The sequence below is a fragment of the Gobius niger genome, assembly GCF_951799975.1.
Source record: "Gobius niger genome assembly, chromosome: 4".
NCBI classification, from domain to species: Eukaryota; Metazoa; Chordata; class Actinopteri; order Gobiiformes; family Gobiidae; genus Gobius; species Gobius niger.
This window is the reverse complement of record NC_136855.1, coordinates 3236659-3371338: the sequence shown is the minus strand read 5'-3', so window position 1 is coordinate 3371338 and position 134680 is coordinate 3236659. Positions and strand designations below refer to the sequence as shown.

Sequence of the window (134680 nt, the reverse complement as noted above, 5' to 3'; positions counted from 1 at the left end):
TCTCTTTCTCTCCCCTCTCTCTCTTCTCGTCCTCTCTTTGTACTCCCCTCTCTTTCTCTCCCCCTCTCCATCCTCCCTCTCTCTCTCATCATCTCTCTCCCCCCTCTCTTTCTCTCCCCTCTCCCTCTCTCTGTCTCCCCTCATTCTCTCCCTTCCACTCTCTCTCTCTCTCTCCTCTCTCTGTCACCTCCCTCTCTCCTCTCCCCTCTCTCTCTCCTCTCTCTGTCACCTCCCTCTCTCCTCTCCCCCTCTCTCTCCTCTCTCTGTCACCTCCCTCTCTCCTCTCCCCTCTCTCCTCTCCCCCCTCTCCCCTCTCTCTCAGACCTGGAGGACATGTCCGAGAGGCCGTGCTGCGCTGATGTGAAGCCCAGGTCGGGCGCTCGTAGCTGGAGCGCCGACAGCCTGTGGCCCCGGAGGAGACGCAGAGGCAGGAAACAACAGTCTCCCGCAGGGGCGCTCCGCCGGGCCCCAGCCACAGGAGCAGGTACCACACATGCCAGAGCTCTGTGTCTTTTGCTGAGTTTTGCATTTCATAATAATAAAGTGTCCTTTCCTATAATAAGTCTCTGAAACCTGCGTGGAACTTCCCTGGTTAAGTAAAGCCTGCAGTTCCAGATCAAACTGGCAGAGGGTGATTTTTGGGGCAGAGTGTTCCAGAGAGGCCCCGGTTTTTAGTCTCGTCTTCGGCGCCATGAGCTGGAGCTGACCCTCAGACTTAAGATGGTGGTATTTAGTTCAAAACCAACATATTATTTATTATATTTTACCCACACTGTCACCCTACAGGAGCCCAAAGTCCGGGACATCATGTCCTCCACATTGATCCGAAAATCTCCCAGAAGCCCCCAATAATAATCATTTACTCTACTCAAAGGAACCTGTGATTATTTTACATGAAAAACAACATCTACAATGAATGCACAGTAGCTGATTTGAAGTTGTACATTTTAGGAAATAAAATCTGTGTTTTTCAATGTACTAGTTTTGTAGACAATCTTTGAGGGCCCCCTTGCATTGCCTCTTAACCCACTTTAAGAACCACTGCCCTACAGGAAGTTAGCATCATGTTTCAATGCTACAGTCGGCTGTTTTCACTGGCAGGTCCGACCCAGCCCAGTGCCAGGTCTGCCCTTTGGGCGAGCGTCTCCACTGCTCGGGTCAGAGCCAATCCGGTCTGACCAGGCCTACGGGACCGACCTCGGGCCGTGGCCAAAACGCTGAGTTGCTACTAACGTGATGTGAACAGACGCTGGCCTTAGCACAAGTTTCGTGTTAGCATAACATTAGCTTGTAGCTTAGCTTGATAGCTCATCTTTAGCTACTTAGTATTTGCCTCGACCCTCTGAATTTCTAAGCCCTCATTTTTTGTCCATATTGTTCTCATCGTGGCTCCTTCAGTAATGTGTATTCCAGCGAGCGCCCGCTCACAACCACTGCGGTCCTTTATTCACCTTATTCCGGAAGTTCCCGTGGGCGCCATGATCTGTGCCCGCCTCTTTTCTCCTATCAGTTAACATGGGACTGGAGAAGTCCACATAAAACCAGTTAATACACGAAAACAAAGCCGTTTTTTCGGCCGCGCAGAGAAACGTGCAGAGTTGACTTGTTGGTGCAAATGAACATTGGACATTTTACACAAATCAATCGACTAAACATCAGATTTGAGCGGAGAATATTTTCCCTCTTTCTCCGTTTAAATGAACGGCTTCGCGCTCGACTGGAAGTGTCTGTACAACGGAAGTGCCGAGACAAAACAAAAGTGGCAAAAGTGGGCGGGATAAGGTGAATAAAGTGAAAACCCTCACATGAACTGGGTAGAGTAGATACGTGAGAATCCTGAGTACTTTGACCGAGCCGAGAGGAACTGAGGCACGGTTCGGGAATCAAACCCGTGACCGTCTGTCTGTGGAGCTAACCAGTCTGCCTCTGTCTCCTCAGAGCCACTTCCTGTCCAGGCAGGAAGTGCAGCAGCGGCAGTGGTGCGGACCTGGAGGAGGCTGACCCAGGGGCGGAGCTGAGCGTGAGCCGCCGCAGCCTGAGGCAGAAGGTCCAGGACGCGGTGGGGCTGTGTCTGAGGGCCCCCAGAGTCCGGGCCCCGGGCTCTAAACGTAGGGTCCACTCTGAACTACGCGACGGGCCACTGAAGTCTGAGCGGAACCACTGGGACCTGGACCAGAACCTGAACCAGGTCCAGGACAAGACCCACCTCAGCCACATGGACCAGATCAACGGTGAGTCCATGAGTCCACGGTGAGAGCTTTAAGGCAACAGCGCTCTCCAGCAACATCTTATTTTAACCTTCGGCTTGTGGGATTGTTCTTCTTCTCGTTGTTTGAGCTGATAAGGATCATCCCAAGGTTCTTCTGCTAAAGGAGGTGTTAAAGGAAGCATACAGCTCCTTTAACTCCCTCTGACTGCGCTGACACATATACATGATCCTTGTCATGGCTGATGATGATGATGACGAAAGTCTGGGTCAACGATAAGGAGAAGGAGCTTCCTCAGTTTATTGACACTGTTTCGAGGCAGCTCTGGAGACTCTGCATTAGACAGTCCTTAAGACTTCAAACCATGAGACTGAAGTGTTTGCTCATAGTTACAGTGAACAGATACAGTATCTAATGTAAGGTCCTGTGTGTCCCAGTTCCTCTGAGTCATGGTGGGCCATGACAGATGTGAACAGGCCTGTGGTGGATCTAGTTTTACTTTGGAGAAAATGCTTCCTTGCTTGTGAATTAAAATGCTGTTTAAGAAATGAACCTCCGGTGCTTCTACTCTGACATGGACCTGTTCACATCAGTCCGGCTGAACCATGACTCAGAGGGGGACGAGGTGACCAAATGGCAACCAGCCCAATGTGGGACAAGAGTTTTTAAAGAGGGGGTATTGTGCTTTTTTCAATCACATAGCACTGTTGTGTTCGTGCTTGTAAGGATGGAGGAGGCTTGCAGTTGCACAAGATGAGCATTTATTGTACAGCCGTACGCAGTCAGTGTCAACATTAAACTGGCGTTCTCACTCTACTGAGGGCATTATATTGAACAGTGCTACATTTAACAACAGCGACGCCTGGTGGTAAACACTGATCATAACAAGCACCAGTCTATATCACACTACAATGATGACCAAACCTTCTGTTGGTCTGTAAATGCAGGAAATTAGAATAACTGCCTTGTATAAAATGGCTCTCTCAAAATGGCTGTAGCGAATGTCTTGAAATAGGCCTCTGTCTCTTTAAGAACCTCTGACCCTTTCAGACACGCCCCCTCCACACGCTGTCTGTAGCATCATCACAACACTCGCTTGTTTTCTCCACTCAGATTGAAACTACGATCGATTTTCGGTGCATTTTCATTTTTATTGTTGGAAAGGAGCTACGCACTTTGTGAACAATGGCCACACAGGATATGATATGATCCAGCGTCTGACCCGGAAAGTAGTGATGGGATTTATTGAAAGGAGCCGTTCACTTTAAAGAGCCGTTCAAATGACTGGCTCTTTTGAACGATTAGGCTTTTTTCCCTTTTTTTTTAAGAAAGTAAATCCCTCCGAAATTGACTTTATTTGAACGAAAATGTCACTATTTCACATAATGTAACATCGATATTTCCCTCTATGGAGAAGATTGTTATCACAAAAAACAATCTATATGTTATACGTGAATGTACCAAGGCAACACTTCAGGCATGTTTTTAATGAGGGAATGACATAATAACATGATGTAAAGCTTGAAAACATTTCGCATAATACCCCCCCTTTAAGAGGGACAAAGCCAGACAATGAGAGATATTTATTAGAGACAAAAAATAACACTCAAATGGTTGCCTGTTTTAATGGAATAGGCTATTTAAATACTATATTAGAATGAATTTATATTGAAGCTATATTTCTGTAACAGATAATTAAACTGTTTAGACCTGTCTCTGCAGCAGCTCCTGTAACTGCAGTGACAGAGCAAACCAATGAGCTCTAAACTGTTCTACTGACCTACATCATTGATCAATAATCAATCAAACGATTATATTTGTAAAACACCGAGGAAGTTGTATGTCATACGTGTTCCAGTCCTCATGGGCGTCTGCAGTCTGCACCGTGTCCTGTTCCCTGACCCGAACCCAAAACTGTGAAGATAATTCTAATCCTTCATTGGATGATTCCAAATTTGCATCTCTCGTCCCCCAGGAAACAGCTCCCTCACCTGGACCGACCCGTGCAGCCTCGACCCAGCCCTCAGCGAACACCCCTCCTCGGGCTCGGACCCCCTGGACTCGGCTGGCATCCCGGTCCTGGTGCCGGACCTGCTGCAGATCTCCAACAGTCCGTGTTACTGGGGCGTCCTGGACCGCTTCGAGGCGGAGGCTCTGCTGGACGGAGCGCCCGAGGGAACCTTCCTCCTGAGGGACTCCGCCCACAGCCAGGTGCTCTTCTCCGTCAGCTTCAGGAGGTACTCCCCCAAACACCTGCAGATATTTGCTCATCTCCAAAAACTGAACACTAAGAGAGAGTTCCATCCAAAGACGAAAGCTTGACTGGCCTGCTCTGTGCTCCAGACGCCTCGCTCAGCCCTGGTTCTGTCTGCTGTAGGTACTCGCGCTCGCTGCACGCCCGGATCGAGCAGTCGGGCCACGTGTTCAGCTTCGATGGGGGCGACCCGGGGATGTACCGCGACCCCAGTGTGGGCGGGCTCCTGAGGCACTACAGCGACCCTCATACCTGCCTGTTCTTCGAGCCGCTGCTGGCCCATCCCCTGCCCCGGACCTTCCCCTTCAGCTTGCAGCACCTCGCCAGGTACTACTAATATTACTACTACTACTACTACTACCACTACCACTACCACTATTACTATCACTACTGCTGATACTACAAAGAAGACTACATTCTTAATCAATTGCAGCGATTGAAAGGTGGTGAACAAAGAGGAGGTTGACAGAGGAATAGGGTAGTCAGATTTTCCACATTCAAACTGACATCTGGTCACCCTATACGTTTATTAAATAGTGACATCACAGCTCTACTTCCGGGTTTGCATAGACCGGGAGATGTGCGAGAAACTATTAAAAAAAACTCTTCAACACCATAAACAATATTTGTGAAACTCCACAGAGAGTTACTGAACATACTTATTTATCAGGCCCATGAGCCAAAAATGCTGAACCTACTGCTATAAAAGTAATATTTACCAAAATCAGTACATCCGGGTTTAGCGCAGATAAATGCTAACGTCTGAGTTGGCACAGCAGCTCAGTTAAACCCGGAAATAGCGACTTTAATAAATAATACTTTTTTAGCAGTAGGTACAGCATTTTTGGCTAATGAGTCTGATAAAAAAGTTGGTTCAAAGAAAAAAAAAAAAAAAAAGTTTTTCAATGAAACTCATGGATGGTTTTGTGTCTCAGGGCTCTATGAATCACTGACATTAATCTCAGACGCCTGTGATGATTAGTTTTCAGGTGAAGCCCAGTTAAGGGAAAAACTACTGAGAAAGGACGTTCCACATTATAATAATAACAATATTAATAATAATAATAATAATACATTTTTTTTGTATAGCGCTTTTCAAGACACTCAAAGACGCTTGAGTGTTATTATGCAGATCACCATTTTCAAGCAATATGGTAAAGAAAAAGGATCTCTCTGCTGATGAAAAGCGTGAAATAGTTGAATGCCTTGGTCTAGGTATGAAAACCTTCAATATTTCATGAAAGATGAAGCGTAATCATCATACAGATAAGAGATTCGTGGATTATTCAGAGCACACACGTGTTTGTGCAGATGAGGACGGTTTCTGCCAGACAAATACATCAGATGAATAGAACAGCTGCTACAAAGCGGCAGACAGGTATTTGAAGCTGCTGGTGCCTCTGGAGTCTCCCGAACATCAAGGTGTAGGACCCTCCAGAGGCTGCAGTTGTGCATAAACCTTCTATCCAGCCTCCCCTAAACTGTTTATTGAAGCTGAAGCAGAAACGGCTGCAGTGGCTCAGAAATACATGAAGACTCATTTTCAAACAGTCCTGTTCACTGATGAGGCCGTGTAACCCTGGATGGTCAGATGGATGGAGTAGTGGATGGTTGGTGAATGGCCACCATGTCCCATACAAGGCTATGATGTGAGTAAGGAGTGGGCGGAGTCATGTTTTGGGTCAGAATCATGGTGAGAGAGCTGGTCGGCCCCTTTAGGCCCTTTTAGGATCCCTGAAGGTGTGAAAATGACCTCTGACACTGGCGGCTATGGGCATAAAAGGAGCGAAACTCATGATGTGGACCCCCTCCTCCCCTGACCTCAACCCTATTGAGAACCTTTGGAGTTTCAATCAAATAAGGGTCCTATGTTAACATGTAACTTGACCTGATGTTTTTGATTGATATAGCTTTTGATTTCAGTAAACATGACCTCCTAATGCTGCAAAAAAAGCAAAGACTCATCTATTTAAACAGGCTTGCCAGAGCCAATAGAGATTTTTTAATCGTTTGTATTTTGTTGTTGTCCACTGTAAAGCACTTTGTGACCTCTGTCTGTGAAAAGCGCTATACAAATACAGTTTTAAGCACGCTGCATGTTTAGTATAGGAGCCTCTGAGCTGATGAAGAGAGGGGCGGATCGTTGATAGAGAGGGATGTTTTGATGAGGGAAAACACAAGACCGATACTGACTTTGGTATTGATACTATCGATGCGTGGATCGATCTGTTCAGCCCTAGTTTCCTGCTGTTGCACGATCGAGGCAAATGATGAAGGTAAAGCCATAAATAACACGTGTGTAATATGTCCTTACCACTGCAGGTGTGTGATCTGCAGCTGTACGACCTTCACTGGGCTCCAGACTCTGCCGCTGCCTCCACACCTCAAAGACTACCTCACCCACTACCACCTGAAGACCTGAACGGATCCACCAGGGGGCGCTGCACCACAGACTGGGCACACTCTAAAAAGTTGTACCTCAGGATCCAGCGCAGACTTCCATAAAATGACTGAACCATGCGGTGAATAACACAAATAAAAAGGAGAGGTGCCGTTCAAGTCCGGGAAACTTCTCAGAGTGCGTTAGCCTGCTCAATGTATTTTTTCCTGTAGCCGAGTTAGCATATAGCCTCAAGCTCGCAACTTATGAACAATCCAGATGTTTTCAGCTGTTTTCTCCCATCGAGCTGCACTAAAGAATCTTTGTAAAATGATATTAAAACCACATTTAGTCGAATTTGAGTTGTGCGCTCCACAAGCAGGTGACATGATGGTTCTGTTTGGATAAATACAAGGGACAACTGGGGCTCGTTGTCACTAAGTTATGTTTATCTCAGGAAAATAACGAGAAGAGTTTCAATGTACTTTACAAATGGAAGAGGAACACTTTGCAGTTTGTTTGGGAAACTCACATCCACCGTTTTAGGTTTCAAACACCGACATGGAGTTTGGGACAACCTGCCCTGAGTGTGGGGTACGTCGTCACACTGAACTTTTACAGTAGTTTGACCAAATAAATGAGTCCATAAATGTGTGGCAGGAATACAGTCTGCTTCAGTAGTGACAACAGTTCATTACCGCCGCACTGTTGTGAAAGGGAACTCTCTGTGTGAGCCTTATTGATGTGAAGCTTTCAAGTGAAGTTTTATTTTACCAGTGAGATAACGACAGGACAGTGAAGGGACTCATGCATGTAAACACGCCACGTCTGATACCCACCGTCCTCCAGTCACACTCACAAACGTGTTTTTAGTTTCAGGGAAGACCAGGGCAGCCAGGGGAACCTACTGAGACACGAGGAGAACATGCAGACGCCACACAGAAGGAAGGGCCTCACAGACAGGTCACAAAGCGCTTTACAGTTTCATACATTTCATATGTAGAGATGCATTGTCACCACTCCGCCCCATTCCTGGTAATGGCCCCGCCTTTTTGTGAAGATAAGACGTGCCTTACTCCTCCTGCAGAGCACGCTCCTTAAACTGTTTCATTTTACAGAACAAAACCAGCGTGGTTAAAAATATGACTGTCAGAGTTGGCACGTGGGTCACAGCAATCATGAGAAACATATATCTCTGCAGAGCCAGGCTGTAAAGCTGTTGGGAGGTGTAAAGTCTAGAAATATATATATTGTGGAGTCACCCCTGGCCACCAGGAGGCGGTATTGCAGCAATGTGAGCTCCCCGCCATGAGGACCAAAGAGAAGCACTTTCCTCGCCCAATGGACAATTTATATTCACAGCGGCCATAAGACGCACATCTGCACACATCTGCGACAACGGACCCTCTGACCACCACTGTTCACTCACTCAGACGTCATTCAGAAAGGTCCGGCCCGGAGGTAGACCCTGAGACCGGCGCCATAGACCAGACCTAACCCCTGGGGCAGTCCTCTGGGCCCTGGCTAAAGCTACAATCAACTCATTCATGGAAACCACTGAGATGAGGATCTCAGGCCCGTTCAGTGTTGGCTCTAACTCACCGTGACACCAACACTACAGCACAGTCCGAGTCCTCCAATGTACTCACGCTCCAGTATAAACGTGTTAGATCAGATACTTCATGCATTATATGTACAATCATTTCATAAACGTGAGTAAATGTTATATACACAAATGTAGATTCCTCAATGTAATGCCTTAAAACTGTGGGGGAGAATGATCTGGGTATGAACTAATCATTATATATATTTATTTTCTTTTTGTGCTGCTTGGACTTCCCCATTATTCACAGTCATTTGTTTTACCGTTTCCTTTTTTTTTTGCAAGTAAAATACATAACAACCCTTTACACAACCATTTCAATGATGACAACGTGCCCGCTCTCACCTGCTTTCACTTTTAAAAACCAACGAGTAAAGAATACAGCTTTAGCAGGATTCAAGCCTACATCTGAAATGTCACAGAAATATTTACTGCAGACACAATATTAAAGATATATGGAAAACTAAGTTCTTTTTTCTTGCCCTACAGAGACCTCTGCTGGAGGCGGATGGTATTACAAGTTACGAGCACTCAGGGGTTAAAGTGGTCGGGAACGGGCCAACTCAATATGGGGGCCAAAATCTAACCTGCGCCTCATTTTCCATAAAAAACAGGCTATATTTTTTCAGCATTATCCACGCCACATTCCCGTCGCTCCGCGGCGAGTTCGCGCCACATTGCGTCGCAGTGCCTGCAGTGCCTGCAGTGCCTGCAGTGCCTGCAGTGCCTGCAGTGCCTGCAGTGCCTGCAGTGCCTGCAGTGCCTGCAGTGCCTGCAGTGCCTGCAGTGCCTGCAGTGCCTGCAGTGCCTGCAGTGCCTGCGGCTCCGGTACCATCATCTCCGAGCGCGGGCTCAAATGAAAACATGGCTCTGTAAAACGGTAAAGTGAGAAAACAGGAGCCTCATCGTTGGACGGACTGACAGATTTATCAAACCGAAGCACAAGAACAGTGTGCATCGTGTTTTTGCTGGGATTATCCCGAGCAGAAGCAGGACTCACTCTTCGCGGTCCGCGGCAGATGCAGTGTGTGTTCCTGCCTTCACCGGTGCAAAGGGCTGGACCAGCTACTCTAAGGTAAGGGAACACCAGTTCAGTTGTGGATGTTTGTAAAGCGGACGATGAAGCTGATGGTGCGTGAGTTTTGGAAAATTGTACTGCACCTGCAGCGCTCGTGTTCAACGCGCTAAACCTCGCTCTCCGGGCTCTAACTTAGCCAAATAACATCTGAATCATGAATCTGACAGGTGCATTTTTGCTTTGTTTCTGCTCTGACTCCACTCAGTACGTCTTTGTGGGAAATGAACAAGCGCAGAGATGCTCTTTGTGAAGTGAAAGAGGCTGAAGCTGAATATGTGGATGAGCGTCATCTCCAAGGGAGCCCTTCTTTCACTCAGTTTTTTTATGAAGCGCGGGGTCTGGACAGAACAGTGGCTCAGGTGTTTGGTCAGCCCTTATTTATTATGTCCATGGTCAGCCCTCTGTCCACTCAGCTGAGCGGAGCAGTGGCGGAGCAGGAGTTAGTCATGTTGCAGACGTGGTCTTGGTTCAGTTGGTCCTCACATGTAGCTCTCTCATTAGGCCTTAGGTCTGGTTTAGGTGTGATTTAGTCCTGCCGGCTTAATCCTGGATTAGTTCTGAGTTGTCCTACTTTATTATTAGGCTCTTTATCATTCTGTATTAATCTATTGCTGTGGGGTTTTTTTTGGTCTTTTTATTCTCCAAAGCCTTAAAATGCTGGAATAATCTAACTTTTCTGTTTAGATCCAATTCTATTCTATTTGAGCAGTGATGATAATTACATTTTTATCCATGTATCACAAAAATATGAATATCTTTGGTAGTGGGAGGCTCACCCCTGACCGGCCCAGTGGCCAATGACAAACCACAAACCTCCCCCAGTGGAAAAACGTAAATCAAGAGCCCTGCCGTAGGCACCACTGACTGTGAAAGAGGATTTTCTCAAATAAACAACATAATGTGACCGGGTCACTGTGGGTAAAGGTATGGGGCAGTCGTTTGTCCAACTGGGGTGCTGCAGTGAACGCACCATCCAAGGTGCGTGTTTACTTCCGCTTGCCCTGATTAGTAATGCATTAAAGCTGTGGACGCCGTGCAGCATTCAGTCTCGGGGCCGTGGGTTCGAGAGGCGCATGTAAGTAGCTCGCTTTTGGTGCGTTTTAGGCCTATTAATGCACATCAATACTGTCGCTAACACAATGTACTTCTGGCCCGGGTGTTTTAGGAGGTTACGGGTACTGGCCTCTCCTGTAAAGGCGCCAGAAGCCCCGGTTTGGCCATAGTCTGGTGTGTGCAAGGTAAATGCGGTTCAGATTTGTTTGTTTGTTTTTTGTTTCCTAACGCACAGTGGAACTAACATGCATATGGTTGCTTCAACAGTTGGCCTCTGTTGCTCAATTTATGCTCTCAAGTTTATGCTCTCAATTGGTGCTCTCCAGTTTTTTTGTAGAGTACGTGAAGTTTGTCAGTTACTGGGTGGGTTACTGACGGGTCGCCGAAACAAAGTTGCCTTAGAGATTAACCATAGCCCTGCCCCTTAACATAGCAATGCACTTTTCCACGTAAACATTAGCACTTAGAAACCAAGCACTTTAGGCTGTGAATGTGGATTTAGTTTATCATTTGTGTTGCTTTGACTTTGGTTTGGGTTTAGTTGCATTTTTGTTTATTATTCTATTATTTATGTTAAACTTGTCCATGTTTACTTTCTTGAGTGTGGGTGCTTGAAAATACCTTTTAAAGAAATAACCTATTTTTAATAATTGTAAAATAAAGAAGAAGAAGAAGAAAATAAAGAGATATAAATGTTGTACTACTTCTGACTTTGCTCATTTTTGTGCCAGACCTACCTGCCTATTTTCATAGGGAAACCCTCTGCTAACTTAACATACAAGCATAGTGCAGACCAGGGGGCTCGTTGCCCCGCCCTTGTCAGGGGCAACGAGGGGGTTTAGGGGCCTTCTCAGTGGCGGCCCCTAAACTTTGGAACAGCCTTCCTCTACATGTGCGCTCGGCTCAGTCTGTAGAGGAGTTTAAAACTAAATTAAAAACTCATCTTTTTGCTTTGGCCTTCGGTTCCATGTAGACCAGATACAGTTTGTGCCTTTATATATTACCTGTGTTTAACTTTTATTGTGTTTATTGTACATATTGTTACTGTTCTTGTACAGCACTTTGGTCGACAATGGTTGTTTTTAAATGTGCTTTATAAATAAAATTGACATTGACATTGACATTGTCCACAGCACGTTAGAGAGGTTACAATAATAACAGGCCAATATTGTTAATCAGTAATGTTTCAGCACTCATGTTCATTTCTTTGGTTGTGCCTCCTTTGAATAAGTGGATCCTGACAAATATGTTAAGAAATGGGTTCTTAATAAATGCTGTTGTCAAAGCCAGCTTTTTCCATCTGTGCTTTTTGACCAAGGTGAAGCCCTTTCTCAAGACCTTGAGAAGGCGACTCATCAGTTCTCGGTTGGACTATTGCAACGCGCTCTACTCTGGCCTAATACAGTCGTCACTTCACCGGTTACAGTTAGTGCAGAATGCAGCAGCCCGTCTTCTCACCGTTTCATCCAGACACAGCCACATCACTCCCGTCCTCTCCTCCCTGTACTGGCTCCCGGTCCGTTGCCGCACTTATTTATTTCTAGTTTGTAATGATTTTTGTATGTGTGTTTTTGAGTTGTATTATCTTTCTGTGAAGCACTTTGGTCTTCCCTGTGTTGTTGTAAGGTGCTATATAAATAAACTTTGATTGATTGAATTTTAATCTACCTTTTATTGTAGAGGTTGATGCCAGCCATGAAGGGCTTGAAGGGGTTCTCTCGCAGGACCAAGAGGGTAGAGTTAGGCCCTTTGCCTATGCAAGCCGTAGCTTGCATCCAGCAGGGAAGAACTTCTGCTTTATGAAGTTGGAGTTCCTGGCCATGAAGTGGGCCATGTTGGAGAAATTCTGTACCTGTTTGGCAACAAATGTGTGGTGTGGACTGACCCCCTTAGCCATCTCGGTTCAGCCAAGTTTGGGGCTACAGAGCAGCACTGGGTTGCTGAGCTTGCGGTTTTTCACAATGTAGTGAAGTACTGTCCTGGCCGTAACAAACAGAAGGCAGATGCCCTCTCGAGACAACCTATTGCAGCAGGCTGATCCAGTGATAGCATTCGTTTTACCCAACATAGAGCAACAAAAAATGCCAGGCAGAATGGAAATTCAAGCACATGGTCCAGCAGTTCAGGATTTGCTCCGCCAGCGGGGCCGTTTACAGGTGAAGGATGGCCTGTTGTGCCGAGCCAATCAGAGACGAACAGGTGCTACAGCTGGTCCTGCCGGAGAGCCTTCAGGAGGAGGTGTTCCAGCAATAGCACACTCACCATGGACATCAAGGGACTGAGCGTACTACCGAGCTAATTCGAGAGCATTGTTATTGACTGGTACCAACAATGTGAACGATGCTGTCTGCGGAACGCACTCTGCCAGGTACGTGCCCCTATGGCCAGCCATCTCCTAGTCTCAAAACCTTGTGAAATCCTGGCCATTGATTTTTCCTTCTTGGAGCCCACCAGTGATGGTAGGGACCAAGTACTTGTTATGACTTATGACTGTTCTCAAAGTTCACCCAGGTTGTCCCCACTTGGTATCAACGGGCTTCTACGGTGGTAGGCGTCTTGATCAAGGAGTGGTTCTACAAGTATGGGGTCCCTGCTAGGCTACACTCCGACCAAGGCCGTAGTTTTGAGAACATCCTTATATACTAGCTGTGACCAATATGGCATTAAAAAGTCCAGAAACACACCCAACCACCCACAAGGTAACAGTCAATGCGAGTGTTTTAGCCGGACTCTCAATACGAGCGATCGCTGTTATTGTTTACTTCCGCAATTTTGGCCGGATGTTTTGGTGAATGGTCGGCAACAGCTGATGCAGACAGGCCTCTAACTCGGTTTTATAAAATGATAGATCTGTTACAGCGCAAGAGAAGCAATGCCCTGTTTATGGACATTGTTTTTGCTGATTGTAGGATTTTAATAAAATGTTTATCAAATATGAAAATGTAAAATGCCTACCACGGCCAACGGATGTGACGACATCGCGATCGCTCGTATGATGATACGCATCACCATGCACATGTGCCTGGGAGAGGAGGATTCAGAATTAAAATACTATCACCATGTACATTTTATTGACCTGGCCCCACTGAACATGTGACTGAGGTAGAATATTCACAATTAAACCACCATGTACAGGTGGAATATATCTAAACTCAACCATAACCAGTGTGGTGCTCACAATGTCGTAAGTACAAGAACGAGCCACGCACGCCACACACGCCTATTTCTGAGGGCACATTACCCAGGCCCTGTTTTATTTGTCTAACCATGTGAATGGTTTGAAATGATACTTCTCTCATCCTTGATACAAGTGCAAGATAGTTTGTGTGTGTGTGTGACGGAACATGGTGAGTACTGTCCCCCACTCATTGTGCCCCCACTAGGTGCATCTGCGGTTGGCCAGTCCTGGGCATTTTGTGCTAATTAACAAATTAGTCGTGTGTTTCTAGCCATCTTTTCAAAACTTTAGCTTTGTCTAAACAAAGAATGAATTATCAATTATACAAATAATTGATAAATCTACTGTGTCTCTTTTTGACCATCTACTGCATCCTTCGTACCTGTGTTTATTGTCAATCCTTACCTTTTGGTTACAAGTGCAACATGCTTTCCATTATTGGAGTGAGAAAGAACCTACTCCAGACAATGTTTGACAATCCTTTACCATATTGCAGTGACTTCAATTAACCAGCAGGTGGAGCCACTTACTGTTTATACAGCGCCATTCTATTTTTATTTCTAGAGTTCACAGGTCATCAGAAAATCCCACAAGAGTCAGACCTGCATTAAATGAAAGCTTGAGCCCTTGGCTTGAAGCAGACCTTGCTTCCTTTTTTCTGTCATATTGTATAAATAGTTATTAACATTAATATAAACAAAGGCCCTCATATATCAAACTTGCAGACGTGTCAGAGCGTATGTGAGTTTATTTATCAATCAGAGCGCTGAAATCCAACTCCAAGTCAGGAGGTGGTGTACACGACCAATTTTAACTAAACAGAAAACAACTCTGGAAAATCTGTGCACGGTATTGATAAATGAGGGCCACTGTGCCCCTTGTGCAGGGCATGGGGTTGGTTGTCACTGTTGAAATTTTGATTTGCCCATTGTCTTTATTTTTCTTTAAGCTAATCATTGTCTGTGTTCTTTAGTTTCATAGTGTGTTTATTAAAATGAAGATTGTGTCTGTTGTACCTGGAGGAATATTAGACACAAAAGAAACAATTTCCCACCATAACCCCGCGAGACAGTCAACCCTGAGTGTCCACAATGTGACCTTTAACCCCGTGTGACTAATCGCTCCAGCCTCCCCTCCTCTTGTTGCTCGGAGGATCCGCCTGGAGAAGAGGAGGCAGAGGAGCGTGTGGTGGTTGTGTCGCAGCTTCCTGACATTTTGACGGTGAAATTGTGCGTAAAATGTGGCGCTTTTTGAAGATTGTTTCCGCAACATGAATCCTAAAGGACACGGAAATGTCAGCCAGCTGCAAGGGACAGATAAGGACACCAGGGGGCGCTCTTCTTAATCACTTCACTTTGAAATTGAGATCAGTTTTTGGATTTGATCCGGGGCGGACTGGCCATATGTCCATTCTGGAAGAGCACAGAAGGGCCACTGGCTCTAGGGCCACCAGTCCCGCCTTAACCGAGCTTTACCCAAATCTAAAAGCTAAAAAGAAAAGCATCAAAATAGCGAGAAATAGAGGATGAAAACAAAACAAACATGTGCTGGAAAAGCAACAAAAAAGTGACAAAAAATGTGAAGGCAACAAAAACATGAGAAAAACACAACAAAAAATGATAGAAAAAATAATGAACAAAAATATGACAAAAATGACGTGACAAAAAGTTTCCATCACTTTTGTAGGTCTTAGCTTTCAAATGAGGCACTACATTGTTGCTCTCCAGTCGAGAAGCTTTTAGATTTGGGTAAAGTATAAAAGTATGAAAAAAATATGAATCTAAAAGCAATTCCGTGGAGTATGGTGTACCACAAGGTTCAATTTTGGGACCATTATTATTTATTATTTATATTAATGATTTTGCTTCTGTTTCTACGACCACCTTTCCAGTTCTTTTTGCTGATGATACCAATCAAAAAAATGTTAATAAAAAGCCGAACTGGGGAAAATGCACTCGTTAATCTTAAGGCGGGTGGTAATTTGGGTCAGGCTGGTCAGAGTCCAGGGCTGTTTTTCAGTCCCAGTCCGCTCCTGGATTTGATGTAATAGGTTGATGTTATGATTGAAAGGGAGGGGGGTGGAACAATTTTGGAAAGCTTAGTTCAAATGTTTTCCCTGATCGTCATGAAGTGATTGGATTTAAAAACCTGACTCATTGAGAACGCCTTCTTTCAGACTTAATGTGCTGAGAGAAGACGATGGACTTGAGTTTCATGTAGATAGATCCAGCCGTTGGAGATAGTCCTGATCAAAAGTTTAAGACCATTTGAAAAATTCACAGTTTGCATGGTTGAATCTTAAAGTCGCAAGAAATGGGAGACATTTTTTTGTAAAGCTTTTATTGAAAGTGGTTGAGTAGCTTTTATTGGAAATAAACTCTCTCACTCCCTTGTTACACATGAAAGTTCTACTTGGAATCTTGTTAAAGAGGGGGTATTATGCTTTTTTTCAATCACATAGCACCAGTCTATATCACACTACAATGATGACCAAACCTTCTGTTGGTCTGTAAATGCAGTAAATTAGAATAACTGCCTTGTATAAAATGGCTCTCTCAAAATGGCTGTAGTGAATGTCTTGAAATAGGCCTCTGTCTCTTTAAGAACCTCTGACCCTTTCCGACACGCCCCCTCCACATGCTGTCTGTGGCATCAGTGGGGAGGGGGTTCTGCTGAGGAGCAGTGGTTGGTTACTCGGCTGGTGACGAAAGCTCGGAGGCGTCTCCAGGAGGTGGGGGCGTTCCTAGGAGGACTCAGGCAAACCTATCCCTAAAATGGCCGCCTTCAGAGTTGTTACAGATTACTCAAAGATACGTGAATGTGCCAAGGCAACACTTCAGGCACGTTTTTAATGAGGGAATGACATAATAACATGATGGAAAGCTTGAAAAAGTCCATTTTGCATAATACCCCCCTTTAAGATCCAACCATGTAAAACTTGAAGTTTCCACTTTTAAACTGGTGTTTAACTTTTGACCAGGACTGTACAACCAAAAACCAAGCCAACATGTTGACCATAAGTACCACAATAGGATTCGACTCCGACTCAGGCACGGGCAAACTAAGGCCTGGGGACTGAAGTCAAAGCTCGATATGCGTTATCCAAGAGGGAAAGACAATGTTTAACAATTAACTGCTGCCATTTTGTGGTTTTAATACGTTTAGGCAATTAGTCTATTGGAGAATAGTTTTAAACAATCAAATTTGCAAATTGTCTGGCCCTCGGGGAAAGCTGAAATACAAGGACATATCGTCACGCGAGTCAGGCTCGTTCAAAGACAACCACTGAAGCAGAAACTTTCAGAAGGTTCTAGTTTTACCAAGAGTTTAAAAACAATGTAGATTAAAGATTTAAAAATACACTTCATGAGTAAAAACACCACACTTCATATGAGTAAAAAGAAGGCCACAATGACACGTGCACAAACACAGCCTTCATGTGCACGTTATAAAACAAATACTAAAATACTGTTACAGGCACACGTACAGTCGAATACACACCTGCCCCTCCCACCACAGGGAGAGAACCAGTTAAACAAACTCCGACTGGACTGTGGACTCAAACACTGCTCTGGACCTCTGCCGGTCCAGGGCCGGTCCAGGGCCGGTCCAGCCTCTCCACAAGCCCCTTCTCAGACGTGTTTGCGAGCTGCCAAGAGTCGCCCCAGAGTATATATTAAAAAAAAAGTTACATTAAAATTAGTGAAATGGCGCCATCTTCTGAGACAAATGTTCATCTGTGATCAGAGTGACTGCTGGAGGCTGGACCGGCTCAGGTTTAAAAACTTTAGTATCAGTACGACTGGACTGAGGTGTTAACGGCTGACACGAGCAGGCTCCACTGGGACCAACACATTTACTCAGTTACATTTATACGAGACCAAAGTCCACACTCCGACAGGCTGAGGCAGGTCCGGGGGGGGAGGGGGGCCGGTCAGGGTCTAGGTCCGGATCAGGGTGAGGAACTCGTCTCTGGTTTTTGGATCTTCTCTGAAGACTCCAAGCATCGTACTGGTCACAGTCTTCGAATTCATCTTCTGCACGCCGCGCATCACCATACACATGTGCCTGGGAGAGGAAGACTCTGTATTAAAATACTATCACCATACACATGTGCCTGGGAGAGGAAGACTCTGTATTAAAATACTATCACCATACACATGTGCCTGGGAGAGGAAGACTCTGTATTAAAATACTATCACCATACACATGTGCCTGGGAGAGGAAGACTCTGTATTAAAATACCATCACCATACACATGTGCTTGGGAGAGGAAGACTCTGTATTAAAATACTATCACCATGAACATGTGCCTGGGAGAGGAAGACTGTATTAAAATACTATCACCATGCACATGTGCCTGGGAGAGGAAGACTCTGTATTAAAATACTATCACCATACACATGTGCCTGGGAGAAGAAGACTCTGTATTAAAGTACTATCACCATACACATGTGCCTGGGAGAGGAAGACTCTGTATTAAAATACTATCACCATACACATGTGTCTGGGAGAGGAAGACTCTGTATTAAAATACTATCACCATACACATGTGTCTGGGAGAGGAAGACTCTGTATTAAAATACCATCACCATACACATGTGTCTGGGAGAGGAAGACTCTGTATTAAAATACTATCACCATGCACATGTGCCTGGGAGAGGAAGACTCTGGATTAAAATACTATCACCATCCACATGTGTCTGGGAGAGGAAGACTCTGTATTAAAATACTATCACCATACACATGTGCCTGGGAGAAGAAGACTCTGGATTAAAATACCATCACCATACACATGTGCCTGGGAGAGGAAGACTCTGGATTAAAATACTATCACCATACACATGTGCCTGGGAGAAGAAGACTCTGTATTAAAGTACTATCACCATACACATGTGTCTGGGAGAGGAAGACTCTGGATTAAAATACTATCACCATACACATGTGCCTGGGAGAGGAAGACTCTGAATTAAAATACTATCACCATACACATGTGCCTGGGAGAGGAAGACTCTGGATTAAAATACTATCACCATACACATGTGCCTGGGAGAGGAAGACTCTGTATTAAAATACTATCACCATGCACATGTGCCTGGGAGAGGAAGACTCTGTATTAAAGTACTATCACCATACACATGTGCCTGGGAGAGGAAGACTCTGTATTAAAGTACTATCACCATGCACATGTGCCTGGGAGAGGAAGACTCTGTATTAAAGTACTATCACCATGCACATGTGCCTGGGAGAGGAAGACTCTGTATTAAAATACTATCACCATACACATGTGCCTGGGAGAGGAAGACTCTGTATTAAAGTACTATCACCATGCACATGTGCCTGGGAGAGGAAGACTCTGTATTAAAATACCATCACAATGCATTTTATTGACCTTTATTTAACCAGGATCAAGACTTTTTCAGGAGAGTCGTGGCCCCACTGAACATGTGACTGAGGGAGAATATTCAGAATTAAACCATGCACAGGTGGAATCTATGTAAAGTCAACCATAACCAGTGTGGTGCTGCGAGCGTTTTTTCAGCCCAGACGTTTGATCATTTAGTCTCGGTCGACCGATGTGGGTTTTTCTTAGGCTGATGCCGATATACACGGCCAATATTTTTTTTCCAAATGTCTCCTGTTAATGAAGCTTCTAAACTGTAAAATGTGTCAAGCAGGGGGCGCTTCAGTCAGTGTGTACATGCTGTCGCCAGTCAACCTTAAGTAGGGATCTCATTTGAAAGACAAAATTCAGCAAATTCCAAGACTGAGGAACTCTGAGATGGCGACTCAGATTCTGTTTAATGGATTAAGTGACCGATTTTCAGCTCCTGAGGCCAAGGAAGTTGAGCAGACTCCATCAATATCTGCTTTTATCGGCCAATAACTGACATTGTTAAATACAAATATCGCCAGCTGATGTTGACCATTGACTCGTGGAGCAGTTGCATAATCAGGGCCGGATGCTCCACAGGAGTATTTTTAAATGATTTTAGATTAAATTATGATTCTTAAAAGTTGACAGTGTTGGTTCTTCTGGATCTGAGCGCTGCCTTTGATACAGTCGACCACACTATTCTTTTAACTCGTTTAAAACACATCGGCCTCTCTGGTGCTGCACACAAATGGTTTACTTCCTACCTCACAGACAGGACGTTCATTGCAAGTGTGGATACTTGCTCCTGTAAGGTCCATAAAATCACATGTGGTGTGCCCCAGGGTTCGATTTTAGGCCCAGTGCTTTTTAATCTGTGTATGTTCCCTCTTGGTGATGTCATCAGGAGGATTTAGTTTAGCTTTTAACTGACATCAGTTTACTTGTTCATTCAGTTGTTTTTATTATTATTTATGTTTATAGTTTTAGTTTTATATATATATAAAACTAAATAAAAACTAGTATAATAAGATAATTATTTTTTATAATTTATATATATATATATGTTTTTATTATTCTAATGTTGTTATTTGCATATTGCAGTTTTGCATTTTTAGAATGTCCAGTGTTTCCTCTGAGGGGGTCCTCTGCCCCGGGAGCCGTGGTCGGCTGTGGCTGTGTGGGCACTGTCCTCTGGGTGCCCGGATGGAGGTGTGGTGTTTCTGCTGCACCTCCGCTGGGTGTCCGGTGGTGGTGCCCTGTGGCTGTGGCTCCCGGTGCAGACGGCTCCTCTGATGGCATTTCCTCATACAGACTTACGTGGCCTCAACGACGACGCCAACGCCCGACGGCTTCAGCGCCTCAGTGATGGCCAACGCGATCTGCTTGGTCAGACGCTCCTGGACTGAACACATACACAGGGTTAACCACTCTGCCACAGCAAGAGGAGAAGATAACGACTCTGCTGGTGTAATACCTTGTAGGCGTCGGCTGTAGATCTCCACAATCCTGAAAAGGAAATAAAAACATGTGACTGACCCGTTTCTTGAAGTTAATCTTGTATTAAGTGTCAGAGGATCACAACAGGATAAGGAGCTTACAGGAGCTCCAAACCCGGACCAGTCTTACCTGGCCAGTTTGCTGAGGCCCAGGACCCGCTTGTTGGGCAGGTATCCGATGTGGACCTGCAGATGGAGAGGAGACCGTTTCGTTAAGTGCACAAGCAGAAAGAAAGCAGAATTTAAAACCGAGTGTGGGACAATATTCTGAAGACGTCATCAGCCAGAGTCTTTTATGATCTGTCGAAGTATTAAACGAGAAACAAAGGTGGCGCAAAAGTGCCCAGTGGCTTTTCTATGGTTCAGAGACATGGACTGTGTCTTGTTTTAAAACAGTAAATCAAAACTTGACAAGGATCTACATTGCTTTATCAAATCAGAATTTGGCAGAACGTCTACCCCTGACCCTCTTCCACTAAGTAGTAGACCAAGTGACTCCAACCACAAGTCACAAAACTCCAGGAAGACTCGATTTCAAAGTTAATTCAGATGATTGTTGCCTTTTGGCCTGATGCTGCGTCCACACCAGACGCGTTTTGGGCGTCAAAAACGCGCCTAAAGCCTGTAGTTGGACGCTTGTGCTACTAAAGTCAGACGCTTGTCACAAATGTCACCGAGCGTCAGACGCTCTGGCCGTGCGTCAGCTCAGAGTCTGTTTGTAGCCATCTTGGAAGTAGCTCCTGCTACAGCACTTTGTTGATTAAAAGTCTGCAACAGGGCTGGACTGGCCATCGGGAGATTCGGGAGTTTTCCCAGTGGTCCGATGTACTTTTGGCCGGTTGGGCCAGGCAGATCAAGATAAGGCCCGTAATACCTTTCACCGGCCCACAATTAGTGAGAAAAGCCATTAGAATCTCTATCATTACATAGATGCAATTACACAACTCTTCTAATAGAGGGATGTGATGCCTTTTATACCCTGCTGGTGGCGCTTTCTTGAGTTGTGGTTCACAGATAATCTCGCATAATGAGCAATGGGCCTCTGGGACATAACACTCATGCCCCTCACATTGCGAATACAAGAAGAAATAGTTTATTGTAACACCCTCCAGGACCCACGGAACCTTAGACCTCTATTTTTTATCCATCCATCCATCCATCCATCCATCCATCCATCCATCCATCCCCCAGACTTCCCGATCCACACACACCTCCTCCAGCTGTTCTGGGGGGACCCCGAGGCGACACCAGGCCAGACATAGAGACATAGTCCCTCCAGCGTGCCCAAGGCCTTCCCCGAGGCCCGAGAAGTGCATGCTCGTCGTCAGTGCAGTTTGGAAATCTTCTAGTTTCCATTGAAAGGATTTACAATGTTTGTCCTTTTTGGGACTTCTATTCTCACTCCACACCTCTCTAACTCCGTGGTGAGTTTTACCACTTCATCTTCATCTACAGTGGGATCATTTGGTTGGTTTTGAGAAATTTATTTGTGTTGCAGTCGCGAGTGGAACTTCATTAACGGAACGCACATTTTAAGATTGTTATTTTACGCTTACGCTTTTAAGATTAAAGTGTTGAGTGCTTGAGGTGTTAGCTTGAATTCGGCAGAAACAACATGCAGCTATTGTCCTCGATTCGTAGCTTAAACTGTTTTAGTTCAAGCCAAGGGCTTATTGTTTTGCTCATCACCATCGCATTGAATATGACCGTTTTCTTTAGAGGGCCGGTCTTGACCCAAAAGTCCCGGGACGATTTTTTCTGCCAGTCCAGCCCTGGTCTGCAATAAACCACAAATGCGAGAAGGCCGGCTCAGTGTGTGATCGTCATAAAGCTGCTCTATGTCGTTACGGCTTCATTGACGTTAATGGCATAATGCTTGTTTTCACCGGAGCTCAATGCGAGCTAGCTGAGCTAGCAAGCTATGGTTTTCTCCCGGAAGCGGATTGTAGATGATGTGAGTAACAAACTACAACATCAGCCCAGCCCAGTGTGTGATCATTGTTCTTTATTGACTTTATTTGTGCATATTTCTTGTTTTCACGTGAGGACCGGAGGTTTAGCTTAGCATTAGCTTTCTCCAGTGGTAATGCTACAAAAGGCATCCTCGAGGCCCAAACACATTCCCAGCGCAGATTCAGCCACTGAAATAAGTTTTCTTGTCGGCGCTTATAATCCTGGTGTTTAGATAAAGAAACACTGATGTGTCTTTGTAAAAGTCCCAGAGCTGCTGTAGCTCCGGTTCACAATGAAGCTAAACCTCCGTGACTTGTGACTTGTTGACTTCTGTGGGCCGGTATAAGATCTGCCCGCTGGCTCAGCTACAACGTACGTCACCGTGGGAGAAAAGCTCCTGATTGGTCGACGCTCGCGACTTTCTCCAAAAAGTTCAACATTTCCCAACTCAAAAGCTCACCAAGCGCGAAAAGCTTCAAAACGCGCCGCACAGGAGGCGGCGCGTTTTGAATACATGGAGGACGCACCCCCCCCGAGGTGCGTCCTCCATGTATTTACAATGTACACCTGACGCTTTGGAGGCGCCGGCCGCGTCTGGTGTGGACGCAGCATGAGAGGGGTGCTATCCATCACTTAGCCACTCAAGCTAAAGGTTAGCACTAATGTTAGCCACTGTCCTACAGGTTACATTTATGTGCTTTATTCATCAACATGCAACAGTATTCAGAGTGGACATTCGGACACAGCCTAGGCTTGCGTTACTCAAACGGAAACAGTGCTGAAGGCACTTACTCGTCCGTAAAAGGGCACCAGGTGGTGTTCACACATGGAGAACATGTCGATGTCTTTGACGATCACCATCTCATCATGATCCTCGTCGAAGATGGCGTCGTTCATCACATCTGCACAGAGTACACACAGTAAGGTCAAGGTGAGTGCGGGGCGACCTGTAGGAGCAGTGGGCAGCCAATGTAGGCCGACACCCAGGGACCCATCTCCAGATGTGGAGCCGGGCTAATAGGATGACACACCTGGCCAGAGGTTTAACCTATTGTACATTAGTGCTAGGGTTTACTGGGAGCCGTTCAAAAAAATCTTTAAACACAATGAATATGCCAGCCAAATACCCAAGACTCGATTGATAAACGTTAAACTGAAGTCACAATGGGACGGATGATCAAATGCATTCAGCGTTGACTTGAGCAGAAAGCTTTCACTTGTGTGGCCTGCTCCATTGTTGGGCTGATTCTTGTGTTTGTTCTGGGGAGTTCGGGGTAAAATTGATTGAACCAGATCTTTTTTCCCCTCAACCGAGCTCAGGTTTGAATCGTTGGAGAGCTGTTCTATCACATCACCATTGATGTGTTCGGTGGTAGGACCGCGAGAGCTTTATGTGCCAGGGCAGACTGACCCAGAGACTGCAGAGGTCGCCTTCAATTTGTCGTCTTGAGAAAATAGACTTTAAGACTCTCAGGTGAGGAGCCTCAGGGCAGTGTTCGCTCAAAATATGGTGTCATAATTTCAGCCCAATATTATTCCTGCCTAGAATTTGACAAAAAAAAAAAGAGCCTAACTGCCACAGGAACATTTTGTCGATGTAGGACTAAAATGACACGATTATACCAATTAGAAATGCAAAGTTTAGATGCAGTCGAGTATTAAAGATTTAATAAAGACTAAATTAGTCATGGGCTTAAGACCATTTAAAGAGGGGGTATTATGCTTTTTTCAGTCACATAGCACCAGTCTATATCACACTACAATGATGACGCAACCTTCTGTTGGTCTGTAAATGCAGTAAATTAAAATAACTGCCTTGTAGAAAATTGCTCTCTCAAAATGGCTGTAGTGAATGTCTTGAAATAGGCCTCTGTCTCTTTAAGAACCTCTGACCCTTTCAGACACGCCCCGTCCACACGCTGTCTGTGGCATCATCACAACACTCCGCTCGTTTTCTCCACAGTATTGAAACTACTATCGATTTTCGGTGCATTTTAATTTTTACTGTTGGAAAGGAGTTACACTTTATCAATTTGTGAACAATGGCCACACAGGATATGATTTGATCCAGCGTCTGACCCGGAAAGTGATTTTGGAGATGAACTTCCACACCTCACGCGAAGGAGCTTTTGCCTGAAAAATAACTGCTGTTTGGAGGCTTTTCTACTGCCATGATTGCCATACGGACATTATCTGTGCAGGTGGACAATGGTTATTCGAGGTTACCCCGTTAGCTTGTTATACTACAGCTCATTGTTGATGAAAAGTCTGCATTGAACCACAAATGAGTAAAGCCAGGCTCATTGCAGGCTCATTGTGTGATCATGTAAAGGCTGCTTGAAGTACAGTGCCTCTCGAAAGTATTCATACACCTTGGACTTTTGCACATTTTGTCATGTTTACAACCCTAAACATAAAGATTTTAGGTGCTCTGAGAGGGTGCAGACGTGTCTCTGCTTGCCTCTTTATTCGCTTTTTTAATCTTTTTTTTTTTTGGCACATGTCACACAGATATGATTTTATTTTCTTCTAAGTGAGCCAAGACTTTTTAAATATTTTTTTTAAAATCATTTTATGCCTTTTTTTTACAACTCATCTGGACCAGCGACGACAGTCTTATCAACATGGCTGAGGGAGTAACGCAAACATGTTCTTGTGAAAGCTGTCGGATTTATCAACAAGAAATTATTTTACTGCGGGACAAAATTTTCGCCTTTGAGATGGATAAAGGACTTAATAACACACTCCCTGTGGAACACGGTAAGAAGACTGGAAAAACTGATACTTGCAACCTAAAGCTAGACGATACCGTAACGTTCCCAAAACTTGGTGCCAGGCCAAAGCAAAGACAACATACTAGCAAAAATGAACCTGGAATAAAGTTAACAAACAGATTCTCACCTCTCTCAAAAGATGAGTGTAACAAACAGAGAAAATCAGAGAGAAATAGAGGACATGAAGTCAAAACAAAGAAAAGTGTGGCAAGTGTCAAGGCCAGAGATATCCTGGTGCTCGGAGACGGAGCCATATCTAATACAGTGCTTCTCAAAAGTATTCATACACCTTGGACTTTTGCACATTTTGTCATGTTTACAACCCTAAACATAAAGATTTTATTTTGATTTTTTTACTGAACGTTCACACACAAGTAACAGACAACTGTGAAGTGAAAGCAAAATGATACATGATTCCGTTATTTTTCAAAAAATAGAAAATGCTGTATGAATACTTATGCACGCCCTACTTTTCACTTTTCTGAGTGCATTAAATCACCTTTATAACATTCCTAATGACTCCAGAATGTTCACTCCTTGGCCTAACCATTAAATAGAGGCCACCTGTGTGTAATCTACTCTCAGTATAATTACAGCTGTTCTTTTAGGCCCTCAGAGCTGTGATCGGAGTGTATCGGTCACTAAACAACATCATGAAGGCCAAGGAGCACCAGAGAGGTCAGGGATAAAGCTGTGGAGAAGTTTAAAGCAGCGTTAAGTTATACAAAGATTTCCCAAGATTTAAACATCTCCCGGAGCAACTGTTCAATCCATCATTCAGAAATGGAAAGAGTATAGCACCACTGAGAACACGGTCGTTCACCTAAACTAACAGACCAAACAAAGACAGCACTGGTCAGAAAGGCAACCAAGTGCCCCAGGATAACTCTGGAGGAACTGTGAAGTCCTGCCGCTGAGCTGGGGGAATCTGGACATGGGACAACTATAAGTCGTATCTACACTAATCTGGCCTTCATGGACGAGTGGAAGAAGAAAGCCATTATTGAAAGGAGGCCATAAGAAATCCCGTTTGAAGTTTGCTAGAAGTCATATGGAGGACACAGCTCCATGTGGAAGAAGGAGCTTTGGTCAGATGAGACAAAAATTGAACTTTTTGGCCCAAATGCAAAACGTTATGTATGGAGCAAACCTGACACTACTCATCGTCCTGAGTGCACCATCCCCAGTGTCAAATATACAGGGGGGCATCATGCTGTGGGGCTGCTTTTCCTCAGCGGGGACTGGGGAGATTGTAAGAATAGTTGTGAAGATGGATGGAGCCAAATACAGGGACATTTTGGAGGAAAACCTGCTGGAGTCACAAGAGAACTGAGATTCACCTTCAGCAGGACAATGACCCTAAACACAAAGCTAAATCTTCAATGGAATGGTTCAATAAAAACATATTAATGTGTTAGAATGGCCCAGTCAAAGTCCTGACCTAAATCCTATTGAAAATCTGTGGAATAATGTGAAAACTGCTCACAAACGCTCTCCTTCTAATGTGACAGAGCTTGAGTTGTTTTGTAAAGAGGAATGGGCTAAAATGTCAGTCTCTACATGTGCAAATCTTGTAGAGTCAAACCCCAAAAGACTTGCTGCTGTTATTGCAGCCATCATCAAGGCCCAAAGACATTCCCAAATAAATGAAAATAAGTGTTCTTGTCACCGGTTTTAATCCTGGGTGTTTCGGTAACAGAAACACTGATGTGTGTCTTTGTAAAAGTCTGCTGTAGCCCCGGTTCACAACACATGAAGCTAATCCTCCATGATGACTCTGTTTACATCTTAGGGCTGGACACTGCGGGGAGGGGGTTCTGCTGAGGGGCAGTGGTTGGTTACTCGGCTGGTGATGAAAGCTCGGGGGCGTCTCCAGGAGGTGGGGGCGTTCCTAGGAGGACTCAGGCAAACCTATCCCTAAAATGGCCGCCATCAGAGTTTTTACAGATTACTCAAAAATACGTGAATGTGCCAAGGCAACACTTCAGCCATGTTTTTTAATGAGGGAATGACATAATAACATGATGTAAAGCTTGAAAAAGTCGATTTTGCATAATACCCCCCTTTAAGTCAAGATGCTGATTAGATCAGTTTAGTCAAGTTAAAAAAGGCACGACTGACAGCCAAATCAGAAACAAATGTAAAGCAAACAGCATGAGCTCATAAAGGCGCTCAGCAGAGCCCCGAGCGTCTGCCGCTCTGATAAAGACAGGAAATTAAGCCGATTCAACCTGATAAAGCAAACGCAATAAACACTCTCCGAACCAATATCCTGCTGCGTCGATGCCCTCCCGTCCTCCTGCACCTTTACAGCGATTTTTTTATTACAAAAAGAAATGGCACTTAGTGTGAGAAACTCAATTTCAATATTAGCGCGTTCATTATTCTTACAGTAAAATGGAGTACGAGTCCATTCTAGCTTTACTTTGAAAACAGAATAATCTGAAGTACTACACACACATACCACTATGTAGTATGTGTGTGTCCAAGCTCCCACAACGCTAGTGTTTTAACTAATATTACGGCTACATAATCAGATTTTAACCTGGGTCATATTTCACAAACCAACAGCACCAGACATCACATTCTCTCCAGTTTGCTTTACCCAGATTGTTAACATTTCAAATGCAAAATGAAGTCACGGTTCTGACTGATCTCACTCTGACGTGCACACCCCTCCCTCGTGCGCGCCAACAGCCTGGACTGAGGGAGGAAACTGATCGGCCAATCGTGAGCTGGGAAGCAGAGGCCAATCAGAGCGCAGCTCCACAGACATGTGTTTTCACTTCGGTCAGTGGAGATCGAACCAGCAACCTCTGCCTCACTGCCCTCTGCAAACACCCCTGTCAGAGCGAGACCGTCACAAGAGGAAAACAACATTTAGGAGCTGAGGAAAATCAGGAACATCCACACATGTGGAAAGACAAAACGTTTTGTACTAAAATCCAGGTTTATGAAGCATAAACGAGAGATTGGTTGCTCAAAAAATACCTAGTTTTACAATAATTAAATCTATGAAAAAAAAAAAGTTCAATGTGCGATACATGAAGCATCACAGCACAATTATGGAAACTTCAAGTCGACCTCATGTTTTACTGCGGTTAAACGGGTCCAGATGTGCCCACCCTCGTCACGACTCAGCATGACTCGGCAAAAACACGTGAAGCATGTGGAGCCGTCGCTTCGCTGCTACTTTACTCTGGTAAAACACAGATACTACTGTCCAAAGATGACTCCAATAAGAGTACAAAGTAGCTCAGTCAGATTACTGTGGTGAAAGTACTGAAGTATTTGCTGTAGAACAGTCTAACCAGGACTTCCTTTTAGTCCAAAAACTAAACTGCACATTTCACTAAAGTATTTCCTAAAATGTGAAGCGCAGATGCTTCTCCTCAAAGGTTTGTTTCTTCAAGTGCAAAAACTGCAGCCATTAGAGTCATCCTTAGCTTTCAATACTTTAAAGAAATCTGGAAAACATGGCCAAAAGTATTGCGAGTGTTCATCGAAAGGGTCAAAAACAAACTGACTTGAGCCTTTATAGAAATGGAGTAAAAGCAGGAAGTAAACTGTTAAATGTTTGTGACTGAACCGGTTCAGTCGAGATCCGAGACTTTGACTCAAACTGGATTTACAGGATTGACTGAAGTGTTTGCAATAAAAAAATAAAAAAACACTTCCCTGAAGGGCTAGAAACAAAACAGCCTCATCCACCTCACTCTGCATCTCCAGGACCAGGCCTGGGCTGTGCACAGATCTGTACTGCAGTATCAACATTTACTCCCATCCATTTGAAAAGAAACACTTTCTGCTCTCAAGCCCTGTAGAAAAGAGCGTTATTAGGCTTTTAACATGAGCCACTCTACGAACAGCAGATGGCGCTGTGCAGGTTAACAGGGACAAACCTCAGCCGGTTTCAGAATAATACTAATATCAATTTCAATATTATAATAAAATTTCAATTAATTAAATAATTATATGTAAATTAAAGTGAATAATTAAAATTTAATAACATTTCAATTAAATAATAAAAAATTAAGTTACATAAAATTTTAAATCAATTAAATTAAAAAACAATAAATAAATAAAAATAAAGTCCCATTTGAGCAGTAGCCTCCCCGAGTGCCCGCTCTTACGCCTGATCTCCTCCTGGTAGCCCTTGGTGAAGAACTGCATGGCCGTGGCGGCTCTCAGGGGGGTCTTGAGCAGCCCCTGGCGGCCTGGGTTCTCTCCCAGGCCGCGGAGGATGGTGGTGTAGGCCTCCATGATGGAGGGCAGGTTCTGGACGTTGTCCTCCAGGCTGCGGGTACGCCCCTCCCGCCAGGCCTCCACCGCGGCCCCAGCCTCAGGGCGTGTCGGAGCGGGCGGGCCCCCGTTCACTGCCCCGCCCTTGTCCGGGGACCCCTCTGCCACCTGCTGCTGCTGCTGCTCCTCCTGGATCTGCTGCACATGCTCCATCTTCAGTCAGCCGGAAGGAACCGCCTCCAAAAGTAGAAAGAACACTCAAGTGACTAAAATAAATCTACGGCATCTTTACAGCTGAAAAACTCACAAAATAAGGTAAAAAAGGCAAATAATTTGGTCTTGGATTAAAGATTCTTAACCCCACCTGAACCGGAGTGTTCTCACCCTTCACAAGTATCAACAAGAGCCACCAACAGTTTCTGCAGGTCTTAGCTTTTAAAGGTCCTATATCATGCTATTTTAGCCATCCCAAAGTTAAGTATAGGCATGTATATGATATATTGTACCCACTATGGAGCACTCATTTTTGTGATAAATATAAGTGTTTTCTGGAGGTATTTTTCAAACCCGGAAGACAAAACGCTTCGATTCAGTTAACTCCGCCCCCTCTCTCCGCACATACTTTACCGTAATATAAATAAACAGCAATAAGTGAAATTGCTTCACGATGCAGTTATACAGAGTTGACATCTGCAACACAGCTTCATAAATGGCTAACACACATGCTAATATGCTAACACACAAGCTAACCCGCGTTTGGACTGACTCACCCTCTGGTCCATCGCTGTTTACATTATGGGACTCGCGTTGGTTATAAAAGTTAATCCACTTTGATTCTGGCGAAGGTTCACCAAACATCCATCAGAGACAGTCACAGAAAAACAATATTTTGGTGATAGTCGCTGAATCCCGGAGAAAAAAAACAGCTGAGTGGCCTCTTCCTGAAAAAGGTTGAATAAACTCCTCGTCCTCGTAGCCAAACGCGCTTCTTTTTCTCCGTGACATGATCGTTAGTTAAGAATAAAGAACAGGTGTGTCCAGTTATAACGAGCTCCATCTTCACAGCTGCAGCGCAAACATGACGTCTGTTCAGACGCTCAGGGGATGTGTTTGTTTTGGCCACAGCTGACCTGGAAGCACCTCGGGCACATCCTTTCTTTTTTTTTAATTCTTTTTTTTCTTTTTTTTTTCTCTTTGTTTCTCTCTTATGACAGAAATAATGAAAACGCTGTTTTACAAATTAAAATCAGGCCGCAAGCATAGAATTAAGACATTACATTACAGACGTCGAGCACTTCCGTTCCGCTGCTACGACACAACTGAACACTCAGTCGTTCACCAGGAGAGGGCGGAGCCTCAGAGAGCAGGATTCAGGAGGATTACTGAGAGCTGCGTGAATGAAGCCACAAACCACTCTGGGGGTGTTTTTGATAAGGAAATAGCATAAGAACATGGCTAAAAGCTCCAAAAAGTCGATTTTGCATGATATAGGACCTTTAAATTAGGTATTACACTGGCCAGGCGCTACATCCCAGAAGCGTTTAGATTTGGGTAAAGCCGAACTGACGGGAGTTTTTCCACAAGTAGCCAATTAAGCTGCCCTTTTCAGCCAATGCAGAAGAAAACAAGACACATAAACGAAATGAAGCCCAGATTACCCAAATGGACTTTGTAACACTTACTGATTAGTTCAAAATAAAAATTTATATTAATGAGACCAAACACGTTGACCCTAACAGCGCCACCTGCTGATTAAGTGACAGCTTCGGACAAAAAGCGAACTCACCTCTCGTCTCCAGTAAATCAGCAGCCGTGTTCTTGGACTAAACGCGCACACAGGAGCAGGTCAGCGTCGCGTTGTCGAGTAGAGGCGCACGGATATTTCCTCTTCTCCGGTTCTTTACGTTTCCCTCCGCCGCTCCTCCTGCTCCTCGCGCTCGCTCTCGGCCGCGGTGTGAAGACAGAAACTGGATTCGCGGGTATTTTGTAATAAAGGCGCAGCTGGTTTCTCCTCTTAATCAGCGGCGTCGGTAAAGCTCCCCCGTGTCGCGGGGTCTTCCAGCTGTCCTGTCGCCTGACCGGAGCAGATATTGTGACCGTGTTTCCGGGTGCTGCCTCGCGGGAGTTTCCGTCCCTTGCCCGCAGGTGTGTGTGTGTGGTTTCCCCTCGGAGTGTCGGGCTGAAGCGGGCTGAAGCGGGCTGAAGCGGGCTGCGCTCGTGTCTTCGTGCTCAGGGCTCCGCGGAGAGTGTCATCTGTTGCTCTTCTCGCAGCCTCAGCATCCTCCGGCTTTATAGCAGCGGATTACCCGGGCGAGCGCTCCCATTGGGCGAGAGCGGCGAAGGGGGCGGGGCCGCGGAAAACATGAATGAAATGAGTGGAGATTCATGACACGGACGGCCATGGGGCAAAACGTGAAGGAAACACAGAAAGTGTTACATTTACTCAAGTAGGCTACATGTAGGCTACTTAAGTAACTTTTGAAGTAACTGTACTTTTTTCCCCCTTGTCCCTATGAATACATCTTCAGTGCAAATAAGGTTGAAATGAAGCTATTTGACGAAATATTAGGGTCATTACCTTTTACGTCTACTTGAGTGAATTATTTTAAAGCCACACCGTGTAGGATTTTACCCATGTTCATTCTGGAAGAGCACAGAAGGGCCGGTCAGGGCTTTACCTAAATCTAAAAGCTTAAAAGAAAAGCATTAAAATAGATGAAAACGGAACAAAAATGTGGCGGAAAAGTAACAAAAAAACGTGACAAAAAGCAACGATAAAAAGCTATGAAAAAACCAACAAAAAATCCACAAAGACACAACAAAAATGTGACGACAAAGCAACCAAAAAAAAACACAAAAAGTGAAAAAAAAACAAAGCAGCGAAAAAAAGCAATGAAAAATCAATAAAAACATGACAAAAAAGAGACGAAAACACAGCAAAGCAATGAAGAAAAGCAATGAAAAACCAACAAAACAGCCATAATAACAAAACAAAAACACAAGAGAGTGACGAATACACAACAAATACACACAAAAAAACACAAAAAGTCACGAAAAATGTCACGAAAACACGCAAAAAAGCTATGAAAAAGCATAAAAAAACATGACAAAAACATGACAAAAATGTAACAAAAATGTGACAAAAATGCAGCAACGCTGTAACAGCATTTTCTGAGTTGAGCTTGAAGGAGAAGAAGAAGAAGAAGAAGAAGAAGAAGAAGAAGAAGAAGAAGAAGAAGAAGAAGAAGAAGAAGAAGAAGAAGAAGAAGAAGAAGAAGAAGAAGAAGAAGAAGAAGAAGAAGAAGAAGAAGAAGAAGAAGAAGGATGTTCTTCCTGTGGCAGCTGAGGAAACTTAAAGGAACAGTTCACCGTTTCTCCAGACTGAGATATGTTCTTACCTGAGCTTAGACGAGTTGATGTGTACCTGTCTGGTCTTTGTGTCCGTGGAAGAGCGTGGTCGCTTCCAACTTCACCCCCATTTGGAGCTATAGGAATACATTGGGAGAGGCCGAATGCTAACAACGTCTTTGTTCTTTTTGCGTGATTGAGCGCACGCACAAAGACCAGACAGGTACACATCAACTCGTCTAAGCTCAGGTAAGAACATGTCTCAGTGTGGAAGAATGGTGGCCTGTTCCTTTAAGCTGCCGACCAAGATGCTGGTGCAGTTCTACACAGCCATCATCGAGTCCATCCTCTCCTCCTCCATCACCGTGTGGTCCATCCTCTCCTCCTCCATCACTGTGTGGTCCATCCTCTCCTCCTCCATCACCGTGTGGTCCATCCTCACCTCTATCACCGTGTGGTCCATCCTCTCCTCCTCCATCACAGTGTGGTCCATCCTCACCTCCTCCATCACCGTGTGGTCCATCCTCTCCTCCTCCATCACCGTGTGGTCCATCCTCTCCTCCTCCATCACAGTGTGGTCCATCCTCTCCTCCTCCATCACCGTGTGGTCCATCCTCTCCTCCTCCATCACTGTGTGGTCCATCCTCTCCTCCTCCATCACTGTGTGGTCCATCCTCTCCTCCTCCATCACCGTGTGGTCCATCCTCACCTCCTCCATCACCGTGTGGTCCATCCTCTCCTCCTCCATCACTGTGTGGTCCATCCTCTCCTCCTCCATCATCGTGTGGTCCATCCTCTCCTCCTCCTCCATCACCGTGTGGTCCATCCTCTCTCTCCATCACAGTGTGGTCCATCCTCACCTCCTCCATCACCGTGTGGTCCATCCTCTCTCTCCATCACAGTGTGGTCCATCCTCACCTCCTCCATCACTGTGTGGTCCATCCTCTCCTCCTCCATCACCGTGTGGTCCATCCTCTCCTCCTCCTCCATCACCGTGTGGTCATTTCCACTGCTCTATGTCACTATGTGGTCTGTCCACCCTCAGATCTGCTGCTGTCGCTAATGCACCTGCACATCTGTGAACACACTCACGCTGTTGTGTTAAACTGTTGTCGTCTTTACCATGTTTGTTTATTTGTTTGTTTGTTTGTTTACTTTATTGTCCCCGTAGGGAAATGTGTCTCTGCATTTAACCCAACCCTTCCCTTCTCTTCCACAGCCCAGGACACATTCCTCTCCTGCAGTTTCATATTGTGTAATAATGAGTAATCCTCCATTTTGGAATGTCTCATCAAGGAGTGTTTCAGCGAGAGCCAAAAGGATTAAGACATGACACACATACTAGAGATACTACAGGCCAGATACCACTCCAATAAAAGTACAAGCTGCTCAATCAAATCATTACTAAACTCAAAGTGCTGAATGATTTCAGTATTCAAAGTCATTGTCAGGGGGATTCCGTGCGTCAGCCATAATAAACATTGTAAAGGAAAGAGCTTGGTCTGTTTTTATGGAGAATCATCATTAAAAAATACTATAGTTGAGAAAATATTTATTGAACACTTTAAAACAGTCAAATTTGAACATCACATGATCAAACTCAATAGGCTTGGTTAAAGGGGCGGGGTCAGTTGAAGGCGAAGGCAGACAGTTTGGCGGCGGCGGTCTTGGGCTTCTTGGCGCTGGTCTCCTCAGGGGTCTCCTCTCTCCTTCCCTCGTCTCCTCCCTCCTCCTCAGGACGCTTCCTCTTCTTGGCGTCGTCGCAGCTCGGACCTTTGGCTCGCTCCGTCCACGACTGCAACACACGCAAGTATTTAACATAGCATTGATTTACTGGATATTAATAATAATAATAATACAAAGAGTAAAGCATTAAACTCCCAGATATTAAGAGTATACGCAAATGGGAGATAAATTAGGCCCAAATGTAAGCTCCAGTCAAGAAGCTTTGATTTGGGTAAAGCCGAACTGTAGAAAATGTGCTCGGTTAAGGCGGGGGTTAGGAGGTTAATGTCTTGAATGTGGTCGTTCATTAACCCCTTAACTCCCACCTGAACCGAGCACATTTTCTACAGTTTGGCTTTACCCCAATCCAAAAGCTTCTGGAAAAAAAGCTGTGAAAATAGCAACAAAACTGAGACGAAAACAATGATGGAAATGTGACAAAAAAGCGAGAAAACATTGATGGAAAAAGTGGCAAAAATGTCACAAAAATTTGACAAAAAAATGACAAAAATGTGATAAAAATGTAATAAAAATTTGACCAAAAAAAATGACAAAAATTTGACCAAAAAAAGACAAAAATGTGACGAAAAAATGACAAAAAATTGATAAAAAATGACAAAAAGATGACAAAAATTTGATAAAAATTTGACCAAAAAAAATGTCAGAAATTTGACAAAATGTGATGAAAAAATGACATAAATTTGATAAAAAATGACAAAGAAATGAAAAAAAGTTATAAAAATGTGACGAAAGAATAACAAAAAATTTACAAAAAAATGTCAAAAATGTGACAAAAATGTAAAAAAAAATGACAAAAATGTGACAAAAAAATGACAAAAAAGTTACAAAAAATTGTTGAATACCCAACAAAAAAAATGATGGAAAAAAAAATCTGATGACGTGAGGAAAAAGATCCTCTCGGTTCAGGCGGGAGTTAAGAGGTTAATATGCATGTCGTCATAAAAAGAATCAATTACTAACCTGATATATATCAAAATCTCTATATACACACATATACATGCTCATGTACAGCCACATAATGAGCACTTTATTTTTTAAAATCTGTGCTTTGAACACTGAGAAAATGGAGTAAATATCACCGTGTGGTTTCAGTATCTCAAAAACAAAAACAAGCTAAAAAGGATCAGGAAAAGTGACCAGTCGAGAACAGAAATCCCTGGACAGCAGAAATGTGTGGATACAGTGGGTGACCTGGAGCACCCCGTGTTTGACGAGTTTATCTGATGCCCTCCCAGCGCCGCTACACAGTCCCTACACAGTGCCTACAAAGTGCCTACACAGTGCCTACACAGTCCCTACACAGTGCCTACACAGTCCCTACACAGTGCCTACACAGTCCCTACACAGTGCCTACACAGTGCCTACACAGTCCCTACACAGTGCCTACACAGTCCCTACACAGTGCCTACACAGTCCCTACAAAGTGCCTACACAGTGCCTACAAAGTGCCTACACAGTGCCTACACAGTCCCTACACAGTCCCTACACAGTGCCTACACAGTCCCTACACAGTGCCTACACAGTCCCTACACAGTGCCTACACAGTCCCTACACAGTGCCTACACAGTCCCTACAAAGTGCCTACACAGTGCCTACAAAGTGCCTACACAGTGCCTACACAGTCCCTACACAGTCCCTACACAGTGCCTACACAGTCCCTACACAGTGCCTACACAGTGCCTACACAGTCCCTACACAGTCCCTACACAGTGCCTACACAGTCCCTACACAGTGCCTACACAGTGCCTACACAGTCCCTACACAGTGCCTACACAGTCCCTACACAGTGCCTACACAGTGCCTACAAAGTGCCTACACAGTGCCTACAAAGTGCCCACACAGTGCCTACACAGTGCCTACAAAGTGCCTACACAGTGCCTACACAGTGCCAACACAGTGCCTACAAAGTGCCTACACAGCGCCCACACAGTGCCTACAAAGTGCCTACACAGTGCCTACAAAGTGCCCACACAGTGCCCACACAGTGCCCACACAGTGCCTACACAGTGCCTACAAAGTCCCTACACAGTGCCTACACAGTGCCTACACAGTGCCCACACAGTGCCTACAAAGTGCCTACACAGTGCCTACAAAGTGCCCACACAGTGCCCACACAGTGCCTACAAAGTGCCTACACAGTGCCTACAAAGTGCCTACACAGTGCCTACAAAGTGCCTACACAGTGCCTACAAAGTGCCCACACAGTGCCCACACAGTGCCTACAAAGTGCCTACACAGTGCCTACAAAGTGCCTACACAGTGCCCACACAGTGCCTACAAAGTCCCTACACAGTGCCTACACAGTGCCTACAAAGTGCCTACAAAGTGCCTACACAGTGCCTACAAAGTGCCTACAAAGTCCCTACACAGTGCCCACACAGTGCCCACACAGTGCCCACACAGTGCCTACAAAGTGCCTACACAGTGCCTACACAGTGCCAACACAGTGCCTACAAAGTGCCTACACAGCGCCCACACAGTGCCTACAAAGTGCCTACACAGTGCCTACAAAGTGCCCACACAGTGCCCACACAGTGCCTACACAGTGCCCACACAGTGCCTACAAAGTGCCTACACAGTGCCTACAAAGTGCCCACACAGTGCCCACACAGTGCCTACACAGTGCCTACAAAGTGCCTACACAGTGCCTACACAGTGCCTACAAAGTGCCTACACAGCGCCCACACAGTGCCTACACAGTGCCTACAAAGTCCCTACACAGTGCCCACACAGTGCCCACACAGTGCCCACACAGTGCCCACACAGTGCCCACACAGTGCCCACACAGTGCCCACACAGTGCCTACACAGTGCCTACACAGTGCCTACAAAGTCCCTACACAGTGCCCACACAGTGCCCACACAGTGCCTACACAGTGCCTACAAAGTGCCTACAAAGTCCCTACACAGTGCCCACACAGTGCCTACACAGTGCCCACACAGTGCCTACAAAGTGCCTACACAGTGCCTACACAGTGCCTACAAAGTGCCTACAAAGTGCCTACACAGTGCCCACACAGTGCCTACACAGTGCCTACAAAGTGCCTACACAGTGCCTACACAGTGCCTACACAGTGCCTACAAAGTGCCTACACAGCGCCCACACAGTGCCTACAAAGTGCCTACACAGTGCCTACAAAGTGCCCACACAGTGCCTACACAGTGCCCACACAGTGCCTACAAAGTGCCTACACAGTGACTACAAAGTGCCCACACAGTGTCTACAAAGTGCCCACACATTGCCCACACAGTGCCTACACAGTGCCTACAAAGTCCCTACACAGTGTCTACAAAGTGCCCACACATTGCCCACACAGTGCCTACACAGTGCCTACAAAGTGCCTACAAAGTCCCTACACAGTGCCCACACAGTCCCTACACAGTGCCTACACAGTGCCTACAAAGTGCCTACAAAGTCCCTACACAGTCCCTACACAGTGCCTACACAGTGCCTACAAAGTGCCTACAAAGTCCCTACACAGTGCCTACACAGTGCCTACACAGTGCCTACAAAGTCCCTACACAGTGCCTACACAGTGCCTACACAGTGCCTACACAGTCCCTACACAGTGCCCACACAGTGCCTACAAAGTCCCTACACAGTGCCCACACAGTGCCCACACAGTGCCTACAAAGTGCCTACAAAGTCCCTACACAGTGCCTACACAGTGCCTACACAGTGCCTACACAGTGCCTACACAGTCCCTACACAGTGCCTACAAAGTGCCCACACAGTGCCTACACAGTGCCCACACAGTGCCTACAAAGTGCCTACACAGTGACTACAAAGTGCCCACACAGTGCCTACAAAGTGCCTACACAGTGACTACAAAGTGCCTACACAGTGCCTACACAGTCCCTACACAGTGCCTACACAGTGCCTACACAGTGCCTACACAGTGCCTACACAGTGCCTACAAAGTGCCTACACAGTGCCTACAAAGTGCCTACAAAGTCCCTACACAGTGCCTACACAGTGCCTACACAGTGCCCACACAGTGCCCACACAGTGCCTACAAAGTGCCTACAAAGTCCCTACACAGTGCCTACACAGTGCCTACACAGTGCCTACAAAGTGCCTACCAAGTCCCTACACAGTGCCTACACAGTGCCTACACAGTGCCTACAAAGTGCCTACAAAGTCCCTACACAGTGCCCACACAGTGCCCACACAGTGCCTACAAAGTGCCTACAAAGTCCCTACACAGTGCCCACACAGTGCCTACAAAGTGCCTACAAAGTCCCTACACAGTGCCTACAAAGTCCCTACACAGTGCCTACACAGTGCCTACACAGTGCCTACAAAGTGCCTACCAAGTCCCTACACAGTGCCTACACAGTGCCTACACAGTGCCTACAAAGTGCCTACAAAGTCCCTACACAGTGCCTACACAGTGCCTACAAAGTGCCTACAAAGTCCCTACACAGTGCCTACACAGTGCCTACACAGTGCCTACAAAGTGCCTACACAGTCCCTACACAGTGCCTACACAGTGCCTACACAGTGCCTACAGTGCCCACACAGTGCCTACAAAGTCCCTACACAGTGCCCACACAGTGCCTACAAAGTGCCTACACAGTGCCTACAAAGTGCCTACAAAGTCCCTACACAGTGCCTACACAGTGCCTACAAAGTGCCTACAAAGTCCCTACACAGTGCCTACACAGTGCCTACACAGTGCCTACACAGTGCCCACACAGTGCCTACAAAGTCCCTACACAGTGCCCACACAGTGCCCACACAGTGCCTACAAAGTGCCTACACAGTGCCTACAAAGTGCCTACAAAGTCCCTACACAGTGCCTACACAGTGCCTACAAAGTGCCTACACAGTCCCTACACAGTGCCTACAAAGTGCCTACACAGTGCCCACACAGTGCCTACAAAGTCCCTACACAGAGCCTACACAGTGCCTACAAAGTCCCTACACAGTGCCCACACAGTGCCTACAAAGTGCCTACACAGTGCCTACAAAGTGCCTACAAAGTCCCTACAAAGTGCCTACACAGTGCCTACACAGTGCCCACACAGTGCCTACAAAGTGCCTACACAGTGACTACACAGTGACTACACAGTGACTACACAGTGCCTACAAAGTGCCTACACAGTGCCTCCAAAGACGACATAAGGGCTCATTTGTGCTGAAAGCAATACGACGACACATGGAACTGTCCTGATCTGTGGTTTACCGTCAATGAATGTGAATATTTTGACATATTACGATTTGTCTGTTAAGTAGGAGTATTTTCTTTCTCTTAAATATAAATGATGCTCTAAACAGTTACACATTCAAACCTCGGGCATTTGTGCTGATTTATAAATGTAGAATAAAGTAGTTGTGTTGAGGATCCGGTCTCACTTACGTCCTGGTTCAGTCTCTGGAGGTGACTCACTCTGCTTTTGTTTAGATCTGTCAGCGCTGATCACACACGTGCACGTGCATGTGCGCACACACACACACACGTGCACACTCTCGTGCACAGATCTGAATGGAGACGTGTCATTACTGTCTTTGTTGCCAGCACAGGTGGCTCTAAATACAAATATAGCCTCAATCAGCACCAGAGAAACTAGACTAAACCGGGACTAGACTGACACTAAACCGGGACTAGACTGAGACTAAACCGGGACTAGACTGAGATTAAACCGGGACTAGACTGAGATTAAACCGGGACTAGACTGAGACTAAACCGGGACTAGACTGACACTAAACCGGGACTAGACTGACACTAAACCGGGACTAGACTGACACTAAACCGGGACTAGACTGAGACTAAACCGGGACTAGACTGAGATTAAACCGGGACTAGACTGACACTAAACCGGGACTAGACTGACACTAAACCGGGACTAGACTGAGACTAAACCGGGACTAGACTGAGATTAAACCGGGACTAGACTGACACTAAACCGGGACTAGACTGAGACTAAACCGGGACTAGACTGAGATTAAACCGGGACTAGACTGACACTAAACCGGGACTAGACTGACACTAAACCGGGACTAGACTGACACTAAACCGGGACTAGACTGAGACTAAACCGGGACTAGACTGACACTAAACCGGGACTAGACTGACACTAAACCGGGACTAGACTGACACTAAACCGGGACTAGACTGAGACTAAACCGGGACTAGACTGACACTAAACCGGGACTAGACTGAGACTAAACCTGGGCTAAACCTGGACTAAGCAAGGACTAAGATAAGATAAGATAATCCTTTATTGATCTCACAAAGGAGAAATTCACTTGTTACAGTCGGCGTTCAAGAAGATCACTCAGAGTTAATAAAGTGCAGCTGATACAGAGATTATTGCACATGTTACTTTACAGTCTTATTGACTATTAAACCAAGACTAAACCTGGCTTAAACCGAGACAAAGTCCAGGACTAAACAGAGACTGAAATGGGACTAAGCCTGGACAAAACCAAGACTAATCAAGGACTAAACCAGGACTAAAGCCAGTTTGCCCCAGGTCCACAGCCCGGCGTTGTCATGGCAGCAGGATGTTATTGTCTTATTTGTATCGAGCTTCTTCAGACTGAGCTGAGAGGCCAAATGAATGCACCGTCAGGACTCATCCCCAATGAACCACCACGGACCATACACGAGCACGCAACGCCACCACGGACCATACACGAGCACGCAACGCCACCACGGACCATACACGAGCACGCAACGCCACCACGGACCATACACGAGCACGCAACGCCACCACGGACAATACACGAGCACGCAACGCCACCACGGACCATACACGAGCACGCAACGCCACCACGGACCATACACGAGCACGCAACGCCACCACGGACCATACACGAGCACGCAACGCCACCACGGACAATACACGAGCACGCAACGCCACCACGGACCATACACGAGCACGCAACGCCACCACGGACCATACACGAGCACGCAACGCCACCACTGACCCTACACGAGCACGCAACGCCGCCACTGACCATACACGAGCACGCAACGCCACCACGGACAATACACGAGCACGCAACGCCACCACTGACCCTACACGAGCACGCAACGCCGCCACTGACCATACACGAGCACGCAACGCCACCACGGACCATACACAAGCACGCAACGCCGCCACTGACCCTACACGAGCACGCAACGCCACCACGGACCATACACGAGCACGCAACGCCACCACGGACCATACACGAGCACGCAACGCCACCACGGACCATACACGAGCACGCAACGCCACCACGGACCATACACGAGCACGCAACGCCACCACGGACCATACACGAGCACGCAACGCCGCCACTGACCCTACACGAGCACGCAACGCCACCACGGACAATACACGAGCACGCAACGCCACCACGGACAATACACGAGCACGCAACGCCACCACGGACCATATACGAGCACGCAACGCCACCACGGACCATACACGAGCACGCAACGCCACCACGGACCATACACGAGCACGCAACGCCACCACGGACAATACACGAGCACGCAACGCCACCACGGACAATACACGAGCACGCAACGCCACCACGGACAATACACGAGCACGCAACGCCACCACGGACCATACACGAGCACGCAACGCCACCACGGACCATACACGAGCACGCAACGCCACCACGGACAATACACGAGCACGCAACGCCACCACGGACAATACACGAGCACGCAACGCCACCACTGACCCTACGCGAGCACACGCCACGACTGACCCTACGTGAGCACACGCCACCACTGACCCTACGTGACCACACGCCACCACTGACCCTACGGGAGCACACGCCACCACTGACCCTACGCGAACACACGCCACCACTGACCCTACGTGACCACACGCCACCACTGACCCTACGGGAGCACACGCCACCGCTGACCCTACGTGACCACACGCCACCACTGACCCTACACTAGCACACGCCACCACTGACCCTACGTGACCACACGCCACCACTGACCCTACACAAGCACACGCCACCGCTGACCCTACGTGACCACACGCCACCACTGACCCTACGCGAACACACGCCACCACTGACCCTACGTGACCACACGCCACCACTGACCCTACACTAGCACACGCCACCACTGACCCTACGTGACCACACGCCACCACTGACCCTACACTAGCACACGCCACCACTGACCCTACGTGACCACACGCCACCACTGACCCTACACTAGCACACGCCACCACTGACCCTACACTAGCACACGCCACCACTGACCCTACGTGACCACACGCCACCACTGACCCTACGCGAGCACACGCCACCACTGACCCTACATGACCACACGCCACCACTGACCCTACGCGAGCACACGCCACCACTGACCCCACACGAGCACACATCACCACTGACCCCACACGAGCACACATCACCACTGACCCTACACGAGCACGCAACGCCACCACGGACAATACACGAGCACGCAACGCCACCACGGACAATACACGAGCACGCAACGCCACCACGGACAATACACGAGCACGCAACGCCACCACTGACCCTACGCGAGCACACGCCACGACTGACCCTACGTGACCACACGCCACCACTGACCCTACGGGAGCACACGCCACCACTGACCCTACGTGACCACACGCCACCACTGACCCTACGTGAGCACACGCCACCACTGACCCCACACGAGCACACATCACCACTGACCCCACACGAGCACACATCACCACTGACCCTACACTAGCACACGCCACCACTGACCCCACACGAGCACACATCACCACTGACCCCACACGAGCACACATCACCACTGACCCCACACGAGCACACATCACCACTGACCCTACGCGAACACACGCCACCACTGACCCTACGTGACCACACGCCACCACTGACCCTACACTAGCACACGCCACCACTGACCCTACGTGACCACACGCCACCACTGACCCTACACTAGCACACGCCACCACTGACCCTACGTGACCACACGCCACCACTGACCCTACACTAGCACACGCCACCACTGACCCTACACTAGCACACGCCACCACTGACCCTACGTGACCACACGCCACCACTGACCCTACGCGAGCACACGCCACCACTGACCCTACATGACCACACGCCACCACTGACCCTACGCGAGCACACGCCACCACTGACCCCACACGAGCACACATCACCACTGACCCCACACGAGCACACATCACCACTGACCCTACACGAGCACGCAACGCCACCACGGACAATACACGAGCACGCAACGCCACCACGGACAATACACGAGCACGCAACGCCACCACGGACAATACACGAGCACGCAACGCCACCACTGACCATACACGAGCACGCAACGCCACCACGGACAATACACGAGCACGCAACGCCACCACGGACAATACACGAGCACGCAACGCCACCACTGACCCTACGCGAGCACACGCCACGACTGACCCTACGTGACCACACGCCACCACTGACCCTACGGGAGCACACGCCACCACTGACCCTACGGGAGCACACGCCACCACTGACCCTACGGGAGCACACGCCACCACTGACCCTACGGGAGCACACGCCACCACTGACCCTACGTGACCACACGCCACCACTGACCCTACGCGAACACGCGCCACCACTGACCCTACGTGACCACACGCCACCACTGACCCTACGTGACCACACGCCACCACTGACCCTACGTGACCACACGCCACCACTGACCCTACACTAGCACACGCCACCACTGACCCTACGCGAGCACACGCCACCACTGACCCTACGCGAGCACACGCCACCACTGACCCTACGTGAGCACACGCCACCACTGACCCTACACTAGCACACGCCACCACTGACCCTACGTGACCACACGCCACCACTGACCCTACACTAGCACACGCCACCACTGACCCTACACTAGCACACGCCACCACTGACCCTACGTGACCACACGCCACCACTGACCCTACGCGAGCACACGCCACCACTGACCCTACATGACCACACGCCACCACTGACCCTACGCGAGCACACGCCACCACTGACCCCACACGAGCACACATCACCACTGACCCCACACGAGCACACATCACCACTGACCCTACACGAGCACGCAACGCCACCACGGACAATACACGAGCACGCAACGCCACCACGGACAATACACGAGCACGCAACGCCACCACGGACAATACACGAGCACGCAACGCCACCACTGACCATACACGAGCACGCAACGCCACCACGGACAATACACGAGCACGCAACGCCACCACGGACAATACACGAGCACGCAACGCCACCACTGACCCTACGCGAGCACACGCCACGACTGACCCTACGTGACCACACGCCACCACTGACCCTACGGGAGCACACGCCACCACTGACCCTACGGGAGCACACGCCACCACTGACCCTACGGGAGCACACGCCACCACTGACCCTACGGGAGCACACGCCACCACTGACCCTACGTGACCACACGCCACCACTGACCCTACGCGAACACACGCCACCACTGACCCTACGTGACCACACGCCACCACTGACCCTACGGGAGCACACGCCACCACTGACCCTACGTGACCACACGCCACCACTGACCCTACACTAGCACACGCCACCACTGACCCTACGCGAGCACACGCCACCACTGACCCTACGCGAGCACACGCCACCACTGACCCTACGCGAGCACACGCCACCACTGACCCTACGTGAGCACACGCCACCACTGACCCTACACTAGCACACGCCACCACTGACCCTATGTGACCACACGCCACCACTGACCCTACGCGAGCACACGCCACCACTGACCCTACGCGAACACACGCCACCACTGACCCTACGCGAACACACGCCACCACTGACCCTACACTAGCACACGCCACCACTGACCCTACGTGACCACATGCCACCACTGACCCTACGCGAGCACACGCCACCACTTACCCTACATGACCACACGCCACCACTGACCCTACGCGAGCACACGCCACCACTGACCCTACGCGAGCACACGCCACCACTGACCCTACGCGAACACACGCCACCACTGACCCTACATGACCACACGCCACCACTGACCCTACGCGAGCACACGCCACCACTGACCCTACGTGACCACACGCCACCACTGACCCTACATGAACACACGCCACCACTGACCCTACGCGAGCACACGCCACCACTGACCCTACGTGACCACACGCCACCACTGACCCTACGCGAGCACACGCCACCACTGACCCTACGTGACCACACGCCACCACTGACCCTACGCGAACACGCGCCACCACTGAGCTGTCACATGCTACTGGCACATGCTGGGCCAACATAAACCAACAGCGCTGTGTGATGACGTCATCAGGTTTGCTCAGGCAGGTGTGAGGGCTGCCAGTAGGAGGCAGGTGGGACATAGAGCTTTCAGTAGGGAATTAGTTTAGAAACGTGAGCATATTTAATATAATTTGGACTTTTCCAAAGAAAATATTTTGCATAGTTTTTTTGATTATTAAACAAAAAAAATAAAGATTTTTTTAATCAATAAATAATCGTGACTAATCGTGATTTCCATTATGACACATTTTTTCTATAATCGAGCAGTCCTATTTGCTATAGTAAAGAGAGTAAACAGAAGCAGCCATCTCGAGCTTGCCCTGAGTAAGGTCTAGAGCCGAAACTTATCTAGCCATGTTTAAATAAAGGCTTTTTATGGTCTCTACTTTTGGAGTGCCTCAGTTTGTTTGATTTTTTGCTGAAACAGATCCCTGCACTGAAGAGCACCCAAAAGACCAAGTTTATACAACTTAGCAACGTAGCACTCCAGCCTCCCAATTTTTTCAACTGCTACAGTAAACTTTTGCCTCTTTTTCCATCTGCACCATGTACAGCAGTGAGTAGACTTGAGAGATACTTTGAAAACTGCAAGAATGTCATGTTGCCGCCAAACACGTGTCACTAATGCTTTTATTTCCCTTCTTTTTAGACTAGATTCATTTGAAAACAGTTTTGAAAACAAATCATTAGCTTTAAATTAAACTACCACATATTTTGTCAGTTACATCGCCAAATAAATCATTATGATCTGATATGAATTCGAGGCCATATCGCTCCCGCCCTAGTGTGAAATGCCTAAAATAAGGTGTGTTATCCGAGACCATCTGATACAGGATGTGGCTTTAAATGGTTTAAGTTTGTTCTACGTCTGTCCAGGTGAGAAATATCCACCTCTCCTCAGTTTACTGAAAACATATTTAACCTAAACACAGCGTTTTCACTGGGATCACATGTATAAATGGCTTCAGTTTAGTTAAAGGTCTCTGTTGCTCTGGTGCAGCTCGTCAAACCCCCAGGACACGACGCACAATCACATTAGACACAAGAGCAGCAGCAGCAGCAGTGAGGAGGAAGAAAACAGGAGCAGCAAGTCCAATTTCATGGATGTTACGTGAAAAAACATGTGCATTCATCATTTTCAAAGACTTGTATCCATTCCAGTTAACGGTAAATTGGATTGAGCAAAAATATGTGTAAAAGTGACAGAAAATGGACAGAAATGCTCAGCCTAACATGCAGCTGAAACAGGCCAATAAATGCAATATGGACTAGCAGTTATTGCTACTCCATGTACTCTTCAACCACAGAGTACAGTTTTTATTTAAAACTAAGGTTTATGTCATTTCTATGCTTTAGAGCAGGGGCGGGCAACGTCAAGCCCTGGGGCCAAATCCTGTCCTCCAGCAGATGCGTTATGGCCCCAGATGATTTTCAGAAATATGACTGCACATAACATGATCTAAAAAATGAAACAAATGACAATAAAATCCTTTAAAACAATCCTGTGGGAGGACACCCTAACTAAACTGTTTGGTCTATGTTGAGAATAATAATGTAAATGTAACTACACTGCGTACCAAATTATTATGCAAATGATATTTTTCTAAGATTTTCAAAATTGTCAACTCAAATGAGAGTCAGCATCATTTTCTAGCCTTTAACTGTTAGAGGATCATTTAAATGTGATTGAAAAAAACTCCCAATAAAAACAGAGGGACTATAGAGAGCATCCTGACCAGCTCCATCACTGTGAGGTTCTTCTACAGAGGGACTATAGAGAGCATCCTGACCAGCTCCATCACTGTGTGGTTCTTCTACAGAGGGACTACAGAGAGCATCCTGACCAGCTCCATCACTGTGTGGTTCTTCTACAGAGGGACTACAGAGAGCATCCTGACCAGCTCCATCACTGTGAGGTTCTTCTACAGAGGGACTATAGAGAGCATCCTGACCAGCTCCATCACTGTGTGGTTCTTCTACAGAGGGACTACAGAGAGCATCCTGACCAGCTCCATCACTGTGAGGTTCTTCTACAGAGGGACTACAGAGAGCATCCTGACCAGCTCCATCACTGTGTGGTTCTTCTACAGAGGGACTACAGAGAGCATCCTGACCTGCTCCATCACTGTGTGGTTCTTCTACAGAGGGACTACAGAGAGCATCCTGACCAGCTCCATCACTGTGAGGTTCTTCTACAGAGGGACTATAGAGAGCATCCTGACCAGCCCCATCACTGTGTGGTTCTTCAACAGAGGGACTACAGAGAGCATCCTGACATCACTGTGTGGTTCTTCTACAGAGGGACTATAGAGAGCATCCTGACCAGCTCCATCACTGTGAGGTTCTTCTACAGAGGGACTATAGAGAGCATCCTGACCAGCCCCATCACTGTGTGGTTCTTCTACAGAGGGACTATAGAGAGCACCCTGACCAGCTCCATCACTGTGTGGTTCTTCTACAGAGGGACTATAGAGAGCATCCTGTCCAGCTCCATCACTGTGTGGTTCTTCTACAGAGGGACTATAGAGAGCATCCTGACCAGCTCCATCACTGTGAGGTTCTTCTACAGAGGGACTATAGAGAACATCCTGACCAGCTCCATCACTGTGTGGTTCTTCTACAGAGGGACTATAGAGAGCATCCCGACCAGCTCCATCACTGTGTGGTTCTTCTACAGAGGGACTGTAGAGAGCATCCTGACCAGCTCCATCACTGTGTGGTACGCCACCTGCACTACCTCCTGCCGAAGGAGCCTCCAGCGCATCGTGAGAGCAGTGGAGAGGATCTGCAGAGCCCTCTCCTCCATCTCACATCTCCGTCTCACCCGCAAAGGTGACCCTACATCAGTCTCTTCAAGGTCATGCCTTCAGGGAGGAGACTGCGGAATCTACAGGTCAGCTCCAGTTGACTGAAGAACAGTTTCATACACCAGGCCATTAAGAAGCTGAACTCACTCCCTTCCCTCCCTATGCTCCCATGCTTCCAACCCTCACTCTCCCACCCCCCACTCCACAATCAAGGATGAGCGAATTAACCATTTAGCTTGACTGAATTGTCGAATAAAATCTTTGTATCTTGAATCTTTTGAATCACGCTTTTTCTCCCTCCGAACCACAAGCTGCAAAATGCTTCTGCCTCAAATTTGCGTCAATACCCTGCCATAAAGATGATACAATTTAGACGCAGCTTAATGCGATGAGATGAGTGGAGGCTTTTTTTGACCTGCTTTACGATGAAATGATATTTCTGTGACACAGCCCTGCCTGTAGGTCACAAAACACTAGTTGTTTGTTGCTTGTAGTGAGATAATTAGCAGTTTGCGCAGTGTGACACACATGTGGAGTTAGGGGGGGCAGACATTATACATTTTTACTTCTTTCTGCTCTTTTTCACTCAGGTTAAATGCTGTTGTTGCATTTGTTTTTTAATGAATGAAATCAATAAAATGAAATAAGCATTTTCAGCTAATGCAGATCAGACAAACTTGATTGTTCTTCTTTCTGATCGGTGAACATGTCACTCAAACGGTGGAGGCGCAAGGAAGAAATAAAGACAAAGACAGGTTATCGCAGTAGCTAAAACCTCAATTTCGATTGGATAAAGGTTAGTCGTACAGCACGGTGCCAAATGCCTTGTCTTGAGTTTATTCCTTCCTGAGACACTGAGGCTGCAGCTGCAAAGGACCATAAGGATGACTTAATGCCCTCTCACCAGCCGCTCCTCTGCTGTCAGGCTCCTGAAGCGGCCCATGGCCTCTTTGATGACGTCGGTCTCCTCCAGGTCCGGGTTCTCTGCCAGGATGGACTTCCTGTGCTCCTCCAACCACAGCTGGAAGCCGGTCTGAGGCCTGGAACAGACACATCACCCCAGGGATTACACGAGACGGCAGCAGGGCCAATCTACTGACATTATGCTGCATACATACTAACTTTCGTTTTACTTCCACAAACACATTGGCTGTCATGTGAGAACATCCCACCAAACAGAGGAATGAGGGAAATTTCAATATTCAAACGTAAATTGGACACAACAGGAAAGCTTTGAGTAAAGAAATGTGTGTAATTCAACCTAAACTGCAGCTGAGTACAATTTTGACAAGAACTGATGTATTTTTAGAACAACCTTAGCCAGGAAAATGTCTGTATTTTTGACAAAATTTAGTTCTATTTCATCTAGCGGTCAGGAGGGATTCATAGAACCATAGTTACATAGTAACTTTCGATTTAACGTTCAATTATAATCTCATTTAATGCATTTTAATGACGTTTAATGCCTTGTGTTTGGTATAATTCATTGAATGACTTGATAATGTTGGCCATAATTGTGATTTACGATATCGATCCAATCCAATTTCCTATTACACAATCATGAAACTGTTTCTTATGGAGGATGTTGTTCAATACCATTTAAATGTTTGCAGATGAAGTTGTGTGTTCATAAACTCGATCATTGTGTGTGTGCAATGTGGAGATTCATCAGAAAACTGACTTGATAAATGTCACCTATTTCACCGTGATCAAAGTGGAATCGAAATACTGTGGAGTTATTTGGAAACAGGCTGAACAACCCATTTTCCTCTGAGAAATGATCAGTGTCTCGCACAAATCAATAAACATTTGGAGATTCCGCGGCGGACAGAGAGTCAGTTGTTTTTATGTAGAAGATGATGGATAATGATCATTTGAAGTTGGCCTGTCCTGGCCTGCAGATAGGGCTTAAAAACAGACTTAGAAACATTACTTTGGTGCCTTGTTTTGATTTCCATTTTGCCTCAGACATTTAATTTTGTGCTAAAACAGAACAAACAGTAGATGGACTCATCCGATCCTCAATCATTAAAAGAATGAATAAAGTTGTTGTTTGCAGTGTCCAGCCTGAGGGAGCAGTGGGGAGTACCTCTTGTTCTCTGTGTCCTGTGGGGCGCTCTGGGGGGCGCTTTGAGGGGCGCCCTCTGGTGAAGCTGGTGCTGGAGACTCTATCGGCCTCTGCTCTGGGTTCTTTGTGTTTGCCTTGGAACTCATCTGCAGCAAAGTCTGAGTCTGCCAAGAAAAAAAACAACAGGACTGAACCAGCAAAATGTACAATATTTGACCTTGTTTTGACTCATTTTGATTTGCCAAGTCAAAGAAAAATCAGCCAGTGGAATATTTTTGCACTTGAAAGAAGAAAAAAGATCTTATTTCCAACCAGATGATTTATTTAATTGTGCTATAACAGGGTTAAAGCTGTCCTGAGCAGTTCTTTTGGAATTTTCATCGTTCGTAGGTGTCAGTAGTGAGCACTAATCTGCAGCTGATGTAGCGTCACGTTTGAAAACAGCAGACTGAGGAAAGGCAGATGCTGCACTAGAAAGAAACGGACTAAAGTCAGGAGCAGAGACTGTCAGAACGCGAAGGCTGAAACTTTCTTTGTGCAGATAATCATGTGCTAAAGAACAGCTACATGACATTACAAAGCAAACATCATAATAAACATTTAAAAGCGTCATGTAAGTGAGGAGTTGAGGACCATGGCCTTATCTCTTTCTCAGTCTCTGCCAGAGCCACATAAAGCCTTAAGAGTACGTAATGCTATGTTTAGAACAGACAGACTGTTTGGACACTGATGACTCTGTGAAAGAGTAAAGATCATTCACTGACGTCCTGAACATAAAACATGCAGTGAGCCACTGATTAAAAACACAGTCATGTGCAGGTCACTGTATCCGTAACCGGTTGCTCAGATGGAAGGTGTTGAGCTGCTTCTGCGGAAAACGCTAGCTCGCTGTTTCAAAGGTCGCACATCTAGCAAAGCGATGAGGGAATGCAACCATTCCGGGCCGGCAAAATGGAGTATCTGAGGGCAGCTTTAACACAATGTCTATATCTAAACATTTGTATCTTCAAATAAACGAAAGAAAAATGCATAAATAAAACAGGACACAACAGAAAACATTCGTTTTTGCACAAAACTGACAAATTGTACTGAAATGTTCGGTAAAACCCGGAGCTGAATGTGACTTTTAATTAATGCTTTGCACAAACCTCTGAATGATTCTATGAAACTTAACTCCAGGACAGATGTCGGGCTTTCAGGAGAGTTGTACTTCTTTCTAAATGTGACTCTTTGCAGCGTAAACCCAGGTTTTCGTACCTTGCTCTTGGCTCTCGGCGCCAGCGGCTTCAGTACAGGGCTCTTCTTGGTCTTAGAGGCGGAAGAGGAAGTGAGTGGAGCGGACTTCCTGTGTGGGATGTTGTCGAGGACATTAGCGATGCGCGGCTGAGCGGGAGATGCTCCGGAGGAAACCTGGGAAACAAGCTTAGATTTAGACCAAACACAGACTTATCAGGTTATCAGTACAATGCTCTAATCATGTACTCAACAGCGATCGTGTCGGTGTTACTCCCAAAGCCAGATGACTTTGAGCGTGTGGAAAGCTCACCTTGAAGGGATTGGAGCGAGCGCCTTTGGACACAGACACTGAAATACAAGATTATGATTAAAGTGAGAACACAGAGGATACTTCAGCTGTTACAGATGTGAGCTCTGACCTGGTTTGAGGGACACTTTCTCTGGAGACGCCGCCGTGTCTTTAGCGAACGGGTTCACTCCTAAAAACAACGATAAAACAGGGCTTTAGTCAGACGGGTGAACCTCTCTGCCACATATTAACCGCTCTGTGACTCGTACTCTTTCGGGGCTGCGGCTCTGCCTCCAGATCTTCCTCCTCGTCCTCGTCTTCAGGAGGTTGTCTGCTGCAACGAGGAGCAGCTTCACTGAACCTGGAAACGATTACACAACACCTGATCAACATTTATCTTAAAGGGACACTGTGTAACATTTTGGACTATACTGTTGCCATCAGTGCAAAACATGCTCCCAATGACCAGCTCAACATAGAAAATGCTATTACTGCAGTGAATAATCAAAGAATGGATTTGGATGGGGACCAAACCTATTTAAATCTCAAAATCTACCGACTTTCATTACACATCCATGGAGACGAGCTGGAGACGTACCCACTCCTGGTAAAGTTACAGTCATGTCTTAGGAGAGCTGAGCCGCTCACAGCAAAAGCTCATGTTTGTTTGTACATTCATGAGGCATTTTTCCAATGATGAAATGAGCTAGCCTAAAATAAATGCTAGTATTTCAATTTTGTTTATAAGCGAAAATCCTACGCGGTGTGGCTTTAACTAAAGGATCTAGATGAGAAAAAAGTAGCAGATAGAGGTGTTTCCACAACCAAAAGTGAACCAATGGGCCTCCTCCGTGATGAGAGAGCTGGTCAGCCCTTTAGACTCCCTGAAGGTGTGAAAATTACCTCTAAAAAAAATAGGTGGAGGATTGTACAAAAAGAAGAGCCCTGCTTTCCCGAACAAAATCATCTTCATCCATGTCATACTGTAAAGAATACCTCTGCATCACTGGGTGCTATGGGCATAAAAGGAGAGAAACTCATGATGTGGACCCCCTCCTCCCCTGACTTCAACCCTATTGAGAACCTTTGGAGCCTCAACAAGCAAAACATCTATGAGGGTGGGAGGCATTTTTCATCCAAACAGCAGCTCTGGGAGGCTATTCTAACATCCTGCAAAGAAATCCAAGCAGAAACTCTCTAAAAACTCACAATTTTAATGGATTTAAGAATTACTATCACACAAGGGCTCCGATGGTAAAACATAACTTGGCCTGTTAAGATTTTTTTGATTGAAATAGCTTTTGATTTCAGTAAATATGACCTCCTAATGCTGCAAATTCAACAAATTACCATTTTCAGTTAATTACAAGCTTTAAAATGTATTGAAACGATGAGTTGCATTCAACCACATTCAAATGATCCTCTAGCAGTTAAAGACTTGAAAATTATGCTGACTGTTATTTCAGTAGAAAAATGTCATTTGCATAATAATTTGGAACGCAGTGTATTTATTTTTTCTCAAAAACCTTACATTTAGACGCAGCTTAATACAATAAAGCTACACGCATAGGCAAAGGCGATCAGCTTTTTTTTTTTGACCACCACAAACCGCTCCGTGAACAAATGATGATTCCGTGACACAACCCGACCTGCTGGTTGCCAAACACTCGTCGTTTGTTACTTCAGTGAGAATAGTTTTCAGTTTGCGCGAGACACGCGGTTTATTTTTTAGCAACTTTCAAACCTTGAGGTTGGGTTATCGCAGTAGCTAAAAACTCAATTTCGATTCGATAAAGGTTAATCGTGCTGTCACTGACGCCGTCCCTCTTCATCAACAAACAGCAAGGCCACGCTGGTTTTTGACCTGAGCGCTGATCGGTTGAGAGCGCAGTGAAGCAGTGTTTAATGTTCCAACAATATTTCCTGACAGTTTCCAGGTGTTTTCATTGACAGAAAACTTAAACCCTGGACTCAGCCAATGTATTTATTTACATTCATACATAATAAAATAAAATAAACAAACTCCTCAGCACGGCGCTTGAAAACGTATGCCCTGCAGTATGTTCTATTCTTTTACAGTGCGTAACCATGGTTACTGCCCTCATGTGACGTCATTGAGATGAATCTATCGTTCAGTCGTTCTGCTCCTGTTTAATGCCACAGAGCTCTGCCCTAACTCAGTCTGACAGCAGCCTCAGGACAAACACGCACTAACTCCTCTGCCTCCTCTGACCAGCTCCTCGTCACTGATAGAGATGATCAGAGAAAAAAACACAGAATACAGACTCCACACTCTTACCCAGAATGCTCCTCTTCGTGCTCCTCTTCGTGCTCTTCTTCTTGGTCCTCCTGGGCCTTCTCCAGAGCGATCTTGCTGAGCCTCTCGGCCAGCGCCATCCTCCGGCTCCGAGATGCGTATTTAATGGCCAGAGTCACCAGGTTCTGGGGCATCATCTCTGCCAGCTCCACACAGCGGAACTCCCGCTCCAGCTTACACGACAACTGTGGACAAAAGGTCACGGCATTTAAAAAAACAACATCCCTGCCCACATGTAAAACACGTAAAGAACAAATACAAAAGGTAGAAGTATGAAAAGTGTAATTACATGCACAAAATAATACAAAATCCTTCTTGGTCTGTGTTGAAAGCCAGTGCAAATAAGTTTTCAGCTCAGATTTATAATTGTCAAAAGACTATGCCCTGATGCTCCCGGTCTCCTGCAGGCTGAAGTGACCCACATGTGACACATTCAGACTTGGACCAGAACTTTTTCCAATTAATTCCGATTAATTAATGACATGGTTTAATGCGATTCAAAATCCATTCGTCCATTTTCTTCCGCGTTATCCGGGGCCGGGTCGCAGAGGCAGCAGTCTCAGCAGAGATGCCCAAACTTCCTGATCCACACACACCTCCTCCAGCTGTTCTGGGGGGACCCCGAGGCGACACCAGGCCAGCTCGGAGACATAGTCCCACCAGCGTGTCCTGGTCCTTCCACGAGGCCTCCTCCCAATAGGACATGCCGGGAACACCTCCCGCAGGAGGCGACCAGGAGGCATCTGAAACAGATGCCCGAGCCACCTCAGCTGCTCCTTTCAACGTGAAGGAGCAGCGACTCTACTCCGAGCTCCCTCCCTCTTCACCACAACAGTCCGATACAGCGACCGCATCACTGCTGACGCCGCAACGATGTGTCTATTGATCTCACGTCTGTAGGTCTGTTTATCTGCTTTAGTAGTTTCGATCACTTCCTGTGGTTTCCCTCAAGACTATGATTATAGTTTTCAGAGGAACCACATTTCTCTGTTTAAAATCATTTTTTTTATTGATTTCATTTTTAGTTTTTACAAGCTGTAAGCCATAGTCATCAACATTCTCCTAAAAAAAAAAAAAAGAGTTAATTCTGGTTTCATGTCAGACAGTAAGAAAAAAATGCAAGTGTGCCTTTTGATGAAGTGTATGTGAATATGATAGAGGGTGAAGAGGAGACAGGGCAGTGTTGAGGACTCACGGCGAACATCTTCATGAGCAGCTCCTGTTGCTCCTTCAGGCTGTGGCTCAGAGCGTCCTGGTCCACCGCGTATCCACTGACAGACAGGAAACTGTGGTGATTATGAAGAAGCACCGAGCGCCAGTACTGCTCCTGCGGACACAGACACGAGTGAAGCCTTTTACAAACAGAGCGCACGGTTCATCTGTGGTATTTGGAGAAAGTTATTCAGATCAGGAGAGAGGGTCACTCGCCTGCCGATGTCTAACTGACAAAACTCAACTATCCACCAACCCAGCAGAAGCGCCGGCACCAGCGCTCGGACAAGCACCAGGTTCGTCTGGAAATGCTCCAGCGCTTCCACCCATCCCGTCAAGAGCATGAATGGGGGAATTTAATTGATCTTTCTTTCAAATTGGGTTTAAAATACAAATAATTAAGATTAGTGCTGGCCAACAGACATGGTATTCTAGAATAAATGGCAAAGGGGGCACTCAAGGCATAAGGAACACTCCGACCTGGCAGCTCTGGTTTATTTCATAACAAGAATGATATAGTTGTGTGCACGGTTCTGGACAGGAGAGACTTTTAATTCAAGAGTAGCCAACGCTTCTTGAGCTGATGGGTGGAGATGCTGGAGCATTTCGGGACCATCCTGGTGCCTGTCAGCGTGCTAGTACCTCTGACACTTAGCACTGCAGCAGTGGGTAAGATGCGTAAAGACGCACAGCCTTTACGCAGCTGTTTGAGGACAAGCCACAACATTCACCCTTGGGTTGGTCCTAAATTCAGGCCAGTTTTGTGCAGACTGGCTGAACGTTGCTGGTACTGAATCTGTATTATAGGCTATGAGGTCCTGGTCCATGGGACGTGGGGCTGTGCAAAGCCGGAATCTGGAGCCGACACCTCCACAATCAGTGAGACATCAGTAGGGGAGTGACCCTCTCTCCTGATCTCTTATTTCGAAAAGTGTTGTGAAACAACACAATAAAAAACATTCCCGTCATGTCCCCTGACGGGCTCCGTACTTTTTTATTTGGCTAAGAAGCAAAAATAACTCAAAACAGAAAGGCAATATCTGCTGTACTGTTCAAACTACATTGAACTCGACTACATCTGGTGGAGGTCCACAAACTTTTGTAACCTTTAGCATGTATGCAGGGTCTGAACATATGCAGCCATTGCTCTTAACTGGAGGTCCACAAACCTTTGTAACCTTTAGCATGTGTGCAGGGTCCGGACATATGCAGCCATTGCTCTTAACTGTGTAAAACATAGTGAGCTAATCAAAGAATCAATAATTCTGCCGTTTTTATTGAATTTGCCATTTATATGGTTTCGAGCAATCCACCCCAGAGAAGCTGAGCGTGTGCAGTGACTGAATATGACAACGGTAGCGCAGCGGTTAGCGCTCTCGCTTCACAGCTAGAAGGTCCGGGTTCGATTCCCACCTGGACGGGGCCTTTCTGTGTGGAGTTTGCATGTTCTCCCCGTGTCTGCGTAGGTTTCCTCCGGGTACTCCGGTTTCCCCTACCACTAAAAACATGTACAATAGGCCAGGATGAATGATGTGTGTGAGTGAATGTATGGTGGTGGTCAGAGGGTCCGATGGCGCAGACGTGTGTAGTCGCTAAAGCGCTTCTGTCAGTCTCCCCCAGGGGAAACTGAAGCTACAAACGTAGTTTACCACCACCGAGAATGGAGTGAATGTTCAATTGTCTCATGTAAAGCGTTATGTGACTATGTCTGTGAAAGGCGCTATATAAATAAAGATCTTCTTCTTCTATTTTCATAAATTAAATCAATTGAATGGGACTATGCCAAACACTGATACTCAGGGTTACCTCCATCTGCCCCTTCTCGGTGGACGTCTGACACAGTGGGATCTTAAAGGGGAGGACAGCCACGGCAGGTCTGGGCAGAGTGGGAGGGAACCGCGAGCCTTTACACGGGATACACCTGCAATAGACAAACACATCAGCATCTAAACCAGGAGAACTGGACAGCACTTGATCAGTGTCGGTGTTTCTCTTGTATCTGCGGCGGCTTGTCACGGGTCATACCTGATCTGAGGTGGGTTCTCGTGCACGCCGATGACCCAGTAGTGGTCGGACTTGCTCTTGCATGTGTCTCGCGTGTTACAGACTGGAGTCCAGGTGTTGCCCAGTGATCGGTTCAACATTCGGACCACGCCCTCGGAGTCCACGGAGCACGGCGTCCCTGCTCAGAGGAGGAAGCCAGTGGGACTTATGGCTGGGTACCGTTACATTGTTGTCGGTACCCGTACTTTAACAATACTTTATTTCAATACCGATACCTAAACGATACTTTTTTCAATACATATACTAAATTATCTGTCATATAGAACCATAAAACAGATTAATAATGTTAATTTATTCCTTATTCCTATTATTATTGTTTGAGGTGAAACAACCAGGAAAGTTCCATAAACTATTAAAGGGCAGGAAAAAAAAAGATTTCCTCCTAAATTTTTCCCAATCTTTTTCCCCCCAAATGTTCCAAATTCCCCCCCTCAAAAAAGTCCCAATGTTGGCCATACCCTCAGCACTGAAGCCCATCCAGCTGAGGTGAGAGCGAGGGCTGAGCGGGAGCGGCTGGTCCAGGATCTGCCTCCGCCGACGGCCCAAAGACAGCAGCTGGACGCCCAAACACTGCTCCCCGTCGAAACCTGTGCCTGGGACACAACACACCGTGACATCCATTAGTCCCATCGTAAGAACAACGTAATGTAATTATTTTTTAGAGGTATATTTTAGATGCTTCTTTGTATTTTCCTGCATTTGAACTCATCTGAAGTTGTGAGGCCTGTGTGAACATTTCAAACACTTTTTGGAGAATGATCTTTTTAAACAGGTTTATGTCGGCGCTAAATTGTGAATAAACAACTTTGACAGTCAAATTGTTTTTGGCTTTACGTGTTGCTTGTGCCTAAGCAACATCTGCAGGTGTGCAAGTTAAGTGCGATTAATTTCTATTCATATTTTTAATCGCACTAAACCATATGTAACTAATTAATCGTAATGAATCGAAAAAAGTCCCGGCCCCAATATATATATAATATTAAGGCAAGACACTGCAGGTGAATAGGGGAGAAGAAAAAAAAGGCATTTTGAGCATTAAAATTGCCAAAATTCCCTATATTTTGGGCAACGAAATCAAAATAATGAATTGAGCCAGATTACATTTTATGGTTTTATTTTATTGACATATTAGTAACTAAGATTTTTTCAGAGGGGATTTTGGATATTTTGTTTAGTTTTTCAATAAACTAATCAGTGAAAAATCCGGAAAAACTCAAATTCCGCCTGTTTTTTTTTGGTTTCAAAGTTGAATAAATCAGGCTAGGAATTAGATATTAAAAAATCCCTCTGAAAAAACCTTCAATCTTGTTGTGTCTCAGCCTGTAAAGTTTGGAGTCTGTGGGAGCTTCTATAAGGGCTCAGGCTCTGCCCGAGTGCGGCTTCTCTCATTCAGAGAAAACCAGCCCTGAAGTTTTGTAGTGAGTGCGCATGCTCGCCCCGTCCTTTCGCATTTCCGCACCAGCGTCTCGTAGGAGGAAAAATACCATATTTGGGTGAAAGCGTCATCACGGGGCCCCTTAGCAGGACACGTGGATGTCAAATCTGTCAATATTTATGAATGAATACCCGCTTGAAAGACGGACTTTCTACGCGGCGCAGCAGCTACTTCCGGGTTGCCCCCACCTCGCAGACAAAACATCATAAAATAAACATCATGCGGGTGAGTTTTTGTCATTTTTATATCTGAAAACTAAGATAAATGGAGGAAAATAGTCAAAAATCTCCACTTCGACCACTGCGTGAAAATACTTTCACCTGCCGTGTCTCGCCTTAATTAGGGGTGGGACTTCAATGTGTTCATTTTGATTAATCAATTACATTTCTGCTCGCTGCCTTCTCTCAGCGGTGCAGCCCGGAGCTGCTGCAGATTTATGATCCAAACTTACACAGCAGATATAAATAACGCTGCTCAGTTTTAACTGAAAAGTACGACCTGTGTTCCAGCGAAACAACGCTGTACAGGCCGTTCTCCGTGAAGGAAGAGCTTCAGAGAGGAAGTCACTTCAACATCTCCAGCGTCAGCCCGGGGCCGTACCTCGGTGGTAGACCACACACAGCTGGTCTCCGTGCGCGCTCAGACACACCACTCTGCCGCTCAGGCTGAACACCTCTCTCTGGAGCCCCCCGGAGGTGAAGAGGCGCAGCAGCGGCGCGGAGGTGGCCACAGCTGCCCAGCCCACGCCCAGACACACAGCCCGCACGTCCTCGCCGCGCGGCAGGTCCACCAGCCAGTCCTTATGGTTGTCCCAGGACGAGAAGTGCAGGCACTGGAGCTTACTGAGGGAGGGGGCACACAGGGGGGAACACACGGGGACAACACACAGGGGACACAGGTTACAGAAACACGTTGGACTGGTGTGATGGAGCAGGCCAATAGATTCCCAATTCCCATTTCTGTGGCGTTTACATGCCCTCCCCTGTGCTCTGGTTTCCTCGACCACTAAAAACATGTACAATAGAAACCCCTCTGGGAAAAGGAGTCTCCTGAAAAAGGGATTCTTATTCTCAGCGGGACTTTCCTGGTTAAATAAAGGTCAAGTTGCAACAGGTTAGGTTAGGAACCACTATTGAACAAAGACAAGAAGCCCAGGACTTTCAGACATGTGTGTAAAACAAAGTGGGTCTGGACATGAATGGTCTCTGCAAAGACACATGGACACGGGGACAGAGGACGTACCTGGCGAGCTCGTCGGTGCCGGGGCAGCCCAGCAGCACGGCCTCCTGGGAGATGTCGGCCACGTTGTGTCCCAGAGTGTTGGACAGGTGCATGGCGTGGTGCACCGCCGAGTCGTGGAACTCTATGTCCACGGCGTTGTCCTGGTCGTCGTTGTAGGCTCGGATGATCCCCACAGAGTTCCACATCTGAGACAAAACCAAAGTTAAAGTGGTCAAACAGGACGCTTTTAACAACTTTAATGACGTTTTAATGAATATATACTAGATTTTTAATTAGAGGTCGCAGTACTAGTAGTAGTAGTAGTAGTGGAAGTAGTAGTTTGTGTACCATGAATCTGTGAGTGAGATGAGCTGGTGTGGACCCGGGCTGGAAGGCTCTCTGAGGGGGGGTGGGCATGGGGCCGTCGTACACCGGCTGCAGTGACACAGGGGGAGCTGCAGGAGGCGCTATAGAGCTGCCCCCGTCATCTTCATCCGGAAACCTCTCTGCCCCCAGTTTCAGAGATCCAGTGTCTGCAGAGAGAGGGCAAACCTTTCAAAATACTAGGAGTGTTCCTTTACATTTACACAAAATTTTTTACAATTTAAGACGGACAGACTGGCATGACCCTCATTTTCCCAGAACATCACAGACCAGCCATTGCAGCGCATTCGTACCCAGGGAGTTGTCGTCATCCAGGAAGGCGGCTCGGTTTCGGACCCGTCCCGTGGAGGGAATAGGCTCCTCCTCTTCGGGGCGGGGCCTCTTCAGCGGAGACTCCCCTTCGTCCATCAGCCCGTCCTCATCTTCGTCGAATAGGTCGTCGTAGTCTCGTGCCGCAGCCGACTCTGCCGACTGAAGCAGAGAAAGATCAAATAGTGATTAAGAGAATGAGGGACAATATTTTAAAGTCAATTGGACACGAGCCAACATGAATGAGTGTTAGACCAGGATATGAGTCTTTTCTAACAAACTTGTGATGCAAAAACAGTCACTATTTTCAAAGAAATTTGGATTTTCATACAAAGACATGTTTATGTGACACATTTGCTGTAGAGTACTGACATACAGTAGACACCACATGAGAAAAAAAGTATAAAAATAAAAAAAATACATATTTATTTTCAGTGAAGTAATCTAATGAACCGAGCCAGATTTAAATGCATGGATTTATTTGTTGACATATTAGCAACACATTTTTTGGAACTAATATATCCTATATTGTGCCCAATTTAGTTTGGAATATCAAAATATATCATACAAGCTTTTTAGCAGAGGGAAAGAATGTAACTGTACCCAGCCCTAGTCTTATGGCATAAAATGATCTCCAATAATATCTCTTATCAATATTCTTGCCACGATGTATCAAACTTATAATTGTGCTTTCATGTCAGGTGTTCGTACCTTGCTCCTGTCGGGTGCTGCCCCTGAGGACACGCCCTCCAGTAGCCCCAGACAGCCCTCTGTGTCGGTGTAGGCGATCTGAGAGCCGCAAGGGCTGAAGGCCAGAGCGCACACAGTGAAGCCCTTCTCATGCTTCTGTCTGAGGAGACACATTTACAGTCTGTGACCCTGGCCTGATGCAGTCCCCGGATGACAAACGTCCACCTGAACTCACCTTTCCACGCACACTTTAGAGCCGACGTCCCACACCGCGATGACTCCGCCCACTGACGCCGCGGCCAGGAGTTTCCCACAGGGCGACCAGCAAACCACGTTCACCGGCTACAGGAGAGAGAAGCTCTTTATTCAGTGTTAAGACTGTAAAGTGCATTACCGCGGCAACATGTAGGTTTAACAGAAAGTCCTGTCACTGTCACTGAAGAAACATTACATTTAAAAAGTATTGGACAAGTATTGGACACACTTTAAAAAGTATTGAGATGTGGAGGTGTCGGCTCCAGTATTTGTCCTGGCCCTGCATGAGGTCCACTGATCTGGAATAACCGGGTCATTAAGGATGTTCGGGTCATCTCATCGGGCAGTGTGGAAGGGAAAGGGCAAAACAGGGAATTTTACATTTACAACTACTTTCACGGGACTTTTCTAACTAACCTGAGTGATGAGATCATCGGACAGAGTGGTCACATGACTCCAGGTGTCTCTCTCGTACAGGTGAACTTTCTCTTCAACAGGAACCGCCAGCAACTGAACACAAACAGATACACGGCACTTCAGCGCTGCAGTAAAGATCACACTTTCAGCAGGAGCATGAGTATTTGAAGTATCAGCAGTACCTTCCCGGAGGGCGGCTGAAACGCCAGGCGACACAGAGACTTGGCGTTGGAGACGTCGCTGCTTTTCTTCAACAGCGTCCAGCGGGTCACCTGACTCTGAGCGGACAATCAGAGCAGAGAGAGGGTTAAGGACACTTTAACGGTTGTTGATAGCAAATCAAAAGGTCAAAGTGGAGTCAGACCTGCTCCTCGATGTTCCACACCACCACGGAGCCGTCGCAGCTCGAAGACGCCTGCGACACACGCCCAGAGAGTTAGATGCAACCTCTTCACCCCCGCATTTTCTCCAGTTCAGCTTTACCCAAATCCATAATGCCACATTTGAAAGCTAATGGGGCTGTCGTACCTTGGCGATTTAGCCAGCGTACATGCTGATGTATGATCAATTTGACAAATATGCTGGCGTGGTTAGGCTGTCGTTGGGCAGAAGTTGTGGACTCGTTATGGATACTCTATGTATACGCCCAAAACTGAAAAAATACATACGAAGTTCAGCCTAAGCCAGCGTTTTAGGAAATTCTAGGATGCCGGCATACACTGGCTTACTCGTCAAGGTGTGACCTACAAAACTCATCGAAATTGATCTTTTTCCTCACGTTGTTGCAGCGCTGTCGTCATTTAATAAAAAATGTCAGCGCTTTTCTGTTGTGTTTTTGACGCTTTTGTGTTGCCTTTATTGGCTAGATTTTATGTCACATTTTTGCAATGATCTAGTTGCATTTTCATCCTCATTTTCATCTCCTTTTTGTTGCTATTTTGACACTGCTCAAGACGCTTGTAGATTTGTGTAAAGCCAAACTGGAGAAATATGATCGGTTCAGGTGGGGATTAAGAGGTTAAATATTCAGAGTTTGTACAGGAAGCACCAAGTCAAATTTAAGGTTTTTAATGCCATTTTAAAGCCTAAACAAACAATTTCTAATGCCACAAACGTCTCTGCATTGATCATTTCAAAACATCCACTATATCCCTTCCAATAAAAACAGAGAATCCTCTGATGGCAAATTCGTTAAGTCTAAATCCTTCTACGGCGGAAAAATGGAGCACGAATAAAAATCTGTTTGAAAATGACTCTGTTCAGTTGAGGTACTGACCAGCAGCTGGTCTCTGGGGTCAAAGGTCACGCTGAGGACCGGAGCTTCGTGACCCCGGAGTGTCTTCTGATCGCTGCTGTCGGACAGCGCCACCACCTTCACCAGGAAGTCACTGCAACGACAGGAGACAGACGGAGTTCATTCATTTATCTGAGCTCAAATAAATTATTTATTGTCCAAATTATTAATTTTCTTTCTCATTACTCTGAGTAATGACTTTACAGAGTCTACTTAAAGGGGGGGTATTATGCAAAATCGAATTTTTCAAGCTTTACATCATGTTATTATGTCATTCCCTCATTAAAAACATGCCTGAAGTGTTGCCTTGGCACATTCGCGTATTTTTGAGTAATCTGTAAAAACTCTGATGGCGGCCATTTTAGGGATAGGTTTGCCTGAGTCCTCCTAGGAACGCCCCCACCTCCTGGAGACGCCTCCGAGCTTTCGTCACCAGCCGAGTAACCAACCACTGCTCCTCAGCAGAACCCCCTCCCCACTGATGCCACAGACAGCGTGTGGAGGGGGCGTGTCGGAAAGGGTCAGAGGTTCTTAAAGAGACAGAGGCCTATTTCAAGACATTCACTACAGCCATTTTGAGAGAGACATTTTATACAAGGCAGTTATTCTAATTTACTGCATTTACAGACCAACATAAGGTTTCGTCATCATTGTAGTGAGCTATAGACTGGTGCTATGTGATTGAAAAAAGCATAATACCCCCTCTTTAATATATATTTTATGTCTGTATTTTAACTTTATGAATAGTATTACCCAATCACTCAATCAAAGTTTTATTCCAACAAATATTGCTTATTATCCATTAATAAAGTGCGAAAAACCAATTTGATAATACAGACGTGAACAGGAAGCATGCGGGCGGGGTACGATACATATTCTTATGAATCTTAAAATGTGAATTAAGCTTTTTATTCTTTTGAATATGCTCCGCAGGTTCAGATTTAGGTCTGCAGTAGTTTGTGTGTGTGTGATACTGAATGACACCTGGGGTCAAACAAGCATATTCAGTTGATTATATTGATGATCAACCAATCAAAGTATAGCGCGTTACAACACATCCGCTGAACCAAAGTGCTTTCCATGAGAGCAGTTTGCTAAAAAAATGACTGTACAAATAACTATAAAATACAAAATAGAGAACACATATGTGCAATAAGCAGGTGAAAGCAGTTCTAAACAGGGGAGTTTTCAATCTAGCTTTAAACAGGACAGATCAGATCAGCAGTGCGCGCATACTGTTTCTGTGAACTAAACAGTGCGCACTCACCCGTAAAAGGTGAAGAAGCAGTAACATGTGGAACAGACGGCTCTCTGTCTTTTCCAGAAGACAGATCCTGTGTACCAAAGTCAGTTTTACAAAAGTCATTCTAATCCAGGATTTCTTCCCGGTTCTCCTGCTTAGAGTTTTGTCGTCGATCAGCAGCATTTCCCTCTCAGATCGATGCCGTCGTCTGTGATGGCTCGATTCGTGTGAAAAGTGAAGTCGATGTGTTTAAAGGGCGTGTGGTTGTTATTATTGTGTTTCTGATTATCACAGAGCGAGGAGCAGCAGCTGCGGCACAAATTATCCTCAAAAACATTTACAACCAAATCAATAACAGATGTCAGTACAGCAGTCTGCTGCAGGAACACAGGCCTCATTTACACAGAGGACGTTATGTCCACGGCCCGTTTCACGCATGTCGGCCATAACAATACCAAGTAAATCAAATTAATCTGGTGGTTTAGACCAGTCCGCCATGTCTCTGTCACGTCTTCGGCTCTACGGCAGGAATACGCAGCGTTTCTATTTTTGACGGACACCGGAGTGTCAACGGCTTTTTCTACAGGGCAGTAGTTTGTTTATCCTGCAGAATTAGCCATGTGCTCGACACAAAGGAAAAAACTGCTTCTCTGTGTTTCAATACAATAAACAGTGTAACAGCGCTTCAGCAAAACACAACAACAACAAATACGTTTTGTCCGAGACCCGTGTCTGATCTGAACATATTCAGACGAAACGAGCGAGCTAAAGCCGGGTCTCTGCACCTGGACTGCACTGAAACCAATGGGTGAGGAACATGGTCCTCATGGTGGGGGGCTGCTGTAATACCACCCCTGGTGGCCAGGGGCGACTCCAAGAGACACTTGGGAGCATTGATTCTAATGGGACTTCAAACGTCCCAAGAACGGCTTTAAAGCCTGGCTGCAAAGAGTTGTTCTACAAATCGCTCTGACCCATGTGACCAAACTGGGGTGGGTGAAATATTTTTACGGAATTGTTCCGGCAGGCCAAATTTGATAATTGTATAGAGTTCAAGATCGTAATGTCATAGAGCTAAGCATCATGGGATTTGCCGCTATAAGATTTTAAAGGTTATTGTTCACATTTAAACATTTGGACATTACAGTGAGTTACATACACTGCGTTCCAAATTATTATGCAAATGACATTTTTCTAACATTTTCTAAATTGTCAACTCAAATGAAAGTCAGCATAATTTTCAAGTCTTTAACTGGTAGAGGCTCATTTAAATATGGTTGAAAAACCTCCCAGTGATAACAGTATTTTTTTTCAAAAATGAATATAAAAAAAGCTCAAAATCTACTGTTGAATTTGTAGCATTAGGAGGTCATATTTACTGAAATCAAAAGCTTTTTCAATAAAAAACATCTTAACAGGTCAAGTTATATTTTAACATAGGACCCTTCTTTGAAAGGAGCTTCAAAATTCTTAAATCCATTAAACTTGTAAGTTTTTGGACAGTCTCTGCTTGGATTTCTTTGCAGGATGTCAGAATAGCCTTCCAGTGCTGCTGTTTGGATGAAAACTGCCTTACTGACGTCACAGCCATGTTGGGACATTGTGGCCATTCACCAACCATCCACTACTCCATTGATTTGACCATCCAGGGTTACACGGCCTCATCAGTGAACACGAATGTTCATGTATTTCTGAGCCACTGCAGCCGTTTCTGTTCATCAGCTTCAATGAACAGTTTAGGGGAGGCCGGATAGAAGGTTTATGCACAACTGCAGCCTCTGGAGGGTCCTACACATTGATGTTCGGGAGACTCCAGAGGCACCAGCAGCTTCAAATACCTGTTTGCTGCTTTGTAGCAGCTGTTCTCTTAATCTGATGCATTTGTCTGGCTGAAACCGTCCTGCCTTTATCTGCGGTTTTCATACGTAGACCAAGGCATTCAACTATTTCACGCTTTTCATTAACAGAGAGATCCTTTTTCTTTCCCTTATTGCTTAAAAATGATGGTCTGCATAATAAAGTGGAACATCCTTTTTCAGTAGTTTTTCCCTAACTGGGCTTAACATGAAAACTAATCGTCACAGACGTCTGAGATTGATGTCAGTGATTTAAAGAGCCCTGAGACACAAGACCATCCATGAGTTTCATTGGAAAACTTTTTTTTTTACCTTTTTGACACTGAAATACAATTTGCATAATAATTTGGAACGCATAGATTTACCAGGAGTGACTCAGCAGCTGATGGAGTGTTGCACTTTTTAACTGTTTTTAGCTCGTGTTAGTCTGTGGAAAATACAGTACCCACAAACATGGCAGATCTCCATGTTAACAGTGAATCTTCCTCTATTGACCTTTTGCAAAAGCCCCACCCCGCCACTTATATATAATATATATTTTAAAGTAGTTGTTTTTTCTCAGGGTGATAATATACAGTATTAACATCTAATTCCATCTAATTTGATTTATTTAATTTTGAATCACAGAAAACAAGTCAGAGTTTGAATGTTTGTTTTCTCATTAATTTATTGATCTATTTGTTTGTTTATTTTGGCCAGGACAGTGCACGTTTATGGGACTCATGCATGTAAACACGCCACGCCGGATAATTTCCACCCATTGTTCCACATTTGCACTAAACCTACTATGACATAGGGAGAACATGCAAACTCTACACAAAAAGGTCCCACCCGAGATCAAACCCAAGACTTTCTTGCTGTGAAGCACCATCAAAAATCCCCTTTTTGTAACATATAGCAACTCAATAAAACTATTATTTTAAACATGTGACAATTTGAGCTTTTTCCCCCCTTTTTTTTTTTCATAAAAGGCTTTATTTTTATTTCTGAAAAGGTGTTGACTGACTGGGTGCATCGTGTGCTTATCTCCCCTTCCCAACGTCATACATTTAATTCAGACCTTTCTCCGCTATGCCTAAAATGTAAAACCGAAGTGGCTAGTCTTACTCATTACCACTGGTCCTGCTGAACAGTACAGTACGTTTGGCATATTGTAAAATGTGAATTCAGCAAAATATTCTCAATTTCTACTACTAGAGAGTGCAATCCATAGATCATGTTGCTCGGAGTAACAGATGTCACTATCACGGGGAAGTATGAGAGGCAACTTCACAGGATGCTTACATTCTGCACAAGGATTATCTAACCAGCAAAGTGCACTGTCGAGACAAAATAGAAAAGATTAGAATAGAATAGAGAAATTCATCTTTAGCTCACAGATGCACACACACAAAAAACACAAGACTAGGGACAATACAAACATTCCCAGTAGAAAAAAAAATACATAAAAAAATTAAACAGAAAAAGCATTACAGAACAGCTCAGTCCAATTCTGTGGCAATTATTATTTCAGATTTTTAGCCAGTGGAACTATATCTGTATATTGTATAGAGTTCAGATGGGTGAGCGGAGTCAGAGGCAATAGCTCGAGCTTTGGTCAGTGTCTTGTCCTATGTGAGACCCTTTCATTGGTATGGGCACATCATCTATACTTCACAGAGGCATAATCTGAACTCATATGGCATTGTGATTGCGTGATTCTGACTGACTCTGAGCTTTCCACTTGTCTTTGAATTGAGCCAGAATGTTCTGTTCTGTTTTTTTGTTTTGATTTTGATTTTGTTATGCCTTACATTAACGAAAATCCAATAAATATATATGGAAAAAAAGAAAGAAAGAAAAGAAAAGGTGTTGGCTGGAGTTGGTTTAGCGTCGGTGCCATCTGTTGAGTGGCTTCGACTTTGGCACCTCAACTTTTCTGTTCGAGTTCACAGGTGTGTCCAGAGCAGTCTTTGTAAAGACTTTCTCACTGTCAGTTTCATGGATTTTACAGGCGGTTTCTTCTGCTTGAACTCTCCCCATGCTCTTTCTGGTGGTGGTGGTGGTGTTGGCTGGTGGATTCGAGCGACAGGTCTCTTGGTTAACGGTCTTTGAGCCCTGTCCGTTGAGTTGGGGTGTCGGTCTTTTGTCGCCTGAAATTTGGTCCTTAATCCATGCCCTCAATTTAGCGATGAGAGTGTTTGCGTCGTCGAGCTGCTTTTGTTTGGCCTTTTGTTCCTTTTCTTGGTTTTTAACCTCTGCTCTCAGCTCCTCATTTTCCCGAACTTTCTTCTCAATGTACTTTTCTTTTGTCTGGAGCAATTCGTTTGCCTGCTTCAGCTGGGCGGACTGGTCTTTGGAACGTTTTTCCTGAGCTTTCAGACTTTTGTCGCGAGTCTCGAACTTTTTGATCTGCATTTCTAGTTTGTCTGCCAGCTCCTTGCTAGACATTACCTGCTTGTATATACAGTTCTCTTTCTTTTGGAGAAGGGTCGTAGCCTGTTCCAGCTGGATGGATTTGCTCTCGGTCATTCTTTCCTGGTTGTTTAGAGCTTGTTCAAGTGCTTTATTTTTGAGAACTTCTTTGTCTAGATCTGACCTCACCCGCTTAAGCTCCTCCTGAAGCTCTTGTATCTGTCGCACAGACGATGGTGTAGTCTGGTTTGAGGCAGGATTTGGAGACGCCAGCCGGGTCTCCTCCTCCTCCTCAGCGCCCCCTGGTGTTGTGGGGGCCTCAGACGATGGTGTAGTCTGGTTTGAGGCAGGATTTGGAGACGCCAGCCGGGTCTCCTCCTCCTCCTCAGCGCCCCCTGGTGTAATGGGGGCCTCAGACGATGGTGTAGTCTGGTTTGAGGCAGGATTTGGAGACGCCAGCCGGGTCTCCTCCTCCTCCTCAGTGCCCCCTGGTGTAGTGGGGGCCTCAGACGATGGTGTAGTCTGGTTTGAGGCAGGATTTGTAGACGCCAGCCGGGTCTCCTCCTCCTCCTCAGCGCCCCCTGGTGTAATGGGGGCCTCAGACGATGGTGTAGTCTGGTTTGAGGCAGGATTTGGAGACGCCAGCCGGGTCTCCTCCTCCTCCTCAGCGCCCCCTGGTGTAATGGGGGCCTCAGACGATGGTGTAGTCTGGTTTGAGGCAGGATTTGGAGACGCCAGCCGGGTCTCCTCCTCCTCCTCAGCCTCAGACGATGGTGTAGTCTGGTTTGAGGCAGGATTTGTAGACGCCAGCCGGGTCTCCTCCTCCTCCTCAGCGCCCCCTGGTGTAATGGGGGCCTCAGACGATGGTGTAGTCTGGTTTGAGGCAGGATTTGGAGACGCCAGCCGGGTCTCCTCCTCCTCCTCAGCCTCAGACGATGGTGTAGTCTGGTTTGAGGCCGGATTTGGAGACGCCAGCCGGGTCTCCTCCTCCTCCTCAGCGCCCCCTGGTGTAATGGGGGCCTCAGACGATGGTGTAGTCTGGTTTGAGGGCGGATTTGGAGACTCCAGCCGGGTCTCCTCCTCCTCCTCAGTGCAACCTGGTGTTGTGGGGGCCTCAGACGATGGTGTAGTCTGGTTTGAGGCAGGATTTGGAGACTCCAGCCGGGTCTCCTCCTCCTCCTCAGTGCAACCTGGTGTAATGGGGGCCTCAGACGATGGTGTAGTCTCGACTGGGGCAGGATTTGGAGACGCCAGCCGGGTCTCCTCCTCCTCCTCAGCGCCCTCTGGTATAGTGGGGGCCTCAGACGATGGTATAGTCTGGACCGGGGCATGATTCGGAGACGCCAGCCGGGTCTCCTCCTCATCTACACCCCCTGTTGGTGTTGGGGGGTAGAGTATTGCCTCCAGGTCAAATGCCGGGTCATAGACACGGACATTGTCCTCCTCCGTATACTCATCCCAGGATTTCATTTTGAAAGATTTGCTCAGTACCATTTTGTGTGCGATCAGCTCGACGTGAGGATGCAGAATGACAAACGTTCTCGAAGCGCTAACACAAAACTCTGACAAATGCGTCTATGATGTCATCAATGGAATGTCGGATGGCAAAGTTACCGATTCTGACAGGGTAACCATCGGTTACGTTCACGTTCTAGAATGTGATGTCATTATCTGAGCTAAAGCAGGGGCTAATAGATACAGACGGCATCTCTGGAGTCACCCATATATGGTCATGTTTGAAAACAGTTAAGGGGGTAAAACAATTTGGAGAAAAATCTAAACTTTCTCTAATTATTCAAAAACTACTAAACTATGCTGAATTATAGATATAGTTTTCTACTAAATAAAGAAACAAAGACATGGAGAGGAGCAAAGAGGTTCAACAGCCCATAAATACATAAAAAAACGGAGAATGCTAACTTGATGCTACATGTTAGCATCGTGCTAATGCTAACGGTTAGCTAGCGCGAGCTACAACTGCCGTTTTTTCACTTCTACTGAACAATCTGCTGTGAGAAAATATCCATATGGGCCCGATTTACAATTTACTTTATTTGTGTGTCATAAATGAGTTCATATTCCACCAGAAAATTGATAAAAAGAGTGGAAAATTGCGTTTCTCTAAAGATTCTATTTTCCCCCTCGGCGAAGCCACGCCCCCTTCTATGACGAGATGCCGTCTGTATCTATAGTTCAGGATCGTGATGTCATACCGCTATGCATTTTGGGATTTGCAACAATAATAAACCAATGGAGATTTTAAAAGGTAAAATAATTGTTTGTTTGTTTTTTAATTCTTTTTTGGTTATTATTACTTTATTTATTTATATGATCTTTTTTTTGTCAACCTTTATCTATATTATCTATTATGTATATTAATGGATTTATTACTTTTATTACTACTTAGTTCTGATTGTTTACAACTTTTGGAATTATTTTATGTTGGTATGGGTATGGATGTGCGCCTGTGAATGTGTGTGTGTGTATGGTATTTGTGTTACTGTTTTCTCCCCTGCCCCCCCCCCCCCCCAAGTGACAGAGTAAAGGACAGTATATTTTTCAAAAATGCAACCACTTTGATCTTAAAGTGTACAAATGTTTATGCTTTTTTGGGCACTTAGCCAGTGTCCGTCAAGAAGTGGAGTTTTTCACGCATCATAACTTGGGAGAAGTGCGAGTTAGTGACTCTTTTTGGTGCAACACCAGCGCGATGTCCTCCAGATCAAGGCAAAATGGGCAACAATGTGCAGTGGAGGAATAAATTATATTCAAATTATGCACTAAAACTATTGAGGCGAAAGTATCAGGAAATCAGAATATATCTCTGGAGCTGCCTTAAATGCAACCAAGCCCCGTCCGTAATGTTGTCCCAGTTCATTGAAAGCCTTTGTGAAACCCCTGACTGTGAAGCTTGCGACAGACCTGGACGCGGCCGCCACCCGGCTCCCGCTGCGGCTAAAGGTGACGTGTGTGGCGTTGGTGGTGAATCGGGTCAGAATGCCGTCGGGTTCTCCCTCCGGAAACGTGTGGATCTGCACCGTGTTGTTGGAACTCGCCGTCACCAGTTTACCGTTCTGCACAGAAACAGAGAGTTCAGAGAGAGAGAGAGGTCACTGTAAAGCCTTCATTTAAAAAAAAACACTAAATAACGACAGGAGCAGAGAGGAGGTCACGGGTTCAGACCTTCAGAGCGAGGGAGTGGGCCTTCTCTCCGACTGTGATGAACCGAGGATCATCGTCGTCCAAACCCTCCCAGATTCGGACGTCTCCATCGTTTCCACACGTCACGATGAACCTGGAGGAACATTTCACCAAACAGGCTCAGAATCTCACAAGATCTTGAATGAAATCAATAAATTTAAACAGAGAAATGTGGGCCCTCTGAAAACTATAATTATGCATAGGTATTTAGTACTTGGTTTGGGCCCCTTTTACTTGAACGACTGCCTTAATGCCCGTGGAATGGATGCTCTCAGCCTGTGGCTCTGCTGAGGTGAAGCAGCTAACATCCATCTCATCACACTTCCTCAACCATAGCTCAAGCTTCTTTGTGAATCCGTTTACTTTGTCTTAGAGACTAAATCTAAACCTGTCTCGTCCTGAAATCAGCTTTTAAGGAATAGGCCACCGTTTTTACATACTGAGATATGTTCTTACCTTAGCTTTGACGAGTTCTTTAGGACCTGTTTGAAATCCACGCAGTAATCTTCACTTTACTGTGTGGATGCCAAATTACTCCTGGTATTATTACGCCTTACAATATAGTTCCCCCTTTTATCCGTTTAGAAAATCCACATTGTTTCATTTTGTGTAATTATACTTTGTAGTGGAACACTTCACGTAACCATATTTAAATAGGGAAAACGTGGAAGAGCTTGGTAGCTTCTATCTTGACCAGTTTTGGAGCTATAGAGGAGAGAGGGAGAGGCTAAATGCTAACGCCGTCTGCGCTGTGTTTACGTGACTGAAGGCACGGGTGAAGATCAGACAGGTCCTAAAGAACTCGTCAAAGCTAAGGTAAGAACATATCTCAGTATGTAAAAACGGTGGCCAATTCCTTTAAGCTTCAAATTCTGTTTAATTATACATAATTACAATAGGAAATTTGATCAGAGTACACCTTCTGTCAAAGAGCCAAATGTATTAGCCTTGTTCTAATATAAAACTATGCACACAAATAGATCCTGATGATATTGATAAAAATCTTATCAATTGTGAAGAAACAATGACGGATCCACACAACTGTTAGTTCCCAGCTTTTTCCCAGCTTTCTTAATATCTTCAGACAAAGTTGTCTGAAGAAGGGCTTGGTGAGCTACATTAAAAAGCTGGGAGCAAACAGTTATGTGGATCCTTCATTTTTTCTTCTTTTGCTATTATTGATTCAGCACACTGACTCAATACTAGTGGATGTGTGTGCCTTTACTCATAAAATCTTATCAATTCCCATCCTTTATTGTTAAAACAATACAATACAATGTCTCTAAACAAAGGAAACATAATAACAAAATATAATTAATTATTGTAAATTATGTCAAAATCTCGTCTCATTCTTGTGATATTTGTATCTCGGCCCACCCCTACTTAATAACCATTATTTTATGTTTTGATGCATGTAGGATCCGTGTTTTTTTGGACTGTAGGGGCAGGGTCCTGACTCCAACACACACAGGGGGATACTTTCCTCTAAAAACAGTCGAGTAATGCCTTTAATGTAATGTAGATTTGTTGACATTGGAGACTGGCCCAAAACTGACCGATGATAAACACACTCACTTCCCGCTGTCGTCGAAGCAGACCTCAGTGTGTCCCTCCGAGTGTCCGTAACGCATCGGCTTCTTCTCACACGGCATCTTTCCCTGAAACTGGACAGAACAACTCTTGAATCCAGACCAGGGCTGTTTGTGATACCACTGCTTTACGGTGCAGGTACTTCAACAATATGTGGTACAGGTGTGCAACACTGCGATAATGATATTATTGTGATGTTTTAATAAACTGTTTCAACTCTGTCTGTTCCATTACAGAACAAGTTTGTGTGAATATTTGAAAGCTAAGAACCTCTAGAGTTCTGCCACTGAGCTGCAATGACAGGAGGCTGCACTGACTCTGACTGGGACAGAGGACGTTCACAAAGACACAATGTTTATGACATTTATAATGGACAAAACATACCCAGAGTCTGAAAACAAAGTGGGTTCTCACCACATTTGTCTGTGTAACCCAGAAAACCATTAATCCATTGCCAAAATTGTTGTAAAATATTTTAATAACCGACGATCAGTTGTTGATTCATTGTTTCAGCCCTGGTGCTGGCTATGCTATTATTAAATATCTAAAAAACACCAAACAGAAAGCTAACGCCCATGTATTCCATAACAGTTCCTGTTTCTTGTCATCTTTTATCACTTATTTGAGCTTTTGTTAGTGCCACCAGCAGGGGCGGACTGGCCATATGTCCATTCTGGAAGAGCACAGAAGGGCCACTGGCTCTAGGGCCACCAGTCCCTCAACCGAGCTTTACCCAAATCTAAAAGCTAAAAAGAAAAGCATCAAAATAGCGAGAAAAAGAGGATGAAAAGTCAATGAAAACATGAGAAAAACACGGGGGGGAAAAAAATACAAAAACGCGAGAAAAACACAACAAAAAATGATGGAAAAATGATTAAAAAAACAACAATATGACAAAAATCTGGCGACGTGACTTTTGTAGGTCTTAGCTTTCAAATGAGGTGTTACATTGTTGCTCTCCAATCGAGAAGCTTTTAGATTTGGGTAAAGCCCAGTATAAAAAAACATGAATCTAAAAGGAATTCCGTGGAGTATGGTGTACCACAAGGTTCAATTTTGGGACCATTATTATTTATTATTTATATTAATGATTTTGCTTCTGTTTCTACGACCACCTTTCCAGTTCTTTTTGCTGATGATACCAGTTAAAAAAATAATAATAAAAAGCCGAACTGGGGAAAATGCACTCGTTAATGTTAAGGCGGGCGGTAAGAGGTTAAAATATGTATTTGTGAAAGTCACAATTACGCTAATTTGGGCCAGGCTAGTCAGAGTCCAGGGCTGTTTTTCAGTCCCAGTCCGCCCCTGGCCACCAGAGAAAACATAACATGTGCAGAAACAAATGTTTCAGTTACCACACCCTAGTTTCCACTGTGCACTCCTCTGACTTTAGAGCCATCTTTCTTCATTGAACATATATTTACCAGTTTTAAGTCATTTGTATTTTTAAAGGCCTTCTAGGGACAGACAAATGACAATACAAATGGGCCTAGGCTCAGGCTGTGAATGTAAGAGCATCAGAGGCGGGTAGTACTCAGTTACAGTACTTAAGCAACCTTTTGAAGAAATTGTACTTTGTAGAGTAGTTTTATCATTTAATACGTACTTCTACTTGTGTAATAGTATCTGTGCTCTTTCTTGAGTAAAAATAATTGTTACTTTTCCCACTGTGAGTAAATACTTAAGTGGCAAATGCCTCATTTTGATCTATGAAACAGATGTAGATTGTCTGGCGCGCCTTGTTCTATACAATTAGACATACATTGCTTCTTCTGTATTTTCATGCTATTTTCTTTGGAAATATCATGTGGTGAGATGCGCTTTTGTTTGCCTGCAGTCTGCCAATAACCTTAAAGAAGAAGAACAGCAGCTGTTGGTGATGTCACTTCCCCTTCCCCGGGGTAAGGACGGTCGAATTGGGCAAATGCTGTTGAAGCTCTAGTTCACTAACTGCAGAGATCTAACAGGTGACCCCATGAAAGGTTAAAGATGAGGAGCTAGGGTTAGGACATAGAGGCTATATAATCTAATCATTTCCACATGATTTTATACTTTGTTTCACACAATTTATAGCGTCACTGAAAATAAATCAGACTTTTTCGGTCAGTTACTCACAGTACTCAAGTAACATTTTGTCCCATGTACTTTTTTTACTTATACTTGAGTAAATGCTTGGTTCACTACTTTTTACTTCTACACGAGTCAAATTATTAAGTAGTAAGTAAAGTATTAAGTAACGTTACTCTTACTTGAGTATATATTTTGGCTACTCTTCCCACCTCTGTGTAATATCAAATAAACACTAAAGAGCATTTGAAAAGGGCACAAAGTAAGTGTCAGTCACTAGTTAAGTGAAAATACATCTATCTCATATCTAACTATAGTCTACATCATTTATATAACCTCTAACTATGGCAGAGCTTTGTCCGTACGTCTGCCCCTAACACGAGCAGCTTCCTTGGTTAAACCCTGTCACAGACGCTCACACAGCGGCTTTAACCTGCCCCAGTCTGTCCCTCACGGCCCTCACTCTGACATTAAACATTTCCTGAAGGAACAAAGCTCACGAAGTCCATAAAAACACAAGTTAATGAAGTTAAACTCACGGCTCTCTCCGGAACAATCTCCCGCGCTAAGAGGAAAACAACGGAAGCAACGTCACTGCTCCCGCCGGCTGCGTCATCACGTCTTCTACGGCACCCGGAAGTTTTGGTTCCTGAAATCTGCAGAGCGAGCAGCAGCACACCAGGAGCACACCGCCAAAACATCACGAAAACTTTTACCATCAACAGAACCAGGAGCGGAGCATGGAGCCCGGGGCCGAGGACGAGCCGGAGCCGATCACACTGAAGTCGGTGAAGAACTTCAGGTACAGGCTCCTCTTGGGCTCGTGTTTTCACAGCATTGAAATCATCTGTTCCAGTAATAGAATCAAATCAGCCATAAAGACGCTTACGATCTTTGGGATCATGCTGCATTCCTTTGTAATAAACCAATGTCTATTTTTAAATCATGAAGCATTTAAAAAGCTCTCGGATTACTTTATTTATCCCTCATGTGGCACTTATCTTAGAGCAGCCACAGGAACACAGAGAGAACAAGCAAGTGGAGCTCACGCATAGATAATAATGCAAAGAGCGACGCGACCAACTCAGCAAGGAATATTCAACTTTTAGGACATGCTCTGTCAGTGGCACTTCATTTACTGGAACGTTCAGACGATCCTTTGTCTTATAATACACGATATGTGCAGTCTTATAATGTGTGTTATAAAACTGCTCTTCCCTATGGTCCACCTCTCTTCTCCTCTCTCTCTCCTCCTCACTCCTCTCTCATCTCCCCTCTTTCCTTTCTCTCACTCTCCTCTCTTCACTCCTCTCCCCTCTCTCCTCCTCGCTCTCACTTCCACTCCTCTCTTCTGCTCCTCTTTCCTTTCTCTCACTCTCTTCACTCCTCTCTCCTGGGCCTCTTCTCTCACTCCCGCTCCTCTTCTCTCACTCTCTCTCTTCTCTTCACTCCTCTCTCCTGCTCCTCTTCTCTCACTCTCCCTCCTCTCCCCTCTCTCCCCTCTCTCTTCACTCCTCCTCCTCTCCCCTCTCTCTCCTCTCTTCACTCCTCCTCCTCTCCCCTCTCTCTCCTCTCTTAACTCCTCTCTCCTCCTCTCCCCTCTCCTCTCTTCACTCCTCTCTCCTCCTCCTCTCCCCTCTCTCCCCTCTCTTCACTCCTCTCCCGCTCCTCTTCTCTCACTCTCCCTCCTCTCCCCTCTCTCTCCTCTCTTCACTCCTCTCTCCTCCTCCTCTCCCCTCTCTCCCCTCTCTTCACTCCTCTCTCCCTCTCCTCTTCTCTCACTCTCTCTCCTCTCTTCACTCCTCACTCTCTCTCCTCTCTTCACTCCTCTCTCCTCCTCCTCTCCTCTCTACACTCCTCTCCCGCTCCTCTTCTCACTCTCCCTCCTCTCCCCTCTCTCTTCTCTCTTCACTCCTCTCTCCTCCTCTCCCCTCTCTCTACTCTCTTCACTCCTCTCTCCTCTTCTCTCACTCTCTCTCCTCTCTTCACTCCCCTCTCTCTCCTCTTCTCTCACTCTCTCTCCCCTCTCTCTCCTCTCTTCACTCCTCTCCCGCTCCTCTTCTCTCACTCCCCTCCTCTCCCCTCTCTCCTCCTCATCTCCCCTCTCTCTCTTCTCTTCACTCCTCTCTCCCGCTCCTCTTCTCTCACTCTCTCTCCTCTCTTCACTCCTCTCTCCTCCTCCTCTCTCCTCTCCCCTCTCTCTCCTCTCTTCACTCCCCTCTCTCACTCTCTCTCCCCTCTCTCTCCTCTCTTCACTTCTTCACTCCTCTCTCCCCTCTCTCTCCTCTCTTCACTCCTCTCCCGCTCCTCTTCTCTCACTCTCCCTCCTCTCCCCTCTCTCTCCTCTCTTCACTCCTCTCTCCTCCTCTCCCCTCTCCCCTCTCTCTCCTCTCTTCACTCCCCTCTCTCTCTTCTTCTCTCACTCTCTCTCCCCTCTCTCTCCTCTCTACACCTCTTCACTCCTCTCTCCCCTCTCTCTCCTCTCTTCACTCCTCTCCCGCTCCTCTCCCCTCTCTCTCCTCTCTTCACTCCTCTCCTGCTCCTCTTCTCTCACTCTCCCCTCTCTCCTCAGGGCATTCCCGGTGCCACAGGGCGACCGTCTGGGCGGCTGTCGGAGCGTGCGGGAGTTTGAGAAGCTGAACCGGATCGGAGAGGGCACGTACGGCATCGTGTACCGGGCCCGTGACACCCGCTCCCAGGAGGTGGTGGCTTTGAAAAAGGTCCGCATGGACAAGGAGAAGGACGGCATCCCCATCAGCAGCCTGCGCGAGATCACGCTGCTGCTGCGCCTGCGCCACCCCAACATCGTGGAGCTGCGCGAGGTGGCAGTGGGCGCGCAGCTGCACAGCCTCTTCCTCGTCATGACATACTGCGAGCAGGACCTGGCGTCGCTGCTGGAGCACATGCAGAGCCCGTTCTCCGAGGCGCAGGTCACTATTTTGGATTCATTTATATTGCTGCATTTTAGGTTCCGACCTCCAGCTGAGGCCGCTCGAATTGGTAATTACAACATCTTGAAGAGTCAGAGATGAGTGACTCCAAGTACAGAAATGAGATGTAGACAGCAATGGCTCCCCCTAGAGGAGAAATGTTGTGAAACAGTAAATTCGATTAGATTAGGTTAGATTCAACTTTATTGTCCCTTGCTGGAAATTTGTCTTGGGCTCACAGCTGCTTGCTGAAATAGACACTAACATAGTTACATACAATACAACATAGTTACATACAATACAACATAGTTACATACAATACAACATAGTTACATACAATACAACATAGTTACATACAATACAACATAGTTACATACAATACAACATAGTTACATACAATACAACATAGTTACATACAATACAACATAGTTACATACAATACAACATAGTTACATACAATAGAACATAGCAGACTACAGCACAGACCGTCTATGTTTCTAACAGACCTGAAAGTGGTGTGGCTGCATTACACTGAAGAAAACACTACAGTCATGTAGAGACAGTTAAAAACATTATTAAAAACAACTTAGAATAAAAGGACATTAGTGGCAGTAAGTAATGCCCGACTTGTTCAAAAGACTCGCCGATGTAAGGACGAAGGAAAACTTAAAGCGGTTGTTGTTGTATGTAAGCGCCCTGAGCCGCCTGCCAGAGGAGAACCTCATATTCCCCGTTCAGTAAGTGGCCAGGATTTGGGATGGTTTTCCTTACCTGGTCACTTCATTGTATGATGGGAAGCTGGTTTTTAAGCCATTTTGTTTATTAGTTCTCAGTCACCATGACTGCAGCATTAAGTGAGATATTATTATATTAAAGTGAAATTAAGCCTAATATAGAACACAAACAAACAAAATTATTATAAATGCCATGATATTTTACAGTGGGGTTTCCCAAGTTGTTGGTCTGGTGATTTTAGGAGTTTGGGAGACCCTGCTTTTCACAACCCAACCATACGTGTGCTTTTGTTACCATCACAATCATTAATACTCCAAAACTCTTTCTGAAACTCTGATGCGGAGGCTGCTTCTCTAACTCCTTCTTTCTGTGTCCTTGACCATCAACTTATTGCCTCTGTGTCCTAACCCTAGCTCCTGATCCTTAACCTTTCATGAGCTCAGCTGTTAGATCTTTATGTAGTCGGTGAACTTTTGCTTCTGCAGCATTTTCCCAATTCGACCGTCCTTACCCAGGGGAAGGGGAAGTGACCTCACCAACAGCTGTTCTTCTTCTTTAAGGTTATTGGCAGACTGCAGGCAAACAAGAGTGCATGCCGCCACCTACTGTATTGCATATGCCACAACATAGTGTCCAAATAAAGACATTTAAGGAGGAAAAAAAGAAAAATAAGCCGTCACATTTCCCTTTAGTGTTATTTTATCTCAACAGCTGTTTCATAAAGCTACAATAGCAAATGATCCATGTGGCTTAAGTTTCTAATAAATGAAAACAAAAGCACAAACTGTCTTCATTTAATCCGTTTCTTGAGGCGGCTCTTTGACACTGACATGTGACTGAGCTGTGGAGACGACAACAAGGAGTTTGTCACTTTTATAAAGTTTGGCTTGTGCAGAATCTTTATTCCATTATTTTAAAATGAAATGTGCTCCTGTCAATCAACAGTGGTTGCGAATGAATCACTCAAGGGTGGGGGCGAGGGGGGTGGAGGGATTGGTGGCGCGGTGGCTTATGGGATGGCACATAGCTCCTATTCACTGGTGAGTTAGCACCAGAGGTCCCTATGCTAAAGTGGCTATGATAGTTAGCATCGAGGCTCCTTCTCCTAACTCCTTTCTAACTGACAGACCAATTCAGAGGTTCTTATCATGGCGGACACTGACATGCGGTTTGGCGTTTGACCTCTTACCAGTCTGCTCGTTTCCGAAGGGGCCCTGTGTCTGACGTGAGTGCTTCTGTATCTCCTTCAGGTCAAGTGCATCAGTCTGCAGCTGCTGCGTGGACTAGACTATCTCCATCATAACTTCATCATCCACCGTGACCTGAAGGTGTCCAACCTCCTGCTGACGGACAAAGGCCAGGTGAAGATCGCTGACTTCGGGCTGGCGCGCACCTACGGCGTCCCCCAGCCGCCCATGACGCCGCGCGTGGTGACGCTGTGGTACCGCGCCCCCCGAGCTGCTGCTGGGCACTAAGAGCCAGACCACGGCCCTGGACATGTGGGCCGTGGGCTGCATCCTGGCGGAGCTGCTGCTGCACAAGCCGCTGCTGCCCGGGGGCGTCGGAGATCCAGCAGCTGGACCTCATCGTGCAGCTGCTGGGCACGCCCACCGACGCCATCTGGCCCGGCTTCTCCCTGCTGCCCCTGGCGACGCAGTACAGTCTGCGCAAACAGCCCTACAACAACCTGAAGAGCCGCTTCTCATGGCTGTCGGAGGCCGGGCACCGCCTGCTCAACACGCTGTTCCTGTACCAGTCCGCAGCGCCGCGCCAACGCCACCGACTGTCTGCAGAGCTCCTACTTCAAAAGAGAAGCCTTTACCCTGCGAACCCGAGCTCATGCCCACCTTCCCCCACCACCGCAACAAGCGGCCAGCGCCCGGGCACGAGGGCAGGGCCAGGCGCTCCACCTCGGGGCACGAGGGCGGGGCCAAACGCAGCAAGGTCTGACTCTCGCCTGGACTTCACAGACCACAGCAGCAAGGAGCTAAACCAGACCAGACGTGGACTTGTAAAGACCCTTTCATTGTTCGTAAACATTCTGGGCTTAGCTGGAGGCGGGATGCTAGATTCAATGGGAGAAACTTCAGACTCATTTTGGCGTCACTATCAGCTTAAACTGTCACGACCGTTATTCAGATACAGATTTACATAGACTGTGATAAACATTAGCTGCTAAAGCCTCATCGGGAAGTTTCGTCTAAAGATTTTTCAAAATGTATAAAATGTGCAAAATCGACCACCTGGTCCTGCATTTTGATGTAATGTAAGTAATAATATATATATTATTTTTTGTAAAGTCCCTCCTTCCCGGATCCTCCCGCGTTGACCAATGAGACGAGCTTGTCCCGTGTCTGTGTGTCTGAGCCTGTCAGGTCCAGTCAGAAGGGAGGGGGAGGAGCTTGATCGTTGAAAACTCTGTTCCTGTCCTAATTTTGCAAACTAAAGGATTTCAGGTTAAAATGGGGAAGAATTTGATTGTCTGCTTTCAAATTTCACTCTCTTCTCACTTTGCAAACTTCCAGACTATCACTTTAATGACAAACATTTTAGATGCTTTTCTTTTGGTTCTCATCATCCTAAACACAATCAGCAAGCATTTGGATTAATATAGTAAAAAAGGTGGTCAAAACTCAAGTGATTTTCTTTAGAATTCCGTGCACGTGTGTCTTTGAAGAATAAGTGCATAAAAGTAGCTTGCCGGGCAAAAAAAAAGACCCCTGATCTTGAACTGAACAACACCATTGATTTGGTCCATAGAAGATTATTTCTTTTCTTTTTGTGTCATTTATTTGCACTGAAACAGTCAAGTAAGTTCCTTCAGTCCCACCAGGCGTCTTCATTTGGGATCTAAAGTAGGGTTGGGCGATGTGCCCTTAATTGGCCGTTGACGATGTTTACAGTGAATCATCGTGATGCCTCTCATTATAAGCCATTTTAAAGACATTTACATAGCCTATATAGAAGCTGCATAATATAAAATGTGAGACTGCAGGATAAATGGATCTAAACTAAACCTGATCTGAACATGGGACACAGATTTTGCAACAGAAATATGTTAAAACTCGTGCGTATAAGTCTGAGGACACTTATTCAGAGCGTCATCTGCTCCTCAATAACAAGGCTCATATACACTAATACAAATGTAAATCAGAGCTTATTATTTGCATTTTCTCAAATTTAATGAATTGGTGGGCGGGACAATATTTATCAGTTTGCATCGTATTTTACGTTTTTGATGCTGCCCCCTCGTACTTCCTGCACCGCGCCTCTGTCTCCTCTTTTTCGGTCCTTCATGAGAATATCCAAACCCATGTGCTCTGAGTTAGACGGGTGCCCATTTGAGGTCCATCATGGCCAATGCTGGTTGCGCTGCTTCACGACCACGACGCTAGGGGCCAGACATGGCTGCTGTACCTCCATATAGGGGCGGCAGAACAAGCTAGTCTTCCATAAGCAAGCATTGCACTTTAGACATGTTAAAAATAACCTTAAAGCCTGGTGCCTAATTTTCCTAAACTTTCTACAGCGAGATATATATGTCCTCCTGTGATAGCGCTGGTTTAGGCACAGTGGTAAATGATCTCAACTTTTATGGCACTTTTCCACCTAAATTTGGCACTCAAAGCGCTTTACAGCAAGGATCCATTCACCCACTCATACTCTCATTCATACACCAATGTACGCAGACACTGGGGGAAATGTGGGCGAAGTGTGGAGGTGGGATTCGAACCCCTGACCTTCTGATCACGAGACGACCCGCTCTACCATCTGCGCCACAATTACAGGGACCAGGCTGGTTTGCGTAAGAAAACTTTTAGAAATCTCGTATATTAATGAGGGCCGGACTTTGATTGACAGGTGTTAGCATTAGAGCTAATGGTGCGGGTACGGCTATGACCAAACTATACGTCATGTGAGGGCCAAATCTACAGTGAAGAGCCCGCCCTTATGCCCTTATTAGGAACATGCTATGTCAGAGCCGGGGAGGAGTCGTCTATAAATCCGCCATGATTTCCCCCTTGAACATGGTTGTTATGGCAAACGGGGAGGAGTGAGGAGACGCAGTCTGTTAATATTATGTCTACGATCACGGCACTTCAAAACTGTTTAGTTTCCGTACAGAAAGCAAAGCGAAACCATGTGGTGTTAAATAGTGAAGCTGCTCAGAGACAGAGAGCCCCGCGAGCTCCTTAAACGTTAAATTCGTGATTTAATTTACAGTACAATCTCTGCAAAGTGTTTAGGTTTACTAAGCCTGCAGAGGATCAGTGCGTGTTTCTGACAGGAGGGGGCGTGGCATCGTGAAACCCTAATCTAAAGAAATATATTCATTTACTACTTTATTTAGGGTAAAAGTGGTTCTTTTGACAGTGTTTTGTAGATGTTTCATGTTGTCAATGAAATAAAAGGACGATGAAAAATGTGAGATACAAAACGAGGCACTGCCGTCTTTATTCTAAATGTTCATGCAGTTCATATAAATTACATTTCACTTTTACATCAAACTTCACCTTTTCTCCATTTTTTTTTGTGTGTGGCATTTTTACATCTGTTTTTTTTTTAAAGATTTTTTAATGAAACATAATCATTTGTCAGTTGGATATTGCGGCCTGCAGTCAATACAGGACAAGGCTCCGGTAAATACGACAAAGAAACGCCAACAAAACTCACTGGAAACAAAGGCGGCGACAACAGCCGTTCCTATTTTCCCCCCAAACGTTTTTTTTTTTTCATTTCAGAAACTGGAACATTAAAATGGTTCTCGTGGTTTTGTATCGACCCTAAATCAGTGGTTCTCAACTGGTGTTTTCATTCAGTTTTTTCCCTTTGCTTTTCACTGAAATGTAACAATCTAGTCCAGTTACTAGGGCTGGGTACCGTATCGGAAAAAACGTTTAGGTACTGCTATGGAAAACATAAAAGTATCAAAAGCAGGAACGGAAACAAAAAAAATACAGTTTTGATGCGGTTAGTCCAGGGACAGCATTACAGGGATTTCTTTTCAATTCTTCCCCATTTTTTTCCGAATGTTTGACCCATATTCTTTCCCCAATTCTTCCCATTTTTTTTTACATTTATTTGCCTTATTTTTGCCCCAATTTTTTCCAATATTGTCTCCCCATTTTTTTCCATGATTTTCTGCCCCATTTTCCCCAAGATTATTTATATTTTTTTTCCTCATGTTTGCCCATTTTTTATTACTAATATTTGTTCTATTTTCTCCCCATTTCTCCCTAATTTTTCACACAATTCTTGACATCGGAGATGAACCCGATATTGTAAATTTACAAATCTTCCACACATTATTAGTATTTTAGTATTTTAGGTATTGGAAAAAAATCGTTCAGGTATCGGTATCGAAAACCAAGTATCGTTAAAGTACCGATTTCGTGAAAAAAATGTAACGGTACCGAGGCCTACTCTTTACTCGTTTCAGTTTGAGCCTAGTTCTTATTGAAATAATCTGAAATCTCATGTCAATTCAATCGACTGAATCTAAAAATCAACTTTACATTTATATCGTTGGCCATTGTGTACTTCATGTCTGTTAACACATTGAGTGGAGCTGTTTTGGGGATTTAGCCGTCGAGTGCCAACAATCCAGACCCTTTTTAATGATATTGTAAATGATAAGTCAATTTTCAGCGACATCATTGTTGACACGTTTTGAAAGACCGCGTGTTGCCGCAGATCGAGCGCTAATTATGGCATGTGCATTTAAACCAGTACTAAGCAACATGTTTATCTTAATAAATCCTTCCCGTAGTCCCTGTGGGGGTAATACAAGTGTTTATGGGATGATTGGAGGGTCTTTCATCTCCCCCTGGTGCCTCTGGCCAGAAAACCATGTTTGCAACTTGACTGCCACCAGACCGGAGCCACCAATACACTAACTATACTAATAGAATCACGAAGAACAAGCTAAAATGCTAACGGGCAACGCTAACTGCGGGCTAGCGTCACTTTAAACAGTATTTACAGCCAAGTTTGAGTGGAAAAAAATATGTCCATTGTATAATTGGATGTACAATATCCCTCTCTCCCTTCGCCTTTCCTGTCAGCGTAGTATTTACTCTCCAAGACAATTAATAATTTAAAAAAATCGTAACTTGCTACAACACCTGCAGTTGTGCTTATGGCCTCTAGGGGCAAGAGTTACTTAGTACTGCTTTAAACAGCCTGGTTCTCGGATTGAAGACTTTAACAGGATGTTTCTCAGCCGTCCTTGGACCTATTTTAACCATTTAAAAACTCTGAGAAATGTTTAAATCCCAACTGTTTCGATCTTTCAATGGGAAGCTGCTCTGCTTTGTCAAACGCGCTCCAGAGAGCGAGAGAGAAGTGTCGGGTTTTCAGGTTCGCTGCACAACACCCGTCCCCTCGGACAAAAGAAAAGAAAAGAATGGAACCAGAAAACAACAATAATGTTGGCCGATCTGCACATTTACAATATCAGGTTCAAGTCAAGAAATGTGTGAATAATGGGGAATCATTAGGGGGAAACATGGGGGACAAGTGGGAGAAACTGAGGCAGAGTGAGGGAAAAAAATGGGGCAAAAATGGGGGGAGAAATCATTTATTTGAGCTGAAACAACCAAGTAACTCCCTTTAGAGCTGTCGCTGGACCGACAGCATCAAAACTTGGATCTAAAGAGATTTTGTTTGGTACCTTCAATACTTTTACTTTCCGATACCGTGCCTAAACGTTTCTCTGGTATCGTCTAACAGCACCCAGCCCTACGTGGGACAATACTGTACGTTACATTATACACAACTTAAATCCACATTCGGGTCGTGGCCGATGGCGGATCTTTAAACCAAACCAGTTGAGAACCACTTCCCTAAAACAACATTGTCAAATCCAAAAAGTACATTTAAAAAATAAAAAAAAACCTGCGTATCTCAAAATACTGCTTCAACACGTCGCACAAAGACGCCACTATTCCCCCTCTACCCCCCCACCCCCCCAAAAAAAAACATCCCAAAAAATCTGAGGCACATTCGGTGAAGGTTACAACTAAAAAGTCAGAAATACAAAGATGTTGCTGAGACACTGAGATGCTCGTATGGTTTCCAGCCATAAACAACGATAATACGACACTACGCAACGAAAGCACAATCCGATAAACGCCAGAATAAATAAAGCGAACGGGAAAACTCCCTCGCCGCCGTAAAAAAAAAAAGAAAAGGTCAGTAAGAGTTTAGTGTTTGCCACAAATGTACAATATTTGGTAACAATTCCAATTGTTTTGGACCTTTTTACAGTCCGGTTTAGTCCAGTTGATTCCGCTTTAGTCTGGTCTATTTGGTTAGAACTGCCTCTCCTCTGAGTGTCCACCAGAGGGCGCCTTTTGGTCGTTTACGTTTCCCTTTTACTGCAGAAAATCGACCTGTGTAACACTGTTTGTCATTTCGGTTTACCGTTACAGAAATATACAGGCGGTAGGTTTAACCTCGCTCTGGTTATCGTTTGTGCCACATTTACAAACCCAGACGTGTCTATGAACAGTTCTTTTAAGGCGAGATGCTCCAGGGGGAAAAAATATCATTCAGAGGTGTCCACTTCTGCTGCAGATGCGTTTGGAGAAAACGGCCTTTAAAGTCACTCCTCCCGACAAACGGTGCCTCAGTGCAATATTTACACATGCGATTGTGCAGCGTCTCGCCTTAAAAGAGGAAATCATTTTGACAGTGAGAAGAGCGACCTGCAGCTTTAAAAACAGACAACACAACATGCATGGTTCCAACACTGTCATGTGACCAGAGGGCCGGCCCCTGATTGGCTCCACACTTCCTGCTTCCGCTCATTTCAACTCTGTCCTCTCATTGGTCGGTGCCGTTTGGACGATCCCATATTTGAATGTAGTGTTAGTTTCAGATTGTGTATGAACATACGTGTTGGTTCTCCCACATGGACAGAGCGCAGACCTGAGGGCCACACTACGAAGCTGGAGGGTTAGCCGGGTTGTGACACGGTTAAATCTGGTTTTGCGCATTACAAAGCCGGGTCACTTTCTATTGTTGTCGATCTCTATGGAAACATGCGGTCAGTGCAAAACCTGCTCTGGACCAGGTGCGTTTGTGTGGTCCTCGGGCGAACGGCTTCCCCAGTTGAGGAATGCACATGAACGCGCTAACGTTTCGCTTTTTAGATGCTAACACATTTAAATGATAAGCTCAGCTAAGCGCTAATCAATGATAAAAGGCTGTTTTTATTTGATGACATCAACATCCCCACTTTCCCACATATAAACCAACTGGGGACAATGACGTCACATCTCCCCAGTCCACATGAACGCACCACAAGTCCAAAGATAAGAAGACGACTCTCTGGCCAATCAGAGGAGAGATCCGCTGTGGTTCATGGAGGGAAGAGGAGGAAGCACCGAGCGGCTGGATTTGGTAAAGTATTGACATTGTGCTGTCACTTTTTTGTCTACAGTAGATAACGACATAAAAAAGGCTTAAAGTGATGGTCTTCTAGTGAAGTTTGCCAAAGAGCAGGAACAAGCTCCTCCCCCTCCTCCTGATTGGACCCGACAGGCTGGTTCACTGGAAATCCAGTCTCATTGGTCGACGCAGGACGATACTAGACTGACTACGTAGTTGCTGAGATCCAGGAAGGAGGGACTTTACAAAAAAGAATAGATATATTATTACTTTACATCAAAATGAAAGACCAAGTGGACCATTTTGCACATTTAATAAAACAAATTGTGAACACACTCCCCATGTGCTGTTTGGTTCACACTTGTACTGTTCATGGCGCTGTAGAGTATAATGGTCATGAGTTTAGTGATAGATTATTATATTGAGATGAACTGTGTCTGTGTGTCTTCTCTGATTGGCCGTTTGGCGCTGACTCTTTCACATGAATGCCTCACGAATCCTCAGAGGAACCCAGGGTGAACTAATCCTGAGCGAGTATTAACGCAAAACCGATAATAGCGCCACATGAACGGCAGATGCCCGCCCTTCGCTGATTGGTTGACTCCACTTCCTGTTTGCGTGCCGACCGCTGTGGCAAACTGAACTGACGCTGCCGTCACCAGACTCACTCACTGCTACAGCGGCGAGTCTGGTTCCCAGGATACTGAGAACGCGCTTATCCAAAAGCTCCATGTCTGGGGTTGTGGACCCGGGTCAGAGGAACTAATCCAGGACAAGTTCAACCAGCTTCGTACAGTAGCCCTCAGTGAACGCAACTCATCTGAAACTCTTTCAAACCGTCACTGAAGTTTGGATTTAGATTTTATCTGCAGCTTCTCATCTCAGTTTTAGTCTCATTAACTACTTTTCATGAAGTTTTAACCATAAAAATATGACTGAAATGATGAAATATGTTACAACATAAACACTGGCCGCTCGGCACCGACCGCCGTCTCTGCACTTCCTGCTTCTTTCTTCTTCACTTCCTCCCTGCGTTTCTCCTTTTTTCTCCTCTTTTCGTTTCTCCCAAAGTTTTAGATAGATAAAATAATTTCGGTGTAAACTGGAAGGGTGTTTTGGCGATGGTGAATGTCCCATTGAGAGCGCCCCCTGCTGTAAACCGCGGCGGCTCGTTTGCTGCCGCAGTTTCGGGGTTTCTCTCTCCTCTCGTGCTGGAGCGTGGCGGTGGTTTCACACGCCGCCCTGAGGTGGCGCTGTGACCGCTGTGTCCCACGCGGCGACTCTCAGCGTGTGCGGGTGAGCAGTGATGCCGTCAGCTCGGAGGTCAGATGGTGGAGGTGCGGTCGGCGCCATCTGCAGGAGAAAAGAAGAACATGAGGAAGACGGGACAAAAACGTTGGGTTTGAGCCCAAAGAACTCATGATCTCTCCCATAAAGTAACATGTCCTCCATCAGAGATTATGATCACACTAGTGATCTCCAGCTGCTTCTGTTTAAAGCCACCAAGGAGCGCCCCATGGTGTCTTAACATGTCTTAAGACGTCTTAAACTAGCTGAAAATGTAGGTTTAGGGCTTTAATTGTTTAAGACCAGCTCCTCTAATGAGTTACAAGTGAAACGCGGAAAATGATATTTCTGTAATACAACTTAAAATGTGAAACTAATGTATGATATGGACTCATGACATGCAAAGTGACATATGTCAAGCCTTTGTTAGTTATATTTTTGATGATTTTGGCTCACAGCTTGTAAAAACCCCAACATCAAAATGTCAGAAAATTTGTATATTGTGAAAGAGACTGTATTGTAGCTCCAAGTGTCTCTTTTCATCGGCTAATGAATCCAAAACACCTGTAAAGGGTTCCTGAGACTTTAAATGGTCTCAGTTGTTCAATAGAATTCACCATCATGAGGAAAACTGCTGACAAAGTGCTGGATCAAAGCACATTCAGAGAAAGTTAAGTGGAAGAAAAAATGTGGAAGAAAAAGTTGCACAAGTCACAGGGATGAGCACAGTGTGGAGAGGACTGTCAGGAAAAGGCCATTCAAAAGTGTGGGGGACCTTCACAAGGAGTGACTGAGGCTGGAGTCAGAGCATGAAGAGCCTCCACACATAACACCTCAGCAGAGCCTCAGGCTGAGCCACGCAACCGCATTAAGGCAGTCATTCAAGTAAAAGGGCCCAAACCAAGAACTAAGTACATATGTATGATTATAGTTTTCAGAGGACCCACATTTCTGTTTAAAATCTTTTTTTAAATTGATTTCATGTAATATTATAATCTTCCGAGATTTGGATTTTTTTTTTTTTTAAAGCTATAAACTATAGTCATCAAAATTAAAACAAAATGTCTTGATTAAAGTCTTGACATATGTCACGAGCCTATATCATAGACTGTATTAGTTTCACATTTTAAGTTGAATTACAGAAATAAATGAACTTTTTAACCATATTCAAATTTTCCGAGTTTCACCTGTATTTATAATATTTGCTCATACAAGTGTGACACGTCAGGTGGTATGGAACATTTGGGGATGAATAGATCCATTTAATTGTAGTGTTTTTGGGTTTCATGAATGGAATCTACTGTAATGCTCCAATACCTGCCTGTATTCCATAACCGGCCGGGTCTCTAACAGCGGCTGGGCTCGCTGCTGCCGGAGGCAAATAAAAGCCAGTCTCTAATACAGGCCGGGGCTATTATTAAAAATCAACATTTTTAAATGTGTAATTGAATGCAAAAAAAACATTCTGCTTGGAGGGAGAAAGAATGTGAGAGCGCCACGTTTATTAGAGAAGATTAAAATGAAGGATGTTTTTCTAACAACTCCATAAAACGCCTCTTTACCTCTCACAGATTTGTATCTTGTTGCTGATGAAGCTGAAATGTAGTTTTAGAAGTTTATCTGCAGCTCAATTCCGTGATAAATTAAAGCCGCAAGCGGCATCGAGGCACCGTGCCTCCATTGCCACGCCTCTGTAACCCCACCTACATTTTATTACTCTGGTGATGTGCCATTCATCTTTGTGAGTAAACATCAAAACTACATTTTAGCCTCTCCATGTGAATAATAGCTCCTACCTGCAGGGGGCGCTAACGCGGCTAATTTTTTTAAAAATTCACAAGCAGCATTGGACAGCCCTGACGGGCAACGCTTCGCACACTGCGTTGCGATTACAACATTAAAACCACCAATAGAATCACAGTCGCAATATCTGTCAGAAAACTCGCAATTAGGTATTTGTCAAATTCATGCTGCCCGACTGGCTGGCCAGGCTAGTGAAAACCTAAAGAAACCTAAAAAAACTGTTGATCCTGGAGCGTCCTACAGGCCATGGTAAGTAAAGGCGCTCTGCTAACCACGCAAAATAGTGATCTAAATCCAAAAATCCAAAAATCCCAAACTAAGTAAACTCAATCTAACTAAATAAAGTAATAACTAAATCCAGTGGGTGTCGGTAATGCTCTGTCAAAGAAGCTGACCGCTGCTGACCTCCACAGAAGAATACAAACAAACCTGAATCCAGAATCCCAACACGCCGCACACATACTGTAAGTACTGCAGTAGTAGGATTACCTGAGAGGGCGTGTTCCGTCATGCTCAGACACAGAGACTCCAGGCGGTTGTTGATGTCGGGCTCCGTCGCCATCAGCTGTAAATCTGAAACACAAACGTCACTTTTAACCCACCACAAAGTAACATCTGCTTTCTGCTCTACTCGCCGCGAAACAACAGTGTTGGGGCCATCATACTGGATTTAACTACAGAGGACTGTGTACTTTTTGTATTTAAGATTTTGCTGTTTCACTTCTTTATTGGACCCCGCCAGGAAGTGACATAGATAGAGGCACTCAATTTTAAACTGTTGCCATGCCGACCATGTTAAGTCAGATTGTAACCTGCTGTAGAGCTAACAACAGGCTCTTTTTAAACATCTGATCACACAGAAATATTACATTTTTTAATTTGGCCAATTTGGCCCAAAACTTGAAAATCGCAAAAATTGAGTTTTGTTGTCAAAAAGTCATTGGTTGTCAGATTAAACTGGCTCTTCTGAATTCATGCTTAGGCACTAGATGGTGGTATTGCAGCCTCCTTCCATGACGGCACAAAACACTGCAATCTTCACCCATTGGCGGAACACAAATGCACCGGTAAAGACTTGTAACTCTGTATTTGTATTTTGGAGCAAAGTCAGATCCTTGACTGTTTAAAACGAAGCACCACAGAGCTGAACTTTTCAGTGAGTGCTCCAGTGTGTTTCTTTGATTTTAGTTAAGAGACTAGATGCAAGTTGGTGATTTTATACTCACTACTGCCACCTCAGGTCATACGTGTAACTGCAGCTTCTATATCAAGCTCACGCATGACGGCACTTCGGACCCGAATGAACACCTTTTTGAGTGACGGTGCAGGATTTCAGAGGCAGTTGTGGTGAACAGGTCTGAGCTCATTCTACACATTAGGACATGGCTGGAACATGTAGGGGGAGGAAAATAAAAAAATTTAAACTCTGTATAGTCCCTTTAAGATTCACAGATGCAAATGTCAATGTAGTTGTATGAAGTTAAGAAAACAACATAGATCATTCTAACCTGAAGGATTTGCTCCTGCTCCTGTGTTTTATGAATGAGCTCTTTGTGCCTGAACTGTTTCCCGTTTCTCTGGGGTTACTCTAGGTCACTCTTAAAGAGACAGTACACCTTTGAATTCTGCTGCTGTTACATGAGTGTGTGCTGTCTGTGCAGGAGCAGTGCTGGGAGGGCATCCGGAGTACCTGGGTGCTGCAGCAGGTGGTGGGGCACAGGGAGGGAGCGAGTCCTCTGCACCGACGAGTGAGTCCGAGAGGGGGCGCTGTTACTGCCGCCAGGGTTCGCGAACCACAGGCCCTGGAGAGAGAGAGAGAGTGAGTGAGAGAAAGCCAGGGGAGAGAGAGACAGAGAGAAAGATGGGAGAGAGAGTGAGAGAAAGCAAGAGGAGAGAGGGGAGAGAGACATGAGAGAGGAGAGAGAGGGGGGAGAGAGAGGGGAGAAAGAGACATGAGGAGAGAGAGACAGAGAGAGTGAGTGAGAGAGAGCCAGGAGAGAGAGAGACATGAGAGAAGAGAGAGAGTGAGAGAAAGCAAGAGGAGAGAGGGGAGAGAGACAGGAGAGAGGAGAGAGAGGGGGGAGAGAGGGGGGAGAAAGAGACATGAGGAGAGAGAGACAGAGAGAGTGAGTGAGAGAGAGCCAGGACAGAGAGAGACTTGAGAGAAGAGAGACAGAGAGAAAGATGGGAGAGAGAGTGAGAGAAAGCAAGAGGAGAGAGAGAGGGGAGAGACATGAGAGAGGAGAGACAGGGGGGAGAGGGGGGGAGAGAGATGGGAGAAAGAGACATGAGAGTGAGTGAGAGAGAGCCAGGAGAGAGAGAGACATGAGAGAAGAGAGAGAGTGAGAGAAAACAAGAGGAGAGAGGGGAGAGATACACGAGAGAGGAGAGAGAGACATGAGAGGAGAGAGAGACATGAGAGGAGAGAGACATGAGAGGGGGAGGAGAGAGAGACATGAGAGAGGAGAGAGAGACATGAGAGAGGAGAGAGAGACATGAGAGGAGAGAGAGACATGAGAGGAGAGAGAGACATGAGAGGAGAGAGAGACATGAGAGGAGAGAGACATGAGAGGGGGAGGAGAGAGAGACATGAGAGAGGAGAGAGAGACATGAGAGAGGAGAGAGAGACATGAGAGGAGAGAGAGACATGAGAGGAGAGAGAGAGAGAGAGCCAGAGGAGAGAGGAGAGAGAGACATGAGAGACATGAGAGGAGAGAGAGAGACATGAGATGAGAGGAGAGAGAGAGACATGGGAGGAGAGAGAGACATGAGAGGAGAGAGAGAGACATGAGGAGAGAGAGAGAGAGAGGAGAGAGAGAGACATGAGAGAGGGGAGAGAGGACAGAGAGAGAAACGAGAGAGAAAGAGTGGAGAGAGAGAGAGACAGAGAGGAGAGAGATTCAAGTGTGTCGCCACTCTCACCTGGCGGCCCGGGGTCTTAGGACCTGTGGGGGTGCTGCTCCGGCCCGCAGCCCCCAGCAGAGCTCCGCTGCTGGGCAGGAGTCCTAGCCGTGCCCCCGGGAGGCTGCGGGAGGGCATCTGGTACTGTCTGAGGCTCCTGCGCAACGACGGCCCCGCGCAGAGAGAGCCAGAGGGCAGGGAGTTGGACTGACCGAAGCCTCGCGCGCTGGGTAGAGAGGAGAAGGGGAGAGAGGAGAAGGGGAGAGGGGGAAGAGAGGGAGAGGGGGAGAGAGGAGAAGAGAGGGAGAGGGGGAGAGAGGAGAAGGGGAGAGAGGAGAAGGGGAGAGGGGGAAGAGAGGGGGAGAGAGGAGAAGGGGAGAGAGGAGAAGGGGAGAGAGGAGAAGGGGAGAGAGGGGGAGAGAGAGGAGAGGGGGAGAGAGGAGAAGGGGAGAGAGGAGAAGGGGAGAGGGGGAAGAGAGGGAGAGGGGGAGAGAGGAGAAGAGAGGGAGAGGGGGAGAGAGGAGAAGGGGAGAGAGGAGAAGGGGAGAGGGGGAAGAGAGGGGGAGAGAGGAGAAGGGGAGAGAGGAGAAGGGGAGAGAGGAGAAGGGGAGAGAGGAGAAGGGGAGAGAGGAGAGGGGGAGAGAGGAGAAGGGGAGAGAGGAGAAGGGGAGAGGGAGAAGAGAGGGAGAGTGGGAAAGAGGAGAGGGACAGTGGGGAGAGAGAAATATTTCATACAGAAAAATGTCATGTGAGTTGATGTTGAAGGCTGCAGAACCTTGTGCTGGTAGTAATAGTACTTTCAGTAGTAATAAGTGCAGGCGCAGTACCTCCTCTGGGTCCTGTACGCAGACATGTCCAGCAGAGTCTTTCGGGGAATGGAGCGGAACAGCTTTTGAACCTGCTGTTTCCATGAGACCAGCCGCTTCTTCTGCGTCTCCGTGAACGCCTCGAGAGACAGAGAGTCAAATACTACTGAGTATACAGTGTACTACTGCTGGGTTCATACTGCGACGTCAAAACTGAGATGTTAAGGACAAAACTAGACACAAATTTCTAACTGACATTGCCAGAAAAATCCATGTTTTCACCTGCAGCGTCTCTAAATGATTGACTAAGTGATTTTGGGGTTGGACCGTCTTCTTACGCTATTTTAGCTGCAATAAATTCTCCTGCAGATATTTGTGTGTGCAAATAAAAAAACATTCATATATATAAATACATCAAATATACAGTACCTCCTGTGTTATATATACACTAATCACAAATGGGAAGTATATAAACAGGAATGGCGAGTAGCTCATGCAGGGATGGCTGGTATCAATGGGCTCAGTGGGCTAAGGCCCTCCTGTCATTTTTTTTTTTTAAAAGAAGCCGGACAAATTTGTTTACACGTACAAACACACACAAACGTTAAAGTGACCGATAAGCGGCAGTAGCACATGATCCCAGCACATATATAAACATATATTAGCGTGTTTCCACTGACAGGCCCTCCCAGCCCAGCGCCTGGTCTCCCAGCTTCCCCAATGCCGAGGCCAAAGCCAATCCAGGCTGGCCAGGCAAAAGTTTTGGGACCGACCTCGGGCTGTGGCCAAAGCGCTTAATGGATACTAAGGTGAGGTGAACAGACTGAGCTCTGACTGGCCGGAGGAGAGAGGACACTCTCACTATTAACATGCAGATCATACGGATTTTATATTTCGCAACATCATACGCTGCTAAAAAATAGCATTTAGCCACTGTTAGCACAACTGTAGCTGGTGTTAGCATAACATTAGCATGTAGCCTAGTTTCATAGTTGTCAATGATAATAATGCATTAGTTTTACATAGCGCTTTTCTGGACACTCAAAGATGTGGTAAGCTATTATTGTAACCACAGCTGCCCTGGGGTAGACTGACGGAAGCGAGGCAACCAGTCTGCGCCATCGGCCCCTCCGACCGCCACCACTCTCTCACTCACGCACTACATTCGCTAGACCTCGTTTTCTACTATTGAACTGTTTTGCACAGTGATCTTATAGAATGACGATTGTAACAAGTGAATTTCTCCGTTGTGAGATCAATAAAGGATTATCTTATCTCTTATCTTATCTTAGGCTTCCTGGTCTCTCATCCAAGTCCTGCCAGGCCCTTCCCTGCTTAGCTTCCGAGGTCTGACGGGATTGGGTATAGCAAAGGCGGTATGGCCACTTTTAGCCGATTCTTTCCTCTAGTATGTACCATGGCACCTTCCTTAAAGGAATACGCCACCGTTTTTACATACTAAGATATGTTCTTAGCTCACTTTAGTCGAGTTAATATATCCCCGTCTGGTCTTTGTCCGTGCGCTCTGTCACGCAAACGGAGCACATACGCAGCCTCTCCCACATGTCACATAGCTCCAAAAAAGCTCACGATAGAAGCTACCAAGCTCTTCCACGTGTTCCCTATTTAAATAAAGTTACGTGAAGTGTTTTCATGCGAAGTATATTTACCCAGAAATGTAGCATGTCGATTTTATAAGCAAATAAAAAGGGGGACTATATTGTGAGGCGTAATGATACGAGGAGCACAGCGTCCGCGTAGTAACTCCTAAAGACTTCCCCCGCTCACTTCCGTCAATAACCTTTAGGAGTTACTGCGCGGACGTTTTACTCCTCGTATCATTACGCCTCACAATATAGTCCCCCTTTTTATTTGCTTATAAAATCGACATGCTACATTTCTGGGTAAATATACTTCGCATGAAAACACTTCACGTAACTTTATTTAAATAGGGAACACGTGGAAGAGCTTGGTAGCTTCTATCGTGAGCTTTTTTGGAGCTATGTGACAAGTGGGAGAGGCTGCGTATGTGCTCCGTTTGCCTGACAGAGCGCACGGACAAAGACCAGACGGGGATATATTAACTCGGCTAAAGTGAGGTAAGAACATATCTTAGTATGTAAAAACGGTGCCCTATTCCTTTAACTCCACCAAAAGGCAGTATTTGTCCACATTGTTCTCATTGCGGATCACAAAACTTTGATCTGTTTTTTTCTTTCAGTAACGTATATCCCAGCGTGCGCATCTGTGGGAGCGCCTCCCACAACCACTACGGTCCTTTATTAGGAGGAACCTCTCGCCTTTACTGGGTAGAATAGATATGTGACAAGGTGAGTACTTCGACTGAGCCGTACAGGATACAAGCGTGTTTTGTAGAACCACGTCTATTCATGGCAGAAAGAGGCGAACGTGGGCATGGTGGAATAAGGTGAATAGGGGCCGACCTCATCATGCAGAGCACAATGAGGTCTGCGCAGAGGCTCCTCATTGGTCACGTTCACTTGCACGCGGCTTCTGAAAACACTGGAGAAACTAGCAAAGACCGGTGGAGTACACGGATATTCTTTGTTTCATTTTGGTGACTCTTTGTAACCGACTTTCCACTGGCGACAGAAGACGACGTGTGGAAGTTGCCGTGGAGTTTGTGGAGTTAAAGAGGCTAAACTGACGAAGAATAGGGGGACCAGATTTTCCAATCTTTCCCCACGCTGAATGGTAAACGTCTCATGACACGTACCAATCCACATTCAGATGCAAGAATTGGGATTTTTAATTAATTGATATTAACATAGGCCCAAATCATAAATGTTTTGTGAAATGTCTTATTTTGAGGAGTATATTGGTGATAAACCCGGACAACTAGGAGTCAAACTGGGACAAATCAATGGTTTTGGAGAACTCTACTGTGCCCTGGGATAAAGGACTCAAAGCTGGGACTGTCCCCGGTAAACTGGGACATCTGGTCCCCCCTACGTAGGGAGAGACTTGATGCTTCTGCCGTGAGTCCATTGGTTTCTGGTTCACTCTGCGTTTCACATCATCTGTCTGTGTGCAGGACATAAACTCTGTTATGCTCTCATATCATTGTGCTTAGGGTTTATTTTATATTACGTCATGTAGCAGTTGGATCGCAGTTGTGTTTGAGTCGCATGTCTGATGCTCGGAGTCGGAATGAGAGTTGCTTGTGACATTGGTTCTGTGGGTATTTGCTGATATGTGGCCAAATACTTACTTTAAGCATATCTGATAGTAAAACCTGTTATACCTAACACGGAGTGCAATAGCCCCACCTAGAGTTGTACATGTGTTTTATGTGAACAGTTATAGGGAGTACCTCGTGGAGCAGACACTTGTCGAGCAGCTGCAGGTACAGGCTCAGGTTCTCCTCATCAGAGCGGGACACCAGCAGCTGGGTACACACTGAAACACACAAACAGCAGTCGCTAGAGCTACTTTTGCCTGCGGGTATGAAATAATAAAATGCATGCCTTTCAGCCCTAAAGAGATTTTTTTTGGGTTCAGGGTAATAATGCAGGCAAAAAGTCAAATTAGCCGAGTTCCACCACAGCTCACAGAGGCATCTTGGATATTTGCTTTTGGGACTGTTCCCTTTATGTTTTACCAAGGGAATATGATTTTAATTTGTCATGAACATGCAGAGATCAGTGAAAACGGCAAGGATTGGATCATGTTCTGCACTTTTTGAAAGCACACCCAGGACATCTTCTGGCTAACCATATACTAACCCACTAACAAGCTAACTCAAATGAATGAGAAATCATGAAAAAAACATAACCAACGTTGAAAATGTTGATCACACAAGTAGTCCGTGTCTGTGAGTCTGACCTTTGCCCATGACGCGGGTGAACTGTGCGGGCAGGTCTCCCTCAGCAATGCCCCCGGACTCCGCCTCTCCTCCGCCGCCGGCCCCGCTCTCTCTCAGGTGAGACAGGTGCGCTCCTGGGGCGGGGCTGGACTCGGCGGGTGCCGGGCCCGTCTCCGTGGCGCCGGTGAAAGGCCTGATGGGAGTGAGGATCATCTGGTGCAGCTCCTGTAGGGGGCAACGCAGGCTCACACCCTCCAGCACCTCCTGCACGGAGAGGAGCACCGTCTTAGTCATTGGTTTGTGAATGAAGTCTAAAAGTAATTATTAAGACTAAAACTGACGAAAGTATGCAGATATTTTGGTCGACTCCTGAAAACTAAATCAGAAGTCAAAGAAGGGACTAAAAGCAGTACCTTCTCGAGGCTGCGCAGCTGGTTCTGTCGCTCCCTCAGTTTCTGGACGCTGATGACGATCTTGTGTCGCGCTCCTTTGGTCACTTTCTGTAAAAACGCCAAAAGGACATTACTCACCCTCTTCCTCCTCTGCTCCTGTGACATGTCCAGCGTGCGGTCCCTCGTCCAGAGCAGGGGCAGAGCGCGGCTCGTGCACCTGGAGGAAGTGCTTCCTCTTGTGGGTTAAATTTAGCTTCAACGCCTCAAGTCAAAACACAGCCACTTCCAGTTCACCACACGGCTCCAGTAGCAGCTGTAGTTGTAGTTGTAGTACGGGGGTGGGTCACTACTCCCTTAAGAGCCACTTTTAAGCCCCTGTGCCGATCTTTTATCTTTGTGTTTATGAAAGGGGATATATTATGCAAAATTGACTTTTGTGAGCTTTAAAGCTGGTTTTCCTGTATCCTGTAATCCTTCCCTGCAGTGCACCGATCTAGACATATCCCCAATAAATAGCCTACATTTGACACTCCCCCTCTCCTCCCCCTAAAAACAGGAGTTTAATCACTTGTTACCGCTCGTCTCCCCGTTGTCCAGGCTATACGCTCGGAAATCTCACACCCTCCTCCCTATGATGTCTGCTTCCTTTCATATCGTGCTTTAAAATACGTCCGGGTGTTAGTCTTAGTGAGACAGTTAATGTTAAATAGCTGCCGCTACAGGCTATCGAAACTCTAAAGCAGGGATAGGCAAGTTTGCGTCGTGGAGGACCAATTTTCATCATTGCCAACACACCCAGGGGCCGAACCTCAACATTGTAGCCTAAAGTAAAGAACTATTTTCTGCAAATGCCAATGTTTAATCAGTGGTTCCGAAGAAGCAGGGCTTTGGGACCCACCATTACCCTCAAGCCAAGGACCCAAAGACCCAAGGACCCAAATAAAACTGTAATTTGTCATATATCGTAGAAAATATTGTATTTTCCACACAAGTTTTTGTTGAACAAGCAGTAGATGGCCTTTAAGACTGAAGTTATGATCAAAACAACCCAATAACCTTCATTTTAACAGACATAGTTAGTGTTTCCATACAGTTACAGATGGAAAATATGAAATAAAAGTTCCCTCACAACCCACTGATAATGGTTCCATGACCCACTTTTGGGTCCCGACCCACCAGTAGAGAATCACTATTTAACATTATATGACCAAGAGGGACGTTCTGACAGGACATTTATCAAATGCTGACACTATTTCTCGCATTTTTAGACTACTTTAACAGGTGGGGGCCAGAGGTTCTTTGCTGGAGGGCAGGATTTGGCCCCCGGGCCTGACGTTGCCTACCCCTGCTCTAAAGTTAACTAGACTTGTGTGGGTTTAACAATTTCTCAAATGGGACGGGGAGAGTGACTGCACAGTTGTTTCTCGGCCCAGTGCGAGTGACTGAGATGAATGAAAGCAGAATATGCGCTGCTAACTTTTTTTTTTGCCGCTGTTGTGCAAACTTTTAGCAGCTCAATTACATTTAAGGATTATTATGATGTCTCTACAAGAAAAACATTTCTTTGGATGTCAAGGACAGGTTTGAAGTGGTTGGGACTTTGTGGGGACCGTTCTTGGGAACAAACTGTTCTCTTTTGTGCTTTGCATTTTACCGATGAACGCTTTGTAAACAAGGACTTATTGGAGAGCGGAAAAATGACTTTCCATTACAAAACTCTTCTTGTGTTAACAGGTTAGTGCTCTATTCACCATCATATGTTTTCCTCATGTCACATTCATGGTAACTGGTTGTGTGATCATTTTGGTTGGTTTACTTTATGACACCTTTTTGCCTTGACGTTGTGTTTTGGTGAATGACGTTTGTTTAGGGGCAGATTCAATTCTGCGGCTTTAGTTTGGACCAGAAATTAATGACTCGTTTCTATGTTCAAGTTTTTAGGCCTGATGATCACAAAATGCCAGAATATGTCTTCTTTAAGCATATTTCCATGAGTGAGGAGCTGCTGTAGTATTAGTCTATGTCTGTGCAAATGACAAATGATTGGATGACTGGAGTGGTATAAGTATTGCTGCTGCTGCAGTACCTGGGCCTCCAGCTGCTCCTCCGTCAGGTTGAGCATCTCCTCGTAGCTCATGGTGGAGAACAGAACGGCATATTTGTGCAGACGGAGAGACTTCAGCCACAGAGGAACATCTGAAATGCACATTACACTGGTTTACAACTCGTTCATTTAGTGACACTGTGATGTGCTGAATCCAAAAATCACATTGTTTTTCTCAATCAGGCACATTTTTGTTTGTCTGTCCACAATTAGAGTGAGACTGGTGTTGGTTGGAACATCATTTGCATCTGTGCGCAACCGTAGTACACAAAGCAACTGCGCTGACAAACTTGAGCGTGTTTACGGGAAAAAAAAAGCTCTGAGGGTGCGCCCAGCCACCCTGCAAAGGAACCATTTGCGATCTGTGATCTTGTCCTTTTAGTCATGACCCATGTCTCATGACCATAGGAGAGGGTAGGAACAAAGATCAACCAGTAAATTGCCCCTGACTCGGCTCCCTCTTCATCACAACAGTCTGATCCAGAAACCGCATCACTGCAGACTTACCCCCTCATCCCGGTGCCCTCGTCTTGGGCCTTACTCCTCATCCTGGTGCCCTCCTCTTGGGCCTTACTCCTCATCCCGGTTCCCTCGTACTGGGCCTTACCCCTCATCCCGGTGCCCTCCACCTGGGTTTTACCCCTCATCCCGGTGCCCTCCACCTGGGTTTTACCCCTCATCCCGGTGCCCTCCACCTGGGTTTTACCCCTCATCCCGGTGCCCTCCACCCGGGTTTTACCCCTCATCCCGGTGCCCTCCACCTGGGTTTTACCCCTCATCCTGGTGCCCTTCAGTTGGGCCTTACCTGTCATCCCAGTGCCCTCGTACTGGCCTTACCCCTCATCCCGGTGCCATCCACCTGAGCCGTACCCCTGATCCTGGTGGCCTCCACCTGGGCCTTACCCCTCATCCCGGTGCCCTCGCAATGGGCCTTACCCCTCATCCACTTGCCTTTGTACTTGGCCTTTCCCCTCATCCCGCTGCCCTCGTGCTTGGCTTTAACCCTCATCCCGGTGCCCATGCTATGGGCCTTACCCCTCATCCTGGTGGCCTCGCTATGGACCTTACCCCTCATCCTGGTGCCCTCGCTATGGGCCTTACCCCTCATCCTGGAGCCCTCGCTATGGGCCTTACCCCTCATCCTGGAGCCCTCGCTATGGGCCTTACCCCTCATCCTGGTGCCCTCGCTATCGGCCTTACCCCTCATCCTGGTGGCCTCCTACTTAGCCTTACCCCTCATCCTGGTGCCCTCGCTATGGGCCTTACCCCTCATCCTGGTGCCCTCATACTTGGCCTTAACCGTCATCCCAGTGCCCACGCTATGGGCCATACCCCTCATCCTGGTGGCCTCCTACTTAGCCTTACCCCTCATCCTGGTGCCCTCGCTATGGGCCTTACCCCTCATCTCGCTGCCCTCGTGCTTGGCCTTAACCCTCATCCCGGTGCCCACGCTATGGGCCATACCTCTCATCCTGGTGGCCTCCTACTTAGCCTTACCCCTCATCTCGCTGCCCTCGTGCTTGGCCTTAACCCTCATCCCGGTGCCCACGCTATGGGCCATACCCCTCATCCTGGTGGCCTCCTACTGGGCCTTACCCCTCATCCCGGTGCCCTCCTCTTGGAAGTTACCCCGGTTCAGGCACATTCCGCAGTCATCTAGAGGCTCGCTACCTCCGCTGCCAGACGAGGCCACGCTGCTCTGGGGGGACAGCGGTACGTGCTCGGGGGATCTGTGGAGGTCCTCCTGGGACAGCCACACCTGCCCCATGCCCTGCCCTCCCATCGAGTGGCCCAGCGGCTGAGAGATGGGGGGAGTCAGGGAGACGGAGCGCTTCAGCGGCGAGTGCTGCGATGCCGAGGCTGCAGAGATAAAATAAAGACAGCATCAGGGTTCCCACTCTTCACTTGGAGTTATTTTTCATGTCATCTCCCGGATTTTCCAGGACATTTTAAGTCAAAAGACGTAATCACACGGTCAAACAATGTATGACAATATTCCACAGAGAGCTGACTTTATTACAGACTACACTCCCTAAATCTGAGTCCGTGCTGGATTTAACCAGTGCTAAATGTTGTCTTCATGAGGCGCTGAGTCTGCAGTATTTACAAGACGACAGGCTAATGTTGCTAAGTAGCTGCTAACGAGTGTGGCGATTCTTAAGCCACTTTATGCTCAGGGACTTATTGCTTCAGCTAATCCGGCGACTAAAAAGTGCTCATGAAATGCTAAATAAAGAGATACAGTATGTCTATATTAAAGGGTGTAAAGTTAGAAGCGACCAAGTTCTTTCACGGTTCCCCTATTTAAATGCGGTTATGCGAATAGTTACACGATCCAAGTATAGTTATGGATAAAAAGGGGAACTATATTGTAAGGTGTAATAACACCTTAGGGGCACTTCGACGTCTGCACAGTAATATCTTCAGAATTCTTTAGGAGTGAAGATATTACTGCATGGAAGAGCTTGGTCGCTTCTAACTTCACCCCTATTTGACCCCATACAGGAGAGGAGGAGAGGCTAAATGCTTACAACATCTTTGGTCTTTTAGCGTGACTGAGGGCACACACAAAGACCAGACAGGTACGCATCAACTTGTCTAAGCTCAGGTAAGAACATATCTCAGTATGGAAAAACTGTGGCCTGCTCTATTTTTGGCTGCAGCTAAAATAATCAAAATGCTGTTGGCAAGTAAACATGCAAACATGGACTTTTGTTTATGGACAGTCATGGTGTGGACTTTACTATCTCTATTTGACATTTTTATAATTAACATTTCTACTTTAACAAAGTGAGACCCAATAAAGAATTGGCCATCCTGCTGTTGCTCTGCCTGATCCCATCAGATCTGAAGCTAAGCAGGAAGGTCCTGGTCGGTACTTGGATGGGAGAAGCCTGATGAATGTAGTGAGTGAGTGAGTAGTTGGTGGTGGTCCGTGGGGCCGATGGAACAGACTGGTTGCCCTTTCATCACTCTAGGGTCAAGGTCAAGGGCAAAGTTTATTTATAAAGCACATTTAAAATACAGTTAACACTGCCCAAAGCGCTGGACATGCTGTGCTGGACATGCTCGTGTTGAAAGCCAACGCACAGAGGCGTGTTTTTAAGAGTGACTGAAAACTCTCAATGGATGAGGCTGATCGAACGCAGGGAACTCCAGCTCAGGGCAGCTGTGGCTACAACAGTAGCTTACCACCACTGAGTATGGACTGAATGAATAATGCACAGAATTGTAAAGCGACTTTGAGCATCTGGAAAAGCACAATATAAGACTAATGCATTATCATTATTATTAAATCACAAAATTAATTATTAATTGATAGTTTAATTAATCCTTGGGAAACAATGATAATGAAATTGTATGCAATACATTTAAAAATTCTGATATAACTTCAACTTTAGTGTAACCAACTTTACTCAAGGAAATGTAAATGAGTAAAATATAATTATTAACTAATGAGCTGTGAAAAAGTGTGTCTATAAACAGTGTACAAGTATGTTTGAGGGAAATATTGGTATTCAGTATCGGCAAGTACTTAAATCCAAGTACTCGTACTCGTATCGGTTTTAGAAAAAGTGGTGCCAGTGCATCCTTACAAAATACTTTTTCCAGGACATTTGACTTTTCTTTCCTCATTTTCCATAAAAACAAAATCTCCGAAGCGCATTATAAATGTGCAACTTGGCCGGTTTATCCGCCGCAGCACCGCCTTCGGAGCGAGGCCCTGAAGTGTCTTGCTCAAAGACACAACAGCAGTGAAGCTTTGTGAGGAGTCGCCCTGTCTGTCTCAGCTCTAACTATAGTCCGCCTCAGCGCAGTTAAAATAGGGGCGTCTAACGTTACCTCCGGAAATATTCCCTCTTTTCCACAAATACAGCCCCCACTGGCACCGCCTTACAAGGACACCAGGGGGCAGGCATGTTTACACACTGCAGTCACCACAAAAACTTCTTTCATTCTGCTTCTGTAACTGTGTATTTTGAACAGTTTTTTTTTTAAATAGAAAATGCAGTGTTCATTTTTATAAGCCTGTGTTAGAAACGCCAGCCTGCCCCGGAGGCAGACTGACGGAAGTGAGGCTGCCAATCTGTGCCATTGGCCCCTCTCACCGCCAGGCATTAACAAGCATTAAAAGCCATTAAATCTATTAAGGCACCTTCTTGCTATGAAGCATGAGTGCTAACCTAAGTTTGTCATATTTTCGTGAAAACTCTATGAAAAAGATTAAGACCTGCAGACATTTTGATCGACTCCTGAAAAGTCATTGCGTCCCTACATCACATTAACCTACATGTTTCTGTACAATCAGGGACATGGGGAAATTGTTGAAATGACAAAATCGTGACTCAAACTGAATTCCATTTCCGCCATGGGGCCTGGAGCTGGATGGTGATCTGTGTTACAGTGCTATACTAATAAAGATTGGAACTTGCACTGATACTGCGGTCCTCCCGCCCGGCGCTGGGGCGGACGGCAGCTTCCGGCGGACCTTGCTCTGATGCAGAGACTCGGAGGTATTTTTAACGCTCAGCTGTTTGTCTGCTCTGGAAATACCTCGTCCTCCGACTGACTGGGACCTGGGCTGGTCCTGTTTTTATTCATCTGTCCCACTGACTTTCGGAGGCTCTTTCTCATTGGGATCCCGGCCTTGTAGAGGGCCCTGGTGCAGGGTTTAAAGCAGGGGTTCCCAAACTGGTGTACGCAAAAACATCTGTATCTATCAATCTGTTTAAAGGGGATATTTCAGGATTTCTGACATAGGGCCTCATTTCCTAGTTATCCAGAGTGTTGCTCATTTCTGGAGATGTCTTTTTTTGTAATTCATGCAGTTAAAAACAGTGTGACCCGCTCCACAGAGCACCTGAGGCAAATCACTTACAGTATAACACCAGACTAACCATATAAATGTCTGTGTCCATAATATAATTTTTGAAATATAACTGACCTTGCATCACATGAATGATCGCATTTTGAGGGACTATTTTCCAGCAGATCACTCCGCCGCTGCGTAGCTTATACAACCACAAAGCTGATGCTGCTCAGATATAAGGTATTTTAAATGCAAAATGGTTAAATTTATTCTATCAACACAGACATTCTGGGGTTTTGAGTAGGGTTGAAACAACAAACGATTAATCGACAACTAATCGATAGTTGAAAAAATCGTAAACACAGACTCAAATAGAGCAAAAATGACATTTTTAAAGTTAGGGTCTGCCGTGTTTTGTACATTGAAAATTTCATAAATTTCATAAATTACAATTAATCGATTAATCGTGAAAATAATTGGTAGATTGATCGATTACCAAATAATCGTTAGTGGCAGCCCCAGTTTTGGTAACTGTTTCTGCGTGTAATCGTCGTCACATTTGCACTCTTACAGTCCATGGCAGTGTTGCACATTTTGAAGTAAACGATGCGTTTCTGGTGTGGTCCAAACACAACCACAGCTTTTGCAGTTTGACCTGTAGACTGATTCTAAGGAACTGACAATATTCTCCACATTTTTGGTGCACTTCAACAGATATTCAAACACATTTCGCAAAGTCACACGAGGGGCCAGATTCTGTCTACCACTGGCCTACGGGGACAAATATACTTGAACCTTAACCAGTGTTCCAAAGATCCCACAAGGGCCTCCCTATGTTAAAAATGTACTTTGTTCAAAAGATTTTGAAATGTTTTGCAATTCCATATAAAACATCTAATAGACATGACTGTTGGCGAAACTAAAATGATGTATTTTCCTCCCCCTACATCAGGGGTAGGCAACGTCAGGCCCGGGGGCCAAAACCGGCCCTCCATCATCAAACTCTGGCCCTAGAGATGATTTTGAGAAATATTATGATCCAAATCAGAGCTCAAATGCCTGTTAAAGTACTCTAGAAATGTGAAAAATACTGTCAAATCATTCAAATGTCTTTTGCCCTTTTAGGCCATAATCCTAAAGAATACTCTAAAAATACTAAGAAATGATAAATCTACTTAAAAGATTAAAAGATTAAATCTAAAGACTGAGTAGATTTGTTCTGGTCATAAAGCAGATAAAACCTATTCTTGCCAATGGAACAAGGACAAGTTTTTTCTTAATTCAGATTATTTTTGTATAATTTTAAGTGGAAAAATAAATATTTTTTTACAGTAAAAGTTAATTTGTTTGATTTCCAGTGGGATTTCTATTTGTTCCATTGGCATTGGTGTTTTTATCTGATAATGGATGACTTCAAACCGACTCAAATTTAACATAAGAAAAACTTTATTCAAGCGAATTTAAGTAATTTATCTAATTTACGATGGACATTGTACAACACTGGCATATGTAGAAAGTGATGCTTTACTTCAATTGCTTCAATTGGAGGGTCCGGCCCTTGGTCTTTTGACAATGAAGAAAACCGGCCCTCCACCGAGCAAACTTGCCTCCCCCTGCCCGACATGTTCCAGCAATGTCTTAATGTGTAGAATGAGCCCAGATCTATTCACCACAACTGCTGCTAAAATCCTGCACTATCACTCAAAACTGTATTACTTTGGGTCCGAATTGTCGTCATGCACGAGCTTAAAGAGGGGGTATTATGCTTTTTTCAGCCACATAGCACCAGTCTATAGCACACTACAATGATGACGAAACCTTCTGTTAGTCTTTCAATGCAGTAAATTAGAATAACTGCCTTGTATAAAATTGCTCTTTCAAAATGGCCGAAATGGTTCGAAATAGGCCCCTGTCTCTTTAAGACGCTCCCTGACCCTTTCCGACACGCCCCCTCCACACGCTGTCTGTGGCATCACAACACCTCCACACTTGTCTCAACAGTATTGAAACTACGATGCATACGGTGCATTTTAATTTTTATTGTTGGAAAGGAGCTACTGTTTATCACTTTGTGAACAATGGCCACACAGGATATTATTTGGAGACGAACCTTCCACACCGGACGCTTGGAAGGGGCTCTTGCCTGAAAAATAACTGCTGTTTGGAGGCTCTCTCTTTGCATCTGCCATGCCCTATGGATCTCTAACTATACCCCCATGGACGACACCAGGATCTGCAGGAGCCCATACGATTCAAAGACGGACATTATCTGTGCAGGTGGACAATGGTTTTTTCGAGGTTACCCGTTAGCTTGTTATAATCGACTACAGCTCATTGTTGATGAAAAGTCTGCAATAAACCACAAATGTGTAAAGCCAGGCTCATTGTGTGATCATCGTAAAGGCTGCTTCAAGTAGTTGCTGCTTTATTGACGTTATTTGTGCATAATATGCTGCTTGTTTTCAATGAATGTTGTGAAGGTGAAGGTTGTTAGCTTGTCGCGGCTAATAGTGCCTTAGCTCCGGGAGAAACCACTCGGCTACGACTCACTGTAGATGAAATGTGAGCAATAAACTACACAATCAACAAGCCCGGCTCCGTGTGTGATCATCATAAAGGCTGCTTCAAGCAGTTGCCTGTTGTAGTGACGTTTTCAATGCATAATATGCTGCTTGTATTCAGTGAATTTTCCCGTTAGCTTGTCGCGGCTAGCTTGTTAGCTCCGGGAGAAAGCCACTCGGCTATGACCCACTGTAGATGAAATGTGAGCAATAAACTTCCAAATCAACAAGCCAGGCTCCGTGTGTGATCATTGTTAAACGGTTCTTTATGTGTGTGGTGGTTTTATTGACTTTATTTGTGCATAGTTCTCGTTTTCACGTGATGACTCGAGGTTTAGCTTAGCATTAGCTTTCTCCGGCGGCTCTGTGCATCATCAAGGCCCAGCGCAGAACCAGACACTGAAATAAGTGTTCTTGTCACCGGTTTTAATCCTGGGTGTTTCGGTAACAGAAACACTGATGTGTGTCTTTGTAAAAGTCTGCTGTGGCTCCGGTTCACAACACATGAAGCTAATCCTCCATGATGACTCTGTTTACATCTTAGGGCTAGACACTGCGGGGAGGGGGTTCTGCTGAGGGGCAGTGGTTGGTTACTCGGCTGGTGACGAAAGGTCGGAGGCGTATCCTGGAGGTTGAGGCGTTTCCTGAAGGAATCAGGCGTTTTATCCCTAAAATGGCCGCCATCAGAGTTTTTACAGATTACTCGAAAATACGTGAATGTGCTAAGGCAACACTTCAGGCATGGTTTTAATGAGGGAATGACTTAATAACATGATGTAAAGCTTGAAAAAGTCAATTTTACATAATATCCCCCCTTTAATATAGAAGCTGCAGTTACACGTATGACCTGAGGTGGCAGTACTGAGTATAAAACTTGCATCTAGCCGCTTTAAAGTGGTAAAGTTTAACAAACGTGATTTTTTTCTTCTTCTTCTTTTGGAGACAAGCTTTTGGAAACTTTGGAAACTACTAACCAAAACCTTTAGCTTTACTGTGTGGCGAGAGCGCTGACCTCCGTGTGGGCTTCACTGACCTGACCCGGTGCCCACGGCGTTGATGGCGGCTGGAACAGATGAGGAGGGAAACAGGTGCCCGTTCTCTGAGCTCCACGGCGCCCCCTGCTGCTGCCAGCCGTTCAGCCGGTCCTCGGAGCCGTACCGGGGGTAAGGCTGGCTCTTCTGCCCCGCTCCAGAGCTCTGGTTGTGGGGGTAAGGATGGCTCTTCTGGCCCCCTCCTGAGCCCTGGTTATGGGGGTAAGGCTGGCTCTTCTGCCCCCCTCCTGAGCCTTGGTGCTGGGGCGCCCTTTCCAGGCTGTCCCCCCGCCCCGCCCGCTCCTCCAGGTGGGTGAGCCACAGTGCCAGGGCGGAGCGGTCTTCGATGGAGGTGGCCGGGTGGATGAGGGCGTAGGAGAGCAGCTGGCGGGACTCCTCCACATGGCGCCCGTGCTCGATGCTGTGGGACAGGATCAGGGGGAGGATCCGCATGTACGCGCCCTTCGCCTCCGCGTTCCCCGGCTTCAGCAGTGGCAGGTGGGACAGCAGCAGAGAGATCACCGTCTCCTGGGGCTCGCTGTGCCACTGCTCGATCACCGCTGCAGAGACAGAGGGAAACGTTAGAGCAGAGATCATCTGCGATATCTGCATCAGCGCTCATCCAAACATACTGCTGCTTAAAGGAGCTATACATATAGCATTTTACTTCTAGAAATGGAATGAAATGTATTTGGTCCTCCTTTAGTGTCTTGTAAACATTTGTGGGGAAAAGAGTGTACATCTAATTAGAAAACATCAATTTGACTTTTTTCTAGCTTTTTTGTGGAAGTGACCCTGAACAGTGACCCTGTAAGTTGCGAAATGTGCCTATAAACTTGTCCCTGTGAAGAATTTGCATGCTACAAATATATAAGGAAAGTTGCCAATGAGTTTGGACCACGACTAACATTTTAATTTAGTGGCTTCCTGTTTGTAATATTTAAAAAAATCAGTTATAGGGCCTTTAAGGCGAGACGCTGCAGGTGAATAAGTTACATATTAGCTGCAAAGATTTGCTCAAAGGAATTTTCTATCTTGTTTTGCTTTTAAATAGATTATGGGCCAGATCTTGTGGCGGCGCACGGGGCGGCGCAGGCTCTTGGCGAATTATTTTCCGAGTGGCTGCGGTATATATGCCATTCGCCTCCGCCACCTGCGAGGGGGCGTCACAAGAGGAGGTGACTGCACTGATGGAAACACGGCTGACATTCACTTCCTGGTTTACATTGCGCTGTCTTGCGTTCTTTCTTAAGCCTTAGGCTCTCACAGGTCAAACTAAAAACTTTATTTACCCCATCGTGAGCTAAACGATGTTGACGTCTCGAGAGAAAAAGAGCTACAGCGTCCGCTGTGGCGCGGATCGGCCGCGCTCGGCGTGAACGCGAAGCAAAACAAAAGCACATGTTCGCCCCCCACTCCCACACAACCACTCTCCTGGACGCGGAGTCGATCTGGTTGGAGGAAAATGCGTGCGTCTCCACCCACGTAAATGCGCTAAGTCTGGAGTGGCAAGATCACAAAGTGCGCTCCGACTGAGCGCAAAATGTCCCGCTATCGTCTGCGTTTTGATGCACAAGATCGGGCCCTATAAGTTAAAAAAAATCTTAGATTCTGACCTGTAAGGAAACGGTGAGTACGCCGTTGGGAATTTCTCACATTTCTGCCTATATTGGTCATGAAATGTGGTCTGATCTTTATTAAAATCATAAGAATGAATAAACAGCGTCTGCTTAAACTAATACCACTGAAACATTTACACTATTATTAATATCATATTTCTATTGGCCATAACATGTAAACATTCACTGGAGAGTGTGGAATAAGTAAGTACACCCCCTGAATCTCACTGAATGTCAGTGTGTACTCACTTTTTCCTCCCACTGTGCAGTGTGGAGTCTGAAGGAGCGACTAAAGTGAGTGGAATGAAAACCTCATTTGGAGAAAACGCCCCTAAAGTTTAGTAACTTTGTCTGCACATGTCCACTGTGTATATTTCTCCTGTCTTCAGCCACCGCTGTCTCCCACAAAGGAAATGACCATATTTGGATTACAGCGTCATCTCGATCACAGCCTTTCGTGATACGCAAACCATACCACATGATCCCAAACATGAATGAATGAAAGCGTGGGAAAGACCAGGGAGCCCTGCCATGTTGAAGTCATTTCAAAATCTCCGGCTCAAAGCGAAAAAACTTCCGAAAGTTAGCATCCTAAAGGGAGAGTTTTTTTACTCTGACGTTAAAACTAGCTAAAATCTTAACATTGACCACTACTTGAAAATCAATGTTTTCACCTGCAGCATCTTGCCTTAAAGCAGGGGCGTCAAACTCATTGTGGGTCATGGACGGAAATTCAGCTGTCACTGCAGTTTGTGGGCCACATATGATGTAAACAGGAAAATACTGTTGAGAAAACATTCGCTAACAAATATATAATAATAATAATAATAATAACACTAATAATAATAATAATGATGAGCTGTTGTTTATATCCAGATCTCTTATTATGTCAGTGCCCTCTGCTGGAATTCTTTCCTTTTTTGAAATGTAAGCTGCGTGAGCAAACATGAAGCTACTTGTGAAACAGTCGTACTGTATTGCCGTCTCAGGACAGTGGCAGGACACAACAGCGTTGCTTGTACGCAAGATTCAAACTTCGTCTTGAGCAAATCTGTAGTTGCGTCAGGGCCTATTTGGTACCGACTGAAAGGCTCCGGTAGGGGGTGGCATCAAAAAACAAAAATGATTTTGTCATTTTGGTACTTTTTATATCCATATATGACCCGCAGCGAGTCTAAAAAAAAGCAACATGAACGTGTGCGCACATAATTAGCCACTTCAGTGCAAATGCAGCTGTATTCTTACAGTATTCTTATAACGTACTAAACTTTTGTAATTATTAGAGATTGCAGAGCCGCGCTCTACATCAAGTCTGAGCCAGGACTAAACCAGGACTTAGTCTTAGACTAAACCAGTTGTAAACCCAAGACTAAACCATGACTGAATGAGGAACTGGAGTTTTTAGGCACATTGAAAAGCATAAGAGAGCAGTGACAACAACAAGGACGTCTGTACCTTTGGCGACTGAGATTCTTTATTTATTTATTGCTTTATTTGGTCGGGAGGGTGCAAATTAATGAACAAGCCACACTGGATTGTAGTCTTGGGATAATTTCCATCCGTCGTCCCACATGCGCACTCTCAAACACACTCTCATTCATCCTGGCCTATTGTACATGTTTTTAGTGGTAGCAGAAACCGGAGTACCCAGACACGGGGCGAACATGCAAACTCCACACAGAAAGGCCCCGTCCAGGTGGGAATCAAACCCAGTGAAGCACGAGCACTAACCTCTGCACTACCGTGTGACTGTTGTTTACGCTGCAGCGAGGGGAATGTCAAAGATTGTTTGTGGAAAAAGGAGCGCTCACTGTGCAAAGATCTTTGACGTGTGAAGTGCTTTCGCTTTGATGTGGATCCTGCAGCTCAGGGCACAATAACGGCCTTTGTCTCTTTGCATCGCTGCTTAAGTGGGAATTTATGGAGTCAGATTTGAAAAAAAAAACTACTCAAATTACTTTTAAACTGAGCTCAAATAAAAAAAATATTATAATACATTTTGGGGGATTTCATAAGATACTATTTTTTTTCCAACATAAAAAAAAAAACAATAAAAAATTAAAAAATTGAGAAACCATATCGGTAAGTTTTTATGTTGTTTTTTTTCCTCCGTCTTTTGCCTTGTTGTTGTTTTTTTTGCATTTGACTCGTGAATTTTTGCTTTTTTTGAAAAGCTGATAGGGAGGTGGGCCTTAGAATAGTTCTCATTGGCTCAAGAGAGTGAGACATGTTTAGCATTTAAAAGTTTTTCTATTTTATTATTGTTTATTTTTATGTTGGAATGAAAATAATACCTTATGAAATCCCCCAAAATATATTAAATATATTTTTTTACTTTGAGCTCCTTTAAAAATAATTTAAATAGTTTTGTCTGATTCCATAGGAATTCTGCTCAAAACATGAAGTTACATGTTTTCTTCCTGTGCGGTTTCATGACATCCTGAACGAAACTTTTTTATACCCATGTTATTTTCATTTAATTAAAATAACATAGATTTTCTAAAATGTACCATTAAGGCACCGGTACCGAAAAGCAGGTATCGTTAAAGTAGTGGTATCGAGAAAAAAGAACGATCGTCAGGCAGGAGATCAGCCTCTGTGTTGGAAAAATGTGCAATCATATAATAAAGTAAAACTGGATTGGAGCAGATAAAGTGGTCGTCAATGACATGGCGTATCGCATAATATCCTTGTCTAAACTTTGGTCATTCAGTCGACTAATTGGTCGAGGACGTCGTGGTCGACTAAATGCAACAGTTAAGATGCTCTCAATGTACATAACACCAGAGGCCTTTTACCTTGGGCTAATATTTCATTATAAAAACAGATATATCAAAGTTTTACAGACAGAGTGACGTTTGGGGGGCCTACAGGGGCCTACATTAGTCCAGGGCCTATCACACGGAGATGTCTGACCCAGAGGACATTTGAGAACAGGGACGATGATGGAGGAAGAACTACTGCTTTATTTGGATTATATGGATGTATCAGTCCTCCAGCAGCAGATGGAGGAGTGAGGGAGCTGGAGTCCGAGACTAAAGGTGAGATGATTGTGACTACACATAAAGTTTTGTGCACCGTACAAATATCCGATACAGAACCGATACCAGTTTTGGCTCTCAATGCCTTCAAAACATAACTTTTACTCACCGAAATCTAAGTGAATATGGGCATGCTGCACATCATTGGAAAGCTAAGAACCAGGGGAACCAGTCGCGTTAGGTTTCATTTATTGATCGCCACGCAAAATCAGCATCAGTATGCTAAAGTTAGCATAAGCTAATCAAGGCTTGGACAGAAACTAACATAGAAATACCTAAAGTAGTCTAATAAAATAAAATTGACCACTGCTGAAGCCAAGTGTTTGTATTTTAGTTAAAAAAATAACTGATGTAACATATTTGTAATGATCAGATCACTTCATGTGAGTTGTTTATATTAATGTAACCTAAAGCCTGTCATATACCCAAGGATATTTAGTGTAGAAAAGTACAGTGATCCTTGTTAAATGTTTATCAGTAGATATAACTGATTATTGATCCTTAATATTATGACAATAAAATATGACTTTACTAGCTGAGGCCCGGCCTTTGGCCACATTTGATATTCTGAGATTATGAGTTATTACAAAGAAATGTCCAGTATAGAGTTCGGGAATGTGACGTCATATCGCTAAGCATTATGGGATTAGCAGCCATTGTAAACTAATGGAGATTTTAAAAGTTATAATACTGGAGTTATTTTTCACATTAAAACACTTGGAGACCACAGTGTGTTAGATGTATTTACCAGCAGTATCTCAGCAGCTAACGGAGTCGTTCCATGGTAAATGTGGACATTCCCGAACTCTATAGTCCCTATAACCCATCACTCAGTATAGCTGTAGACCTGCACTAAGTAGACCAGTGATCCCAACCCATTCCAAAAACTATGGCCACTACAAATGTTTAAAATAATGAATGCTAAAAATAATTTCAAACTGCAATTGGAGTGTGTTATACACCCGTACTCCTTTATATTTGATGATTGCTACTCATGACCCTTTGACCAGACAAAGCTCTGAGCCTCTGCCATCCCAGAACCGCTGTAAGGACTGTGTAGTCTAGTGCAAAGTTACCTACTCCTGCAGGAGTGAGCCCGGTGTCCAGAGCACCAGCAGAATGAGCGACTACGATATGTTCGCTACACTCAGGGAATAGAATTCAAGAGACAGTGGAATATTTATGGATAAATATTAGGGGTTCAGCTCTCACGGTTCGGTTCACGGTGCAGGACCCGTGGTTTGGAGCATCACAGTGCAAGTGCAATGTAAAAAACAATAAGTTTGTTTTGAAATGAAATAGCCTAATGATCGTTGTTAAGACAGTATTTATAACCTTAGAATGAAATTGTCAATGCTTTCAAAGCTGCTTTATAACAAAATGTACCTCTGGGCTCACAATACGTGAAAGCAAAATAGAAAACAAATGGTACAGCAGCAAAGTAAAAAAAAAAGCTACGCAGTGCAGGCCATGCGCTCACTAAGCAATAGTTTCATTTTCACTTTCTGCACACGGAGGCTGAAGCACTCGGAGCAGCGCGTTTGATTTGAAGCTCGTGTTTGAGCAGTTATTGGACCATTTTCTGCGTGTGCTTTTTTTCGGAGACAAAGCTTTGGAGACGGAATATGGCCAGGATTGGATCTTACACTCGTCTGCACCTCTGACATTACGCAGCACTGGATCTATAATGAACCACAGCCTCGGACACTGCAGGAGAAACTTAAAGAGGGGGTATTATGCTTTTTTCAGCCACATAGCACCAGTCTATAGCACACTACAATGATGACGAAACCTTCTGTTGGTCTGTCAATGCAGTAAATTAGAATAACTGCCTTGTATAAAATTGCTCTTTCAAAATGGCCGTAGCAAATGACTTGAAATAGGCCCCTGTCTCTTTAAGACGCCCCCTGACCCTTTCCGACACGCCCCCTCCACAGCTGTCTGTGGCATCACAACACTCCGCTCGTTGTCTCAACAGTATTGAAACTACGATCGGTGCATTTTAATTTTTATTGTTGGAAAGGAGCTACTGTTTATCACTTTGTGAACAATGGCCACACAGGATATTATTTGGAGACGAACCTTCCACACCGGACGCTTGGAAGGGGCCTGAAAAATAACTGCTGTTTGGAGGCTATCTCGTCACTCTTTGTAACTGCCATGCCCTATGGATCTCTAACTATACCCCCATGGACGACACCAGGATCTGCAGGAGCCCATACGATTCAAAAGACGGACATTATCTGTGCAGGTGGACAATGGTTTTTCGAGGTTACCCCGTTAGCTTGTTATAATCGACTACAGCTCATTGTTGATGAAAAGTCTGCAATAAACCACAAATGTGTAAAGCCAGGCTCATTGTGTGATCATCGTAAAGGCTGCTTCAAGTAGTTGCCTGCTTTATTGACGTTATTTGTGCATAATATGCTGCCTGTTTTCAATGAATGTTGTGAAGGTGAAGGTTGTTAGCTTGTCGCGGCTAATAGTGCCTTAGCTCCAGGAGAAACCACTCGGCTACGACTCACTGTAGATGAAATGTGAGCAATAAACTACACAATCAACAAGCCCGGCTCCGTGTGTGATCATCATAAAGGCTGCTTCAAGCAGTTGCCTGTTTTAGTGACGTTTTCAATGCATAATATGCTGCTTGTATTCAGTGAATTTTCTCGTTAGCTTGTCGCGGCTAGCTTGTTAGCTCCGGGAGAAAGCCACTCGGCTATGACCCATTGTAGATGAAATGTGAGCAATAAACTTCCAAATCAACAAGCCTGGCTCCGTGTGTGATCATTGTTAAACGGTTCTTTATGTGTGTGGTGGTTTTATTGACTTTATGTGTGCATATTTCTCGTTTTCACGTGATGACTCGAGGTTTAGCTTAGCATTAGCTTTCTCTGGAGGCTCTGTGCATCATCAAGGCCCAGCGCAGAACCAGACACTGAAATAAGTGTTCTTGTCACCGGTTTAAATCCTGGGTGTTTCGGTAACAGAAACACTGATGTGTGTCTTTGTAAAAGTCTGCTGTGGCTCCGGTTCACAACACATGAAGCTAAACCTCCATGATGACTCTGTTTACATCTTAGGGCTAGACACTGCGGGGAGGGGGTTCTGCTGAGGAGCAGTGGTTGGTTACTCGGCTGGTGACGAAAGGTCGGAGGCGTATCCTGGAGGTCGAGGCGTTCCCTGAAGGAATCAGGCGTTTTATCCCTAAAATGGCTGCCATCAGAGTTTTTACAGATTACTCGAAAATACGTGAATGTGCCAAGGCAACACTTCAGGCATGGTTTTAATGAGGGAATGACTTAATAACATGATGTAAAGCTTGAAAAAGTCGATTTTGCATAATACCCCCTCTTTAAACAAAGACACACAGATGTCATGGAGGATGAAACTGTCCCGGTGCGGAGCGTCTACAGCTGCAGTTTAGGGTGAGTGTAGTAATGCACCGCAGTCCATATGGACCCGTGGACCCAATGCCCACGGGCGGAGGGACCGACACGTGGGGGCCGCCCGCGGAATTGTGGGAAATAAACATGGTGCCGCCCTTATGGAGCTTAAGCCCCGCCCTACTCGTGATTGCGTTTTATATGATAGATTGATCTTAAAATGGAGAAAAGAGTCAATTACATTTTTCACTCGGAGAGTGCAAAAAAGCTGGATCTCTACTTATGAGTGCAGTTTGGGTCAGAAAAGTTGTAGTTTTGTCAGAGCCGTGCCACGCCCCCTTTTAGTCGACTAATCACTGGTCAGAGCATGTTTTTGGTCGACCAAGAAAATCTTGGTCATTAACAGCCCTACAAAATACACACTCCAAAGTTTGGAGTCACCCAATCTACTTCTATAGCTTCTCTCAGCAGGACAACAGTTTTCAGCAGTGCTAGCATCATTGCACAAGTGTTTTCTAATCATCAATGAGCCTCTAACACGATTAGCTAACACAATGTACCATTAGAACCTCTGCACACCTATGTAGGTATTCCATTAAAAATCACCCGTTTCCAGCTAACATTAAAAATGTCTAGACTGTATTTCTGATTAATTTAATGTTTTTCTCATTGAAAATGAGATTCCATCAGGAATCACTCTAACACTAAACAAATCCCTAGTAAGTACTGACTTGTTCAAAACTAAAGTATTGAACTGAATAGAGGGCACTCAGGAGTTGAACCAATAACCTCCTCACAGAGAGGCAGGAGTAGGATAACCACTCTGCCACAGTCCTGCTCCTGAGGCGGCTGAGGCGGAGGTGGAATGTGCACATACCACAGAGAAGAATGCAGCCAGTCAGACTTAACCCTTCGCACACAGCAGAATGTAGGTCAGGGCTAAACCAGGACTAAAACAGTTAGTCCTAGTCTAGGCCTGGCTTAGTCCTGGTTCATAAGGAAGTATTTTCCACATTTTCCATGTATATGTGAGGTGTCTGTGGGGGTTCCCAATACTGTGGCCCTGGGGCAGACCCCGGTTCGGTCCCAGGTCTCAGGATCCTGGGACAGCTCTGCGTCCGGACTTGGGTCTAAAGGCGGGAGGGAAAAACTGATGATGCCATGGTTCAAGTATGAGGCCACGCCCCCCCCCCCCCCACCTCCGACAGACAGGAAGTGACACGGGCCGACAGGAAGCAGCAGGACGTGCTCCAGACACAAGAAAAAGAGGAGGGAGTTCACTCGGACTACTATTACAGCAAATACTACTACTGTTACTGCAAATACCCCCAGTACACACCTCGCACAGTACTGCAGAGCAAAGTGGACACGTTCACACTGAAGCCCTGTCTCTTTTCTCAAGTTACTCAGTAAAATACCAGAGCTGTTCGTCACATGGAGCGAACACTGGGTTTATACAGGCAGAAGCTTTTTAATGCCAAAACACTATATTTCAATGGCATGAATGCAGAAAAAAAAGTCTATACCAATTTTAATACTGTGGCAAAAAAATAAAATCCCCTTTTAAATATATACACTGTATTTGCTGTAGGAAACATTTGTCTCTTTTTCCATCTACACGGCTTTATCTACATTACAGAACACTCAACAATATACAGTAATTGTTGATGTGGTTTTATCATGTTATTCAAAAATCCTTGTAAAAAGGTCTAATTTGTTCTCTCTAATTATATACTTTGCATCTTCACCTGCAATATTCATAGTCAAATACTAAAACTATACAGTAACAGTTACTGCTGTCGCATTTGTGCATAACAGTGCAAAGCACCAAACAATGCTAAATCTGGCCGTTAAAATTAATCCTAATATATCCATGAGTCCAGTGCAGAGAAAAATGGCTTAATATCTAATGCTAACATGTAAACGAATGGGAGCCGCTATGCTAAGATAAGCCATAGGAATTAATGGGCCGCAAAGCTTAGCCACAGTCGCAAATTCTGCTTTTTCATAAAAACACCTTTACAGTGTGACTTTTGGGCGCAGCGGCAGATACCTTTCTGAATGTGCTCTGGCACAAAGGAGGAATCCATTTTTTGACAAGCCTATACAGGTGTTGGTACAGGTGTGTGGGTGTTGGTACAGGTGTGTGGGTGTTGGTACAGGTGTGAGGTACAGGTGTGTGGGTGTTGGTACAGGTTTTGTACAGGTGTGTGGGTGTTGGTACAGGTGTGTGGGTGTTGGTACAGGTGTGTGGGTGTTGGTACAGGTGTGTGGGTGTTGTACAGGTGTGTGGGTGGGGTACAGGCCTATGGGTGAGGTGTGCAGTGGTGGTACAGGTGTGTGGGTGTTGGTACAGGTGTGTGGGTGTTGGTACAGGTGTGTGGGTGTTGTACAGGTATGTGACCGTGGTACAGGTGTGTGGGTATTGTACAGGTGTGTGGGTGGGGTACAGGCCTGTGGGTGAGGTGTGCAGTGGTGGTACAGGTGTGTGGGTGTTGGTACAGGTATGTGACCATGGTACAGGTGTGTGGGTGGAGTACAGGTGTGTGGGTCTTGTATAGGTGTGTGGCCGTGGTACCGGTGTGTGGGTGTTGTACAGGTGCGTTGGTGGAGTACAGGTGTGTGGGTGTTGTACAGGTGCGTTGGTGGAGTACAGGTGTGTGGGTGGAGTACAGGTGTGTGGCCGTGGTACCGGTGTGTGGGTGGAGTACAAGTGTGTGGGTCTTGTATAGGTGTGTGGCCGTGGTACCGGTGTGTGGGTGTTGTACAGGTGCGTTGGTGGAGTACAGGTGTGTGGGTGTTGTACAGTTGTGTGGGTGGGGTACAGGTGTGTGGGTGGGGTGTGTAGTTGTGGTACAGGTGTGTGGGTGTGGTACAGTTGTGTGGGGCATGGTACAGGTGTGTGGGCGTGTTTGGGAGTGTTACCTGGGTCGTTGGCATCGGCCTCCGCTGCGATGAGCTCGTTGCACTCGGACAGAGAGTGCTCCAGACACAGCTGCAAGAACCGAGCCTGAGTTCGGCTCACCCTCTTCAGCAGCGACAACAGCGCCACCGTCTGTTCACACTCGTTCCAGCCTTTGAACCAACCGGCCAGCACTGACACCTGGTCCCGAAACATCATGGTCTGCTTCACCCGTCCCCAATATCACAAAACGTACAAAAAAAACTCACACAGCGTTTTAAAGAAAAACACTGAAACGATCCCAAAATGTCCGACAAAACGGCTCAAAAATATCCACAAGGAAATGGAGGATCCAATGAATTCAGGTGTAAAAAAATCCCTTTGCTGTGTGTTTAAAAGAGATCACTGCAGACAGAAAGTGCAGTTATACAATCTGGCGGGAAATTTATTATCCAAGACTTTTTGACAGAGGAAAAAAAACCTCCAAAAATAATGCTCACAATAGAAAAAAAACTGTATAAAAATATATATTTGTAAGAAAAAAAGAAAAAAAAAAAATCCCCGAAACAACAGCAAAAAATTTAGCTTCAAAAATGCTTAAAAGATGCACAACTCCACAAGAGTCAAAAACAAGAAAAACTCCAAATGTTTTCAAAAATATGTCAAAGCACAAGCAGAAAATGATCCAGCCTTTTCTGATTTTAAAGCTCAATTACACAAACTCTTTCCCGACAGAACTCTCAGACTTTGGAACTAAAGCCGTTAACACTTAAAAAATGCGTAAAAATGTGGGTTCAAAATTTGGCACAAAATGACAACGAAAAGTAAAGTGCACAGAAATCCTAAAGTTGAGGCGGAGGTTCAGGCGTGAGGTCAAACGTCAGAGCAGAGGGAGGTTTTCCATGGCACGTCATCAGTCCTCCTGCAACACCAGAGCAACAGTTAGAACCAGGGACATGCATATGTGACGCAGACTGACCACCGAGCCTTCCTGCACAGCGCATGTTCCCCAAGTCTCTCCATTATCTATTTCTTTAACTTTAAAGTTGTGTCGGAAACTAAAGATGTCAATCTTTCAAACAGACCCTCCCTGATCCTCCAGTAGAACTATTTTGCATATGATTAATGACTACAAATGTTCTGATTTTTTTTTTTTTTTTAAACATCATCACAATAAAATCTCCAAAGTGTGTCCAAATAGCCTGTTATAGCCAAGAATCTACAAAATATCTATGAAGGTTAAAGAAATTTCAGAAAAGGCTTTGTCTTCATGCGTGCTACCTGATACCTGATCATATTGAAATTAATCATTTCATTCACTGACTTTTAAATTGAGTTGTTTTTTGCTTTGTTTAAGCCCAATCTTGCTCCCAACTGCTCAGGTTAGGCCCATCACAAAAAAAATGACTTTATCCACATATCGCTTAATAACAGATATAACACATTTTTGGGCTGAGTACCATCAGTACATTTAGGTGCACTTTCTTGTGTCTTTTACAGTATATTACTTTCAGTGAAGCAAAATGTAAATAGTGTTTCATTGTGCCTCATTTTTTAAGTCAGCAGCAAAGTCAAGGATGGACTGAATGAATAATGCACAAGAGTAACATTTGTAAGTTTTTTGATTATTTTGTGATAGAATTTGTTCTAAATTTTATTATTGGGACGGGTTGAGTTCAGGTACCAGTAGGTATGGGTACCGTCTGTTACACAATACCAGTATGGTATTGAGATTTCTTTTTAGGTGCTACTGGTATCAAAATTAAAAGTATCGTAAAAAAAATAATGATATCTTTAGGTGGTTCATGGTTCTAGATGGCAATTTTTTTGTATGGGTATTCACAAAAGTATAATTCGGTTCAGGTATCGTAAACCAAGTATCATTAAAGTATGGTATGAAAAAAATGAACAGTACCCAGGCCTAGGTATCGTGTCACGAACCGGTTCAGGTACCGGTGCTATGAACTAGGGCTGATATATTGTTATCTTATCGATATTGAGATATGAACATTCACAATATTAATATCGAAAAAGCAACGATATATCGTTATTGTTTTGATGAAACTGCACTCTTTGGTTTTCACCTAACCGATAGTTATATGGATATCGAGACATCTGGCATGAATATCGAGAAATTTTGTCAATATCGTTCAGCCCTACTATGAACCAGTTCAGGTCCCGGTGTCTTGAACCAGTTCAGGTACCGGTGTCATAAACCAGTTCAGGCACCGGTGTCATGAACCAGTTCAGGTACCGGTGTCGTACACCAGTTCAGGTACCGGTGTCATGAACCAGTTCAGGTACCGGTGTCGTACACCAGTTCAGGCACCGGTGTCATGAACCAGTTCAGGTACCGGTGTCATGAACCAGTTCAGGTACCGGTGTCATGAACCAGTCCTACCGGTGTCATGAACCAGTTCAGGTACCGGTGTCGTACACCAGTTCAGGTACCGGTGTCATGAACCAGTTCAGGTACCGGTGTCATGAACCAGTTCAGGTACCGGTGTCATGAACCAGTTCAGGCACCGGTGTCAAGAACCAGTTCAGGTACCGGTGTCGTGAACCAGTTCAGGTACCGGTGTCGTACACCAGTTCAGGAACTGGTGTCATGAACCAGTTCAGGTACCGGTGTCGTACACCAGTTCAGGAACTGGTGTCATGAACCAGTTCAGGTACCGGTGTCGTACACCAGTTCAGGTACCGGTGTCATGAACCAGTTCAGGTACCGGTGTCATGAACCAGTTCAGGTACCGCTGTCGTACACCAGTTCAGGTACCGGTGTCATGAACCAGTTCAGGTACCGGTGTCATGAACCAGTTCAGGTGCCAGTGTCGTATACCAGTTCAGGTACCGGTGTCATGAACCAGTACAGGTACCAGTGTCGTACACCAGTTCAGGTACCGGTGTCATACACCAGTTCAGGTACCGGTGTTGTAGACCAAAAAGTACTGGTACCGGAATTAAATGGAAAGGTTCCCAGCCCTCGATCTGGCCAGTCCAATCCTGTGTGTATTCCTGTGCCTGTAACTGTGGCATTCACCGCTGAGACCAAAATAAAAAGCCACAGTACCGCTCTAAAAATACTATGGGACTACTGCAGAAAAAACACTACAGACTCACAGTACTCTCAACACTACAGATCAACTACTACTATTACTACTGATTGAAGAATAATCAAGTAAAGTACTAATCTAGCAGTAGTAAAAGTGGTACTTCTGCTAGTAAAACTTGAGTAATCTGGCACAGTTCTGCCACAGTTGTATTCTCACTCAGAGAAACCAACTCATTTTGGACACATAGAACCATTGAAAACCATGAATAGGCTGCAAATTAAATAAAGTTCAAGTTGGGGGCGGGGTGGAGGGGAGAAACAAACAGACTCCTCAGTCCTGGCTCAGTCCTGGTCCAGTCCTGGTCCAGTCCTGGTCCAGTCTGGAGCGGGACCCTCCCTGTCTGTCCTTCCCGGAATGTGAAACTGCTGCTCCCCGTAAAAGCGGCTCCTTTAGCGGCTGAAGCTGCAGCTGCCCCCCCGGGGTCTGACCCTCCGCACTCGGACAGTTTAGCTCCAGAAAAATAATTATTTCGATTCAACTTTATTCCAAACTCGTGGGCCATGTATGTGAAAAAAAATGGACAAACAATTACATAGGCGTTTTAAAAAGGCAATCACACTAGTGTATCCACAGGTTGGACTGGGAACGTGTCGCACCCTATTCTGGGAGACGCTGAATATATCACTGACGGACTTGTTTAGTCTTAACTTTCCGATTTTACGCCAAACTTTGTCCGTAGAGCGGCTCGTGTCGGGGGCGTCTGACACTCGGGGGCGAAAACACAAACTGTGTCGAAGTTAAAGTTTAGTTTGAGAAAGTTTCGCAGCGTAAACGCACAGCGGCCTCACCTCCAGTGTCTCTGCGGGGAACAGGCTCATGTCTGTGGGTAGAAGGGCCCCGTAGCTACCCGGCCTGGGCCTGGGCTCCTCCTGAAGCTCCATCTGTGACCGACTTTCCCTCACAGTCTCCCCCAGCAGACCCCTCCCGAGGCCCGGCCACACACACGTCCATGCGAGCCGCTGAGGACGGACACATCCGCCCGGCCCTTCACAATAAAACTCTGGATCAGGTATCCTGAGATCTAACATTAACCCCCACCTGAACCGAGCGCGTTTTCTCCAGTTTGGCTTTACCCAAATATAAAAGCTTCTTGAACAAAGTGTCAGAAAAGCAACTATTTTCTTTACATTTAAATAAAAAGTGATAAAAAAAAAAAAGGTGACAAAAATGTGACAGAAAAGCCACAAAAGAGTAACAGAAAAGTGACAAAAATGCAGCAACAACGCAAGGAAAATGATCCATTTAGATAGATTTGGGTAAAGCTGAACTGGAGAAAAGGCACTTGGTTAAGGTGGAGGTTAAAGTGTTGAGGTTAAATTTCCCTATAAAACCTTCCCTATGAATGCTGCAAATGTAAAGTTAGGAATGAGTTTTGGCCACAACAACAAAAATAATTTACTGCCTCCGCTTTTCAGCGTTTCTAATTTCAAAACTCAGGGAACAGTTAAATAGTAAATAGAGGTATCTCATATACAATGACTACAAAAGGATGAGGATGTTACTTTACAGTAGTGTTGTACAGTCTGACAGCAGTGAGGATGTTACTTTCCAGTAGTGTTGTACAGTCTGACAGCAGTGAGGATGTTACTTTACAGTAGTGTTGTACAGTCTGACAGCAGTGAGGATGTTACTTTACAGTAGTGTTGTATAGTCTGACAGTAGTGAGGATGTTACTTTACAGTAGTGTTGTACAGCAGTGAGGATGTTACTTTACAGTAGTGTTGTACAGTCTGACAGCAGAGACGATGTTACTTTACAGTAGTGTTGTACAGTCTGACAGCAGTGAGGATGTTACTTTACAGTAGTGTTGTACAGTCTGACAGCAGTGAGGATGTTACTTTACAGTAGTGTTGTACAGTCTGACAGCAGTGAGGATGTTACTTTACAGTAGTGTTGTACAGTCTGACAGTAGTGAGGATGTTACTTTACAGTAGTGTTGTACAGCAGTGAGGATGTTACTTTACAGTAGTGTTGTACAGTCTGACAGCAGAGACGATGTTACTTTACAGTGTTGTTGTACAGGCTGACAGCAGTGAGGATGTTACTTTACAGTAGTGTTGTACAGTCTGACAGCAGTGAGGATGTTACTTTACAGTAGTGTTGTACAGTCTGACGGCAGTGAGGATGTTGCTTTACAGTAGCGTTGTTACTTTACAGTGAGGATGTTACTTTACAGTAGCGTTGTACAGTCTGATAGCAGTGAGGATGTTACTTTACAGTAGTGTTGTACAGTCTGACAGCAGTGAGGATGTTACTTTACAGTAGCGTTGTACAGTCTGACAGCGGTGAGGATGTTACTTTACAGTAGTGTTGTACAGTCTGACAGCAGTGAGGATGTTACTTTACAGTAGTGTTGTACAGGCTGACAGCAGTGAGGATGTTACTTTACAGTAGTGTTGTACAGTCTGACGGCAGTGAGGATGTTACTTTACAGTAGTGTTGTACAGCAGTGAGGATGTTACTTTACAGTAGTGTTATACAGTCTGACAGCAGTGAGGATGTTACTTTACAGTAGCGTTGTACAGTCTGATAGCAGTGAGGATGTTACTTTACAGTAGTGTTGTACAGTCTGACAGCAGTGAGGATGTTACTTTACAGTAGTGTTGTACAGCAGTGAGGATGTTACTTTACAGTAGCGTTGTACAGTCTGACAGCAGTGAGGATGTTACTTTACAGTAGTGTTGTACAGTCTGACAGCAGTGAGGATGTTACTTTACAGTAGCGTTGTACAGTCTGACAGCAGTGAGGATGTTACTTTACAGTAGCGTTGTACAGTCTGACAGCAGTGGGGATCTTACTTTACAGTAGTGTTGTACAGTCTGACAGCAGTGAGCATGTTACTTTACAGTAGTGTTGTACAGTCTGACAGCAGTGAGGATGTTACTTTACAGTAGTGTTGTATAGTCTGACAGTAGTGAGGATGTTACTTTACAGTAGTGTTGTACAGCAGTGAGGATGTTACTTTACAGTAGTGTTATACAGTCTGACAGCAGTGAGGATGTTACTTTACAGTAGCGTTGTACAGTCTGACAGCGGTGAGGATGTTACTTTACAGTAGTGTTGTACAGTCTGACAGCAGTGAGGATGTTACTTTACAGTAGTGTTGTACAGGCTGACACCAGTGAGGATGTTACTTTACAGTAGTGTTGTACAGTCTGACGGCAGTGAGGATGTTACTTTACAGTAGTGTTATACAGTCTGACAGCAGTGAGGATGTTACTTTACAGTAGCGTTGTACAGTCTGACAGCAGTGAGGATGTTACTTTACAGTAGTGTTGTACAGGCTGACACCAGTGAGGATGTTACTTTACAGTAGTGTTGTACAGTCTGACGGCAGTGAGGATGTTACTTTACAGTAGTGTTATACAGTCTGACAGCAGTGAGGATGTTACTTTACAGTAGTGTTATACAGTCTGACAGCAGTGAGGATGTTACTTTACAGTAGCGTTGTACAGTCTGATAGCAGTGAGGATGTTACTTTACAGTAGTGTTGTACAGTCTGACAGCAGTGAGGATGTTACTTTACAGTAGTGTTGTACAGCAGTGAGGATGTTACTTTACAGTAGCGTTGTACAGTCTGACAGCAGTGAGGATGTTACTTTACAGTAGTGTTGTACAGTCTGACAGCAGTGAGGATGTTACTTTACAGTAGTGTTGTACAGTCTGACAGCAGTGAGGATGTTACTTTACAGTAGTGTTGTACAGTCTGACAGCAGTGAGGATGTTACTTTACAGTAGTGTTGTACAGTCTGACAGCAGTGAGGATGTTACTTTACAGTAGTGTTGTACAGTCTGACAGCAGTGAGGATGTTACTTTACAGTAGTGTTGTATAGTCTGACAGTAGTGAGGATGTTACTTTACAGTAGTGTTGTACAGTCTGATAGCAGTGAGGATGTTACTTTACAGTAGTGTTGTAGAGTCTGACAGCAGAGACGATGTTACTTTACAGTAGTGTTGTACAGTCTGACAGCAGTGAGGATGTTACTTTACAGTAGTGTTGTACAGTCTGACAGCAGTGAGGATGTTACTTTACAGTAGTGTTGTACAGTCTGACAGCAGTGAGGATGTTACTCTACAGTAGTGTTGTACAGCAGTGAGGATGTTACTTTACAGTAGTGTTGTACAGTCTGACAGCAGTGAGGATGTCATTTTACAGTAGTGTTGTACAACAGTGAGGATGTTACTTTACAGTAGTGTTGTACAGTCTGACAGCAGTGAGGATGTTACTTTACAGTAGTGTTGTACAGACTGACAGCAGTGAGGATGTTACTTTACAGTAGTGTTGTACAGTCTGACAGCAGTGAGGATGTTACTTTACAGTAGTGTTGTACAGTCTGACAGCAGTGAGGATGTTACTTTACAGTAGTGTTGTACAGTCTTACAGCAGTGAGGATGTTATTTTACAGTAGCGTTGTACAGTCTGACAGCAGTGAGGATGTTACTTTACAGTAGTCTGACAGCAGTGAGGATGTTACTTTACAGTAGTGTTGTACAGTCTGACAGCAGTGAGGATGTTACTTTACAGTAGTGTTGTACAGTCTGACAGCAGTGAGGATGTTACTTTACAGTAGTGTTGTACAGTCTGACAGCAGTGAGGATGTTACTTTACAGTAGTGTTGTACAGTTTGACAGCAGTGAGGATGTTACTTTACAGTAGTGTTGTACAGTCTGACAGTGTTTCATCTTTTTTTTGCCATGTTTTTGATGTTTTTTGTTCCTTTTGTAATGTGTTTTCGTCACGTTTTTTGTCACTCTTTTGTGACTGTACAACACTGCAAAAATGTAATGTAAATGCAGCGACAATGAAACAAAAATGTTCTGATCAGTTTTGTGGGCCTTAGCTTTCAAATGAGGCATTACTCTGACATATATGCTGCAAGCTGTCAGGGGAGAAGCTTTTAGATTTGGGTAAAGCCGAACTGGACAAAATGCATTTGTTTAGAGTGGGGGGTTTAATTGGTAAGAAACATGTTTTTTCAAATATATTGAAAATATTAATTTTAACTGCACAGAGGTCGATGATAAATTCAAAGGAGGATAAAATAAAATAAAAAATGTGATCTTAAATTATATTTGTCTTATCATGGGGCTTTGTTCTATATTATTTTGGCTTAACTGCATTGTTCATTTGAAGATATTTTTCAGCAGAGGCAGGTAATACTTATTAGTATTATTATTATCCTTTAGTTATATTTACTTAAGTACATGTACTTGAGTAAGAATTTATACTGCAGTACTGTTTACTTCTACTTGAGTCAATTTATTACATTTCTTATTTGAGTGAGTGCTTTTTCCACTGTGAGCAAATAGTTAAGCAGCAAATGCTTCATTTTGATCTAAAGTAGATGTGGTTCGTCTCGTGCTCCTTGTTCTTTACAGTCATTTACTCTTTATGACATTTTCTTTGAATTTTCTTTGTAAATATCACGTTTCCCACTGGATTCAGTTTTGTTTCACACTATTGATGGCGTCATTGAATATCAATCAGACTTTTCCCTCTCTCTTTACTTGAGTAAAATGATTTAAAAGTAACGTTTCTCTTGCTTTAGTAAATATTTTGGCGGACCACCTCTGATTTGCAGTACTATAGTTGGATTCCTGCTGCTGCTGAGTCAGATGCCCTTCCTGGCGGACCGTGAGGAGACTGAAACCTCAGATAACCCCCGTCCCTTCCCCGGGCTTTTACTTTGAAAAGGCCCCGCGCGGTGCGTTTCCGGTGTGCGCGCGTGCAGCTCGCCTCGTGCACGCGCTAATCATTCCCATCACCATTACGTCATTACGGCTGGCAGCGAGCACGCGCCCAAAATACTCCCGAAATAAATTCTCCCGAAATAAATAGGCTACTCCTACTCTGTGTACTCTGGGTAGTACTCAGTGTACTGTGTACTCTGTGTCGTACTCCGTGTACTCTGTGTACTCCAGATAAAATTATGGACCTGTTTGAGCTCGGGACTACAACAGCTAAACTCTTGACTCAAAGCCCTCCTTTTTCAGAGTTTCGACCAGTAATGTGCTGTGAGTTAGCGCCATCTGCTGGTTATTATCCGCAGCTGCAGCTCTGGCCTGGTTTCGGTTCATATCGCTGACATTATGAAACTGAAACTTACAGGACAAGCAGTCAATTCGTTTTATTAAGTTAATATACTTTATCAATCCCCGTGGGGAAAAGTGTTCTCTGCTTTTGACCCATCCTCAACAGCACTGAGGCGACCTGGAGGAGCCAGTGTCGGGGACCCATTATACATGATACATTATACATGATACATTATACATGATACATTATACATGATACATTATACATGATACATGATACATGATACATGATACATTGTACATCATACATTATACATGATTCATTATACATGATACATTATACATTATACATGATACATTATACATTATACATGATACATTATACATCATACATGATTCATTATACATCATACATCCTACATGATACATCATACATCATACTTTATACATTATACATTATACATCATACATTATACATGATACATGATACATTATACATCATACATTATACATGATACATTATACATGATACATTATACATCATACATTATACATGATGCATTATACATCATACATTATACATCATACATTATACATGATACATCATACATCATACATTATACATCATACATTATACATGATACATCATACATCATACATTATACATCATACATTATACATGATGCATTATACATGATACATTATACATCATACATCATACATTATACATGATACATCATACATTATACATTATACATTATACATCATACATTATACATGATACATTATACATCATACATTATACATCATACATTATACATGATGCATTATACATCATACATTATACATTATACATCATACATTATACATCATACATTATACATCATACATTATACATCATACATCATACATTATACATCATACATGATACATTATACATTATATATCATACATTATACATCATACATTATACATCATACATTATACATTATACATCATACAGTATACATTATACATTATACATTATACATCATACATTATACATTATACATCATACATTATACATCATACATTATACATTATACATTATACATTATACATCATACATTATACACCATACATTATACATTATACATTATACATCATACATTATACATTATACATTATACATCATACATTATACATTATACATCATACATTATACATTATACATTATACATCATACATTATACATCATACATTATACATTATACATTAGAGACATAACGTTGGAGACCGAATATGGCCAGGATGGGATCTTACGCATTTGTGTGCGCTCTGACATGACGCAGCACTGGATCTATAATGAACCACAGCCTCGGTCACTGCAGGAGAGACGTAAACAAAGACACGCAGATGTGTTTTGGAGGAGGTAACTGTACCTGTGCGGAGCGTCTACAGCTGCAGTTTAGCGGTGAGTGACGATGACACACATCGCCCTGTTTGCATGCGCGCACACAGGCACGGCAGTCAGATCTCGTGCACTCGCGTTGTTGTGACGGCGGGTTGTCCTCGGCCAGCAGCACCGCGGTCCATATGGACCCGTGTCCAATGGCCGCGGATTTTTGGGAAATGAACATGGCAAGTCTTATATAGCGCTTTTACAGACGCTCGTCGGTGTACAATCGGTTGCAGTATTCATTCAGTCCACTGCGCACCTCAGCCCCCACCACCAACCACGCACACAGTCACTACTGTCGCCAGGCTTCCTGGTGTTCCCCAACGGTCTCCCATCCCAGTTCTAACCAGGCCCGTCCCTGCTTAGCTTCAAAGTCGGTATGGGAAATAAACATGGCGGCGCCCAGGCGTCGGCCATTGAGATAGCGTTTTCTATTATAGATACATCATACATTATACATTATACATCATACATTATACTTTATACATCATACATTATACATTATACATCATACATTTTACATTATACATTATACATCATACATTATACATTATACATCATACATTATACATTATACATTATACATCATACATTATACATTATACATTATACATTATACATTATACATCATACATTATACATTATACATCATACATTATACATGATACATTATACATTATACATTATACATAATACATTATACATTATACATCATACATCATACATTATACATCATACATTATACATCATACATCATAAATTATACATTATACATCATACATTATACATTATACATCATACATTATACATCATACATTATACATCATACATCATACATTATACATCATACATCATACATTATACATCATACATCATACATTATACATCATACATTATACATCATACATCATACATTATACATCATACATTATACATTATACATCATACATTATACATCATACATTATACATCATACATCATACATTATACATCATACATCATACATTATACATCATACATCATACATTATACATCATACATTATACATTATACATCATACATTATACATTATACATCATACATTATACATCATACATTATACATTATACATCATACATTATACATCATACATTATACATTATACATCATACATTATACATCATACATTATACATCATACATCATACATTATACATCATACATCATACATTATACATCATACATCATACATTATACATCATACATTATACATTATACATCATACATTATACATTATACATCATACATTATACATCATACATTATACATTATACATCATACATTATACATCATACATCATACATTATACATCATACATCATACATTATACATCATACATCATACATTATACATCATACATTATACATCATACATCATACATTATACATCATACATTATACATTATACATCATACATTATACATCATACATTATACATCATACATCATACATTATACATCATACATCATACATTATACATCATACATCATACATTATACATCATACATTATACATTATACATCATACATTATACATTATACATCATACATTATACATCATACATTATACATTATACATCATACATTATACATCATACATTATACATTATACATCATACATTATACATCATACATTATACATCATACATCAACTGTTCAACGAAATGTGTCCTGCAGTTGACCCAGCCCTGGACACTGGACGGCCTGTAGGGAACAGTGGGCAGTGCTGCGCTCGGGGACCCATCTCCAGATGTGGAGCCAGGCTGGTGGTCAGTATCACCTGGCTGGAGGATTCACCTATTGTACATGTTTTTACACAGTTGTACATCTCCATGTCTCCTGATCCAGGCCAATGGATGCACTTTTTAACTGCATTTTAGAATCAAATTCTGGATGGCAGAAAACTTTCTCCAGCTTCACCAGGACAAAACTGAAATGTTAATCATCGGCCCTGAGAGAGAGACTTTTATCCAAACTACAGTCACTGTCTATGAATCCTTCCTCACAGGTGAAGAACCTGGGTGTGATCTTTGACTCTGAGCTGGCGTTTATTCCACACATTAAGAATATCACAAAGATAGGTTTTTACCATCTAAAGAACATCGCCAGAGTCCACCCCATTCTCTCTCGGGCAAACACAGAGACGCTAATGCATGCTTTTATCACCAGCCGTATCCACTACTGTAATGCTCTGGAGACGGTGGGGTAAAAGTTTGAGTGTGTGATTCTGTATATATCAGAGGGATAGGAGGGTGTGCCAGGCGTATTGTTTTAAAAGCAGTAATCTGTAAAGCACTTTGTGATACCTTTGGGTATGAAAAGTGCTTTATAAATAAAGTTTGATTTGATGTTTTAGTGGTAGGGGAAACCGGAGTACCTGGAGTAAACCTATGGACTTTCTAGCTGTGAAGCACGAGCGCTAAGTGGGACAGTCATTTGATGCTGTGGAACATAGAGGGACAAACATGAGAAATTCAAACTTAGATTACATAAACATAAGTGCTGAAGTGCTTCCTCTGCTTTGGCCCCAAAATCATTTTTGTGTCCAAAAAGCTGGAGACACAATATAAAATTGTACATTTTATGTTGCCTTAATTGCAACATATCTATGCATTTATTATGTATATATGTGTTAAAGGTCTAAACGGCTTTGCAGTGCGATCTGTCAGTGAGGCACAAGTGCTAACTGCTGCGCCATCGTGATGAATTAGAGCAGTTATGAAGTGTATCTAGGAATCTTTTTTGGAGTTGTTAGTGATGGGAGTTTTAAACAGAAAAGTTCTGGCCTGGCGAGCCAGACGACACGCTCTTCCAGCTGGAGCAGCTGACCAGGCGACACTGGCTCATATCGGACACCAGTGCCTCCTGGACACGGCTCAGTGAGACAAACATTCACATAGTCCTTTTCCAAAAGCTTTATTTCACACACTGACAGTAACAGTTTACAGTTTACAGCAGAACATCCAGGATTTGTATCAAATGTTTGAGGCACAGCCCACGGTGAGAGAGCACTGTGCACCGCACAGAACTGATCTGGCTTCAGCTGGAAGAAAGCCGCTGACCCACAGGCCACATCATATCGTAATCATATGTAGTAAAGATGAGCTCCTGGTACATACTTACTGTGTGCTAGAATAGGGCTGAGTACTTTTCAGTGGTAGGATACAACAGGAAGATTCATTC

At 45.0% G+C, this 134680-nt stretch overlaps 5 protein-coding genes across 6 annotated transcripts; 2 read left to right on the top strand and 3 right to left on the bottom strand.

The window, feature by feature from the left end:
• Nucleotides 1-333: 333 nt before the first annotated feature.
• Nucleotides 334-7092, top strand: socs4 (suppressor of cytokine signaling 4; the record flags this gene model as incomplete). The annotated part of the gene is made up of 5 exons (XM_079555508.1): nucleotides 334-484; nucleotides 1956-2231; nucleotides 4183-4444; nucleotides 4585-4788; nucleotides 6784-7092. The coding sequence occupies 5 exons, from the start codon at nucleotides 334-336 to the stop codon at nucleotides 6881-6883; spliced, it is 993 nt and encodes a 330-aa protein (XP_079411634.1). The 3' UTR covers nucleotides 6884-7092.
• Nucleotides 7093-17640: 10548 nt separating this feature from the next.
• gch1 (GTP cyclohydrolase 1) lies at nucleotides 17641-29808 on the bottom strand (the record flags this gene model as incomplete). Its single annotated transcript, XM_079555507.1, has 6 exons — nucleotides 17641-17821; nucleotides 20448-20532; nucleotides 20605-20636; nucleotides 20757-20812; nucleotides 23372-23481; nucleotides 29487-29808. The coding sequence occupies 6 exons, from the start codon at nucleotides 29806-29808 to the stop codon at nucleotides 17695-17697; spliced, it is 732 nt and encodes a 243-aa protein (XP_079411633.1). The 3' UTR covers nucleotides 17641-17694.
• Nucleotides 29809-34492: 4684 nt separating this feature from the next.
• wdhd1 (WD repeat and HMG-box DNA binding protein 1) lies at nucleotides 34493-77018 on the bottom strand. The gene is made up of 26 exons (XM_079555095.1): nucleotides 76891-77018; nucleotides 74270-74358; nucleotides 72677-72788; nucleotides 72416-72567; nucleotides 63983-64094; nucleotides 63071-63121; nucleotides 62889-62984; nucleotides 62707-62799; nucleotides 62270-62376; nucleotides 62056-62194; nucleotides 61329-61506; nucleotides 61000-61184; nucleotides 60673-60857; nucleotides 60031-60272; nucleotides 58454-58588; nucleotides 57957-58113; nucleotides 57738-57852; nucleotides 55915-56046; nucleotides 54702-54904; nucleotides 52672-52757; nucleotides 52533-52592; nucleotides 52424-52461; nucleotides 52135-52287; nucleotides 50899-51041; nucleotides 49714-49849; nucleotides 34493-34738 (listed from the first exon to the last, which is right to left on the bottom strand). The coding sequence occupies exons 2-26, from the start codon at nucleotides 74344-74346 to the stop codon at nucleotides 34571-34573; spliced, it is 3255 nt and encodes a 1084-aa protein (XP_079411221.1). The 5' UTR covers nucleotides 74347-74358; nucleotides 76891-77018; the 3' UTR covers nucleotides 34493-34570.
• Nucleotides 76980-82072, top strand: cdk10 (cyclin dependent kinase 10). The gene is given in 7 exon segments (XM_079555123.1): nucleotides 76980-77153; nucleotides 78924-79281; nucleotides 81267-81467; nucleotides 81469-81567; nucleotides 81569-81784; nucleotides 81786-81821; nucleotides 81823-82072. Coding segments are annotated over 7 exon segments (1116 nt in total). The 5' UTR covers nucleotides 76980-77091; the 3' UTR covers nucleotides 81967-82072.
• A 7229-nt stretch (nucleotides 82073-89301) lies between these two features.
• Nucleotides 89302-121312, bottom strand: samd4a (sterile alpha motif domain containing 4A). Of its 2 annotated transcripts, none has more exons than XM_079555109.1 (12): nucleotides 120900-121312; nucleotides 109934-110491; nucleotides 103126-103389; nucleotides 101512-101621; nucleotides 99447-99533; nucleotides 99054-99297; nucleotides 98542-98627; nucleotides 95229-95347; nucleotides 94423-94627; nucleotides 93191-93302; nucleotides 91990-92073; nucleotides 89302-89763 (listed from the first exon to the last, which is right to left on the bottom strand). In XM_079555109.1, the coding sequence occupies exons 1-12, from the start codon at nucleotides 121093-121095 to the stop codon at nucleotides 89735-89737; spliced, it is 2094 nt and encodes a 697-aa protein (XP_079411235.1). In that variant the 5' UTR covers nucleotides 121096-121312; the 3' UTR covers nucleotides 89302-89734. The 2 variants fall into 2 exon arrangements, with proteins under 2 accessions (XP_079411235.1, XP_079411236.1); XM_079555110.1 differs by having other exon boundaries at nucleotides 103159-103389.
• Nucleotides 121313-134680: the final 13368 nt, after the last annotated feature.

Coding starts and splice junctions, on each gene's coding strand:
- wdhd1 (XM_079555095.1), bottom strand. CDS start 74,346: ATGCCGTGTGAGAAGAAGCCGATGCGTTACGGACACTCGGAGGGACAC. Junction 57,853..57,956: donor GAGAACCCACCTCAGATCAG/GTATGACCCGTG, acceptor TGTCTATTGCAG/GTGTATCCCGTGTAAAGGCT. Junction 52,758..54,701: donor CACGAAGAGGAGCATTCTGG/GTAAGAGTGTGG, acceptor TTCCAGGTTCAG/TGAAGCTGCTCCTCGTTGCA.
- samd4a (XM_079555109.1), bottom strand. CDS start 121,095: ATGATGTTTCGGGACCAGGTGTCAGTGCTGGCCGGTTGGTTCAAAGGC. Junction 110,492..120,899: donor GGCCGATGCCAACGACCCAG/GTAACACTCCCA, acceptor CTGTCTCTGCAG/CGGTGATCGAGCAGTGGCAC. Junction 101,622..103,125: donor GGAGGGCACCGGGATGAGGG/GTAAGGCCCAGT, acceptor TGTGCATTTCAG/ATGTTCCTCTGTGGCTGAAG.